Genomic DNA, 142,163 nt, shown 5'->3' on the forward strand with positions numbered 1-142,163 from the left:
TCAAAACGTGTCTTTCAGCCCGAGAAAAATGCGTTTTTCAATCTGGAGCATCCCAAAGTAAATGCTGGGCTCAGAAGAGCACACTGAGTAAGCTCTTAGCCCCACTGTGCAGAGGTTGTCAAAACGTGTTTTTCAGCCCGAGATAAACGCGTTTTTCAATCTGGAGCATCCCTATGTAACTGCTAGGCTCAGAACAACACACTGAGACAGCTCTTAGCCCCACTGTGCAGAAGTTGTCAAAACATGTTTTTCAGGCCGAGATAAACGCGTTTTTCAATCTGGAGCATCCCAATGTAACTTCTGGGCTCAGAACAGCACACTGAGTCAGCTCTTAGCCCCACTGTGAAGAAGTTGTCAAAACGTCTTTTTGAGCTCGAGATAAACGCGTTTTTCAATCTGGAGCATCCCAATGTAGCTGCTGGGCTCAGAAGAGCACACTGAGTCAGCCTTTCGCCCCACTATGCAGAAGTTGCCCAAACGTGTTTTTGAGCCCGAGATAAACATGTTTTTAATTCCGGAGCATCCCAAAGTAAATGCTGGGCTCAGAAGAGCACACTGATTCAGCTCTTAGCCCCACTGTGCAGAGGTTGTCAAAACGTGTTTTTCAGCCCGAGATAAACGCGTTTTTCAATCTGGAGCATCCCTATGTAACTGCTAGGCTCAGAAGAGCACACTGAGTCAGCTCTTCGCCCCATTGTGCAGAAGTTGTCAAAACGTCTTTTTCAGCTCGAGATAAACGCGTTTTTCAATCTGGAGCATCCCTATGTAACTGCTAGGCTCAGAACAACACACTGAGACAGCTCTTAGCCCCACTGTGCAGAAGTTGTCAAAACGTGTTTTTCAGCTCAAGATAAACGCGTTTTTCAATCTGGAGCATCCCAATGTAACTTCTGGGCTCAGAAGAGCACACTGAGTCAGCTCTTAGCCCCACTGTGAAGAAGTTGTCAAAATGTCTTTTTCAGCCCGAGATAAACGCGTTTTTCAGTCTGGAGCATCCCAATGTAACTGCTGGGCTCAGAAGAGCACACTGAGTCAGCTCTTAGCCCCACTGTGAAGAAGTTGTCAAAACGTCTTTTTCAGACCGAGTTAAACGCGTTTTTCAATCTGGAGCATCCCAATGTAGCTGCTGGGCTCAGAAGAGCACACTGAGTCAGCTCTTCGCCCCACTATGCAGAAGTTGTCCAAACGTGTTTTTGAGCCCGAGATAAACATGTTTTTCAGTCTGGAGCATCCCAATGTAACTGCTGGGCTCAGAAGAGCACACTGAGTCAGCTCTTAGCCCCACTGTGCAGAAGTTGTCAAAACGTGTTTTTCAGCACGAGATGAACGCGTTTTTCAATCTTTAGCATCCCAATGTAACTGCTGGGCTCAGAAGAGCACACTGAGTCAGCTCTTAGCCCCACTGTGAAGAAGTTGTCAAAACGTCTTTTTCAGACCGAGTTAAACGCGTTTTTCAATCTGGAGCATCCCAATGTAGCTGCTGGGCTCAGTAGAGCACACTGAGTCAGCTCTTAGCCCCACTGTGAAGAAGTTGTCAAAACGTCTTTTTCAGCCCGAAATAAACGCGTTTTTCAATCTAGAGCATCCCAATGTAACTGCTGGGCTCAGAAGAGCACACTGAGTCAGCTCTTTGCCCCACTATGCAGAAGTTGTCAAAACGTGTTTTTCAGGCCGAGATAAACGCGTTTTTCAATCTGGAGCATCCCAATGTAACTTCTGGGCTCAGAAGAGCACACTGAGTCAGCTCTTAGCCCCACTGTGAAGAAGTTGTCAAAATGTCTTTTTCAGCCCGAGATAAATGTGTTTTTCAATCTGGTGCATCCCAATGTAACTGCTGGACTCAGAAGAGCACACTGAGTCAGCTCTTAGCCCCACTGTGTAGAAGTTGTCAAAACGTGTCTTTCAGCCCGAGAAAAATGCGTTTTTCAATCTGGAGCATCCCAAAGTAAATGCTGGGCTCAGAAGAGCACACTGAGTCAGCTCTTCGCCCCACTATGCAGAAGTTGTCCAAACGTGTTTTTGAGCCCGAGATAAACATGTTTTTCAGTCTGGAGCATCCCAATGTAACTGCTGGGATCAGAAGAGCACACTGAGTCAGCTCTTAGCCCCACTGTGCAGAAGTTGTCAAAACGTGTTTTTCAGCACGAGATGAACGCGTTTTTCAATCTTTAGCATCCCAATGTAACTGCTGGGCTCAGAAGAGCACACTGAGTCAGCTCTTAGCCCCACTGTGAAGAAGTTGTCAAAACGTCTTTTTCAGCCCGAAATAAACGCGTTTTTCAATCTAGAGCATCCCAATGTAACTGCTGGGCTCAGAAGAGCAAACTGAGTCAGCTCTTTGCCCCACTATGCAGAAGTTGTCCAAACGTGTTTTTGAGCCCGAGATAAACGCGTTTTTCATTCTGGAGCATCCCAATGTAACTGCTGGACTCAGAAGAGCACACTGAGACAGCTCTTAGCCCCACTGTGCAGAAGTTGTCAAAACGTGTTTTTCAGGCCGAGATAAACGCGTTTTTCAATCTAGAGCATCCCAATGTAACTGCTGGGCTCAGAAGAGCAAACTGAGTCAGCTCTTTGCCCCACTATGCAGAGGCTGTCAAAACGTGTTTTTCAGCCCGAGATAAACGCGTTTTTCAATCTGGAGCATCCCTATGTAACTGCTAGGCTCAGAACAACACACTGAAACAGCTCTTAGCCCCGCTGTGCAGAAGTTGTCAAAACGTGTTTTTCAGGCCGAGATAAACGCGTTTTTCAATCTGGAGCATCCTAATGGAACTGCTGGACTCAGAAGAGCACACTGAGTCAGCTCTTAGCCCCACTGTGTAGAAGTTGTCAAAACGTGTCTTTCAGGCCGAGAAAAATGCGTTTTTCAATCTGGAGCATCCCAAAGTAAATGCTGGGCTCAGAAGAGCACACTGAGTCAGCTCTTAGCCCCACTGTGCAGAGGTTGTCAAAACGTGTTTTTCAGCCCGAGATAAACGCGTTTTTCAATCTGGAGCATCCCAATGTAACTTCTGGGCTCAGAAGAGCACACTGAGTCAGCTCTTAGCCCCACTGTGAAGAAGTTGTCAAAACGTCTTTTTCAGCTCGAGATAAACGCGTTTTTCAATCTGGAGCATCCCAATGTAGCTGCTCGGCTCAGAAGAGCACACTGAGTCAGCCTTTCGCCCCACTATGCAGAAGTTGCCCAAACGTGTTTTTGAGCCCGAGATAAACATGTTTTTAATTCCGGAGCATCCCAATGTAACTGCTGGGCTCAGAAGAGCACACTGAGTCAGCTCTTAGCCCCACTGTGTAGAAGTTGTCAAAACGTGTCTTTCAGCCCGAGAAAAATGCGTTTTTCAATCTGGAGCATCCCAAAGTAAATGCTGGGCTCAGAAGAGCACACTGATTCAGCTCTTAGCCCCACTGTGCAGAGGTTGTCAAAACTTGTTTTTCAGCCCGAGATAAACGCGTTTTTCAATCTGGAGCATCCCTATGTAACTGCTAGGCTCAGAAGAGCACACTGAGTCAGCTCTTCGCCCCACTGTGCAGAAGTTGTCAAAACGTCTTTTTCAGCTCGAGATAAACGCGTTTTTCAATCTGGAGCATCCCTATGTAACTGCTAGGCTCAGAACAACACACTGAGACAGCTCTTAGCCCCACTGTGCAGAAGTTGTCAAAACGTGTTTTTCAGCTCGAGATAAACGCGTTTTTCAATCTGGAGCATCCCAATGTAACTGCTGGGCTCAGAAGAGCACACTGAGTCAGCTCTTAGCCCCACTGTGAAGAAGTTGTCAAAATGTCTTTTTCAGCCCGAGATAAACGCGTTTTTCAGTCTGGAGCATCCCAATGTAACTGCTGGGCTCAGAAGAGCACACTGAGTCAGCTCTTAGCCCCACTGTGAAGAAGTTGTCAAAACGTCTTTTTCAGACCGAGTTAAACGCGTTTTTCAATCTGGAGCATCCCAATGTAGCTGCTGGGCTCAGAAGAGCACACTGAGTCAGCTCTTCGCCCCACTATGCAGAAGTTGTCCAAACGTGTTTTTGAGCCCGAGATAAACATGTTTTTCAGTCTGGAGCATCCCAATGTAACTGCTGGGCTCAGAAGAGCACACTGAGTCAGCTCTTAGCCCCACTGTGCAGAAGTTGTCAAAACGTGTTTTTCAGCACGAGATGAACGCGTTTTTCAATCTTTAGCATCCCAATGTAACTGCTGGGCTCAGAAGAGCACACTGAGTCAGCTCTTAGCCCCACTGTGAAGAAGTTGTCAAAACGTCTTTTTCAGCCCGAAATAAACGCGTTTTTCAATCTAGAGCATCCCAATGTAGCTGCTGGGCTCAGAAGAGCACACTGAGTCAGCTCTTCGCCCCACTATGCAGAAGTTGTCCAAACGTGTTTTTGAGCCCGAGATAAACATGTTTTTCAGTTTGGAGCATCCCAATGTAACTGCTGGGCTCAGAAGAGCACACTGAGTCAGCTCTTAGCCCCACTGTACAGAAGTTGTCAAAACGTGTTTTTCAGCACGAGATGAACGCGTTTTTCAATCTTTAGCATCCCAATGTAACTGCTGGGCTCAGAAGAGCACACTGAGTCAGCTCTTACCCCGACTGTGAAGAAGTTGTCAAAACGTCTTTTTCAGCCCGAAATAAACGCGTTTTTCAATCTAGAGCATCCCAATGTAACTGCTGGGCTCAGAAGAGCAAACTGAGTCAGCTCTTTGCCCCACTATGCAGAAGTTGTCCAAACGTGTTTTTGAGCCCGAGATAAACGCGTTTTTCATTCTGGAGCATCCCAATGTAACTGCTGGACTCAGAAGAGCACACTGAGTCAGCTCTTAGCCCCACTGTGTAGAAGTTGTCAAAACGTGTCTTTCAGCCCGAGAAAAATGCGTTTTTCAATCTGGAGCATCCCAATGTAACTGCTGGGCTCAGAAGAGCACACTGAGTCAGCCTTTCGCCCCACTATGCAGAAGTTGTCCAAACGTGTTTTTGAGCCCGAGATAAACATGTTTTTAATTCCGGAGCATCCCAATGTAACTGCTGGGCTCAGAAGAGCACACTGAGTCAGCTCTTAGCCCCACTGTGTAGAAGTTGTCAAAACGTGTCTTTCAGCCCGAGAAAAATGCGTTTTTCAATCTGGAGCATCCCAAAGTAAATGCTGGGCTCAGAAGAGCACACTGATTCAGCTCTTACCCCACTGTGCAGAGGTTGTCAAAACGTGTTTTTCAGCCCGAGATAAACGCGTTTTTCAATCTGGAGCATCCCTATGTAACTGCTAGGCTCAGAAGAGCACACTGAGTCAGCTCTTAGCCCCACTGTGCAGAAGTTGACAAAACGTGTTTTTCAGCATGAGATAAACGCGTTTTTCAATCTGTAGCATCCCAATGTAACTGCTGGGCTCAGAAGAGCACACTGAGTCAGCTCTTAGCCCCACTGTGAAGAAGTTCTCAAAACGTGTTTTTCAACCCGAGATAAACGCTTTTTTCAATCTGGAGCATCCCAATGTAACTGCTGGACTCAGAAGAGCACACTGAGTCAGCTCTTAGCCCCACTGTGTAGAAGTTGTCAAAACGTGTCTTTCAGCCCGAGAAAAATGCGTTTTTCAATCTGGAGCATCCCAAAGTAAATGCTGGGCTCAGAAGAGCACACTGAGTCAGCTCTTAGCCCCACTGTGCAGAGGTTGTCAAAACGTGTTTTTCAGCCCGAGATAAACGCGTTTTTCAATCTGGAGCATCCCTATGTAACTGCTAGGCTCAGAACAACACACTGAGACAGCTCTTAGCCCCACTGTGCAGAAGTTGTCAAAACATGTTTTTCAGGCCGAGATAAACGCGTTTTTCAATCTGGAGCATCCCAATGTAACTTCTGGGCTCAGAACAGCACACTGAGTCAGCTCTTAGCCCCACTGTGAAGAAGTTGTCAAAACGTCTTTTTGAGCTCGAGATAAACGCGTTTTTCAATCTGGAGCATCCCAATGTAGCTGCTGGGCTCAGAAGAGCACACTGAGTCAGCCTTTCGCCCCACTATGCAGAAGTTGCCCAAACGTGTTTTTGAGCCCGAGATAAACATGTTTTTAATTCCGGAGCATCCCAATGTAACTGCTGGGCTCAGAAGAGCACACTGAGTCAGCTCTTAGCCCCACTGTGTAGAAGTTGTCAAAACGTGTCTTTCAGCACGAGAAAAATGCGTTTTTCAATCTGGAGCATCCCAAAGTAAATGCTGGGCTCAGAAGAGCACACTGATTCAGCTCTTAGCCCCACTGTGCAGAGGTTGTCAAAACGTGTTTTTCAGCCCGAGATAAACGCGTTTTTCAATCTGGAGCATCCCTATGTAACTGCTAGGCTCAGAAGAGCACACTGAGTCAGCTCTTCGCCCCATTGTGCAGAAGTTGTCAAAACGTCTTTTTCAGCTCGAGATAAACGCGTTTTTCAATCTGGAGCATCCCTATGTAACTGCTAGGCTCAGAACAACACACTGAGACAGCTCTTAGCCCCACTGTGCAGAAGTTGTCAAAACGTGTTTTTCAGCTCAAGATAAACGCGTTTTTCAATCTGGAGCATCCCAATGTAACTTCTGGGCTCAGAAGAGCACACTGAGTCAGCTCTTAGCCCCACTGTGAAGAAGTTGTCAAAATGTCTTTTTCAGCCCGAGATAAACGCGTTTTTCAGTCTGGAGCATCCCAATGTAACTGCTGGGCTCAGAAGAGCACACTGAGTCAGCTCTTAGCCCCACTGTGAAGAAGTTGTCAAAACGTCTTTTTCAGACCGAGTTAAACGCGTTTTTCAATCTGGAGCATCCCAATGTAGCTGCTGGGCTCAGAAGAGCACACTGAGTCAGCTCTTCGCCCCACTGTGAAGAAGTTGTCAAAACGTCTTTTTCAGACCGAGTTAAACGCGTTTTTCAATCTGGAGCATCCCAATGTAGCTGCTGGGCTCAGTAGAGCACACTGAGTCAGCTCTTAGCCCCACTGTGAAGAAGTTGTCAAAACGTCTTTTTCAGCCCGAAATAAACGCGTTTTTCAATCTAGAGCATCCCAATGTAACTGCTGGGCTCAGAAGAGCACACTGAGTCAGCTCTTTGCCCCACTATGCAGAAGTTGTCAAAACGTGTTTTTCAGGCCGAGATAAACGCGTTTTTCAATCTGGAGCATCCCAATGTAACTTCTGGGCTCAGAAGAGCACACTGAGTCAGCTCTTAGCCCCACTGTGAAGAAGTTGTCAAAATGTCTTTTTCAGCCCGAGATAAATGTGTTTTTCAATCTGGTGCATCCCAATGTAACTGCTGGACTCAGAAGAGCACACTGAGTCAGCTCTTAGCCCCACTGTGTAGAAGTTGTCAAAACGTGTCTTTCAGCCCGAGAAAAATGCGTTTTTCAATCTGGAGCATCCCAAAGTAAATGCTGGGCTCAGAAGAGCACACTGAGTCAGCTCTTCGCCCCACTATGCAGAAGTTGTCCAAACGTGTTTTTGAGCCCGAGATAAACATGTTTTTCAGTCTGGAGCATCCCAATGTAACTGCTGGGATCAGAAGAGCACACTGAGTCAGCTCTTAGCCCCACTGTGCAGAAGTTGTCAAAACGTGTTTTTCAGCACGAGATGAACGCGTTTTTCAATCTTTAGCATCCCAATGTAACTGCTGGGCTCAGAAGAGCACACTGAGTCAGCTCTTAGCCCCACTGTGAAGAAGTTGTCAAAACGTCTTTTTCAGCCCGAAATAAACGCGTTTTTCAATCTAGAGCATCCCAATGTAACTGCTGGGCTCAGAAGAGCAAACTGAGTCAGCTCTTTGCCCCACTATGCAGAAGTTGTCCAAACGTGTTTTTGAGCCCGAGATAAACGCGTTTTTCATTCTGGAGCATCCCAATGTAACTGCTGGACTCAGAAGAGCACACTGAGACAGCTCTTAGCCCCACTGTGCAGAAGTTGTCAAAACGTGTTTTTCAGGCCGAGATAAACGCGTTTTTCAATCTAGAGCATCCCAATGTAACTGCTGGGCTCAGAAGAGCAAACTGAGTCAGCTCTTTGCCCCACTATGCAGAGGCTGTCAAAACGTGTTTTTCAGCCCGAGATAAACGCGTTTTTCAATCTGGAGCATCCCTATGTAACTGCTAGGCTCAGAACAACACACTGAAACAGCTCTTAGCCCCGCTGTGCAGAAGTTGTCAAAACGTGTTTTTCAGGCCGAGATAAACGCGTTTTTCAATCTGGAGCATCCTAATGGAACTGCTGGACTCAGAAGAGCACACTGAGTCAGCTCTTAGCCCCACTGTGTAGAAGTTGTCAAAACGTGTCTTTCAGGCCGAGAAAAATGCGTTTTTCAATCTGGAGCATCCCAAAGTAAATGCTGGGCTCAGAAGAGCACACTGAGTCAGCTCTTAGCCCCACTGTGAAGAAGTTGTCAAAACGTCTTTTTCAGCTCGAGATAAACGCGTTTTTCAATCTGGAGCATCCCAATGTAGCTGCTCGGCTCAGAAGAGCACACTGAGTCAGCCTTTCGCCCCACTATGCAGAAGTTGCCCAAACGTGTTTTTGAGCCCGAGATAAACATGTTTTTAATTCCGGAGCATCCCAATGTAACTGCTGGGCTCAGAAGAGCACACTGAGTCAGCTCTTAGCCCCACTGTGTAGAAGTTGTCAAAACGTGTCTTTCAGCCCGAGAAAAATGCGTTTTTCAATCTGGAGCATCCCAAAGTAAATGCTGGGCTCAGAAGAGCACACTGATTCAGCTCTTAGCCCCACTGTGCAGAGGTTGTCAAAACTTGTTTTTCAGCCCGAGATAAACGCGTTTTTCAATCTGGAGCATCCCTATGTAACTGCTAGGCTCAGAAGAGCACACTGAGTCAGCTCTTCGCCCCACTGTGCAGAAGTTGTCAAAACGTCTTTTTCAGCTCGAGATAAACGCGTTTTTCAATCTGGAGCATCCCTATGTAACTGCTAGGCTCAGAACAACACACTGAGACAGCTCTTAGCCCCACTGTGCAGAAGTTGTCAAAACGTGTTTTTCAGCTCGAGATAAACGCGTTTTTGAATCTGGAGCATCCCAATGTAACTGCTGGGCTCAGAAGAGCACACTGAGTCAGCTCTTAGCCCCACTGTGAAGAAGTTGTCAAAATGTCTTTTTCAGCCCGAGATAAACGCGTTTTTCAGTCTGGAGCATCCCAATGTAACTGCTGGGCTCAGAAGAGCACACTGAGTCAGCTCTTAGCCCCACTGTGAAGAAGTTGTCAAAACGTCTTTTTCAGACCGAGTTAAACGCGTTTTTCAATCTGGAGCATCCCAATGTAGCTGCTGGGCTCAGAAGAGCACACTGAGTCAGCTCTTCGCCCCACTATGCAGAAGTTGTCCAAACGTGTTTTTGAGCCCAAGATAAACATGTTTTTCAGTCTGGAGCATCCCAATGTAACTGCTGGGCTCAGAAGAGCACACTGAGTCAGCTCTTAGCCCCACTGTGCAGAAGTTGTCAAAACGTGTTTTTCAGCACGAGATGAACGCGTTTTTCAATCTTTAGCATCCCAATGTAACTGCTGGGCTCAGAAGAGCACACTGAGTCAGCTCTTAGCCCCACTGTGAAGAAGTTGTCAAAACGTCTTTTTCAGCCCGAAATAAACGCGTTTTTCAATCTAGAGCATCCCAATGTAACTGCTGGGCTCAGAAGAGCAAACTGAGTCAGCTCTTTGCCCCACTATGCAGAAGTTGTCCAAACGTGTTTTTGAGCCCGAGATAAACGCGTTTTTCATTCTGGAGCATCCCAATGTAGCTGCTGGGCTCAGAAGAGCACACTGAGTCAGCTCTTCGCCCCACTATGCAGAAGTTGTCCAAACGTGTTTTTGAGCCCGAGATAAACATGTTTTTCAGTCTGGAGCATCCCAATGTAACTGCTGGGCTCAGAAGAGCACACTGAGTCAGCTCTTAGCCCCACTGTGAAGAAGTTGTCAAAACGTCTTTTTCAGACCGAGTTAAACGCGTTTTTCAATCTGGAGCATCCCAATGTAGCTGCTGGGCTCAGAAGAGCACACTGAGTCAGCTCTTCGCCCCACTATGCAGAAGTTGTCCAAACGTGTTTTTGAGCCCGAGATAAACATGTTTTTCAGTTTGGAGCATCCCAATGTAACTGCTGGGCTCAGAAGAGCACACTGAGTCAGCTCTTAGCCCCACTGTACAGAAGTTGTCAAAACGTGTTTTTCAGCACGAGATGAACGCGTTTTTCAATCTTTAGCATCCCAATGTAACTGCTGGGCTCAGAAGAGCACACTGAGTCAGCTCTTACCCCGACTGTGAAGAAGTTGTCAAAACGTCTTTTTCAGCCCGAAATAAACGCGTTTTTCAATCTAGAGCATCCCAATGTAACTGCTGGGCTCAGAAGAGCAAACTGAGTCAGCTCTTTGCCCCACTATGCAGAAGTTGTCCAAACGTGTTTTTGAGCCCGAGATAAACGCGTTTTTCATTCTGGAGCATCCCAATGTAACTGCTGGACTCAGAAGAGCACACTGAGTCAGCTCTTAGCCCCACTGTGTAGAAGTTGTCAAAACGTGTCTTTCAGCCCGAGAAAAATGCGTTTTTCAATCTGGAGCATCCCAATGTAACTGCTGGGCTCAGAAGAGCACACTGAGTCAGCCTTTCGCCCCACTATGCAGAAGTTGTCCAAACGTGTTTTTGAGCCCGAGATAAACATGTTTTTAATTCCGGAGCATCCCAATGTAACTGCTGGGCTCAGAAGAGCACACTGAGTCAGCTCTTAGCCCCACTGTGTAGAAGTTGTCAAAACGTGTCTTTCAGCCCGAGAAAAATGCGTTTTTCAATCTGGAGCATCCCAAAGTAAATGCTGGGCTCAGAAGAGCACACTGATTCAGCTCTTACCCCACTGTGCAGAGGTTGTCAAAACGTGTTTTTCAGCCCGAGATAAACGCGTTTTTCAATCTGGAGCATCCCTATGTAACTGCTAGGCTCAGAAGAGCACACTGAGTCAGCTCTTAGCCCCACTGTGCAGAAGTTGACAAAACGTGTTTTTCAGCATGAGATAAACGCGTTTTTCAATCTGTAGCATCCCAATGTAACTGCTGGGCTCAGAAGAGCACACTGAGTCAGCTCTTAGCCCCACTGTGAAGAAGTTCTCAAAACGTGTTTTTCAACCCGAGATAAACGCTTTTTTCAATCTGGAGCATCCCAATGTAACTGCTGGACTCAGAAGAGCACACTGAGTCAGCTCTTAGCCCCACTGTGTAGAAGTTGTCAAAACGTGTCTTTCAGCCCGAGAAAAATGCGTTTTTCAATCTGGAGCATCCCAAAGTAAATGCTGGGCTCAGAAGAGCACACTGAGTCAGCTCTTAGCCCCACTGTGCAGAGGTTGTCAAAACGTGTTTTTCAGCCCGAGATAAACGCGTTTTTCAATCTGGAGCATCCCTATGTAACTGCTAGGCTCAGAACAACACACTGAGACAGCTCTTAGCCCCACTGTGCAGAAGTTGTCAAAACATGTTTTTCAGGCCGAGATAAACGCGTTTTTCAATCTGGAGCATCCCAATGTAACTTCTGGGCTCAGAACAGCACACTGAGTCAGCTCTTAGCCCCACTGTGAAGAAGTTGTCAAAACGTCTTTTTGAGCTCGAGATAAACGCGTTTTTCAATCTGGAGCATCCCAATGTAGCTGCTGGGCTCAGAAGAGCACACTGAGTCAGCCTTTCGCCCCACTGTGTAGAAGTTGTCAAAACGTGTCTTTCAGCCCGAGAAAAATGCGTTTTTCAATCTGGAGCATCCCAAAGTAAATGCTGGGCTCAGAAGAGCACACTGATTCAGCTCTTAGCCCCACTGTGCAGAGGTTGTCAAAACGTGTTTTTCAGCCCGAGATAAACGCGTTTTTCAATCTGGAGCATCCCTATGTAACTGCTAGGCTCAGAAGAGCACACTGAGTCAGCTCTTCGCCCCATTGTGCAGAAGTTGTCAAAAGTCTTTTTCAGCTCGAGATAAACGCGTTTTTCAATCTGGAGCATCCCTATGTAACTGCTAGGCTCAGAACAACACACTGAGACAGCTCTTAGCCCCACTGTGCAGAAGTTGTCAAAACGTGTTTTTCAGCACGAGATGAACGCGTTTTTCAATCTTTAGCATCCCAATGTAACTGCTGGGCTCAGAAGAGCACACTGAGTCAGCTCTTAGCCCCACTGTGAAGAAGTTGTCAAAACGTCTTTTTCAGACCGAGTTAAACGCGTTTTTCAATCTGGAGCATCCCAATGTAGCTGCTGGGCTCAGAAGAGCACACTGAGTCAGCTCTTCGCCCCACTATGCAGAAGTTGTCCAAACGTGTTTTTGAGCCCGAGATAAACATGTTTTTCAGTTTGGAGCATCCCAATGTAACTGCTGGGCTCAGAAGAGCACACTGAGTCAGCTCTTAGCCCCACTGTACAGAAGTTGTCAAAACGTGTTTTTCAGCACGAGATGAACGCGTTTTTCAATCTTTAGCATCCCAATGTAACTGCTGGGCTCAGAAGAGCACACTGAGTCAGCTCTTACCCCCACTGTGAAGAAGTTGTCAAAACGTCTTTTTCAGCCCGAAATAAACGCGTTTTTCAATCTAGAGCATCCCAATGTAACTGCTGGGCTCAGAAGAGCAAACTGAGTCAGCTCTTTGCCCCACTATGCAGAAGTTGTCCAAACGTGTTTTTGAGCCCGAGATAAACGCGTTTTTCATTCTGGAGCATCCCAATGTAACTGCTGGACTCAGAAGAGCACACTGAGTCAGCTCTTAGCCCCACTGTGTAGAAGTTGTCAAAACGTGTCTTTCAGCCCGAGAAAAATGCGTTTTTCAATCTGGAGCATCCCAATGTAACTGCTGGGCTCAGAAGAGCACACTGAGTCAGCCTTTCGCCCCACTATGCAGAAGTTGTCCAAACGTGTTTTTGAGCCCGAGATAAACATGTTTTTAATTCCGGAGCATCCCAATGTAACTGCTGGGCTCAGAAGAGCACACTGAGTCAGCTCTTAGCCCCACTGTGTAGAAGTTGTCAAAACGTGTCTTTCAGCCCGAGAAAAATGCGTTTTTCAATCTGGAGCATCCCAAAGTAAATGCTGGGCTCAGAAGAGCACACTGATTCAGCTCTTACCCCACTGTGCAGAGGTTGTCAAAACGTGTTTTTCAGCCCGAGATAAACGCGTTTTTCAATCTGGAGCATCCCTATGTAACTGCTAGGCTCAGAAGAGCACACTGAGTCAGCTCTTAGCCCCACTGTGCAGAAGTTGACAAAACGTGTTTTTCAGCATTAGATAAACGCGTTTTTCAATCTGTAGCATCCCAATGTAACTGCTGGGCTCAGAAGAGCACACTGAGTCAGCTCTTAGCCCCACTGTGAAGAAGTTCTCAAAACGTGTTTTTCAACCCGAGATAAACGCTTTTTTCAATCTGGAGCATCCCAATGTAACTGCTGGACTCAGAAGAGCACACTGAGTCAGCTCTTAGCCCCACTGTGTAGAAGTTGTCAAAACGTGTCTTTCAGCCCGAGAAAAATGCGTTTTTCAATCTGGAGCATCCCAAAGTAAATGCTGGGCTCAGAAGAGCACACTGATTCAGCTCTTAGCCCCACTGTGCAGAGGTTGTCAAAACGTGTTTTTCAGCCCGAGATAAACGCGTTTTTCAATCTGGAGCATCCCTATGTAACTGCTAGGCTCAGAAGAGCACACTGAGTCAGCTCTTAGCCCCACTGTGAAGAAGTTGTCAAAACGTCTTTTTCAGCTCGAGATAAACGCGTTTTTCAATCTGGAGCATCCCAATGTAGCTGCTGGGCTCAGAAGAGCACACTGAGTCAGCCTTTCGCCCCACTATGCAGAAGTTGTCCAAACGTGTTTTTGAGCCTGAGATAAACATGTTTTTAATTCCGGAGCATCCCAATGTAACTGCTGGGCTCAGAAGAGCACACTGAGTCAGCTCTTAGCCCCACTGTGTAGAAGTTGTCAAAACGTGTCTTTCAGCCCGAGAAAAATGCGTTTTTCAATCTGGAGCATCCCAAAGTAAATGCTGGGCTCAGAAGAGCACACTGATTCAGCTCTTAGCCCCACTGTGCAGAGGTTGTCAAAACGTGTTTTTCAGCCCGAGATAAACGCGTTTTTCAATCTGGAGCATCCCTATGTAACTGCTAGGCTCAGAAGAGCACACTGAGTCAGCTCTTAGCCCCACTGTGCAGAAGTTGACAAAACGTGTTTTTCAGCATGAGATAAACGCGTTTTTCAATCTGTAGCATCCCAATGTAACTGCTGGGCTCAGAAGAGCACACTGAGTCAGCTCTTAGCCCCACTGTACAGAAGTTGTCAAAACGTGTTTTTCAGCACGAGATGAACGCGTTTTTCAATCTTTAGCATCCCAATGTAACTGCTGGGCTCAGAAGAGCACACTGAGTCAGCTCTTACCCCCACTGTGAAGAAGTTGTCAAAACGTCTTTTTCAGCCCGAAATAAACGCGTTTTTCAATCTAGAGCATCCCAAAGTAACTGCTGGGCTCAGAAGAGCAAACTGAGTCAGCTCTTTGCCCCACTATGCAGAAGTTGTCCAAACGTGTTTTTGAGCCCGAGATAAACGCGTTTTTCATTCTGGAGCATCCCAATGTAACTGCTGGACTCAGAAGAGCACACTGAGTCAGCTCTTAGCCCCACTGTGTAGAAGTTGTCAAAACGTGTCTTTCAGCCCGAGAAAAATGCGTTTTTCAATCTGGAGCATCCCAAAGTAAATGCTGGGCTCAGAAGAGCACACTGATTCAGCTCTTAGCCCCACTGTGCAGAGGTTGTCAAAACGTGTTTTTCAGCCCGAGATAAACGCGTTTTTCAATCTGGAGCATCCCTATGTAACTGCTAGGCTCAGAAGAGCACACTGAGTCAGCTCTTAGCCCCACTGTGCAGAAGTTGACAAAACGTGTTTTTCAGCCCGAGAAAAATGCGTTTTTCAATCTGGAGCATTCCAAAGTAAATGCTGGGCTCAGAAGAGCATACTGATTCAGCTCTTAGCCCCACTGTGCAGAGGTTGTCAAAACGTGTTTTTCAGCCCGATATAAACGCGTTTTTCAATCTGGAGCATCCTAATGGAACTGCTGGACTCAGAAGAGAACACTGAGTCAGCTCTTAGCCCCACTGTGAAGAAGTTGTCAAAACGTCTTTTTCAGCCCGAAATAAACGCGTTTTTCAATTTAGAGCATCCCAATGTAACTGCTGGGCTCAGAAGAGCAAACTGAGTCAGCTCTTTGCCCCACTATGCAGTAGTTGTCCAAACGTGTTTTTGAGCCCGAGATAAACGCGTTTTTCATTCTGGAGCATCCCTATGTAACTGCTAGGCTCAGAACAACACACTGAGACAGCTCTTAGCCCCACTGTGCAGAAGTTGTCAAAACATGTTTTTCAGGCCGAGATAAACGCGTTTTTCAATCTGGAGCATCCCAATGTAACTTCTGGGCTAAGAAGAGCACACTGAGTCAGCTCTTAGCCCCACTGTGAAGAAGTTGTCAAAACGTCTTTTTCAGCTCGAGATAAACGCGTTTTTCAATCTGGAGCATCCCAATGTAGCTGCTGGGCTCAGAAGGGCACACTGAGTCAGCTCTTCGCCCCACTATGCAGAAGTTGTCCAAATGTGTTTTTGAGCCCGAGATAAACATGTTTTTAATTCCGGAGCATCCCAATGTAACTGCTGGGCTCAGAAGAGCACACTGAGTCAGCTCTTAGCCCCACTGTGCAGAAGTTGACAAAACGTATTTTTCAGCATGAGATAAACGCTTTTTTCAATCTGGAGCATCCCAATGTAACTGCTGGGCTCAGAAGAGCACACTGAGTCAGCTCTTAGCCCCACTGTGAAGAAGTTGTCAAAACGTCTTTTTCAGCCCGAAATAAACGCGTTTTTCAATCTAGAGCATCCCAATGTAACTGCTGGGCTCAGAAGAGCACACTGAGTCAGCTCTTTGCCCCACTATGCAGAAGTTGTCCAAACGTGTTTTTCAGCCCGAGATAAATGTGTTTTTCAATCTGGTGCATCCCAATGTAACTGCTGGTCTCAGAAGAGCACACTGAGTCAGCTCTTAGCCCCACTGTGCAGAAGTTGTCAAAACGTGTCTTTCAGCCCGAGAAAAATGCGTTTTTCAATCTGGAGCATCCCAATGTAACTTCTGGGCTCAGAAGAGCACACTGAGTCAGCTCTTAGCCCCACTGTGAAGAAGTTGACAAAACGTGTTTTTCAGCATGAGATAAACGCGTTTTTCAATCTTTATCATCCCAATGTAACTGCTGGGCTCAGAAGAGCACACTGAGTCAGCTGTTAGCCCCACTGTGAACAAGTTCTCAAAACGTGTTTTTCAACCCGAGATAAACGCTTTTTTCAATCTGGAGCATCCCAAAGTAAATGCTGGGCTCAGAAGAGCACACTGATTCAGCTCTTAGCCCCACTGTGCAGAGGTTGTCAAAACGTGTTTTTCAGCCCGAGATAAACGCGTTTTTCAATCTGGAGCATCCCTATGTAACTGCTAGGCTCAGAAGAACACACTGAGACAGCTCTTAGCCCCACAGTGCAGAAGTTGTCAAAACGTGTTTTTCAGGCCGAGATAAACGCGTTTTTCAATCTGGAGCATCCTAATGGAACTGCTGGTCTCAGAAGAGAACACTGAGTCAGCTCTTAGCCCCACTGTGCAGAAGTTGTCAAAACGTCTTTTTCAGATCGAGATAAACGCATTTTTCATTCTGGAGCATCCCTATGTAACTGCTAGGCTCAGAACAACACACTGTGACAGCTCTTAGCCCCACTGTGCAGAAGATCTCAAAACATGTTTTTCTGCCCGAGATAAATGTGTTTTTCAATCTGGTGCATCCCAATGTAACTGCTGGGCTCAGAAGAGCACACTGAGTCAGCTCTTAGCCCCACTGTGAAGAAGTTGTCAAAATGTCTTTTTCAGCCCGAGATAAACGCGTTTTTCAGTCTGGAGCATTCCAATGTAACTGCAGGGCTCAGAAGAGCACACTGAGTCAGCTCTTAGCCCCACTGTGAAGAAGTTGTCAAAACATCTTTTTCAGACTGAGATAAACCCGTTTTTCAATCTGGAGCATCCCAATGTAGCTGCTGGGCTCAGAAGAGCACACTGAGTCAGCTCTTCGCCCCACTATGCAGAAGTTGTCCAAACGTGTTTTTGAGCCCGAGATAAACATGTTTTTCAGTCTGGAGCATCGCAATGTAACTGCTGGGCTCAGAAGAGCACACTGAGTCAGCTCTTAGCCCCACTGTGCAGAAGTTGTCAAAACGTGTTTTTCAGCACGAGATAAACGCGTTTTTCAATCTTTAGCATCCCAATGTAACTGCTGGGCTCAGAAGAGCACACTGAGTCAGCTCTTAGCCCCACTGTGATGAAGTTGTCAAAACGTCTTTTTCAGGCCGAAATAAACGCGTTTTTCAATCTGGAGCATCCCAATGTAACTGCTGGGCTCAGAAGAGCACACTGAGTCAGCTCTTTGCCCCACTATGCAGAAGTTGTCCAAACGTGTTTTTGAGCCCGAGATAAACGCGTTTTTCATTTTGGAGCATCCCAAAGTAAATGCTGGGCTCAGAAGAGCACACTGAGTCAGCTCTTAGCCCCACTGTGCAGAGGTTGTCAAAACGTGTTTTTCAGCCCGAGATAAACGCGTTTTTCAATCTGGAACATCCAAATGGAACTACTGGACTCAGAAGAGCACACTGAGTCAGCTCTTAGCCCCACTGTGTAGAAGTTGTCAAAACGTGTCTTTCAGGCCGAGAAAAATGCGTTTTTCAATCTGGAGCATCCCAATGTAACTGTTGGGCTCAGAAGAGCACACTGAGTCAGCTCTTCGCCCCACTGTGCAGAAGTTGTCAAAACGTGTTTTTCAGCATGAGATAAAAGCGTTTTTCAATCTTTAGCATCCCAATGTAACTGCTGGGCTCAGAAGAGCACACTGAGTCAGCTCTTAGCCCCACTGTGAAGTAGTTGTCAAAACGTCTTTTTCAGCCCGAAATAAACGCGTTTTTCAATCTAGAGCATCCCAATGTAACTGCTGGGCTCAGAAGAGCACACTGAGTCAGCTCTTTGCCCCACTATGGAGAAGTTGTCCAAACGTGTTTTTGAGCCCGAGATAAACGCGTTTTTCATTCTGGAGCATCGCAATGTTACTGCTGGACTCAGAAGAGCACACTGAGTCAGCTCTTAGCACCACTGTGTAGAAGTTGTCAAAACGTGTCTTTCAGCCCGAGAAAAATGCGTTTTTCAGTCTGCAGCATCCCTATGTAACTTCTGGGCTCAGAAGAGCACACTGAGTCAGCTCATCGCCCCACTATGCAGAAGTTGTCCAAACGTGTTTTTGAGCCCGAGATAAACATGTTTTTCAGTCTGCAGCATCCCAATGTTACTGCTGGGCTCAGAAGAGCACACTGAGTCAACTCTTAGCCCCACTGTGCAGAAATTCTCATAACGTGTTTTTCAGCCCGAAATAAACGCGTTTTTCAATCTAGAGCATCCCAATTTAACTGCTGGGCTCAGAAGAGCACACTGAGTCAGCTCTTTGCCCCACTATGCAGAAGTTGTCCAAACGTGTTTTTGAGCCCGAGATAAACGCGTTTTTCAATCTGGAGCATCCTAATGGAACTGCTGGTCTCAGGAGAGAACACTGAGTCAGCTCTTAGTCCCACTGTGCAGAAGTTGTCAAAACGTGTTTTTCAGCATGAGATAAAGGTGTTTTTCAATCTTTAGCATCCCAATGTAACTGCTGGGCTCAGAAGAGCACAATGAGTCAGCTCTTAGCCCCACTATGCAGAAGATCTCAAAACGTCTTTTTCAGCCCGAGATAAATGTGTTTTTCAATCTGGTGCATCCGAATGTAACTGCTGGACTCAGAAGAGCACACTGAGTCAGCTCTTAGCCCCACTGTGCAGAAGTTGTCAAAATGTGTATGTCAGCCCGAGAAAAATGCGTTTTTCAATCTGGAGCATCCCAATGTAACTGCTAGGCTCAGAAGAACACACTGAGACAGCTCTTAGCCCCACTGTGCAGAAGTTGTCAAAACGGGTTTTTCAGGCCGAGATAAACGCGTTTTTCAATCTGGAGCATCCCAATGTAACTGCTGGACTCAGAAGAGCACACTGAGTCAGCTCTTAGCCCCACTGTGTAGAAGTTGTCAAAACGTGTCTTTCAGCACGAGAAAAATGCGTTTTTCAATCTGGAGCATCCCAAAGTAAATGCTGGGCTCAGAAGAGCACACTGAGTCAGCTCTCAGCCCCACTGTGCAGAGGTTGTCAAAACGTGTTTTTCAGGCCAAAATAAACGCGTTTTTCAATCTGGAGCATCCCAATGTAGCTGCTGGGCTCAGAAGAGCACACTGAGTCAGCTCTTCGCCCCACTATGCAGAAGTTGTCCAAACGTGTTTTTGAGCCCGAGATAAACATGTTTTTTAGTCCGGAGCATCCCAATGTAACAGCTGGGTTCAGAAGAGCACACTGAGTCAGCTCTTAGCCCCACTGTGAAGAAGTTCTCAAAACGTGTTTTTCAACCCGAGATAAAAGCGTTTTTCAATCTGGAGCATCCCAATGTAACTGCTGGGCTCAGAAGAGCACACTGAGTCAGCTCTTAGCCCCACTGTGAAGAAGTTGTCCAAACGTGTTTTTGAGCCCGAGATAAACGCGTTTTTCAGTCTGGAGTATCCCAATGTAACTGCTGGGCTCAGAAGAGCACACTGAGTCAACTCTTAGCCCCACTGTGAAGACGTTGTCAAAACGTCTTTTTCAGCCCGAAATAAACGCGTTTTTCAATCTAGAGCATCCTAATGTAACTGCTGGGCTCAGAAGAGCACAGTGAGTCAGCTCTTTGCCCCACTATGCAGAAGTTGTCCAAACGTGTTTTTGAGCCCGAGATAAACGCGTTTTTCAATCTGGAGCATCCTAATGGAACTGCTGGTCTCAGAAGAGAACACTGAGTCAGCTCTTAACCCCACTGTGCAGAAGTTGTCAAAACGTGTTTTTCAGCATGAGATAAACGCGTTTTTCAATCTTTAGCATCCCAATGTAACTGCTGGGCTCAGAAGAGCACACTGAGTCAGCTCTTAGCCCCACTATGCAGAAGATCTCAAAACATGTTTTTCAGCCCGAGATAAACGCGTTTTTCAATCTGGAGCATCCCAGTGTAACTGCTGCGCTCAGAAGAGCACACTGAGTCAGCTCTTCGCCCCACTGTGCAGAAGTTGTCAAAACGACTTTTTCAGCCCGAGATAAATGTGTTTTTCCATCTGGAGCATCCCAATGTAACTGCTGGACTCAGAAGAGCACACTGAGTCAGCTCTAAGCCCCACTGTGTAGAAGTTGTCAAGACGTGTCTTTCAGGCCGAGAAAAATGCGTTTTTCAATCTGGAGCATCCCAAAGTAAATGCTGGGCTCAGAAGAGCACACTGAGTCAGCTCTTAGCCCCACTGTGCAGAGGTTGTCAAAACGTGTTTTTCAGCCTGAGATAAACGCGTTTTTCAATCTGGAGCATCCCTATGTAACTGCTAGGCTCAGAAGAACACACTGAGACAGCTCTTAGCCCCACTGTGCAGAAGTTGTCAAAACGTGTTTTTCAGGCCGAGATAAACGCGTTTTTCAATCTGGAGCATCCCAATGTAACTTCTGGGCTCAGAAGAGCACACTGAATCAGCTCTTAGCCCCACTGTGCAGAAGTTGTCAAAACGTGTTTTTCAGCACGAGATAAACACGTTTTTCAATCTTTAGCATCCCAATGTAACTGCTGGACTCAGAAGAGCACACTGAGTCAGCTCTTAGCCCCACTGTGCAGAAGTTATCAAAACATGTTTTTCAGCCCGAGATAAACGCGTTTTTCAATCTGGAGCATCTCAATGTAACTGTTGGGCTCAGAAGAGCACACTGAGTCAGCTCTTCGCCCCACTGTGCAGAAATTGACAAAACGTGTTTTTCAGCATGAGATAAACGCGTTTTTCAATCTTTAGTATCCCAATGTAACTGCTGGGCTCAGAAGAGCACACTGAGTCAGCTCTTAGCCCCACTGTGAAGAAGTTCTCAAAACGTGTTTTTCAACCCGAGATAAATGCGTTTTTCAATCTGGAGCATCCCAATGTAACTTCTGGGCTCAGAAGAGCACACTGAGTCAGCTCTTAGCCCCACTGTGCAGAAGTTCTCAAAACGTGTTTTTCAGCCCGAGATCAACGCGTTTCTCAATCTGGAGCATCCCAATGTAACTTCTGGGCTCAGAAGAGCACACTGAATCAGCTCTTAGCCCCACTGTGCAGAAGTTGTCAAAATGTGTTTTTCAGCACGAGATAAACCCGTTTTTCAATCTTTAGCATCCCAATGTAACTGCTGGACTCAGAAGAGCACACTGAGTCAGCTCTTAGCCCCACTGTGCAGAAGTTCTCAAAACATGTTTTTCAGCCCGAGATAAACGCGTTTTTCAATCTGGAGCATCTCAATGTAACTGTTGGGCTCAGAAGAGCACACTGAGTCAGCTCTTCGCCCCACTGTGCAGAAATTGACAAAACGTGTTTTTCAGCATGAGATAAACGCGTTTTTCAAACTTTAGTATCCCAATGTAACTGCTGGGCTCAGAAGAGCACACTGAGTCAGCTCTTAGCCCCACTGTGAAGAAGTTCTCAAAACGTCTTTTACAGCCCGAGATAAATGTGTTTTTCAATCTGGTGCATCCCAATGTAACTGCTGGACTCAGAAGAGCACACTGAGTCAGCTCTTAGCCCCACTGTGCAGAAGTTGTCAAAACGTGTATTTCAGCCTGAGAAAAATGCGTTTTTCAAACTGGAGCATCCCAATGTAACTGCTAGGCTCAGAAGAACACACTGAGACAGCTCTTAGCCCCACTGTGCAGAAGTTGTCAAAACGGGTTTTTCAGGCCGAGATAAACGCGTTTTTCAATCTGGAGCATCGCAATGTAACTTCTGGGCTCAGAAGAGCACACTGAGTCAGCTCTTAGCCCCACTGTGAAGAAGTTGTCAAAACGTCTTTTTCAGCTCGAGATAAACGCGTTTTTCAATCTTTAGCATCCCAATGTAACTGCTGGGCTCAGAAGAGCACACTGAGTCAGCTCTTGGCCCTACTGTGCAGAAGTTCTCAAAACATGTTTTTCAGCCCGAGATAAATGCGTTTTTCAATCTGGAGCATCCCAATGTAACTGCTGGGCTCAGAAGCGCACACTGAGTCAGCTCTTTGCCCCACTATGCAGAAGTTGTCCAATCGTGTTTTTGAGCCAGAGATAAACGCGTTTTTCAATTTGGAGCATCCTAATGGAACTGCTGGTCTCAGAAGAGAACACTGAGTCAGCTCTTAGCCCCACTGTGCAGAAGTTGTCAAAACGTGGTTTTCAGCCGAGATAAATGTGTTTTTCAATCTGGTGCATCCGAATGTAACTGCTGGACTCAGAAGAGCACACTGAGTCAGCTCTTAGCCCCACTGTGCAGAAGTTGTCAAAACGTGTATGTCAGCCCGAGAAAAATGCGTTTTTCAATCTGGAGCATCCCAATGTAACTGCTAGGCTCAGAAGAACACACTGAGACAGCTCTTAGCCCCAATGTGCAGAAGTTGTCAAAACGGGTTTTTCAGGCCGAGATAAACGCGTTTTTCAATCTGGAGCATCCCAATGTAACTTCTGGGCTCAGAAGAGCACACTGAGTCAGCTCTTAGCCCCACTGTGAAGAAGTTGTCAAAACGTCTTTTTCAGCTCGAGATAAACGCGTTTTTCAATCTGGAGCATCCCAATGTAACTTCTGGGCTCAAAAGAGCACACTGAGTCAGCTCTTAGCCCCACTGTGAAGAAGTTGTCAAAACGTGTCTTTCAGCCCGAGAAAAATGCGTTTTTCAATCTGGAGCATCCCAAAGTAACTGCTGGGCTCAGAAGAGCACACTGAGTCAGCTCTTAGCCCCACTGTGCAGAGGTTGTCAAAACGTGTTTTTCAGCCCGAGATAAACGCGTTTTTCAATCTGGAGCATCCCAATGTAACTGCTGGGCTCAGAAGAGCACACTGAGTCAGTTCTAAGCCCCACTGTGACGAAGTTGTCAAAACGTCTTTTTCAGCCCGAAATAAACGCGTTTTTCAATCTAGAGCATCCCAATGTAACTGCTGGGCTCAGAAGAGCACACTGAGTCAGCTCTTAGCCCCACTGTGTAGAAGTTGTCAAAACGTGTCTTTCAGCCCGAGAAAAATGCGTTTTTCAATCTGGAGCATCCCAAAGTAACTGCTGGGCTCAGAAGAGCACACTGAGTCAGCTCTTAGCCCCACTGTGCAGAGGTTGTCAAAACGTGTTTTTCAGCTCGAGAAAAATGCGTTTTTCAATCTGGAGCATCCCAAAGTAACTGCTGGGCTCAGAAGAGCACACTGAGTCAGCTCTTAGCCGCACTGTGCAGAAGTTGTCAAAACGTGTCTTTCAGCCCGAGAAAAATGCGTTTTTCAATCTGGAGCATCCCAAAGTAACTGTTGGGCTCAGAAGAGCACAGTGAGTCAACTCTTCGCCCCACTGTGCAGAAATTGACAAAACGTGTTTTTCAGCATGAGATAAACGCGTTTTTCAATCTTTAGCATCCCAATGTAACTGCTGGGCTCAGAAGAGCACACTGAGTCAGCTCTTAGCCCCACTGTGAAGAAGTTGTCAAAACGTCTTTTTCAGCCCGAAAAAAACGCGTTTTTCAATCTGGAGCATCCCAATGTAACTGCTAGGCTCAGAAGAACACACTGAGACAGCTCTTAGCCCCACTGTGCAGAAGTTGTCAAAACGTGTTTTTCAGCATGAGATAAACGCGTTTTTCAATCTGGAGCATCCTAATGGAACTGCTGGTCTCAGAAGAGCACACTGAGTCAGCTCTTTGCCCCACTATGCAGAAGTTGTCCAATCGTGTTTTTGAGCCAGAGATAAACGTGTTTTTCAATCTGGAGCATCCTAATGGAACTGCTGGTCTCAGAAGAGAACACTGAGTCAGCTCTTAGCCCCACTGTGCAGAAGTTGTCAAAACGGGTTTTTCAGGCCGAGATAAACGCGTTTTTCAATCTAGAGCATCGCAATGTAACTTCTGGGCTCAGAAGAGCACACTGAGTCAGCTCTTAGCCCCACTGTGCAGAAGTTGTCAAAACGTGTTTTTCAGCACGAGATAAACGCGTTTTTCAATCTTTAGCATCCCAATGTAACTGCTGGGCTCAGAAGAGCACACTGAGTCAGCTCTTGGCCCTACTGTGCAGAAGTTCTCAAGAGATGTTTTTCAGCCCGAGATAAATGCGTTTTTCAATCTGGAGCATCCGAATGTAACTGCTGGGCTCAGAAGCGCACACTGAGTCAGCTCTTTGCCCCACTATGCAGAAGTTGTCCAATCGTGTTTTTGAGCCAGAGATAAACGCGTTTTTCAATCTGGAGCATCCTAATGGAACTGCTGGTCTCAGAAGAGAACACTGAGTCAGCTCTTAGCCCCACTGTGCAGAAGTTGTCAAAACGTGGTTTTCAGCCGAGATAAATGTGTTTTTCAATCTGGTGCATCCGAATGTAACTGCTGGACTCAGAAGAGCACACTGAGTCAGCTCTTAGCCCCACTGTGCAGAAGTTGTCAAAACGTGTATGTCAGCCCGAGAAAAATGCGTTTTTCAATCTGGAGCATCCCAATGTAACTGCTAGGCTCAGAAGAACACACTGAGACAGCTCTTAGCCCCACTGTGCAGAAGTTGTCAAAACGGGTTTTTCAGGCCGAGATAAACGCGTTTTTCAATCTGGAGCATCCCAATGTAACTTCTGGGCTCAGAAGAGCACACTGAGTCAGCTCTTAGCCCCACTGTGAAGAAGTTGTCAAAACGTCTTTTTCAGCCCGAGAAAAATGCGTTTTTCAATCTGGAGCATCCCAAAGTAACTGCTGGGCTCAGAAGAGCACACTGAGTCAGCTCTTAGCCCCACTGTGCAGAGGTTGTCAAAACGTGTTTTTCAGCCCGAGATAAACGCGTTTTTCAATCTGGAGCATCCCAATGTAACTGCTGGGCTCAGAAGAGCACACTGAGTCAGCTCTTAGCCCCACTGTGTAGAAGTTGTCAAAACGTGTCTTTCAGCCCGAGATAAATGCGTTTTTCAATCTGGAGCATCCTAATGGATCTGCTGGTCTCAGAAGAGCACACTGAGTCAGCTCTTAGCCCCACTATGCAGAAGATCTCAAAACATGTTTTTCAGCCCGAGATAAACGCGTTTTTCAATCTGGAGCATCCCAATGTAACTGCTGGGCTCAGAAGAGCACACTGAGTCAGCTCTTAGCCCCACTGTGAAGAAGTTCTCAAAACGTGTTTTTCAACCCGAGATAAATGCGTTTTTCAATCTGGAGCATCCCAATGTAACTGATGGGCTCAGAGGAGCACACTGAGTCAGCTCTTAGCCCCACTGTGCAGAAGTTCTCAAAACGTGTTTTTCAGCCCGAGATCAACGCGTTTCTCAATCTGGAGCATCCCAATGTAACTGCTGGGCTCAGAAGAGCACACTGAGTCAGCTCTTAGCCCCACTGTGAAGAAGTTGTCAAAACGTCTTTTTCAGCCCGAAAAAAACGCGTTTTTCAATCTGGAGCATCCCAATGTAACTGCTAGGCTCAGAAGAACACACTGAGACAGCTCTTAGCCCCACTGTGCAGAAGTTGTCAAAACGTGTTTTTCAGCATGAGATAAACGCGTTTTTCAATCTGGAGCATCCTAATGGAACTGCTGGTCTCAGAAGAGAACACTGAGTCAGCTCTTAGCCCCACTGTGCAGAAGTTGTCAAAACGTGTTTTTCAGCATGAGATAAACGCGTTTTTCAATCTTTAGCATCCCAATGTAACTGCTGGGCTCAGAAGAGCACAATGAGTCAGCTCTTAGCCCCACTATGCAGAAGATCTCAAAACATGTTTTTCAGCCCGAGATAAACGCGTTTTTCAATCTGGAGCATCCCAATGTAACTGCTGCGCTCAGAAGAGCACACTGAGTCAGCTCTTCGCCCCACTGTGCAGAAGTTGTCAATACGGGTTTTTCAGGCCGAGATAAACGCGTTTTTCAATCTGAAGCATCCCAATGTAACTTCTGGGCTCAGAAGAGCACACTGAATCAGCTCTTAGCCCCACTGTGAAGAAGTTGTCAAAACGTCTTTTTCAGCTCGAGATAAACGCGTTTTTCAATCTTTAGCATCCCAATGTAACTGCTGGGCTCAGAAGAGCACACTGAGTCAGCTCTTAGCCACACTGTGAAGAAGTTGTCAAAACGTCTTTTTCAGCCCGAGATAAACATGTTTTTCAGTCCGGAGCATCCCAATGTAACTGCTGGGCTCAGAAGAGCACACTGAGTCAGCTCTTAGCCCCACTGTGCAGAAGTTCTCAAAACGTGTTTTTCAGCCCGAGATCAACGCGTTTCTCAGTCTGGAGCATCCCAATGTAACTGCTGGGCTCAGAAGAGCACACTGAGTCAGCTCTTAGCCCCACTGTGCAGAAGTTGTCAAAACGTGTATTTCAGCCCGAGAAAAATGCGTTTTTCAATCTGGAGCATCCCAATGTAACTGCTAGGCTCAGAAGAACACACTGAGACAGCTCTTAGCCGCACTGTGCAGAAGTTGTCAAAACGGGTTTTTCAGGCCGAGATAAATGCGTTTTTCAATCTGGAGCATCGCAATGTAACTTCTGGGCTCAGAAGAGCACACTGAGTCAGCTCTTAGCCCCACTGTGAAGAAGTTGTCAAAACGTCTTTTTCAGCTCGAGATAAACGCGTTTTTCAATCTTTAGCATCCCAATGTAACTGCTGGGCTCAGAAGAGCACACTGAGTCAGCTCTTAGCCCCACTGTGAAGAAGTTGTCAAAACGTCTTTTTCAGACCGAGATAAACATGTTTTTCAGTCCGGAGCATCCCAATGTAACTGCTGGGCTCAGAAGAGCACACTGAGTCAGCTCTTAGCCCCACTGTGCAGAAGTTGTCAAAACGTGTTTTTCAGCACGAGATAAACGCGTTTTTCAATCTTTAGCATCCCAATGTAACTGCTGGGCTCAGAAGAGCACACTGAGTCAGCTCTTGGCCCTACTATGCAGAAGTTCTCAAAACATGTTTTTCAGCCCGAGATAAATGCGTTTTTCAATCTGGAGCATCCCAATGTAACTGCTGGGCTCAGAAGCGCACACTGAGTCAGCTCTTTGCCCCACTATGCAGAAGTTGTCCAATCGTGTTTTTGAGCCAGAGATAAACGCGTTTTTCAATCTGGAGCATCCTAATGGAACTGCTGGTCTCAGAAGAGAACACTGAGTCAGCTCTTAGCCCCACTGTGCAGAAGTTGTCAAAACGTGGTTTTCAGCCGAGATAAATGTGTTTTTCAATCTGGTGCATCCGAATGTAACTGCTGGACTCAGAAGAACACACTGAGACAGCTCTTAGCCCCACTGTGCAGAAGTTGTCAAAACGGGTTTTTCAGGCCGAGATCAATGCGTTTCTCAGTCTGGAGCATCCCAATGTAACTGCTGGGCTCAGAAGAGCACACTGAGTCAGCTCTTAGCCCCACTGTGCAGAAGTTCTCAAAACGTGTTTTTCAGCCCGAGATCAACGCGTTTCTCAGTCTGGAGCATCCCAATGTAACTGCTGGGCTCAGAAGAGCACACTGAGTCAGCTCTTAGCCCCACTGTGCAGAAGTTCTCAAAACGTGTTTTTCAGCCCGAGATCAACGCGTTTCTCAATCTGGAGCATCCCAATGTAACTGCTGGGCTCAGAAGAGCACACTGAGTCAGCTCTTAGCCCCACTGTGCAGAAGTTCTCAAAACGTGTTTTTCAGCCCGAGATCAACGCGTTTCTCAATCTGGAGCATCCCAATGTAACTGCTGGGCTCAGAAGAGCACACTGAGTCAGCTCTTAGCCCCACTGTGCAGAAGTTGTCAAAACGTCTTTTTCAGCCCGAAAAAAACGCGTTTTTCAATCTGGAGCATCCCAATGTAACTGCTAGGCTCAGAAGAACACACTGAGACAGCTCTTAGCCCCACTGTGCAGAAGTTGTCAAAACGTGTTTTTCAGCATGAGATAAACGCGTTTTTCAATCTGGAGCATCCTAATGGAACTGCTGGTCTCAGAAGAGCACACTGAGTCAGCTCTTTGCCCCACTATGCAGAAGTTGTCCAATCGTGTTTTTGAGCCAGAGATAAACGCGTTTTTCAATCTGGAGCATCCTAATGGAACTGCTGGTCTCAGAAGAGAACACTGAGTCAGCTCCTAGCCCCACTGTGCAGAAGTTGTCAAAACGTGTTTTTCAGCATGAGATAAACGCGTTTTTCAATCTTTAGCATCCCAATGTAACTGCTGGGCTCAGAAGAGCACAATGAGTCAGCTCTTACCCCACTATGCAGAAGATCTCAAAACATGTTTTTCAGCCCGAGATAAACGCGTTTTTCAATCTGGAGCATCCCAATGTAACTTCTGGGCTCAGAAGAGCACACTGAATCAGCTCTTAGCCCCACTGTGAAGAAGTTGTCAAAACGTCTTTTTCAGCTCGAGATAAACGCGTTTTTCAATCTTTAGCATCCCAATGTAACTGCTGGGCTCAGAAGAGCACACTGAGTCAGCTCTTAGCCACACTGTGAAGAAGTTGTCAAAACGTCTTTTTCAGCCCGAGATAAACATGTTTTTCAGTCCGGAGCATCCCAATGTAACTGCTGGGCTCAGAAGAGCACACTGAGTCAGCTCTTAGCCCCACTGTGCAGAAGTTCTCAAAACGTGTTTTTCAGCCCGAGATCAACGCGTTTCTCAGTCTGGAGCATCCCAATGTAACTGCTGGGCTCAGAAGAGCACACTGAGTCAGCTCTTAGCCCCACTGTGCAGAAGTTGTCAAAACGTGTATTTCAGCCCGAGAAAAATGCGTTTTTCAATCTGGAGCATCCCAATGTAACTGCTAGGCTCAGAAGAACACACTGAGACAGCTCTTAGCCCCACTGTGCAGAAGTTGTCAAAACGGGTTTTTCAGGCCGAGATAAATGCGTTTTTCAATCTGGAGCATCGCAATGTAACTTCTGGGCTCAGAAGAGCACACTGAGTCAGCTCTTAGCCCCACTGTGAAGAAGTTGTCAAAACGTCTTTTTCAGCTCGAGATAAACGCGTTTTTCAATCTTTAGCATCCCAATGTAACTGCTGGGCTCAGAAGAGCACACTGAGTCAGCTCTTAGCCCCACTGTGAAGAAGTTGTCAAAACGTCTTTTTCAGACCGAGATAAACATGTTTTTCAGTCCGGAGCATCCCAATGTAACTGCTGGGCTCAGAAGAGCACACTGAGTCAGCTCTTAGCCCCACTGTGCAGAAGTTGTCAAAACGTGTTTTTCAGCACGAGATAAACGCGTTTTTCAATCTTTAGCATCCCAATGTAACTGCTGGGCTCAGAAGAGCACACTGAGTCAGCTCTTGGCCCTACTATGCAGAAGTTCTCAAAACATGTTTTTCAGCCCGAGATAAATGCGTTTTTCAATCTGGAGCATCCCAATGTAACTGCTGGGCTCAGAAGCGCACACTGAGTCAGCTCTTTGCCCCACTATGCAGAAGTTGTCCAATCGTGTTTTTGAGCCAGAGATAAACGCGTTTTTCAATCTGGAGCATCCTAATGGAACTGCTGGTCTCAGAAGAGAACACTGAGTCAGCTCTTAGCCCCACTGTGCAGAAGTTGTCAAAACGTGGTTTTCAGCCGAGATAAATGTGTTTTTCAATCTGGTGCATCCGAATGTAACTGCTGGACTCAGAAGAACACACTGAGACAGCTCTTAGCCCCACTGTGCAGAAGTTGTCAAAACGGGTTTTTCAGGCCGAGATCAATGCGTTTCTCAGTCTGGAGCATCCCAATGTAACTGCTGGGCTCAGAAGAGCACACTGAGTCAGCTCTTAGCCCCACTGTGCAGAAGTTCTCAAAACGTGTTTTTCAGCCCGAGATCAACGCGTTTCTCAGTCTGGAGCATCCCAATGTAACTGCTGGGCTCAGAAGAGCACACTGAGTCAGCTCTTAGCCCCACTGTGCAGAAGTTCTCAAAACGTGTTTTTCAGCCCGAGATCAACGCGTTTCTCAATCTGGAGCATCCCAATGTAACTGCTGGGCTCAGAAGAGCACACTGAGTCAGCTCTTAGCCCCACTGTGCAGAAGTTCTCAAAACGTGTTTTTCAGCCCGAGATCAACGCGTTTCTCAATCTGGAGCATCCCAATGTAACTGCTGGGCTCAGAAGAGCACACTGAGTCAGCTCTTAGCCCCACTGTGCAGAAGTTGTCAAAACGTCTTTTTCAGCCCGAAAAAAACGCGTTTTTCAATCTGGAGCATCCCAATGTAACTGCTAGGCTCAGAAGAACACACTGAGACAGCTCTTAGCCCCACTGTGCAGAAGTTGTCAAAACGTGTTTTTCAGCATGAGATAAACGCGTTTTTCAATCTGGAGCATCCTAATGGAACTGCTGGTCTCAGAAGAGCACACTGAGTCAGCTCTTTGCCCCACTATGCAGAAGTTGTCCAATCGTGTTTTTGAGCCAGAGATAAACGCGTTTTTCAATCTGGAGCATCCTAATGGAACTGCTGGTCTCAGAAGAGAACACTGAGTCAGCTCCTAGCCCCACTGTGCAGAAGTTGTCAAAACGTGTTTTTCAGCATGAGATAAACGCGTTTTTCAATCTTTAGCATCCCAATGTAACTGCTGGGCTCAGAAGAGCACAATGAGTCAGCTCTTACCCCACTATGCAGAAGATCTCAAAACATGTTTTTCAGCCCGAGATAAACGCGTTTTTCAATCTGGAGCATCCCAATGTAACTGCTGCGCTCAGAAGAGCACACTGAGTCAGCTCTTCGCCCCACTGTGCAGAAGTTGTCAAAACGTCTTTTTCAGCCCGAGATAAATGTGTTTTTCAATCTGGTGCATCCCAATGTAACTGCTGGACTCAGAAGAGCACACTGAGTCAGCTCTTTGCCCCACTATGCAGAAGTTGTCCAATCATGTTTTTGAGTCAGAGATAAACGCGTTTTTCAATCTGGAGCATCCTAATGGAACTGCTGGTCTGAGAAGAGAACACTGAGTCAGCTCTTAGCCCCACTGTCCAGAAGTTGTCAAAACGTGTTTTTCAGCATGAGATAAACGCGTTTTTCAATCTTTAGCATCCCAATGTAACTGCTGGGCTCAGAAGAGCACAATGAGTCAGCTCTTAGCCCCACTATGCAGAAGATCTGAAAACGTCTTTTTCAGCCCGAGATAAATGTGTTTTTCAATCTGGTGCATCCCAGTGTAACTGCTGGACTCAGAAGAGCACACTGAGTCAGCTCTTAGCCCCACTGTGCAGAAGTTGTCAAAACGTGTATTTCAGCCCGAGAAAAATGCGTTTTTCAATCTGGAGCATCCCAATGTAACTGCTAGGCTCAGAAGAACACACTGAGACAGCTCTTAGCCCCACTGTGCAGAAGTTGTCAAAACGGGTTTTTCAGGCCGAGATAAACGCGTTTTTCAATCTGGAGCATCGCAATGTAACTTCTGGGCTCAGAAGAGCACACTGAGTCAGCTCTTAGCCCCACTGTGCAGAAGTTGTCAAAACGTGTTTTTCAGCATGAGATAAACGCGTTTTTCAATCTGGAGCATCCTAATGGAACTGCTGGTCTCAGAAGAGAACACTGAGTCAGCTCTTAGCCCCACTGTGCAGAAGTTGTCAAAACGTGTTTTTCAGCATGAGATAAACGCGTTTTTCAATCTTTAGCATCCCAATGTAACTGCTGGGCTCAGAAGAGCACAATGAGTCAGCTCTTAGCCCCACTATGCAGAAGATCTCAAAACATGTTTTTCAGCCCGAGATAAACGCGTTTTTCAATCTGGAGCATCCCAATGTAACTGCTGCGCTCAGAAGAGCACACTGAGTCAGCTCTTCGCCCCACTGTGCAGAAGTTGTCAATACGGGTTTTTCAGGCCGAGATAAACGCGTTTTTCAATCTGAAGCATCCCAATGTAACTTCTGGGCTCAGAAGAGCACACTGAATCAGCTCTTAGCCCCACTGTGAAGAAGTTGTCAAAACGTCTTTTTCAGCTCGAGATAAACGCGTTTTTCAATCTTTAGCATCCCAATGTAACTGCTGGGCTCAGAAGAGCACACTGAGTCAGCTCTTAGCCACACTGTGAAGAAGTTGTCAAAACGTCTTTTTCAGCCCGAGATAAACATGTTTTTCAGTCCGGAGCATCCCAATGTAACTGCTGGGCTCAGAAGAGCACACTGAGTCAGCTCTTAGCCCCACTGTGCAGAAGTTGTCAAAACGTGTATTTCAGCCCGAGAAAAATGCGTTTTTCAATCTGGAGCATCCCAATGTAACTGCTAGGCTCAGAAGAACACACTGAGACAGCTCTTAGCCCCACTGTGCAGAAGTTGTCAAAACGTCTTTTTCAGCCCGAGATCAACGCGTTTCTCAGTCTGGAGCATCCCAATGTAACTGCTGGGCTCAGAAGAGCACACTGAGTCAGCTCTTAGCCCCACTGTGCAGAAGTTGTCAAAACGTGTATTTCAGCCCGAGAAAAATGCGTTTTTCAATCTGGAGCATCCCAATGTAACTGCTAGGCTCAGAAGAACACACTGAGACAGCTCTTAGCCCCACTGTGCAGAAGTTGTCAAAACGGGTTTTTCAGGCCGAGATAAATGCGTTTTTCAATCTGGAGCATCGCAATGTAACTTCTGGGCTCAGAAGAGCACACTGAGTCAGCTCTTAGCCCCACTGTGAAGAAGTTGTCAAAACGTCTTTTTCAGCTCGAGATAAACGCGTTTTTCAATCTTTAGCATCCCAATGTAACTGCTGGGCTCAGAAGAGCACACTGAGTCAGCTCTTAGCCCCACTGTGAAGAAGTTGTCAAAACGTCTTTTTCAGACCGAGATAAACATGTTTTTCAGTCCGGAGCATCCCAATGTAACTGCTGGGCTCAGAAGAGCACACTGAGTCAGCTCTTAGCCCCACTGTGCAGAAGTTGTCAAAACGTGTTTTTCAGCACGAGATAAACGCGTTTTTCAATCTTTAGCATCCCAATGTAACTGCTGGGCTCAGAAGAGCACACTGAGTCAGCTCTTAGCCACACTGTGAAGAAGTTGTCAAAACGTCTTTTTCAGCCCGAGATAAACATGTTTTTCAGTCCGGAGCATCCCAATGTAACTGCTGGGCTCAGAAGAGCACACTGAGTCAGCTCTTAGCCCCACTGTGCAGAAGTTCTCAAAACGTGTTTTTCAGCCCGAGATCAACGCGTTTCTCAGTCTGGAGCATCCCAATGTAACTGCTGGGCTCAGAAGAGCACACTGAGTCAGCTCTTAGCCCCACTGTGCAGAAGTTGTCAAAACGTGTATTTCAGCCCGAGAAAAATGCGTTTTTCAATCTGGAGCATCCCAATGTAACTGCTAGGCTCAGAAGAACACACTGAGACAGCTCTTAGCCCCACTGTGCAGAAGTTGTCAAAACGGGTTTTTCAGGCCGAGATAAATGCGTTTTTCAATCTGGAGCATCGCAATGTAACTTCTGGGCTCAGAAGAGCACACTGAGTCAGCTCTTAGCCCCACTTTGAAGAAGTTGTCAAAACGTCTTTTTCAGCTCGAGATAAACGCGTTTTTCAATCTTTAGCATCCCAATGTAACTGCTGGGCTCAGAAGAGCACACTGAGTCAGCTCTTAGCCCCACTGTGAAGAAGTTGTCAAAACGTCTTTTTCAGACCGAGATAAACATGTTTTTCAGTCCGGAGCATCCCAATGTAACTGCTGGGCTCAGAAGAGCACACTGAGTCAGCTCTTAGCCCCACTGTGCAGAAGTTGTCAAAACGTGTTTTTCAGCACGAGATAAACGCGTTTTTCAATCTTTAGCATCCCAATGTAACTGCTGGGCTCATAAGAGCACACTGAGTCAGCTCTTGGCCCTACTATGCAGAAGTTCTCAAAACATGTTTTTCAGCCCGAGATAAATGCGTTTTTCAATCTGGAGCATCCCAATGTAACTGCTGGGCTCAGAAGCGCACACTGAGTCAGCTCTTTGCCCCACTATGCAGAAGTTGTCCAATCGTGTTTTTGAGCCAGAGATAAACGCGTTTTTCAATCTGGAGCATCCTAATGGAACTGCTGGTCTCAGAAGAGAACACTGAGTCAGCTCTTAGTCCCACTGTGCAGAAGTTGTCAAAACGTGGTTTTCAGCCGAGATAAACGCGTTTTTCAATCTTTAGCATCCCAATGTAACTGCTGGGCTCATAAGAGCACACTGAGTCAGCTCTTGGCCCTACTATGCAGAAGTTCTCAAAACATGTTTTTCAGCCCGAGATAAATGCGTTTTTCAATCTGGAGCATCCCAATGTAACTGCTGGGCTCAGAAGCGCACACTGAGTCAGCTCTTTGCCCCACTATGCAGAAGTTGTCCAATCGTGTTTTTGAGCCAGAGATAAACGCGTTTTTCAATCTGGAGCATCCTAATGGAACTGCTGGTCTCAGAAGAGAACACTGAGTCAGCTCTTAGCCCCACTGTGCAGAAGTTGTCAAAACGTGGTTTTCAGCCGAGATAAATGTGTTTTTCAATCTGGTGCATCCGAATGTAACTGCTGGACTCAGAAGAACACACTGAGACAGCTCTTAGCCCCACTGTGCAGAAGTTGTCAAAACGGGTTTTTCAGCCCGAGATCAACGCGTTTCTCAGTCTGGAGCATCCCAATGTAACTGCTGGGCTCAGAAGAGCACACTGAGTCAGCTCTTAGCCCCACTGTGCAGAAGTTCTCAAAACGTGTTTTTCAGCCCGAGATCAACGCGTTTCTCAATCTGGAGCATCCCAATGTAACTGCTGGGCTCAGAAGAGCACACTGAGTCAGCTCTTAGCCCCACTGTGCAGAAGTTCTCAAAACGTGTTTTTCAGCCCGAGATCAACGCGTTTCTCAATCTGGAGCATCCCAATGTAACTGCTGGGCTCAGAAGAGCACACTGAGTCAGCTCTTAGCCCCACTGTGCAGAAGTTGTCAAAACGTCTTTTTCAGCCCGAAAAAAACGCGTTTTTCAATCTGGAGCATCCCAATGTAACTGCTAGGCTCAGAAGAACACACTGAGACAGCTCTTAGCCCCACTGTGCAGAAGTTGTCAAAACGTGTTTTTCAGCATGAGATAAACGCGTTTTTCAATCTGGAGCATCCTAATGGAACTGCTGGTCTCAGAAGAGCACACTGAGTCAGCTCTTTGCCCCACTATGCAGAAGTTGTCCAATCGTGTTTTTGAGCCAGAGATAAACGCGTTTTTCAATCTGGAGCATCCTAATGGAACTGCTGGTCTCAGAAGAGAACACTGAGTCAGCTCTTAGCCCCACTGTGCAGAAGTTGTCAAAACGTGTTTTTCAGCATGAGATAAACGCGTTTTTCAATCTTTAGCATCCCAATGTAACTGCTGGGCTCAGAAGAGCACAATGAGTCAGCTCTTAGCCCCACTATGCAGAAGATCTCAAAACATGTTTTTCAGCCCGAGATAAACGCGTTTTTCAATCTGGAGCATCCCAATGTAACTGCTGCGCTCAGAAGAGCACACTGAGTCAGCTCTTCGCCCCACTGTGCAGAAGTTGTCAAAACGTCTTTTTCAGCCCGAGATAAATGTGTTTTTCAATCTGGTGCATCCCAATGTAACTGCTGGACTCAGAAGAGCACACTGAGTCAGCTCTTTGCCCCACTATGCAGAAGTTGTCCAATCATGTTTTTGAGTCAGAGATAAACGCGTTTTTCAATCTGGAGCATCCTAATGGAACTGCTGGTCTGAGAAGAGAACACTGAGTCAGCTCTTAGCCCCACTGTCCAGAAGTTGTCAAAACGTGTTTTTCAGCATGAGATAAACGCGTTTTTCAATCTTTAGCATCCCAATGTAACTGCTGGGCTCAGAAGAGCACAATGAGTCAGCTCTTAGCCCCACTATGCAGAAGATCTGAAAACGTCTTTTTCAGCCCGAGATAAATGTGTTTTTCAATCTGGTGCATCCCAGTGTAACTGCTGGACTCAGAAGAGCACACTGAGTCAGCTCTTAGCCCCACTGTGCAGAAGTTGTCAAAACGTGTATTTCAGCCCGAGAAAAATGCGTTTTTCAATCTGGAGCATCCCAATGTAACTGCTAGGCTCAGAAGAACACACTGAGACAGCTCTTAGCCCCACTGTGCAGAAGTTGTCAAAACGGGTTTTTCAGGCCGAGATAAACGCGTTTTTCAATCTGGAGCATCGCAATGTAACTTCTGGGCTCAGAAGAGCACACTGAGTCAGCTCTTAGCCCCACTGTGAAGAAGTTGTCAAAACGTCTTTTTCAGACCGAGATAAACGCGTTTTTCAATCTTTAGCATCCCAATGTAACTGCTGGGCTCAGAAGAGCACACTGAGTCAGCTCTTAGCCCCACTGTGAAGAAGTTGTCAAAACGTCTTTTTCAGACCGAGATAAACATGTTTTTCAGTCCGGAGCATCCCAATGTAACTGCTGGGCTCAGAAGAGCACACTGAGTCAGCTCTTAGCCCCACTGTGCAGAAGTTGTCAAAACATGTTTTTCAGCCCGAGATAAATGCGTTTTTCAATCTGGAGCATCCCAATGTAACTGCTGGGCTCAGAAGCGCACACTGAGTCAGCTCTTTGCCCCACTATGCAGAAGTTGTCCAATCGTGTTTTTGAGCCAGAGATAAACGCGTTTTTCAATCTGGAGCATCCTAATGGAACTGCTGGTCTCAGAAGAGAACACTGAGTCAGCTCTTAGCCCCACTGTGCAGAAGTTGTCAAAACGTGGTTTTCAGCCGAGATAAATGTGTTTTTCAATCTGGTGCATCCGAATGTAACTTCTGGACTCAGAAGAACACACTGAGACAGCTCTTAGCCCCACTGTGCAGAAGTTGTCAAAACGGGTTTTTCAGGCCGAGATAAACGCGTTTTTCAATCTGGAGCCTCCCAATGTAACTTCTGGGCTCAGAAGAGCACACTGAGTCAGCTCTTAGCCCCACTGTGAAGAAGTTGTCAAAACGTCTTTTTCAGCTCGAGATAAACGCGTTTTTCAATCTGGAGCATCCCAATGTAACTGCTGGGCTCAGAAGAGCACACTGAGTCAGCTCTTAGCCCCACTGTGAAGAAGTTGTCAAAACGTGTCTTTCAGCCCGAGAAAAATGCGTTTTTCAATCTGGAGCATCCCAAAGTAACTGCTGGGCTCAGAAGAGCACACTGAGTCAGCTCTTAGCCCCACTGTGCAGAGGTTGTCAAAACGTGTTTTTCAGCCCGAGATAAATGCGTTTTTCAATCTGGAGCATCCTAATGGATCTGCTGGTCTCAGAAGAGAACACTGAGTCAGCTCTTAGCCGCACTGTGCAGAAGTTGTCAAAACGTGTCTTTCAGCCCGAGAAAAATGCGTTTTTCAATCTGGAGCATCCCAAAGTAACTGCTGGGCTCAGAAGAGCACACTGAGTCAGCTCTTAGCCCCACTATGCAGAAGATCTCAAAACATGTTTTTCAGCCCGAGATAAACGCGTTTTTCAATCTGGAGCATCCCAATGTAACTGCTGGGCTCAGAAGAGTACACTGAGTCAGCTCTTAGCCCCACTGTGAAGAAGTTCTCAAAACGTGTTTTTCAACCCGAGATAAATGCGTTTTTCAATCTGGAGCATCCCAATGTAACTGATGGGCTCAGAAGAGCACACTGAGTCAGCTCTTAGCCCCACTGTGCAGAAGTTCTCAAAACGTGTTTTTCAGCCCGAGATCAACGCGTTTCTCAATCTGGAGCATCCCAATGTAACTGCTGGGCTCAGAAGAGCACACTGAGTCAGCTCTTAGCCCCACTGTGAAGAAGTTGTCAAAACGTCTTTTTCAGCCCGAAAAAAACGCGTTTTTCAATCTGGAGCATCCCAATGTAACTGCTAGGCTCAGAAGAACACACTGAGACAGCTCTTAGCCCCACTGTGCAGAAGTTGTCAAAACGTGTTTTTCAGCATGAGATAAACGCGTTTTTCAATCTGGAGCATCCTAATGGAACTGCTGGTCTCAGAAGAGAACACTGAGTCAGCTCTTAGCCCCACTGTGCAGAAGTTGTCAAAACGTGTTTTTCAGCATGAGATAAACGCGTTTTTCAATCTTTAGCATCCCAATGTAACTGCTGGGCTCAGAAGAGCACAATGAGTCAGCTCTTAGCCCCACTATGCAGAAGATCTCAAAACATGTTTTTCAGCCCGAGATAAACGCGTTTTTCAATCTGGAGCATCCCAATGTAACTTCTGGGCTCAGAAGAGCACACTGAGTCAGCTCTTAGCCCCACTGTGCAGAAGTTGTCAAAATGTGTTTTTCAGCACGAGATAAACGCGTTTTTCAATCTTTAGCATCCCAATGTAACTGCTGGGCTCAGAAGAGCACACTGAGTCAGCTCTTAGCCCCACTGTGCAGAAATTCTCAAAACATGTTTTTCAGCCCGAGATAAACGCGTTTTTCAATCTGGAGCATCCCAATGTAACTGTTGGGCTCAGAAGAGCACACTGAGTCAGCTCTTCGCCCCACTGTGCAGAAGTTGTCAAAACGTGTTTTTCAGCATGAGATAAACGCGTTTTTCAGTCTGGAGCATCCCAATGTAACTGCTGGGCTCAGAAGAGCACACTGAGTCAGCTCTTAGCCCCACTGTGCAGAAGATCTCAAAACGTGTTTTTCAGCCCGAGATCAACGTGTTTTTCAATCTGGAGCATCCCAATGTAACTGCTGGGCTCAGAAGTGCACACTGAGTCAGCTCTTAGCCCCACTGTGCAAAAGTTCTCAAAACGTGTTTTTCAGCCCGAGATAAACGCGTTTTTCAATCTGGAGCATCCCAATGTAACTGCTGGGCTCAGAAGAGCACACTGAGTCAGCTCTTAGCCCCACTGTGCAGAAGTTGTCAAAACGTGTCTTTCAGCCCGAGAAAAATGCGATTTTCAATCTGGAGCATCCAAAAGTAACTGCTGGGCTCAGAAGAGCACACTGAGTCAGCTCTTAGCCCAACTGTGCAGAAGTTGTCAAAACGTGTCTTTCAGCCCGAGAAAAATGCGTTTTTCAATCTGGAGCATCCCAAAGTAACTGCTGGGCTCAGAAGAGCACACTGAGTCAGCTCTTAGCCCCACTGTGCAGAAGTTGTCAAAACGTGTCTTTCAGCCCTAGAAAAATTTGTTTTTCAAACTGGAGCATCCCAAAGTAACTGCTGGGCTCAGAAGAGCACACTGAGTCAGCTTTTAGCCCCACTTTGCAGAAGATCTCAAAACATGTTTTTCAGCCTGAGATAAACGCGTTTTTCAATCTGGAGCATCCAAATGTAACTGTTGGGCTCAGAAGAGCACACTGAGTCAGCTCTTCGCCCCACTGTGCAGAAATTGACAAAACGTGTTTTTCAGCATGAGATAAACGCGTTTTTCAATCTTTAGCATCCCAATGTAACTGCTGGGCTCAGAAGAGCACACTGAGTCAGCTCTTAGCTCCACTGTGAAGAAGTTCTCAAAACGTGTTTTTCAACCCGAGATAAATGCGTTTTTCAATTTGGAGCATCCCAATGTAACTGCTGGGCTCAGAAGAGCACACTGAGTCAGCTCTTAGCCCCACTGTGAAGAAGTTGTCAAAACGTCTTTTTCAGCCCGAAAAAAACGCGTTTTTCAATCTAGAGCATCCCAATGTAACTGCTGGGCTCAGAAGAGCACACTGAGTCAGCTCTTAGCCCCACTGTGAAGAAGTTCTCAAAACGTGTTTTTCAACCCGAGATAAATGCGTTTTTCAATCTGGAGCATCCCAATGTAACTGATGGGCTCAGAAGAGCACACTGAGTCAGCTCTTAGCCCCACTGTGCAGAAGTTCTCAAAACGTGTTTTTCAGCCCGAGATCAACGCGTTTGTCAATCTGGAGCATCCCAATGTAACTGCTGGGCTCAGAAGAGCACACTGAGTCAGCTCTTAGCCCCACTGTGAAGAAGTTGTCAAAACGTCTTTTTCAGCCCGAAAAAAACGCGTTTTTCAATCTGGAGCATCCCAATGTAACTGCTGCGCTCAGAAGAGCACACTGAGTCAGCTCTTCGCCCCACTGTGCAGAAGTTGTCAATACGGGTTTTTCAGGCCGAGATAAACGCGTTTTTCAATCTGAAGCATCCCAATGTAACTTCTGGGCTCAGAAGAGCACACTGAATCAGCTCTTAGCCCCACTGTGAAGAAGTTGTCAAAACGTCTTTTTCAGCTCGAGATAAACGCGTTTTTCAATCTTTAGCATCCCAATGTAACTGCTGGGCTCAGAAGAGCACACTGAGTCAGCTCTTAGCCACACTGTGAAGAAGTTGTCAAAACGTCTTTTTCAGCCCGAGATAAACATGTTTTTCAGTCCGGAGCATCCCAATGTAACTGCTGGGCTCAGAAGAGCACACTGAGTCAGCTCTTAGCCCCACTGTGCAGAAGTTCTCAAAACGTGTTTTTCAGCCCGAGATCAACGCGTTTCTCAGTCTGGAGCATCCCAATGTAACTGCTGGGCTCAGAAGAGCACACTGAGTCAGCTCTTAGCCCCACTGTGCAGAAGTTGTCAAAACGTGTATTTCAGCCCGAGAAAAATGCGTTTTTCAATCTGGAGCATCCCAATGTAACTGCTAGGCTCAGAAGAACACACTGAGACAGCTCTTAGCCCCACTGTGCAGAAGTTGTCAAAACGGGTTTTTCAGGCCGAGATAAATGCGTTTTTCAATCTGGAGCATCGCAATGTAACTTCTGGGCTCAGAAGAGCACACTGAGTCAGCTCTTAGCCCCACTGTGAAGAAGTTGTCAAAACGTCTTTTTCAGCTCGAGATAAACGCGTTTTTCAATCTTTAGCATCCCAATGTAACTGCTGGGCTCAGAAGAGCACACTGAGTCAGCTCTTAGCCCCACTGTGAAGAAGTTGTCAAAACGTCTTTTTCAGACCGAGATAAACATGTTTTTCAGTCCGGAGCATCCCAATGTAACTGCTGGGCTCAGAAGAGCACACTGAGTCAGCTCTTAGCCCCACTGTGCAGAAGTTGTCAAAACGTGTTTTTCAGCACGAGATAAACGCGTTTTTCAATCTTTAGCATCCCAATGTAACTGCTGGGCTCAGAAGAGCACACTGAGTCAGCTCTTGGCCCTACTATGCAGAAGTTCTCAAAACATGTTTTTCAGCCCGAGATAAATGCGTTTTTCAATCTGGAGCATCCCAATGTAACTGCTGGGCTCAGAAGCGCACACTGAGTCAGCTCTTTGCCCCACTATGCAGAAGTTGTCCAATCGTGTTTTTGAGCCAGAGATAAACGCGTTTTTCAATCTGGAGCATCCTAATGGAACTGCTGGTCTCAGAAGAGAACACTGAGTCAGCTCTTAGCCCCACTGTGCAGAAGTTGTCAAAACGTGGTTTTCAGCCGAGATAAATGTGTTTTTCAATCTGGTGCATCCGAATGTAACTGCTGGACTCAGAAGAACACACTGAGACAGCTCTTAGCCCCACTGTGCAGAAGTTGTCAAAACGGGTTTTTCAGGCCGAGATCAATGCGTTTCTCAGTCTGGAGCATCCCAATGTAACTGCTGGGCTCAGAAGAGCACACTGAGTCAGCTCTTAGCCCCACTGTGCAGAAGTTCTCAAAACGTGTTTTTCAGCCCGAGATCAACGCGTTTCTCAGTCTGGAGCATCCCAATGTAACTGCTGGGCTCAGAAGAGCACACTGAGTCAGCTCTTAGCCCCACTGTGCAGAAGTTCTCAAAACGTGTTTTTCAGCCCGAGATCAACGCGTTTCTCAATCTGGAGCATCCCAATGTAACTGCTGGGCTCAGAAGAGCACACTGAGTCAGCTCTTAGCCCCACTGTGCAGAAGTTCTCAAAACGTGTTTTTCAGCCCGAGATCAACGCGTTTCTCAATCTGGAGCATCCCAATGTAACTGCTGGGCTCAGAAGAGCACACTGAGTCAGCTCTTAGCCCCACTGTGCAGAAGTTGTCAAAACGTCTTTTTCAGCCCGAAAAAAACGCGTTTTTCAATCTGGAGCATCCCAATGTAACTGCTAGGCTCAGAAGAACACACTGAGACAGCTCTTAGCCCCACTGTGCAGAAGTTGTCAAAACGTGTTTTTCAGCATGAGATAAACGCGTTTTTCAATCTGGAGCATCCTAATGGAACTGCTGGTCTCAGAAGAGCACACTGAGTCAGCTCTTTGCCCCACTATGCAGAAGTTGTCCAATCGTGTTTTTGAGCCAGAGATAAACGCGTTTTTCAATCTGGAGCATCCTAATGGAACTGCTGGTCTCAGAAGAGAACACTGAGTCAGCTCTTAGCCCCACTGTGCAGAAGTTGTCAAAACGTGTTTTTCAGCATGAGATAAACGCGTTTTTCAATCTGGAGCATCCCAATGTAACTGCTGCGCTCAGAAGAGCACACTGAGTCAGCTCTTCGCCCCACTGTGCAGAAGTTGTCAAAACGTCTTTTTCAGCCCGAGATAAATGTGTTTTTCAATCTGGTGCATCCCAATGTAACTGCTGGACTCAGAAGAGCACACTGAGTCAGCTCTTTGCCCCACTATGCAGAAGTTGTCCAATCATGTTTTTGAGTCAGAGATAAACGCGTTTTTCAATCTGGAGCATCCTAATGGAACTGCTGGTCTCAGAAGAGAACACTGAGTCAGCTCTTAGCCCCACTGTCCAGAAGTTGTCAAAACGTGTTTTTCAGCATGAGATAAACGCGTTTTTCAATCTTTAGCATCCCAATGTAACTGCTGGGCTCAGAAGAGCACAATGAGTCAGCTCTTAGCCCCACTATGCAGAAGATCTGAAAACGTCTTTTTCAGCCCGAGATAAATGTGTTTTTCAATCTGGTGCATCCCAGTGTAACTGCTGGACTCAGAAGAGCACACTGAGTCAGCTCTTAGCCCCACTGTGCAGAAGTTGTCAAAACGTGTATTTCAGCCCGAGAAAAATGCGTTTTTCAATCTGGAGCATCCCAATGTAACTGCTAGGCTCAGAAGAACACACTGAGACAGCTCTTAGCCCCACTGTGCAGAAGTTGTCAAAACGGGTTTTTCAGGCCGAGATAAACGCGTTTTTCAATCTGGAGCATCGCAATGTAACTTCTGGGCTCAGAAGAGCACACTGAGTCAGCTCTTAGCCCCACTGTGAAGAAGTTGTCAAAACGTCTTTTTCAGCTCGAGATAAACGCGTTTTTCAATCTTTAGCATCCCAATGTAACTGCTGGGCTCAGAAGAGCACACTGAGTCAGCTCTTAGCCCCACTGTGAAGAAGTTGTCAAAACGTCTTTTTCAGACCGAGATAAACATGTTTTTCAGTCCGGAGCATCCCAATGTAACTGCTGGGCTCAGAAGAGCACACTGAGTCAGCTCTTAGCCCCACTGTGCAGAAGTTGTCAAAACATGTTTTTCAGCCCGAGATAAATGCGTTTTTCAATCTGGAGCATCCCAATGTAACTGCTGGGCTCAGAAGCGCACACTGAGTCAGCTCTTTGCCCCACTATGCAGAAGTTGTCCAATCGTGTTTTTGAGCCAGAGATAAACGCGTTTTTCAATCTGGAGCATCCTAATGGAACTGCTGGTCTCAGAAGAGAACACTGAGTCAGCTCTTAGCCCCACTGTGCAGAAGTTGTCAAAACGTGGTTTTCAGCCGAGATAAATGTGTTTTTCAATCTGGTGCATCCGAATGTAACTTCTGGACTCAGAAGAACACACTGAGACAGCTCTTAGCCCCACTGTGCAGAAGTTGTCAAAACGGGTTTTTCAGGCCGAGATAAACGCGTTTTTCAATCTGGAGCCTCCCAATGTAACTTCTGGGCTCAGAAGAGCACACTGAGTCAGCTCTTAGCCCCACTGTGAAGAAGTTGTCAAAACGTCTTTTTCAGCTCGAGATAAACGCGTTTTTCAATCTGGAGCATCCCAATGTAACTGCTGGGCTCAGAAGAGCACACTGAGTCAGCTCTTAGCCCCACTGTGAAGAAGTTGTCAAAACGTGTCTTTCAGCCCGAGAAAAATGCGTTTTTTAATCTGGAGCATCCCAAAGTAACTGCTGGGCTCAGAAGAGCACACTGAGTCAGCTCTTAGCCCCACTGTGCAGAGGTTGTCAAAACGTGTTTTTCAGCCCGAGATAAATGCGTTTTTCAATCTGGAGCATCCTAATGGATCTGCTGGTCTCAGAAGAGAACACTGAGTCAGCTCTTAGCCGCACTGTGCAGAAGTTGTCAAAACGTGTCTTTCAGCCCGAGAAAAATGCGTTTTTCAATCTGGAGCATCCCAAAGTAACTGCTGGGCTCAGAAGAGCACACTGAGTCAGCTCTTAGCCCCACTATGCAGAAGATCTCAAAACATGTTTTTCAGCCCGAGATAAACGCGTTTTTCAATCTGGAGCATCCCAATGTAACTGCTGGGCTCAGAAGAGTACACTGAGTCAGCTCTTAGCCCCACTGTGAAGAAGTTCTCAAAACGTGTTTTTCAACCCGAGATAAATGCGTTTTTCAATCTGGAGCATCCCAATGTAACTGATGGGCTCAGAAGAGCACACTGAGTCAGCTCTTAGCCCCACTGTGCAGAAGTTCTCAAAACGTGTTTTTCAGCCCGAGATCAACGCGTTTCTCAATCTGGAGCATCCCAATGTAACTGCTGGGCTCAGAAGAGCACACTGAGTCAGCTCTTAGCCCCACTGTGAAGAAGTTGTCAAAACGTCTTTTTCAGCCCGAAAAAAACGCGTTTTTCAATCTGGAGCATCCCAATGTAACTGCTAGGCTCAGAAGAACACACTGAGACAGCTCTTAGCCCCACTGTGCAGAAGTTGTCAAAACGTGTTTTTCAGCATGAGATAAACGCGTTTTTCAATCTGGAGCATCCTAATGGAACTGCTGGTCTCAGAAGAGAACACTGAGTCAGCTCTTAGCCCCACTGTGCAGAAGTTGTCAAAACGTGTTTTTCAGCATGAGATAAACGCGTTTTTCAATCTTTAGCATCCCAATGTAACTGCTGGGCTCAGAAGAGCACAATGAGTCAGCTCTTAGCCCCACTATGCAGAAGATCTCAAAACATGTTTTTCAGCCCGAGATAAACGCGTTTTTCAATCTGGAGCATCCCAATGTAACTACTGCGCTCAGAAGAGCACACTGAGTCAGCTCTTCGCCCCACTGTGCAGAAGTTGTCAATACGGGTTTTTCAGGCCGAGATAAACGCGTTTCTCAATCTGGAGCATCCCAATGTAACTTCTGGGCTCAGAAGAGCACACTGAGTCAGCTCTTAGCCCCACTGTGCAGAAGTTGTCAAAATGTGTTTTTCAGCACGAGATAAACGCGTTTTTCAATCTTTAGCATCCCAATGTAACTGCTGGGCTCAGAAGAGCACACTGAGTCAGCTCTTAGCCCCACTGTGCAGAAATTCTCAAAACATGTTTTTCAGCCCGAGATAAACGCGTTTTTCAATCTGGAGCATCCCAATGTAACTGTTGGGCTCAGAAGAGCACACTGAGTCAGCTCTTCGCCCCACTGTGCAGAAGTTGTCAAAACGTGTTTTTCAGCATGAGATAAACGCGTTTTTCAGTCTGGAGCATCCCAATGTAACTGCTGGGCTCAGAAGAGCACACTGAGTCAGCTCTTAGCCCCACTGTGCAGAAGATCTCAAAACGTGTTTTTCAGCCCGAGATCAACGTGTTTTTCAATCTGGAGCATCCCAATGTAACTGCTGGGCTCAGAAGTGCACACTGAGTCAGCTCTTAGCCCCACTGTGCAAAAGTTCTCAAAACGTGTTTTTCAGCCCGAGATAAACGCGTTTTTCAATCTGGAGCATCCCAATGTAACTGCTGGGCTCAGAAGAGCACACTGAGTCAGCTCTTAGCCCCACTGTGCAGAAGTTGTCAAAACGTGTCTTTCAGCCCGAGAAAAATGCGATTTTCAATCTGGAGCATCCAAAAGTAACTGCTGGGCTCAGAAGAGCACACTGAGTCAGCTCTTAGCCCAACTGTGCAGAAGTTGTCAAAACGTGTCTTTCAGCCCGAGAAAAATGCGTTTTTCAATCTGGAGCATCCCAAAGTAACTGCTGGGCTCAGAAGAGCACACTGAGTCAGCTCTTAGCCCCACTGTGCAGAAGTTGTCAAAACGTGTCTTTCAGCCCTAGAAAAATTTGTTTTTCAAACTGGAGCATCCCAAAGTAACTGCTGGGCTCAGAAGAGCACACTGAGTCAGCTTTTAGCCCCACTTTGCAGAAGATCTCAAAACATGTTTTTCAGCCCGAGATAAACGCGTTTTTCAATCTGGAGCATCCAAATGTAACTGTTGGGCTCAGAAGAGCACACTGAGTCAGCTCTTCGCCCCACTGTGCAGAAATTGACAAAACGTGTTTTTCAGCATGAGATAAACGCGTTTTTCAATCTTTAGCATCCCAATGTAACTGCTGGGCTCAGAAGAGCACACTGAGTCAGCTCTTAGCTCCACTGTGAAGAAGTTCTCAAAACGTGTTTTTCAACCCGAGATAAATGCGTTTTTCAATTTGGAGCATCCCAATGTAACTGCTGGGCTCAGAAGAGCACACTGAGTCAGCTCTTAGCCCCACTGTGAAGAAGTTGTCAAAACGTCTTTTTCAGCCCGAAAAAAACGCGTTTTTCAATCTAGAGCATCCCAATGTAACTGCTGGGCTCAGAAGAGCACACTGAGTCAGCTCTTAGCCCCACTGTGCAGAAGTTCTCAAAACGTGTTTTTCAGCCCGAGATCAACGCGTTTCTCAGTCTGGAGCATCCCAATGTAACTGCTGGGCTCAGAAGAGCACACTGAGTCAGCTCTTAGCCCCACTGTGCAGAAGTTCTCAAAACGTGTTTTTCAGCCCGAGATCAACGCGTTTCTCAATCTGGAGCATCCCAATGTAACTGCTGGGCTCAGAAGTGCACACTGAGTCAGCTCTTAGCCCCACTGTGCAGAAGTTCTCAAAACGTGTTTTTCAGCCCGAGATCAACGCGTTTCTCAATCTGGAGCATCCCAATGTAACTGCTGGGCTCAGAAGAGCACACTGAGTCAGCTCTTAGCCCCACTGTGAAGAAGTTGTCAAAACGTCTTTTTCAGCCCGAAAAAAACGCGTTTTTCAATCTGGAGCATCCCAATGTAACTGCTAGGCTCAGAAGAACACACTGAGACAGCTCTTAGCCCCAATGTGCAGAAGTTGTCAAAACGTGTTTTTCAGCATGAGATAAACGCGTTTTTCAATCTGGAGCATCCTAATGGAACTGCTGGTCTCAGAAGAGCACACTGAGTCAGCTCTTTGCCCCACTATGCAGAAGTTGTCCAATCGTGTTTTTGAGCCAGAGATAAACGCGTTTTTCAATCTGGAGCATCCTAATGGAACTGCTGGTCTCAGAAGAGAACACTGAGTCAGCTCTTAGCCCCACTGTGCAGAAGTTGTCAAAACGTGTTTTTCAGCATGAGATAAACGCGTTTTTCAATCTTTAGCATCCCAATGTAACTGCTGGGCTCAGAAGAGCACAATGAGTCAGCTCTTAGCCCCACTATGCAGAAGATCTCAAAACATGTTTTTCAGCCCGAGATAAACGCGTTTTTCAATCTGGAGCATCCCAATGTAACTGCTGCGCTCAGAAGAGCACACTGAGTCAGCTCTTCGCCCCACTGTGCAGAAGTTGTCAAAACGTCTTTTTCAGCCCGAGATAAATGTGTTTTTCAATCTGGTGCATCCCAATGTAACTGCTGGACTCAGAAGAGCACACTGAGTCAGCTCTTTGCCCCACTATGCAGAAGTTGTCCAATCATGTTTTTGAGTCAGAGATAAACGTGTTTTTCAATCTGGAGCATCCTAATGGAACTGCTGGTCTCAGAAGAGAACACTGAGTCAGCTCTTAGCCCCACTGTCCAGAAGTTGTCAAAACGTGTTTTTCAGCATGAGATAAACGCGTTTTTCAATCTTTAGCATCCCAATGTAACTGCTGGGCTCAGAAGAGCACAATGAGTCAGCTCTTAGCCCCACTATGCAGAAGATCTGAAAACGTCTTTTTCAGCCCGAGATAAATGTGTTTTTCAATCTGGTGCATCCCAATGTAACTGCTGGACTCAGAAGAGCACACTGAGTCAGCTCTTAGCCCCACTGTGCAGAAGTTGTCAAAACGTGTATTTCAGCCCGAGAAAAATGCGTTTTTCAATCTGGAGCATCCCAATGTAACTGCTAGGCTCAGAAGAACACACTGAGACAGCTCTTAGCCCCACTGTGCAGAAGTTGTCAAAACGGGTTTTTCAGGCCGAGATAAACGCGTTTTTCAATCTGGAGCATCGCAATGTAACTTCTGGGCTCAGAAGAGCACACTGAGTCAGCTCTTAGCCCCACTGTGAAGAAGTTGTCAAAACGTCTTTTTCAGCTCGAGATAAACGCGTTTTTCAATCTTTAGCATCCCAATGTAACTGCTGGGCTCAGAAGAGCACACTGAGTCAGCTCTTAGCCCCACTGTGAAGAAGTTGTCAAAACGTCTTTTTCAGACCGAGATAAACATGTTTTTCAGTCCGGAGCATCCCAATGTAACTGCTGGGCTCAGAAGAGCACACTGAGTCAGCTCTTAGCCCCACTGTGCAGAAGTTGTCAAAACGTGTTTTTCAGCACGAGATAAACGCGTTTTTCAATCTTTAGCATCCCAATGTAACTGCTGGGCTCAGAAGAGCACACTGAGTCAGCTCTTGGCCCTACTATGCAGAAGTTCTCAAAACATGTTTTTCAGCCCGAGATAAATGCGTTTTTCAATCTGGAGCATCCCAATGTAACTGCTGGGCTCAGAAGCGCACACTGAGTCAGCTCTTTGCCCCACTATGCAGAAGTTGTCCAATCGTGTTTTTGAGCCAGAGATAAACGCGTTTTTCAATCTGGAGCATCCTAATGGAACTGCTGGTCTCAGAAGAGAACACTGAGTCAGCTCTTAGCCCCACTGTGCAGAAGTTGTCAAAACGTGGTTTTCAGCCGAGATAAATGTGTTTTTCAATCTGGTGCATCCGAATGTAACTGCTGGACTCAGAAGAACACACTGAGACAGCTCTTAGCCCCACTGTGCAGAAGTTGTCAAAACGGGTTTTTCAGGCCGAGATAAACGCGTTTTTCAATCTTTAGCATCCCAATGTAACTTCTGGGCTCAGAAGAGCACACTGAGTCAGCTCTTAGCCCCACTGTGAAGAAGTTGTCAAAACGTCTTTTTCAGCTCGAGATAAACGCGTTTTTCAATCTGGAGCATCCCAATGTAACTTCTGGGCTCAGAAGAGCACACTGAGTCAGCTCTTAGCCCCACTGTGAAGAAGTTGTCAAAACGTGTCTTTCAGCCCGAGAAAAATGCGTTTTTCAATCTGGAGCATCCCAAAGTAACTGCTGGGCTCAGAAGAGCACACTGAGTCAGCTCTTAGCCCCACTGTGCAGAGGTTGTCAAAACGTGTTTTTCAGCCCGAGATAAACGCGTTTTTCAATCTGGAGCATCCCAATGTAACTGCTGGGCTCAGAAGAGCACACTGAGTCAGCTCTTAGCCCCACTGTGAAGTAGTTGTCAAAACGTCTTTTTCAGCCCGAAATAAACGCGTTTTTCAATCTAGAGCATCCCAATGTAACTGCTGGGCTCAGAAGAGCACACTGAGTCAGCTCTTAGCCCCACTGTGTAGAAGTTGTCAAAACGTGTCTTTCAGCCATAGAAAAATGCGTTTTTCAATCTGGAGCATCCCAAAGTAACTGCTGGGCTCAGAAGAGCACACTGAGTCAGCTCTTAGCCCCACTGTGCAGAGGTTGTCAAAACGTGTCTTTCAGCCCGAGAAAAATGCGTTTTTCAATCTGGAGCATCCCAAAGTAACTGCTGGGCTCAGAAGAGCACACTGAGTCAGCTCTTAGCCCCACTGTGCAGAGGTTGTCAAAACGTGTTTTTCAGCCCGAGATAAATGCGTTTTTCAATCTGGAGCATCCTAATGGATCTGCTGGTCTCAGAAGAGAACACTGAGTCAGCTCTTAGCCGCACTGTGCAGAAGTTGTCAAAACGTGTCTTTCAGCCCGAGAAAAATGCGTTTTTCAATCTGGAGCATCCCAAAGTAACTGCTGGGCTCAGAAGAGCACACTGAGTCAGCTCTTAGCCCCACTATGCAGAAGATCTCAAAACATGTTTTTCAGCCCGAGATAAACGCGTTTTTCAATCTGGAGCATCCCAATGTAACTGCTGGGCTCAGAAGAGCACACTGAGTCAGCTCTTAGCCCCACTGTGAAGAAGTTCTCAAAACGTGTTTTTAACCCGAGATAAATGCGTTTTTCAATCTGGAGCATCCCAATGTAACTGATGGGCTCAGAAGAGCACACTGATTCAGCTCTTAGCCCCACTGTTCAGAAGTTCTCAAAACGTGTTTTTCAGCCCGAGATCAACGCGTTTCTCAATCTGGAGCATCCCAATGTAACTGCTGGGCTCAGAAGAGCACACTGAGTCAGCTCTTAGCCCCACTGTGAAGAAGTTGTCAAAACGTCTTTTTCAGCCCGAAAAAAACGCGTTTTTCAATCTGGAGCATCCCAATGTAACTGCTAGGCTCAGAAGAACACACTGAGACAGCTCTTAGCCCCACTGTGCAGAAGTTGTCAAAACGTGTTTTTCAGCATGAGATAAACGCGTTTTTCAATCTGGAGCATCCTAATGGAACTGCTGGTCTCAGAAGAGAACACTGAGTCAGCTCTTAGCCCCACTGTGCAGAAGTTGTCAAAACGTGTTTTTCAGCATGAGATAAACGCGTTTTTCAATCTTTAGCATCCCAATGTAACTGCTGGGCTCAGAAGAGCACAATGAGTCAGCTCCTAGCCCCACTATGCAGAAGATCTCAAAACATGTTTTTCAGCCCGAGATAAACGCGTTTTTCAATCTGGAGCATCCCAATGTAACTACTGCGCTCAGAAGAGCACACTGAGTCAGCTCTTCGCCCCACTGTGCAGAAGTTGTCAATACGGGTTTTTCAGGCCAAGATAAACGCGTTTCTCAATCTGGAGCATCCCAATGTAACTTCTGGGCTCAGAAGAGCACACTGAGTCAGCTCTTAGCCCCACTGTGAAGAAGTTGTCAAAACGTCTTTTTCAGCTCGAGATAAACGCGTTTTTCAATCTTTAGCATCCCAATGTAACTGCTGGGCTCAGAAGAGCACACTGAGTCAGCTCTTAGCCACACTGTGAAGAAGTTGTCAAAACGTCATTTTCAGCCCGAGATAAACATGTTTTTCAGTCCGGAGCATCCCAATGTAACTGCTGGGCTCAGAAGAGCACACTGAGTCAGCTCTTAGCCCCACTGTGCAGAAGTTCTCAAAACGTGTTTTTCAGCCCGAGATCAACGCGTTTCTCAGTCTGGAACATCCCAATGTAACTGCTGGGCTCAGAAGAGCACACTGAGTCAGCTCTTAGCCCCACTGTGCAGAAGTTCTCAAAACGTGTTTTTCAGCCCGAGATCAACGCGTTTCTCAATCTGGAGCATCCCAATGTAACTGCTGGGCTCAGAAGAGCACACTGAGTCAGCTCTTAGCCCCACTGTGAAGAAGTTGTCAAAATGTCTTTTTCAGCCCGAAAAAAACGCGTTTTTCAATCTAGAGCATCCCAATGTAACTGCTGGGCTCAGAAGAGCACACTGAGTCAGCTCTTTGCCCCACTATGCAGAAGTTGTCCAATCGTGTATTTCAGCCCGAGAAAAATGCGTTTTTCAATCTGGAGCATCCCAATGTAACTGCTAGGCTCAGAAGAACACACTGAGACAGCTCTTAGCCCCACTGTGCAGAAGTTGTCAAAACGGGTTTTTCAGGCCGAGATAAACGCATTTTTCAATCTGGAGCATCCCAATGTAACTTCTGGGCTCAGAAGAGCACACTGAGTCAGCTCTTAGGCCCACTGTGAAGAAGTTGTCAAAACGTCTTTTTCAGCTCGAGATAAACGCGTTTTTCAATCTTTAGCATCCCAATGTAACTGCTGGGCTCAGAAGAGCACACTGAGTCAGCTCTTAGCCCCACTGTGAAGAAGTTGTCAAAACGTCTTTTTCAGCCCGAGATAAACATGTTGTTCAGTCCGGAGCATCCCAATGTAACTGCTGGGCTCAGAAGAGCACACTGAGTCAGCTCTTAGCCCCACTGTGCAGAAGTTGTCAAAATGTGTTTTTCAGCACGAGATAAACGCGTTTTTCAATCTTTAGCATCCCAATGTAACTGCTGGGCTCAGAAGAGCACACTGAGTCAGCTCTTAGCCCCACTTTGCAGAAATTCTCAAAACATGTTTTTCAGCCCGAGATAAACGCGTTTTTCAATCTGGAGCATCCCAATGTAACTGTTGGGCTCAGAAGAGCACACTGAGTCAGCTCTTCGCCCCACTGTGCAGAAGTTGTCAAAACGTGTTTTTCAGCATGAGATAAACGCGTTTTTCAGTCTGGAGCATCCCAATGTAACTGCTGGGCTCAGAAGAGCACACTGAGTCAGCTCTTAGCCCCACTGTGCAGAAGATCTCAAAACGTGTTTTTCAGCCCGAGATCAACGTGTTTTTCAATCTGGAGCATCCCAATGTAACTGCTGGGCTCAGAAGAGCACACTGAGTCAGCTCTTAGCCCCACTGTGCAGAAGTTGTCAAAACGTGTTTTTCAACACGAGATAAACGCGTTTTTTAATCTAGAGCATCCCAATGTAACTGCTGGGCTCAGAAGTGCACACTGAGTCAGCTCTTAGCCCCACTGTGCAGAAGTTCTCAAAACGTGTTTTTCAGCCCGAGATAAACGCGTTTTTCAATCTGGAGCATCCCAATGTAACTGCTGGGCTCAGAAGAGCACACTGAGTCAGCTCTTAGCCCCACTGTGCAGAGGTTGTCAAAACGTGTTTTTCAGCCCGAGATAAACGCGTTTTTCAATCTGGAGCATCCTAATGGATCTGCTGGTCTCAGAAGAGAACACTGAGTCAGCTCTTAGCCCCACTGTGCTGAAGTTGTCAAAACGTGTCTTTCAGCCCGAGAAAAATGCGATTTTCAATCTGGAGCATCCAAAAGTAACTGCTGGGCTCAGAAGAGCACACTGAGTCAGCTCTTAGCCCCACTGTGCAGAAGTTGTCAAAACGTGTCTTTCAGCCCGAGAAAAATGCGTTTTTCAATCTGGAGCATCCCAAAGTAACTGCTGGGCTCAGAAGAGCACACTGAGTCAGCTCTTAGCCCCACTGTGCAGAAGTTGTCAAAACGTGTCTTTCAGCCCTAGAAAAATGCGTTTTTCAAACTGGAGCATCCCAAAGTAACTGCTGGGCTCAGAAGAGCACACTGAGTCAGCTTTTAGCCCCACTTTGCAGAAGATCTCAAAACATGTTTTTCAGCCCGAGATAAACGCGTTTTTCAATCTGGAGCATCCAAATGTAACTGTTGGGCTCAGAAGAGCACACTGAGTCAGCTCTTCGCCCCACTGTGCAGAAATTGACAAAACGTGTTTTTCAGCATGAGATAAACGCGTTTTTCAATCTTTAGCATCCCAATGTAACTGCTGGGCTCAGAAGAGCACACTGAGTCAGCTCTTAGCCCCACTGTGAAGAAGTTCTCAAAACGTGTTTTTCAACCCGAGATAAATGCGTTTTTCAATTTGGAGCATCCCAATGTAACTGCTGGGCTCAGAAGAGCACACTGAGTCAGCTCTTAGCCCCACTGTGAAGAAGTTGTCAAAACGTCTTCTTCAGCCCGAAAAAAACGCGTTTTTCAATCTAGAGCATCCCAATGTAACTGCTGGGCTCAGAAGAGCACACTGAGTCAGCTCTTTGCCCCACTATGCAGAAGTTGTCCAATCGTGTTTTTGAGCCAGAGATAAACGCGTTTTTCAATCTGGAGCATCCCAATGTAACTTCTGGGCTCAGAAGAGCACACTGAGTCAGCTCTTAGCCCCACTGTGAAGAAGTTGTCAAAACGTCTTTTTCAGCTCGAGATAAACGCGTTTTTCAATCTTTAGCATCCCAATGTAACTGCTGGGCTCAGAAGAGCACACTGAGTCAGCTCTTAGCCCAACTGTGAAGAAGTTGTCAAAACGTCTTTTTCAGCCCGAGATAAACATGTTTATCAGTCCGGAGCATCCCAATGTAACTGCTGGGCTCAGAAGAGCACACTGAGTCAGCTCTTAGCCCCACTGTGCAGAAGTTCTCAAAACGTGTTTTTCAGCCCGAGATCAACGCGTTTCTCAGTCTGGAGCATCCCAATGTAACCGCTGGGCTCAGAAGAGCACACTGAGTCAGCTCTTAGCCCCACTGTGCAGAAGTTCTCAAAACGTGTTTTTCAGCCCGAGATCAACGCGTTTCTCAATCTTGAGCATCCCAATGTAACAGCTGGGCTCAGAAGAGCACACTGAGTCAGCTCTTAGCCCCACTGTGAAGAAGTTGTCAAAACGTCTTTTTCAGCCCGAAAAAAACGCGTTTTTCAATCTAGAGCATCCCAATGTAACTGCTGGGCTCAGAAGAGCACACTGAGTCAGCTCTTTGCCCCACTATGCAGAAGTTGTCCAATCGTGTTTTTGAGCCAGAGATAAACGCGTTTTTCAATCTGGAGCATCCTAATGGAACTGCTGGTCTCAGAAGAGAACACTGAGTCAGCTCTTAGCCCCACTGTGCAGAAGATGTCAAAACGTGTTTTTCAGCATGAGATAAACGCGTTTTTCAATCTTTAGCATCCAAATGTAACTGCTGGGCTAAGAAGAGCACAATGAGTCAGCTCTTAGCCCCACTATGCAGAAGATCTCAAAACGTCTTTTTTAGCCGGAGATAAATGTGTTTTTCAATCTGGTGCATCCCAATGTAACTGCTGGACTCAGAAGAGCACACTGAGTCAGCTCTTAGCCCCACTGTGCAGAAGTTCTCAAAACGTGTTTTTCAACCCGAGATAAATGCGTTTTTCAATCTGGAGCATCCCAATGTAACTGATGGGCTCAGAAGAGCACACTGAGTCAGCTCTTAGCCCCACTGTGCAGAAGTTGTCAAAACGTGTTTTTCAACCCGAGATAAATGCGTTTTTCAATCTGGAGCATCCCAATGTAACTGATGGGCTCAGAAGAGCACACTGAGTCAGCTCTTAGCCCCACTGTGCAGAAGTTCTCAAAACGTGTTTTTCAGCCCGAGATCAACGCGTTTGTCAATCTGGAGCATCCCAATGTAACTGCTGGGCTCAGAAGAGCACACTGAGTCAGCTCTTAGCCCCACTGTGAAGAAGTTGTCAAAACGTCTTTTTCAGCCCGAAAAAAACGCGTTTTTCAATCTGGAGCATCCCAATGTAACTGCTATGCTCAGAAGAACACACTGAGACAGCTCTTAGCCCCACTGTGCAGAAGTTGTCAAAACGTGTTTTTCAGCATGAGATAAACGCGTTTTTCAATCTGGAGCATCCTAATGGAACTGCTGGTCTCAGAAGAGAACACTGAGTCAGCTCTTAGCCCCACTGTGCAGAAGTTGTCAAAACGTGTTTTTCAGCATGAGATAAACGCGTTTTTCAATCTTTAGCATCCCAATGTAACTGCTGGGCTCAGAAGAGCACAATGAGTCAGCTCTTAGCCCCACTATGCAGAAGATCTCAAAACATGTTTTTCAGCCCGAGATAAACGCGTTTTTCAATCTGGAGCATCCCAATGTAACTGCTGCGCTCAGAAGAGCACACTGAGTCAGCTCTTCGCCCCACTGTGCAGAAGTTGTCAATACGGGTTTTTCAGGCCGAGATAAACGCGTTTTTCAATCTGAAGCATCCCAATGTAACTTCTGGGCTCAGAAGAGCACACTGAGTCAGCTCTTAGCCCCACTGTGAAGAAGTTGTCAAAACGTCTTTTTCAGCTCGAGATAAACGCGTTTTTCAATCTTTAGCATCCCAATGTAACTGCTGGGCTCAGAAGAGCACACTGAGTCAGCTCTTAGCCACACTGTGAAGAAATTGTCAAAACGTCTTTTTCAGCCCGAGATAAACATGTTTTTCAGTCCGGAGCATCCCAATGTAACTGCTGGGCTCAGAAGAGCACACTGAGTCAGCTCTTAGCCCCACTGTGCAGAAGTTCTCAAAACGTGTTTTTCAGCCCGAGATCAACGCGTTTCTCAGTCTGGAGCATCCCAATGTAACTGCTGGGCTCAGAAGAGCACACTGAGTCAGCTCTTAGCCCCACTGTGAAGAAGTTGTCAAAACGTCTTTTTCAGCCCGAAAAAAACGCGTTTTTCAATCTGGAGCATCCCAATGTAACTGCTAGGCTCAGAAGAACACACTGAGACAGCTCTTAGCCCCAATGTGCAGAAGTTGTCAAAACGTGTTTTTCAGCATGAGATAAACGCGTTTTTCAATCTGGAGCATCCTAATGGAACTGCTGGTCTCAGAAGAGCACACTGAGTCAGCTCTTTGCCCCACTATGCAGAAGTTGTCCAATCGTGTTTTTGAGCCAGAGATAAACGCGTTTTTCAATCTGGAGCATCCTAATGGAACTGCTGGTCTCAGAAGAGAACACTGAGTCAGCTCTTAGCCCCACTGTGCAGAAGTTGTCAAAACGTGTTTTTCAGCATGAGATAAACGCGTTTTTCAATCTTTAGCATCCCAATGTAACTGCTGGGCTCAGAAGAGCACAATGAGTCAGCTCTTAGCCCCACTATGCAGAAGATCTCAAAACATGTTTTTCAGCCCGAGATAAACGCGTTTTTCAATCTGGAGCATCCCAATGTAACTGCTGCGCTCAGAAGAGCACACTGAGTCAGCTCTTCGCCCCACTGTGCAGAAGTTGTCAAAACGTCTTTTTCAGCCCGAGATAAATGTGTTTTTCAATCTGGTGCATCCCAATGTAACTGCTGGACTCAGAAGAGCACACTGAGTCAGCTCTTTGCCCCACTATGCAGAAGTTGTCCAATCATGTTTTTGAGTCAGAGATAAACGCGTTTTTCAATCTGGAGCATCCTAATGGAACTGCTGGTCTCAGAAGAGAACACTGAGTCAGCTCTTAGCCCCACTGTCCAGAAGTTGTCAAAACGTGTTTTTCAGCATGAGATAAACGCGTTTTTCAATCTTTAGCATCCCAATGTAACTGCTGGGCTCAGAAGAGCACAATGAGTCAGCTCTTAGCCCCACTATGCAGAAGATCTGAAAACGTCTTTTTCAGCCTGAGATAAATGTGTTTTTCAATCTGGTGCATCCCAATGTAACTGCTGGACTCAGAAGAGCACACTGAGTCAGCTCTTAGCCCCACTGTGCAGAAGTTGTCAAAACGTGTATTTCAGCCCGAGAAAAATGCGTTTTTCAATCTGGAGCATCCCAATGTAACTGCTAGGCTCAGAAGAACACACTGAGACAGCTCTTAGCCCCACTGTGCAGAAGTTGTCAAAACGGGTTTTTCAGGCCGAGATAAACGCGTTTTTCAATCTGGAGCATCGCAATGTAACTTCTGGGCTCAGAAGAGCACACTGAGTCAGCTCTTAGCCCCACTGTGAAGAAGTTGTCAAAACGTCTTTTTCAGCTCGAGATAAACGCGTTTTTCAATCTTTAGCATCCCAATGTAACTGCTGGGCTCAGAAGAGCACACTGAGTCAGCTCTTAGCCCCACTGTGAAGAAGTTGTCAAAACGTCTTTTTCAGACCGAGATAAACATGTTTTTCAGTCCGGAGCATCCCAATGTAACTGCTGGGCTCAGAAGAGCACACTGAGTCAGCTCTTAGCCCCACTGTGCAGAAGTTGTCAAAACGTGTTTTTCAGCACGAGATAAACGCGTTTTTCAATCTTTAGCATCCCAATGTAACTGCTGGGCTCAGAAGAGCACACTGAGTCAGCTCTTGGCCCTACTATGCAGAAGTTCTCAAAACATGTTTTTCAGCCCGAGATAAATGCGTTTTTCAATCTGGAGCATCCCAATGTAACTGCTGGGCTCAGAAGCGCACACTGAGTCAGCTCTTTGCCCCACTATGCAGAAGTTGCCCAATCGTGTTTTTGAGCCAGAGATAAACGCGTTTTTCAATCTGGAGCATCCTAATGGAACTGCTGGTCTCAGAAGAGAACACTGAGTCAGCTCTTAGCCCCACTGTGCAGAAGTTGTCAAAACGTGGTTTTCAGCCGAGATAAATGTGTTTTTCAATCTGGTGCATCCGAATGTAACTGCTGGACTCAGAAGAACACACTGAGACAGCTCTTAGCCCCACTGTGCAGAAGTTGTCAAAACGGGTTTTTCAGGCCGAGATAAACGCGTTTTTCAATCTGGAGCCTCCCAATGTAACTTCTGGGCTCAGAAGAGCACACTGAGTCAGCTCTTAGCCCCACTGTGAAGAAGTTGTCAAAACGTCTTTTTCAGCTCGAGATAAACGCGTTTTTCAATCTGGAGCATCCCAATGTAACTTCTGGGCTCAGAAGAGCACACTGAGTCAGCTCTTAGCCCCACTGTGAAGAAGTTGTCAAAACGTGTCTTTCAGCCCGAGAAAAATGCGTTTTTCAATCTGGAGCATCCCAAAGTAACTGCTGGGCTCAGAAGAGCACACTGAGTCAGCTCTTAGCCCCACTGTGCAGAGGTTGTCAAAACGTGTTTTTCAGCCCGAGATAAACGCGTTTTTCAATCTGGAGCATCCCAATGTAACTGCTGGGCTCAGAAGAGCACACTGAGTCAGCTCTTAGCCCCACTGTGAAGTAGTTGTCAAAACGTCTTTTTCAGCCCGAAATAAACGCGTTTTTCAATCTAGAGCATCCCAATGTAACTGCTGGGCTCAGAAGAGCACACTGAGTCAGCTCTTAGCCCCACTGTGTAGAAGTTGTCAAAACGTGTCTTTCAGCCCGAGAAAAATGCGTTTTTCAATCTGGAGCATCCCAAAGTAACTGCTGGGCTCAGAAGAGCACACTGAGTCAGCTCTTAGCCCCACTGTGCAGAGGTTGTCAAAACGTGTTTTTCAGCCCGAGATAAATGCGTTTTTCAATCTGGAGCATCCTAATGGATCTGCTGGTCTCAGAAGAGAACACTGAGTCAGCTCTTAGCCGCACTGTGCAGAAGTTGTCAAAACGTGTCTTTCAGCCCGAGAAAAATGCGTTTTTCAATCTGGAGCATCCCAAAGTAACTGCTGGGCTCAGAAGAGCACACTGAGTCAGCTCTTAGCCCCACTATGCAGAAGATCTCAAAACATGTTTTTCAGCCCAAGATAAACGCGTTTTTCAATCTGGAGCATCCCAATGTAACTGCTGGGCTCAGAAGAGCACACTGAGTCAGCTCTTAGCCCCACTGTGAAGAAGTTCTCAAAACGTGTTTTTCAACCCGAGATAAATGCGTTTTTCAATCTGGAGCATCCCAATGTAACCGATGGGCTCAGAAGAGCAAACTGATTCAGCTCTTAGCCCCACTGTGCAGAAGTTCTCAAAACGTGTTTTTCAGCCCGAGATCAACGCGTTTCTCAATCTGGAGCATCCCAATGTAACTGCTGGGCTCAGAAGAGCACACTGAGTCAGCTCTTAGCCCCACTGTGAAGAAGTTGTCAAAACGTCTTTTTCAGCCCGAAAAAAACGCGTTTTTCAATCTGGAGCATCCCAATGTAACTGCTAGGCTCAGAAGAACACACTGAGACAGCTCTTAGCCCCACTGTGCAGAAGTTGTCAAAACGTGTTTTTCAGCATGAGATAAACGCGTTTTTCAATCTGGAGCATCCTAATGGAACTGCTGGTCTCAGAAGAGAACACTGAGTCAGCTCTTAGCCCCACTGTGCAGAAGTTGTCAAAACGTGTTTTTCAGCATGAGATAAACGCGTTTTTCAATCTTTAGCATCCCAATGTAACTGCTGGGCTCAGAAGAGCACAATGAGTCAGCTCCTAGCCCCACTATGCAGAAGATCTCAAAACATGTTTTTCAGCCCGAGATAAACGCGTTTTTCAATCTGGAGCATCCCAATGTAACTACTGCGCTCAGAAGAGCACACTGAGTCAGCTCTTCGCCCCACTGTGCAGAAGTTGTCAATACGGGTTTTTCAGGCCGAGATAAACGCGTTTCTCAATCTGGAGCATCCCAATGTAACTTCTGGGCTCAGAAGAGCACACTGAGTCAGCTCTTAGCCCCACTGTGAAGAAGTTGTCAAAACGTCTTTTTCAGCTCGAGATAAACGCGTTTTTCAATCTTTAGCATCCCAATGTAACTGCTGGGCTCAGAAGAGCACACTGAGTCAGCTCTTAGCCCCACTGTGCAGAAGTTCTCAAAACGTGTTTTTCAGCCCGAGATCAACGCGTTTCTCAGTCTGGAACATCCCAATGTAACTGCTGGGCTCAGAAGAGCACACTGAGTCAGCTCTTAGCCCCACTGTGCAGAAGTTCTCAAAACGTGTTTTTCAGCCCGAGATCAACGCGTTTCTCAATCTGGAGCATCCCAATGTAACTGCTGGGCTCAGAAGAGCACACTGAGTCAGCTCTTAGCCCCACTGTGAAGAAGTTGTCAAAATGTCTTTTTCAGCCCGAAAAAAACGCGTTTTTCAATCTAGAGCATCCCAATGTAACTGCTGGGCTCAGAAGAGCACACTGAGTCAGCTCTTTGCCCCACTATGCAGAAGTTGTCCAATCGTGTATTTCAGCCCGAGAAAAATGCGTTTTTCAATCTGGAGCATCCCAATGTAACTGCTAGGCTCAGAAGAACACACTGAGACAGCTCTTAGCCCCACTGTGCAGAAGTTGTCAAAACGGGTTTTTCAGGCCGAGATAAAAGCGTTTTTCAATCTGGAGCATCCCAATGTAACTTCTGGGCTCAGAAGAGCACACTGAGTCAGCTCTTAGGCCCACTGTGAAGAATTTGTCAAAACGTCTTTTTCAGCTCGAGATAAACGCGTTTTTCAATCTTTAGCATCCCAATGTAACTGCTGGGCTCAGAAGAGCACACTGAGTCAGCTCTTAGCCCCACTGTGAAGAAGTTGTCAAAACGTCTTTTTCAGCCCGAGATAAACATGTTGTTCAGTCCGGAGCATCCCAATGTAACTGCTGGGCTCAGAAGAGCACACTGAGTCAGCTCTTAGCCCCACTGTGCAGAAGTTGTCAAAATGTGTTTTTCAGCACGAGATAAACGCGTTTTTCAATCTTTAGCATCACAATGTAACTGCTGGGATCAGAAGAGCACACTGAGTCAGCTCTTAGCCCCACTGTGCAGAAATTCTCAAAACATGTTTTTCAGCCCGAGATAAACGCGTTTTTCAATCTGGAGCATCCCAATGTAACTGTTGGGCTCAGAAGAGCACACTGAGTCAGCTCTTCGCCCCACTGTGCAGAAGTTGTCAAAACGTGTTTTTCAGCATGAGATAAACGCGTTTTTCAGTCTGGAGCATCCCAATGTAACTGCTGGGCTCAGAAGAGCACACTGAGTCAGCTCTTAGCCCCACTGTGCAGAAGATCTCAAAACGTGTTTTTCAGCCCGAGATCAACGTGTTTTTCAATCTGGAGCATCCCAATGTAACTGCTGGGCTCAGAAGAGCACACTGAGTCAGCTCTTAGCCCCACTGTGCAGAAGTTGTCAAAACGTGTTTTTCAACACGAGATAAACGCGTTTTTTAATCTAGAGCATCCCAATGTAACTGCTGGGCTCAGAAGTGCACACTGAGTCAGCTCTTAGCCCCACTGTGCAGAAGTTCTCAAAACGTGTTTTTCAGCCCGAGATAAACGCGTTTTTCAATCTGGAGCATCCCAATGTAACTGCTGGGCTCAGAAGAGCACACTGAGTCAGCTCTTAGCCCCACTGTGCAGAGGTTGTCAAAACGTGTTTTTCAGCCCGAGATAAACGCGTTTTTCAATCTGGAGCATCCTAATGGATCTGCTGGTCTCAGAAGAGAACACTGAGTCAGCTCTTAGCCCCACTGTGCAGAAGTTGTCAAAACGTGTCTTTCAGCCCGAGAAAAATGCGATTTTCAATCTGGAGCATCCAAAAGTAACTGCTGGGCTCAGAAGAGCACACTGAGTCAGCTCTTAGCCCCACTGTGCAGAAGTTGTCAAAACGTGTCTTTCAGCCCGAGAAAAATGCGTTTTTCAATCTGGAGCATCCCAAAGTAACTGCTGGGCTCAGAAGAGCACACTGAGTCAGCTCTTAGCCCCACTGTGCAGAAGTTGTCAAAACGTGTCTTTCAGCCCTAGAAAAATGCGTTTTTCAAACTGGAGCATCCCAAAGTAACTGCTGGGCTCAGAAGAGCACACTGAGTCAGCTTTTAGCCCCACTTTGCAGAAGATCTCAAAACATGTTTTTCAGCCCGAGATAAACGCGTTTTTCAATCTGGAGCATCCAAATGTAACTGTTGGGCTCAGAAGAGCACACTGAGTCAGCTCTTCGCCCCACTGTGCAGAAATTGACAAAACGTGTTTTTCAGCATGAGATAAACGCGTTTTTCAATCTTTAGCATCCCAATGTAACTGCTGGGCTCAGAAGAGCACACTGAGTCAGCTCTTAGCCCCACTGTGAAGAAGTTCTCAAAACGTGTTTTTCAACCCGAGATAAATGCGTTTTTCAATTTGGAGCATCCCAATGTAACTGCTGGGCTCAGAAGAGCACACTGAGTCAGCTCTTAGCCCCACTGTGAAGAAGTTGTCAAAACGTCTTTTTCAGCCCGAAAAAAACGCGTTTTTCAATCTAGAGCATCCCAATGTAACTGCTGGGCTCAGAAGAGCACACTGAGTCAGCTCTTTGCCCCACTATGCAGAAGTTGTCCAATCGTGTTTTTGAGCCAGAGATAAACGCGTTTTTCAATCTGGTGCATCCCAATGTAACTGCTGGACTCAGAAGAGCACACTGAGTCAGCTCTTAGCCCCACTGTGCAGAAGTTGTCAAAACGTGTATTTCAGCCCGAGAAAAATGCGTTTTTCAATCTGGAGCATCCCAATGTAACTGCTAGGCTCAGAAGAACACACTGAGACAGCTCTTAGCCCCACTGTGCAGAAGTTGTCAAAACGGGTTTTTCAGGCCGAGATAAACGCGTTTTTCAACTGGAGCATCCCAGTGTAACTTCTGGGCTCAGAAGAGCACACTGAGTCAGCTCTTAGCCCCACTGTGCAGAAGTTGTCAAAACGGGTTTTTCAGGCCGAGATAAACGCGTTTTTCAACTGGAGCATCCCAGTGTAACTTCTGGGCTCAGAAGAGCAAACTGAGTCAGCTCTTAGCCCCACTGTGCAGAAGTTGTCAAAACGTGTTTTTCAGCACGAGATAAACGCGTTTTTCAATCTTTAGCATCCCAATGTAACTGCTGGGCTCAGAAGAGCAAACTGAGTCAGCTCTTAGCCCCACTGTGCAGAAGTTCTCAAAACATGTTTTTCAGCCCGAGATAAACGCGTTTTTCAATCTGGAGCATCCCAATGTAACTGTTGGGCTCAGAAGAGCACACTGAGTCAGCTCTTCGCCCCACTGTGCAGAAGTTGTCAAAACGTGTTTTTCAGCATGAGATAAACGCGTTTTTCAATCTTTAGCATCCCAATGTAACTGCTGGGCTCAGAAGAGCACACTGAGTCAGCTCTTAGCCCCACTGTGCAGAAGTTCTCAAAACGTGTTTTTCAGCCCGAGATCAACGCGTTTCTCAGTCTGGAGCATCCCAATGTAACTGCTGGGCTCAGAAGAGCACACTGAGTCAGCTCTTAGCCCCACTGTGAAGAAGTTGTCAAAACGTCTTTTTCTGCCCGAAAAAAACGCGTTTTTCAATCTAGAGCATCCCAATGTAACTGCTGGGCTCAGAAGAGCACACTGAGTCAGCTCTTTGCCCCACTATGCAGAAGTTGTCCAATCGTGTTTTTGAGCCAGAGATAAACGCGTTTTTCAATCTGGAGCATCCTAATGTAACTGCTGGGCTCAGAAGAGCACACTGAGTCAGCTCTTAGCCCCACTGTGAAGAAGTTGTCAAAACGTCTTTTTCAGCCCGAGATAAACATGTTTTTCAGTCCGGAGCATCCCAATGTAACTGCTGGGCTCAGAAGAGCACACTGAGTCAGCTCTTAGCCCCACTGTGCAGAAGTTGTCAAAATGTGTTTTTCAGCACGAGATAAACGCGTTTTTCAATCTTTAGCATCCCAATGTAACTGCTGGGCTCAGAAGAGCACACTGAGTCAGCTCTTAGCCCCACTGTGCAGAAGTTCTCAAAACATGTTTTTCAGCCCGAGATAAACGCGTTTTTCAATCTGGAGCATCCCAATGTAACTGTTGGGCTCAGAAGAGCAAACTGAGTCAGCTCTTCGCCCCACTGTGCAGAAGTTGTCAAAACGTGTTTTTCAGCATGAGATAAACGCGTTTTTCAATCTTTAGCATCCCAATGTAACTGCTGGGCTCAGAAGAGCACACTGAGTCAGCTCTTAGCCCTACTGTGCAAAAGTTGTCAAAACGTGTTTTTCAGCCCCAAATAAACGCGTTTTTCAATCTGGAGCATCCCAATGTAACTGCTGGGCTCAGAAGAGCACACTGAGTCAGCTCTTTACCCCACTATGCAGAAGTTGTCCAAACGTGTTTTTGAGCCGGAGAAAAACGCGTTTTTCAGTCTGGAGCATCCCAATGTTACTGCTGGGCTCAGAAGAGCACACTGAGTCAGCTCTTAGCCCCACTGTGCAGAAGATCTCAAAACGTGTTTTTCAGCCCGAGATCAACGTGTTTTTCAATCTGGAGCATCCCAATGTAACTGCTGGGCTCAGAAGAGCACACTGAGTCAGCTCTTAGCCCCACTGTGCAGAAGTTGTCAAAACGTGTTTTTCAACACGAGATAAACGCGTTTTTTAGTCCAGAGCATCCCAATGTAACTGCTGGGCTCAGAAGTGCACACTGAGTCAGCTCTTAGCCCCACTGTGCAGAAGTTCTCAAAACGTGTTTTTCAGCCCGAGATAAACGCGTTTTTCAATCTGGAGCATCCCAATGTAACTGCTGGGCTCAGAAGAGCACACTGAGTCAGCTCTTAGCCCCACTGTGAAGAAGTTCTCAAAACGTCTTTTTCAGCCCGAAATAAACGCGTTTTTCAATCTAGAGCATCCCAAAGTAACTGCTGGGCTCAGAAGAGCACACTGAGTCAGCTCTTAGCCCCACTGTGCAGAAGTTGTCAAAACGTGTCTTTCAGCCCGAGAAAAATGCGTTTTTCAATCTGGAGCATCCCAAAGTAACTGCTGGGCTCAGAAGAGCACACTGAGTCAGCTCTTAGCCCCACTGTGCAGAAGTTCTCAAAACGTGTTATTCAGCCCGAGATCAACGCGTTTCTCAATCTGGAGCATCCCAAAGTAACTGCTGGGCTCAGAAGAGCACACTGAGTCAGCTCTTAGCCCCACTGTGAAGAAGTTGTCAAAACGTCTTTTTCAGCCCGAAAAAAACGCGTTTTTCAATCTAGAGCATCCCAATGTAACTGCTGGGCTCAGAAGAGCACAATGAGTCAGCTCTTAGCCCCACTATGCAGAAGTTGTCCAATCGTGTTTTTGAGCCAGAGATAAAAGCGTTTTTCAATCTGGAGCATCCTAATGGAACTGCTGGTCTCAGAAGAGAACACTGAGTCAGCTCTTAGCCCCACTATGCAGAAGATCTCAAAACATGTTTTTCAGCCGGAGATAAACGCGTTTTTCAATCTGGAGCATCCCAATGTAACTGCTGCGCTCAGAAGAGCACACTGAGTCAGCTCTTCGCCGCACCTTGCAGAAGTTGTCAAAACGTCTTTTTCAGCCCGAGATAAATGTGTTTTTCAATCTGGTGCATCCCAATGTAACTGCTGGACTCAGAAGAGCACACTGAGTCAGCTCTTAGCCCCACTGTGCAGAAGTTGTCAAAACGTGTATTTCAGCCCGAGAAAAATGCGTTTTTCAATCTGGAGCATCCCAATGTAACTGCTAGGCTCAGAAGAACACACTGAGACAGCTCTTAGCCCCACTGTGCAGAAGTTGTCAATACGGGTTTTTCAGGCCGAGATAAACGCGTTTTTCAATCTGGAGCATCCCAATGTAACTTCTGGGCTCAGAAGAGCACACTGAGTCAGCTCTTAGCCCCACTGTGAAGAAGTTGTCAAAACGTGTTTTTCAGCCCGAGATAAACGCGTTTTTCAATCTGGAGCATCCCTATGTAACTGTTGGGCTCAGAAGAGCACACTGAGTCAGCTCTTCGCCCCACTGTGCAGAAATTGACAAAACGTGTTTTTCAGCATGAGATAAACGCGTTTTTCAATCTTTAGCATCCCAATGTAACTGCTGGGCTCAGAAGAGCACACTGAGTCAGCTCTTAGCCCCACTGTGAAGAAGTTCTCAAAACGTGTTTTTCAACCCGAGATAAATGCGTTTTTCAATTTGGAGCATCCCAATGTAACTGATAGGCTCAGAAGAGCACACTGAGTCAGCTCTTAGCCCCACTGTGCAGAAGTTCTCAAAACGTGTTATTCAGCCCGAGATCAACGCGTTTCTCAATCTGGAGCATCCCAATGTAACTGCTGCGCTCAGAAGAGCACACTGAGTCAGCTCTTAGCCCCACTGTGAAGAAGTTGTCAAAACGTCTTCTTCAGCCCGAAAAAAACGCGTTTTTCAATCTAGAGCATCCCAATGTAACTGCTGGGCTCAGAAGAGCACACTGAGTCAGCTCTTTGCCCCACTATGCAGAAGTTGTCCAATCGTGTTTTTGAGCCAGAGATAAACGCGTTTTTCAATCTGGAGCATCCCAATGTAACTTCTGGGCTCAGAAGAGCACACTGAGTCAGCTCTTAGCCCCACTGTGAAGAAGTTGTCAAAACGTCTTTTTCAGCTCGAGATAAACGCGTTTTTCAATCTTTAGCATCCCAATGTAACTGCTGGGCTCAGAAGAGCACACTGAGTCAGCTCTTAGCCCAACTGTGAAGAAGTTGTCAAAACGTCTTTTTCAGCCCGAGATAAACATGTTTATCAGTCTGGAGCATCCCAATGTAACTGCTGGGCTCAGAAGAGCACACTGAGTCAGCTCTTAGCCCCACTGTGCAGAAGTTCTCAAAACGTGTTTTTCAGCCCGAGATCAACGCGTTTCTCAGTCTGGAGCATCCCAATGTAACCGCTGGGCTCAGAAGAGCACACTGAGTCAGCTCTTAGCCCCACTGTGCAGAAGTTCTCAAAACGTGTTTTTCAGCCCGAGATCAACGCGTTTCTCAATCTTGAGCATCCCAATGTAACAGCTGGGCTCAGAAGAGCACACTGAGTCAGCTCTTAGCCCCACTGTGAAGAAGTTGTCAAAACGTCTTTTTCAGCCCGAAAAAAACGCGTTTTTCAATCTAGAGCATCCCAATGTAACTGCTGGGCTCAGAAGAGCACACTGAGTCAGCTCTTTGCCCCACTATGCAGAAGTTGTCCAATCGTGTTTTTGAGCCAGAGATAAACGCGTTTTTCAATCTGGAGCATCCTAATATAACTGCTGGTCTCAGAAGAGAACACTGAGTCAGCTCTTAGCCCCACTGTGCAGAAGATGTCAAAACGTGTTTTTCAGCATGAGATAAACGCGTTTTTCAATCTTTAGCATCCAAATGTAACTGCTGGGCTAAGAAGAGCACAATGAGTCAGCTCTTAGCCCCACTATGCAGAAGATCTCAAAACGTCTTTTTTAGCCCGAGATAAATGTGTTTTTCAATCTGGTGCATCCCAATGTAACTGCTGGACTCAGAAGAGCACACTGAGTCAGCTCTTAGCCCCACTGTGCAGAAGTTGTCAAAACGTGTATTTCAGCCCGAGAAAAATGCGTTTTTCAATCTGGAGCATCCCAATGTAACTGCTAGGCTCAGAAGAACACACTGAGACAGCTCTTAGCCCCACTGTGCAGAAGTTGTCAAAACGGGTTTTTCAGGCCGAGATAAACGCGTTTTTCAACTGGAGCATCCCAGTGTAACTTCTGGGCTCAGAAGAGCACACTGAGTCAGCTCTTAGCCCCACTGTGCAGAAGTTGTCAAAACGGGTTTTTCAGGCCGAGATAAACGCGTTTTTCAACTGGAGCATCCCAGTGTAACTTCTGGGCTCAGAAGAGCAAACTGAGTCAGCTCTTAGCCCCACTGTGCAGAAGTTGTCAAAACGTGTTTTTCAGCACGAGATAAACGCGTTTTTCAATCTTTAGCATCCCAATGTAACTGCTGGGCTCAGAAGAGCAAACTGAGTCAGCTCTTAGCCCCACTGTGCAGAAGTTCTCAAAACATGTTTTTCAGCCCGAGATAAACGCGTTTTTCAAACTGGAGCATCCCAATGTAACTGTTGGGCTCAGAAGAGCACACTGAGTCAGCTCTTCGCCCCACTGTGCAGAAGTTGTCAAAACGTGTTTTTCAGCATGAGATAAACGCGTTTTTCAATCTTTAGCATCCCAATGTAACTGCTGGGCTCAGAAGAGCACACTGAGTCAGCTCTTAGCCCCACTGTGCAGAAGTTCTCAAAACGTGTTTTTCAGCCCGAGATCAACGCGTTTCTCAGTCTGGAGCATCCCAATGTAACTGCTGGGCTCAGAAGAGCACACTGAGTCAGCTCTTAGCCCCACTGTGCAGAAGTTCTCAAAACGTGTTTTTCAGCCCGAGATCAACGCGTTTCTCAATCTGGAGCATCCCAATGTAACTGCTGGGCTCAGAAGAGCACACTGAGTCAGCTCTTAGCCCTACTGTGCAAAAGTTGTCAAAACGTGTTTTTCAGCCCCAAATAAACGCGTTTTTCAATCTGGAGCATCCCAATGTAACTGCTGGGCTCAGAAGAGCACACTGAGTCAGCTCTTTACCCCACTATGCAGAAGTTGTCCAAACGTGTTTTTGAGCCGGAGAAAAACGCGTTTTTCAGTCTGGAGCATCCCAATGTTACTGCTGGGCTCAGAAGAGCACACTGAGTCAGCTCTTAGCCCCACTGTGCAGAAGATCTCAAAACGTGTTTTTCAGCCCGAGATCAACGTGTTTTTCAATCTGGAGCATCCCAATGTAACTTCTGGGCTCAGAAGAGCACACTGAGTCAGCTCTTAGCCCCACTGTGCAGAAGTTGTCAAAACGTGTTTTTCAACACGAGATAAACGCGTTTTTTAGTCTAGAGCATCCCAATGTAACTGCTGGGCTCAGAAGTGCACACTGAGTCAGCTCTTAGCCCCACTGTGCAGAAGTTCTCAAAACGTGTTTTTCAGCCCGAGATAAACGCGTTTTTCAATCTGGAGCATCCCAATGTAACTGCTGGGCTCAGAAGAGCACACTGAGTCAGCTCTTAGCCCCACTGTGAAGAAGTTCTCAAAACGTCTTTTTCAGCCCGAAATAAACGCGTTTTTCAATCTAGAGCATCCCAAAGTAACTGCTGGGCTCAGAAGAGCACACTGAGTCAGCTCTTAGCCCCACTGTGCAGAAGTTGTCAAAACGTGTCTTTCAGCCCGAGAAAAATGCGTTTTTCAATCTGGAGCATCCCAAAGTAACTGCTGGGCTCAGAAGAGCACACTGAGTCAGCTCTTAGCCCCACTGTGCAGAAGTTCTCAAAACGTGTTATTCAGCCCGAGATCAACGCGTTTCTCAATCTGGAGCATCCCAAAGTAACTGCTGGGCTCAGAAGAGCACACTGAGTCAGCTCTTAGCCCCACTGTGAAGAAGTTGTCAAAACGTCTTTTTCAGCCCGAAAAAAACGCGTTTTTCAATCTAGAGCATCCCAATGTAACTGCTGGGCTCAGAAGAGCACAATGAGTCAGCTCTTAGCCCCACTATGCAGAAGTTGTCCAATCGTGTTTTTGAGCCAGAGATAAAAGCGTTTTTCAATCTGGAGCATCCTAATGGAACTGCTGGTCTCAGAAGAGAACACTGAGTCAGCTCTTAGCCCCACTGTGCAGAAGTTGTCAAAACGTGTTTTTCAGCATGCGATAAACGCGTTTTTCAATCTTTAGCATCCCAATGTAACTGCTGGGCTCAGAAGAGCACAATGAGTCAGCTCTTAGCCCCACTATGCAGAAGATCTCAAAACATGTTTTTCAGCCGGAGATAAACGCGTTTTTCAATCTGGAGCATCCCAATGTAACTGCTGCGCTCAGAAGAGCACACTGAGTCAGCTCTTCGCCCCACTGTGCAGAAATTGACAAAACGTGTTTTTCAGCATGAGATAAACGCGTTTTTCAATCTTTAGCATCCCAATGTAACTGCTGGGCTCAGAAGAGCACACTGAGTCAGCTCTTAGCCCCACTGTGAAGAAGTTCTCAAAACGTGTTTTTCAACCCGAGATAAATGCGTTTTTCAATTTGGAGCATCCCAATGTAACTGATGGGCTCAGAAGAGCACACTGAGTCAGCTCTTAGCCCCACTGTGCAGAAGTTCTCAAAACGTGTTATTCAGCCCGAGATCAACGCGTTTCTCAATCTGGAGCATCCCAATGTAACTGCTGCGCTCAGAAGAGCACACTGAGTCAGCTCTTCGCCGCACCTTGCAGAAGTTGTCAAAACGTCTTTTTCAGCCCGAGATAAATGTGTTTTTCAATCTGGTGCATCCCAATGTAACTGCTGGACTCAGAAGAGCACACTGAGTCAGCTCTTAGCCCCACTGTGCAGAAGTTGTCAAAACGTGTATTTCAGCCCGAGAAAAATGCGTTTTTCAACTGGAGCATCCCAGTGTAACTTCTGGGCTCAGAAGAGCACACTGAGTCAGCTCTTAGCCCCACTGTGAAGAAGTTGTCAAAACGTCTTTTTCAGCTCGAGATAAACGCGTTTTTCAGTCCGGAGCATCCCAATGTAACTGCTGGGCTCAGAAGAGCACACTGAGTCAGCTCTTAGCCCCACTGTGCAGAAGTTGTCAAAACGTGTTTTTCAGCACGAGATAAACGCGTTTTTCAATCTTTAGCATCCCAATGTAACTGCTGGGCTCAGAAGAGCAAACTGAGTCAGCTCTTAGCCCCACTGTGCAGAAGTTCTCAAAACATGTTTTTCAGCCCGAGATAAACGCGTTTTTCAATCTGGAGCATCCCAATGTAACTGTTGGGCTCAGAAGAGCACACTGAGTCAGCTCTTCGCCCCTCTGTGCAGAAGTTGTCAAAACGTGTTTTTCAGCATGAGATAAACGCGTTTTTCAATCTTTAGCATCCCAATGTAACTGCTGGGCTCAGAAGAGCACACTGAGTCAGCTCTTAGCCCCACTGTGCAGAAGTTCTCAAAACGTGTTTTTCAGCCCGAGATCAACGCGTTTCTCAGTCTGGAGCATCCCAATGTAACTGCTGGGCTCAGAAGAGCACACTGTGTCAGCTCTTAGCCCCACTGTGCAGAAGTTCTCAAAACGTGTTTTTCAGCCCGAGATCAACGCGTTTCTCAATCTGGAGCATCCCAATGTAACTGCTGGGCTCAGAAGAGCACACTGAGTCAGCTCTTAGCCCCACTGTGAAGAAGTTGTCAAAACGTCTTTTTCAGCCCGAAAAAAACGCGTTTTTCAATCTAGAGCATCCCAATGTAACTGCTGGGCTCAGAAGAGCACACTGAGTCAGCTCTTTGCCCCACTATGCAGAAGTTGTCCAATCGTGTTTTTGAGAAAGAGATAAACGCGTTTTTCAATCTGGAGCATCCTAATGGAACTGCTGGTCTCAGAAGAGAACACTGAGTCAGCTCTTAGCCCCACTGTTCAGAAGTTGTCAAAACGTGTTTTTCAGCATGAGATAAACGCGTTTTTCAATCTTTAGCATCCCAATGTAACTGCTGGGCTCAGAAGAGCACAATGAGTCAGCTCTTAGCCCCACTATGCAGAAGATCTCAAAACGTCTTTTTCAGCCCGAGATAAATGTGTTTTTCAATCTGGTGCATCCCAATGTAACTGCTGGACTCAGAAGAGCACACTGAGTCAGCTCTTAGCCCCACTGTGCAGAAGTTGTCAAAACGTGTATTTCAGCCCGAGAAAAATGCGTTTTTCAATCTGGAGCATCCCAATGTAACTGCTAGGCTCAGAAGAACACACTGAGACAGCTCTTAGCCCCACTGTGCAGAAGTTGTCAAAACGGGTTTTTCAGGCCGAGATAAACGCATTTTTCAATCTGGAGCATCCCAATGTAACTTCTGGGCTCAGAAGAGCACACTGAGTCAGCTCTTAGGCCCACTGTGAAGAAGTTGTCAAAACGTCTTTTTCAGCTCGAGATAAACGCGTTTTTCAATCTTTAGCATCCCAATGTAACTGCTGGGCTCAGAAGAGCACACTGAGTCAGCTCTTAGCCCCACTGTGAAGAAGTTGTCAAAACGTCTTTTTCAGCCCGAGATAAACATGTTTTTCAGTCCGGAGCATCCCAATGTAACTGCTGGGCTCAGAAGAGCACAATGAGTCAGCTCTTAGCCCCACTGTGCAGAAGTTGTCAAAACGGGTTTTTCAGCACGAGATAAACGCGTTTTTCAATCTTTAGCATCCCAATGTAACTGCTGGGCTCAGAAGAGTAAACTGAGTCAGCTCTTAGCCCCACTGTGCAGAAGTTCTCAAAACATGTTTTTCAGCCCCAAATAAACGCGTTTTTCAATCTGGAGCATCCCAATGTATCTGCTGGGCTCAGAAGAGCACACTGAGTCAGCTCTTTACCCCACTATGCAGAAGTTGTCCAAACGTGTTTTTGAGCCGGAGATGAACGCGTTTTTCAGTCTGGAGCATCCCAATGTAACTGCTGGGCTCAGAAGAGCACACTGAGTCAGCTCTTAGCCCCACTGTGCAGAAGATCTCAAAACGTGTTTTTCAGCCCGAGATCAACGTGTTTTTCAATCTGGAGCATCCCAATGTAACTGCTGGGCTCAGAAGAGCACACTGAGTCAGCTCTTAGCCCCACTGTGCAGAAGTTGTCAAAACGTGTTTTTCAACACGAGAGAAACGCGTTTTTTAGTCTAGAGCATCCCAATGTAACTGCTGGGCTCAGAAGTGCACACTGAGTCAGCTCTTAGCCCCACTGTGCAGAAGTTCTCAAAACGTGTTTTTCAGCCCGAGATAAACGCGTTTTTCAATCTGGAGCATCCCAATGTAACTGCTGGGCTCAGAAGAGCACACTGAGTCAGCTCTTAGCCCCACTGTGAAGAAGTTCTCAAAACGTCTTTTTCAGCCCGAAATAAACGCGTTTTTCAATCTAGAGCATCCCAAAGTAACTGCTGGGCTCAGAAGAGCACACTGAGTCAGCTCTTAGCCCCACTGTGCAGAAGTTGTCAAAACGTGTCTTTCAGCCCGAGAAAAATGCGTTTTTCAATCTGGAGCATCCCAAAGTAACTGCTGGGCTCAGAAGAGCACACTGAGTCAGCTCTTAGCCCCACTGTGCAGAAGTTGTCAAAACGTGTCTTTCAGCCCTAGAAAAATGCGTTTTTCAATCTGGAGCATCCCAAAGTAACTGCTGGGCTCAGAAGAGCACACTGAGTCAGCTCTTAGCCCCACTGTGCAGAAGATCTCAAAACGTGTTTTTCAGCATGAGATAAACGCGTTTTTCAATCTTTAGCATCCCAATGTAACTGCTGGGCTCAGAAGAGCACACTGAGTCAGCTCTTAGCCCCACTGTGAAGAAGTTCTCAAAACGTGTTTTTCAACCCGAGATAAATGCGTTTTTCAATTTGGAGCATCCCAATGTAACTGATGGGCTCAGAAGAGCACACTGAGTCAGCTCTTAGCCCCACTGTGCAGAAGTTCTCAAAACGTGTTATTCAGCCCGAGATCAACGCGTTTCTCAATCTGGAGCATCCCAATGTAACTGCTGGGCTCAGAAGAGCACACTGAGTCAGCTCTTTGCCCCACTATGCAGAAGTTGTCCAATCGTGTTTTTGAGCCAGAGATAAAAGCGTTTTTCAATCTGGAGCATCCTAATGGAACTGCTGGTCTCAGAAGAGCACAATGAGTCAGCTCTTAGCCCCACTATGCAGAAGATCTCAAAACATGTTTTTCAGCCGGAGATAAACGCGTTTTTCAATCTGGAGCATCCCAATGTAACTGCTGCGCTCAGAAGAGCACACTGAGTCAGCTCTTCGCCGCACCTTGCAGAAGTTGTCAAAACGTCTTTTTCAGCCCGAGATAAATGTGTTTTTCAATCTGGTGCATCCCAATGTAACTGCTGGACTCAGAAGAGCACACTGAGTCAGCTCTTAGCCCCACTGTGCAGAAGTTGTCAAAACGTGTATTTCAGCCCGAGAAAAATGCGTTTTTCAATCTGGAGCATCCCAATGTAACTGCTAGGCTCAGAAGAACACACTGAGACAGCTCTTAGCCCCACTGTGCAGAAGTTGTCAATACGGGTTTTTCAGGCCGAGATAAACGCGTTTTTCAATCTGGAGCATCCCAATGTAACTTCTGGGCTCAGAAGAGCACACTGAGTCAGCTCTTAGCCCCACTGTGAAGAAGTTGTCAAAACGTGTTTTTCAGCCCGAGATAAACGCGTTTTTCAATCTGGAGCATCCCTATGTAACTGTTGGGCTCAGAAGAGCACACTGAGTCAGCTCTTCGCCCCACTGTGCAGAAATTGACAAAACGTGTTTTTCAGCATGAGATAAACGCGTTTTTCAATCTTTAGCATCCCAATGTAATTGCTGGGCTCAGAAGAGCACACTGAGTCAGCTCTTAGCCCCACTGTGAAGAAGTTCTCAAAACGTGTTTTGCAACCCGAGATAAATGCGTTTTTCAATTTGGAGCATCCCAATGTAACTGATGGGCTCAGAAGAGCACACTGAGTCAGCTCTTAGCTCCACTGTGCAGAAGTTCTCAAAACGTGTTATTCAGCCCGAGATCAACGCGTTTCTCAATCTGGAGCATCCCAATGTAACTGCTGCGCTCAGAAGAGCACACTGAGTCAGCTCTTCGCCGCACCTTGCAGAAGTTGTCAAAACGTCTTTTTCAGCCCGAGATAAATGTGTTTTTCAATCTGGTGCATCCCAATGTAACTGCTGGACTCAGAAGAGCACACTGAGTCAGCTCTTAGCCCCACTGTGCAGAAGTTGTCAAAACGTGTATTTCAGCCCGAGAAAAATGCGTTTTTCAACTGGAGCATCCCAGTGTAACTTCTGGGCTCAGAAGAGCACACTGAGTCAGCTCTTAGCCCCACTGTGAAGAAGTTGTCAAAACGTCTTTTTCAGCTCGAGATAAACGCGTTTTTCAGTCCGGAGCATCCCAATGTAACTGCTGGGCTCAGAAGAGCACACTGAGTCAGCTCTTAGCCCCACTGTGCAGAAGTTGTCAAAACGTGTTTTTCAGCACGAGATAAACGCGTTTTTCAATCTTTAGCATCCCAATGTAACTGCTGGGCTCAGAAGAGCAAACTGAGTCAGCTCTTAGCCCCACTGTGCAGAAGTTCTCAAAACATGTTTTTCAGCCCGAGATAAACGCGTTTTTCAATCTGGAGCATCCCAATGTAACTGTTGGGCTCAGAAGAGCACACTGAGTCAGCTCTTCGCCCCTCTGTGCAGAAGTTGTCAAAACGTGTTTTTCAGCATGAGATAAACGCGTTTTTCAATCTTTAGCATCCCAATGTAACTGCTGGGCTCAGAAGAGCACACTGAGTCAGCTCTTAGCCCCACTGTGCAGAAGTTCTCAAAACGTGTTTTTCAGCCCGAGATCAACGCGTTTCTCAGTCTGGAGCATCCCAATGTAACTGCTGGGCTCAGAAGAGCACACTGTGTCAGCTCTTAGCCCCACTGTGCAGAAGTTCTCAAAACGTGTTTTTCAGCCCGAGATCAACGCGTTTCTCAATCTGGAGCATCCCAATGTAACTGCTGGGCTCAGAAGAGCACACTTGGTCAGCTCTTAGCCCCACTGTGAAGAAGTTGTCAAAACGTCTTTTTCAGCCCGAAAAAAACGCGTTTTTCAATCTAGAGCATCCCAATGTAACTGCTGGGCTCAGAAGAGCACACTGAGTCAGCTCTTTGCCCCACTATGCAGAAGTTGTCCAATCGTGTTTTTGAGAAAGAGATAAACGCGTTTTTCAATCTGGAGCATCCTAATGGAACTGCTGGTCTCAGAAGAGAACACTGAGTCAGCTCTTAGCCCCACTGTTCAGAAGTTGTCAAAACGTGTTTTTCAGCATGAGATAAACGCGTTTTTCAATCTTTAGCATCCCAATGTAACTGCTGGGCTCAGAAGAGCACAATGAGTCAGCTCTTAGCCCCACTATGCAGAAGATCTCAAAACGTCTTTTTCAGCCCGAGATAAATGTGTTTTTCAATCTGGTGCATCCCAATGTAACTGCTGGACTCAGAAGAGCACACTGAGTCAGCTCTTAGCCCCACTGTGCAGAAGTTGTCAAAACGTGTATTTCAGCCCGAGAAAAATGCGTTTTTCAATCTGGAGCATCCCAATGTAACTTCTGGGCTCAGAAGAGCACACTGAGTCAGCTCTTAGCCCCACTGTGAAGAAGTTGTCAAAACGTCTTTTTCAGCTCGAGATAAACGCGTTTTTCAATCTGGAGCATCCCAATGTAGCTGCTCGGCTCAGAAGAGCACACTGAGTCAGCCTTTCGCCCCACTATGCAGAAGTTGCCCAAACGTGTTTTTGAGCCCGAGATAAACATGTTTTTAATTCCGGAGCATCCCAATGTAACTGCTGGGCTCAGAAGAGCACACTGAGTCAGCTCTTAGCCCCACTGTGTAGAAGTTGTCAAAACGTGTCTTTCAGCCCGAGAAAAATGCGTTTTTCAATCTGGAGCATCCCAAAGTAAATGCTGGGCTCAGAAGAGCACACTGATTCAGCTCTTAGCCCCACTGTGCAGAGGTTGTCAAAACTTGTTTTTCAGCCCGAGATAAACGCGTTTTTCAATCTGGAGCATCCCTATGTAACTGCTAGGCTCAGAAGAGCACACTGAGTCAGCTCTTCGCCCCACTGTGCAGAAGTTGTCAAAACGTCTTTTTCAGCTCGAGATAAACGCGTTTTTCAATCTGGAGCATCCCTATGTAACTGCTAGGCTCAGAACAACACACTGAGACAGCTCTTAGCCCCACTGTGCAGAAGTTGTCAAAACGTGTTTTTCAGCTCGAGATAAACGCGTTTTTCAATCTGGAGCATCCCAATGTAACTGCTGGGCTCAGAAGAGCACACTGAGTCAGCTCTTAGCCCCACTGTGAAGAAGTTGTCAAAATGTCTTTTTCAGCCCGAGATAAACGCGTTTTTCAGTCTGGAGCATCCCAATGTAACTGCTGGGCTCAGAAGAGCACACTGAGTCAGCTCTTAGCCCCACTGTGAAGAAGTTGTCAAAACGTCTTTTTCAGACCGAGTTAAACGCGTTTTTCAATCTGGAGCATCCCAATGTAGCTGCTGGGCTCAGAAGAGCACACTGAGTCAGCTCTTCGCCCCACTATGCAGAAGTTGTCCAAACGTGTTTTTGAGCCCGAGATAAACATGTTTTTCAGTCTGGAGCATCCCAATGTAACTGCTGGGCTCAGAAGAGCACACTGAGTCAGCTCTTAGCCCCACTGTGCAGAAGTTGTCAAAACGTGTTTTTCAGCACGAGATGAACGCGTTTTTCAATCTTTAGCATCCCAATGTAACTGCTGGGCTCAGAAGAGCACACTGAGTCAGCTCTTAGCCCCACTGTGAAGAAGTTGTCAAAACGTCTTTTTCAGCCCGAAATAAACGCGTTTTTCAATCTAGAGCATCCCAATGTAGCTGCTGGGCTCAGAAGAGCACACTGAGTCAGCTCTTCGCCCCACTATGCAGAAGTTGTCCAAACGTGTTTTTGAGCCCGAGATAAACATGTTTTTCAGTTTGGAGCATCCCAATGTAACTGCTGGGCTCAGAAGAGCACACTGAGTCAGCTCTTAGCCCCACTGTACAGAAGTTGTCAAAATGTGTTTTTCAGCACGAGATGAACGCGTTTTTCAATCTTTAGCATCCCAATGTAACTGCTGGGCTCAGAAGAGCACACTGAGTCAGCTCTTACCCCGACTGTGAAGAAGTTGTCAAAACGTCTTTTTCAGCCCGAAATAAACGCGTTTTTCAATCTAGAGCATCCCAATGTAACTGCTGGGCTCAGAAGAGCAAACTGAGTCAGCTCTTTGCCCCACTATGCAGAAGTTGTCCAAACGTGTTTTTGAGCCCGAGATAAACGCGTTTTTCATTCTGGAGCATCCCAATGTAACTGCTGGACTCAGAAGAGCACACTGAGTCAGCTCTTAGCCCCACTGTGTAGAAGTTGTCAAAACGTGTCTTTCAGCCCGAGAAAAATGCGTTTTTCAATCTGGAGCATCCCAATGTAACTGCTGGGCTCAGAAGAGCACACTGAGTCAGCCTTTCGCCCCACTATGCAGAAGTTGTCCAAACGTGTTTTTGAGCCCGAGATAAACATGTTTTTAATTCCGGAGCATCCCAATGTAACTGCTGGGCTCAGAAGAGCACACTGAGTCAGCTCTTAGCCCCACTGTGTAGAAGTTGTCAAAACGTGTCTTTCAGCCCGAGAAAAATGCGTTTTTCAATCTGGAGCATCCCAAAGTAAATGCTGGGCTCAGAAGAGCACACTGATTCAGCTCTTACCCCACTGTGCAGAGGTTGTCAAAACGTGTTTTTCAGCCCGAGATAAACGCGTTTTTCAATCTGGAGCATCCCTATGTAACTGCTAGGCTCAGAAGAGCACACTGAGTCAGCTCTTAGCCCCACTGTGCAGAAGTTGACAAAACGTGTTTTTCAGCATGAGATAAACGCGTTTTTCAATCTGTAGCATCCCAATGTAACTGCTGGGCTCAGAAGAGCACACTGAGTCAGCTCTTAGCCCCACTGTGAAGAAGTTCTCAAAACGTGTTTTTCAACCCGAGATAAACGCTTTTTTCAATCTGGAGCATCCCAATGTAACTGCTGGACTCAGAAGAGCACACTGAGTCAGCTCTTAGCCCCACTGTGTAGAAGTTGTCAAAACGTGTCTTTCAGCCCGAGAAAAATGCGTTTTTCAATCTGGAGCATCCCAAAGTAAATGCTGGGCTCAGAAGAGCACACTGAGTCAGCTCTTAGCCCCACTGTGCAGAGGTTGTCAAAACGTGTTTTTCAGCCCGAGATAAACGCGTTTTTCAATCTGGAGCATCCCTATGTAACTGCTAGGCTCAGAACAACACACTGAGACAGCTCTTAGCCCCACTGTGCAGAAGTTGTCAAAACATGTTTTTCAGGCCGAGATAAACGCGTTTTTCAATCTGGAGCATCCCAATGTAACTTCTGGGCTCAGAACAGCACACTGAGTCAGCTCTTAGCCCCACTGTGAAGAAGTTGTCAAAACGTCTTTTTGAGCTCGAGATAAACGCGTTTTTCAATCTGGAGCATCCCAATGTAGCTGCTGGGCTCAGAAGAGCACACTGAGTCAGCCTTTCGCCCCACTATGCAGAAGTTGCCCAAACGTGTTTTTGAGCCCGAGATAAACATGTTTTTAATTCCGGAGCATCCCAATGTAACTGCTGGGCTCAGAAGAGCACACTGAGTCAGCTCTTAGCCCCACTGTGTAGAAGTTGTCAAAACGTGTCTTTCAGCACGAGAAAAATGCGTTTTTCAATCTGGAGCATCCCAAAGTAAATGCTGGGCTCAGAAGAGCACACTGATTCAGCTCTTAGCCCCACTGTGCAGAGGTTGTCAAAACGTGTTTTTCAGCCCGAGATAAACGCGTTTTTCAATCTGGAGCATCCCTATGTAACTGCTAGGCTCAGAAGAGCACACTGAGTCAGCTCTTCGCCCCATTGTGCAGAAGTTGTCAAAACGTCTTTTTCAGCTCGAGATAAACGCGTTTTTCAATCTGGAGCATCCCTATGTAACTGCTAGGCTCAGAACAACACACTGAGACAGCTCTTAGCCCCACTGTGCAGAAGTTGTCAAAACGTGTTTTTCAGCTCAAGATAAACGCGTTTTTCAATCTGGAGCATCCCAATGTAACTTCTGGGCTCAGAAGAGCACACTGAGTCAGCTCTTAGCCCCACTGTGAAGAAGTTGTCAAAATGTCTTTTTCAGCCCGAGATAAACGCGTTTTTCAGTCTGGAGCATCCCAATGTAACTGCTGGGCTCAGAAGAGCACACTGAGTCAGCTCTTAGCCCCACTGTGAAGAAGTTGTCAAAACGTCTTTTTCAGACCGAGTTAAACGCGTTTTTCAATCTGGAGCATCCCAATGTAGCTGCTGGGCTCAGAAGAGCACACTGAGTCAGCTCTTCGCCCCACTATGCAGAAGTTGTCCAAACGTGTTTTTGAGCCCGAGATAAACATGTTTTTCAGTCTGGAGCATCCCAATGTAACTGCTGGGCTCAGAAGAGCACACTGAGTCAGCTCTTAGCCCCACTGTGCAGAAGTTGTCAAAACGTGTTTTTCAGCACGAGATGAACGCGTTTTTCAATCTTTAGCATCCCAATGTAACTGCTGGGCTCAGAAGAGCACACTGAGTCAGCTCTTAGCCCCACTGTGAAGAAGTTGTCTTAACGTCTTTTTCAGACCGAGTTAAACGCGTTTTTCAATCTGGAGCATCCCAATGTAGCTGCTGGGCTCAGTAGAGCACACTGAGTCAGCTCTTAGCCCCACTGTGAAGAAGTTGTCAAAACGTCTTTTTCAGCCCGAAATAAACGCGTTTTTCAATCTAGAGCATCCCAATGTAACTGCTGGGCTCAGAAGAGCACACTGAGTCAGCTCTTAGCCCCACTGTGAAGAAGTTGTCAAAATGTCTTTTTCAGCCCGAGATAAATGTGTTTTTCAATCTGGTGCATCCCAATGTAACTGCTGGACTCAGAAGAGCACACTGAGTCAGCTCTTAGCCCCACTGTGTAGAAGTTGTCAAAACGTGTCTTTCAGCCCGAGAAAAATGCGTTTTTCAATCTGGAGCATCCCAAAGTAAATGCTGGGCTCAGAAGAGCACACTGAGTCAGCTCTTCGCCCCACTATGCAGAAGTTGTCCAAACGTGTTTTTGAGCCCGAGATAAACATGTTTTTCAGTCTGGAGCATCCCAATGTAACTGCTGGGATCAGAAGAGCACACTGAGTCAGCTCTTAGCCCCACTGTGCAGAAGTTGTCAAAACGTGTTTTTCAGCACGAGATGAACGCGTTTTTCAATCTTAAGCATCCCAATGTAACTGCTGGGCTCAGAAGAGCACACTGAGTCAGCTCTTAGCCCCACTGTGAAGAAGTTGTCAAAACGTCTTTTTCAGCCCGAAATAAACGCGTTTTTCAATCTAGAGCATCCCAATGTAACTGCTGGGCTCAGAAGAGCAAACTGAGTCAGCTCTTTGCCCCACTATGCAGAGGCTGTCAAAACGTGTTTTTCAGCCCGAGATAAACGCGTTTTTCAATCTGGAGCATCCCTATGTAACTGCTAGGCTCAGAACAACACACTGAAACAGCTCTTAGCCCCGCTGTGCAGAAGTTGTCAAAACGTGTTTTTCAGGCCGAGATAAACGCGTTTTTCAATCTGGAGCATCCTAATGGAACTGCTGGACTCAGAAGAGCACACTGAGTCAGCTCTTAGCCCCACTGTGTAGAAGTTGTCAAAACGTGTCTTTCAGGCCGAGAAAAATGCGTTTTTCAATCTGGAGCATCCCAAAGTAAATGCTGGGCTCAGAAGAGCACACTGAGTCAGCTCTTAGCCCCACTGTGCAGAGGTTGTCAAAACGTGTTTTTCAGCCCGAGATAAACGCGTTTTTCAATCTGGAGCATCCCAATGTAACTTCTGGGCTCAGAAGAGCACACTGAGTCAGCTCTTAGCCCCACTGTGAAGAAGTTGTCAAAACGTCTTTTTCAGCTCGAGATAAACGCGTTTTTCAATCTGGAGCATCCCAATGTAGCTGCTCGGCTCAGAAGAGCACACTGAGTCAGCCTTTCGCCCCACTATGCAGAAGTTGCCCAAACGTGTTTTTGAGCCCGAGATAAACATGTTTTTAATTCCGGAGCATCCCAATGTAACTGCTGGGCTCAGAAGAGCACACTGAGTCAGCTCTTAGCCCCACTGTGTAGAAGTTGTCAAAACGTGTCTTTCAGCCCGAGAAAAATGCGTTTTTCAATCTGGAGCATCCCAAAGTAAATGCTGGGCTCAGAAGAGCACACTGATTCAGCTCTTAGCCCCACTGTGCAGAGGTTGTCAAAACTTGTTTTTCAGCCCGAGATAAACGCGTTTTTCAATCTGGAGCATCCCTATGTAACTGCTAGGCTCAGAAGAGCACACTGAGTCAGCTCTTCGCCCCACTGTGCAGAAGTTGTCAAAACGTCTTTTTCAGCTCGAGATAAACGCGTTTTTCAATCTGGAGCATCCCTATGTAACTGCTAGGCTCAGAACAACACACTGAGACAGCTCTTAGCCCCACTGTGCAGAAGTTGTCAAAACGTGTTTTTCAGCTCGAGATAAACGCGTTTTTGAATCTGGAGCATCCCAATGTAACTGCTGGGCTCAGAAGAGCACACTGAGTCAGCTCTTAGCCCCACTGTGAAGAAGTTGTCAAAATGTCTTTTTCAGCCCGAGATAAACGCGTTTTTCAGTCTGGAGCATCCCAATGTAACTGCTGGGCTCAGAAGAGCACACTGAGTCAGCTCTTAGCCCCACTGTGAAGAAGTTGTCAAAACGTCTTTTTCAGACCGAGTTAAACGCGTTTTTCAATCTGGAGCATCCCAATGTAGCTGCTGGGCTCAGAAGAGCACACTGAGTCAGCTCTTCGCCCCACTATGCAGAAGTTGTCCAAACGTGTTTTTGAGCCCGAGATAAACATGTTTTTCAGTCTGGAGCATCCCAATGTAACTGCTGGGCTCAGAAGAGCACACTGAGTCAGCTCTTAGCCCCACTGTGCAGAAGTTGTCAAAACGTGTTTTTCAGCACGAGATGAACGCGTTTTTCAATCTTTAGCATCCCAATGTAACTGCTGGGCTCAGAAGAGCACACTGAGTCAGCTCTTAGCCCCACTGTGAAGAAGTTGTCAAAACGTCTTTTTCAGCCCGAAATAAACGCGTTTTTCAATCTAGAGCATCCCAATGTAACTGCTGGGCTCAGAAGAGCAAACTGAGTCAGCTCTTTGCCCCACTATGCAGAAGTTGTCCAAACGTGTTTTTGAGCCCGAGATAAACGCGTTTTTCATTCTGGAGCATCCCAATGTAGCTGCTGGGCTCAGAAGAGCACACTGAGTCAGCTCTTCGCCCCACTATGCAGAAGTTGTCCAAACGTGTTTTTGAGCCCGAGATAAACATGTTTTTCAGTCTGGAGCATCCCAATGTAACTGCTGGGCTCAGAAGAGCACACTGAGTCAGCTCTTAGCCCCACTGTGAAGAAGTTGTCAAAACGTCTTTTTCAGACCGAGTTAAACGCGTTTTTCAATCTGGAGCATCCCAATGTAGCTGCTGGGCTCAGAAGAGCACACTGAGTCAGCTCTTCGCCCCACTATGCAGAAGTTGTCCAAACGTGTTTTTGAGCCCGAGATAAACATGTTTTTCAGTTTGGAGCATCCCAATGTAACTGCTGGGCTCAGAAGAGCACACTGAGTCAGCTCTTAGCCCCACTGTACAGAAGTTGTCAAAACGTGTTTTTCAGCACGAGATGAACGCGTTTTTCAATCTTTAGCATCCCAATGTAACTGCTGGGCTCAGAAGAGCACACTGAGTCAGCTCTTACCCCGACTGTGAAGAAGTTGTCAAAACGTCTTTTTCAGCCCGAAATAAACGCGTTTTTCAATCTAGAGCATCCCAATGTAACTGCTGGGCTCAGAAGAGCAAACTGAGTCAGCTCTTTGCCCCACTATGCAGAAGTTGTCCAAACGTGTTTTTGAGCCCGAGATAAACGCGTTTTTCATTCTGGAGCATCCCAATGTAACTGCTGGACTCAGAAGAGCACACTGAGTCAGCTCTTAGCCCCACTGTGTAGAAGTTGTCAAAACGTGTCTTTCAGCCCGAGAAAAATGCGTTTTTCAATCTGGAGCATCCCAATGTAACTGCTGGGCTCAGAAGAGCACACTGAGTCAGCCTTTCGCCCCACTATGCAGAAGTTGTCCAAACGTGTTTTTGAGCCCGAGATAAACATGTTTTTAATTCCGGAGCATCCCAATGTAACTGCTGGGCTCAGAAGAGCACACTGAGTCAGCTCTTAGCCCCACTGTGTAGAAGTTGTCAAAACGTGTCTTTCAGCCCGAGAAAAATGCGTTTTTCAATCTGGAGCATCCCAAAGTAAATGCTGGGCTCAGAAGAGCACACTGATTCAGCTCTTACCCCACTGTGCAGAGGTTGTCAAAACGTGTTTTTCAGCCCGAGATAAACGCGTTTTTCAATCTGGAGCATCCCTATGTAACTGCTAGGCTCAGAAGAGCACACTGAGTCAGCTCTTAGCCCCACTGTGCAGAAGTTGACAAAACGTGTTTTTCAGCATGAGATAAACGCGTTTTTCAATCTGTAGCATCCCAATGTAACTGCTGGGCTCAGAAGAGCACACTGAGTCAGCTCTTAGCCCCACTGTGAAGAAGTTCTCAAAACGTGTCTTTCAGCCCGAGAAAAATGCGTTTTTCAATCTGGAGCATCCCAAAGTAAATGCTGGGCTCAGAAGAGCACACTGAGTCAGCTCTTAGCCCCACTGTGCAGAGGTTGTCAAAACGTGTTTTTCAGCCCGAGATAAACGCGTTTTTCAATCTGGAGCATCCCTATGTAACTGCTAGGCTCAGAACAACACACTGAGACAGCTCTTAGCCCCACTGTGCAGAAGTTGTCAAAACATTTTTTCAGGCCGAGATAAACGCGTTTTTCAATCTGGAGCATCCCAATGTAACTTCTGGGCTCAGAACAGCACACTGAGTCAGCTCTTAGCCCCACTGTGAAGAAGTTGTCAAAACGTCTTTTTGAGCTCGAGATAAACGCGTTTTTCAATCTGGAGCATCCCAATGTAGCTGCTGGGCTCAGAAGAGCACACTGAGTCAGCCTTTCGCCCCACTGTGTAGAAGTTGTCAAAACGTGTCTTTCAGCCCGAGAAAAATGCGTTTTTCAATCTGGAGCATCCCAAAGTAAATGCTGGGCTCAGAAGAGCACACTGATTCAGCTCTTAGCCCCACTGTGCAGAGGTTGTCAAAACGTGTTTTTCAGCCCGAGATAAACGCGTTTTTCAATCTGGAGCATCCCTATGTAACTGCTAGGCTCAGAAGAGCACACTGAGTCAGCTCTTCGCCCCATTGTGCAGAAGTTGTCAAAACGTCTTTTTCAGCTCGAGATAAACGCGTTTTTCAATCTGGAGCATCCCTATGTAACTGCTAGGCTCAGAACAACACACTGAGACAGCTCTTAGCCCCACTGTGCAGAAGTTGTCAAAACGTGTTTTTCAGCTCAAGATAAACGCGTTTTTCAATCTGGAGCATCCCAATGTAACTTCTGGGCTCAGAAGAGCACACTGAGTCAGCTCTTAGCCCCACTGTGAAGAACTTGTCAAAATGTCTTTTTCAGCCCGAGTTAAACGCGTTTTTCAATCTGGAGCATCCCAATGTAGCTGCTGGGCTCAGAAGAGCACACTGAGTCAGCTCTTCGCCCCACTATGCAGAAGTTGTCCAAACGTGTTTTTGAGCCCGAGATAAACATGTTTTTCAGTCTGGAGCATCCCAATGTAACTGCTGGGCTCAGAAGAGCACACTGAGTCAGCTCTTAGCCCCACTGTGCAGAAGTTGTCAAAACGTGTTTTTCAGCACGAGATGAACGCGTTTTTCAATCTTTAGCATCCCAATGTAACTGCTGGGCTCAGAAGAGCACACTGAGTCAGCTCTTAGCCCCACTGTGAAGAAGTTGTCAAAACGTCTTTTTCAGACCGAGTTAAACGCGTTTTTCAATCTGGAGCATCCCAATGTAGCTGCTGGGCTCAGAAGAGCACACTGAGTCAGCTCTTCGCCCCACTATGCAGAAGTTGTCCAAACGTGTTTTTGAGCCCGAGATAAACATGTTTTTCAGTTTGGAGCATCCCAATGTAACTGCTGGGCTCAGAAGAGCACACTGAGTCAGCTCTTAGCCCCACTGTACAGAAGTTGTCAAAACGTGTTTTTCAGCACGAGATGAACGCGTTTTTCAATCTTTAGCATCCCAATGTAACTGCTGGGCTCAGAAGAGCACACTGAGTCAGCTCTTACCCCCACTGTGAAGAAGTTGTCAAAACGTCTTTTTCAGCCCGAAATAAACGCGTTTTTCAATCTAGAGCATCCCAATGTAACTGCTGGGCTCAGAAGAGCAAACTGAGTCAGCTCTTTGCCCCACTATGCAGAAGTTGTCCAAACGTGTTTTTGAGCCCGAGATAAACGCGTTTTTCATTCTGGAGCATCCCAATGTAACTGCTGGACTCAGAAGAGCACACTGAGTCAGCTCTTAGCCCCACTGTGTAGAAGTTGTCAAAACGTGTCTTTCAGCCCGAGAAAAATGCGTTTTTCAATCTGGAGCATCCCAATGTAACTGCTGGGCTCAGAAGAGCACACTGAGTCAGCCTTTCGCCCCACTATGCAGAAGTTGTCCAAACGTGTTTTTGAGCCCGAGATAAACATGTTTTTAATTCCGGAGCATCCCAATGTAACTGCTGGGCTCAGAAGAGCACACTGAGTCAGCTCTTAGCCCCACTGTGTAGAAGTTGTCAAAACGTGTCTTTCAGCCCGAGAAAAATGCGTTTTTCAATCTGGAGCATCCCAAAGTAAATGCTGGGCTCAGAAGAGCACACTGATTCAGCTCTTACCCCACTGTGCAGAGGTTGTCAAAACGTGTTTTTCAGCCCGAGATAAACGCGTTTTTCAATCTGGAGCATCCCTATGTAACTGCTAGGCTCAGAAGAGCACACTGAGTCAGCTCTTAGCCCCACTGTGCAGAAGTTGACAAAACGTGTTTTTCAGCATTAGATAAACGCGTTTTTCAATCTGTAGCATCCCAATGTAACTGCTGGGCTCAGAAGAGCACACTGAGTCAGCTCTTAGCCCCACTGTGAAGAAGTTCTCAAAACGTGTTTTTCAACCCGAGATAAACGCTTTTTTCAATCTGGAGCATCCCAATGTAACTGCTGGACTCAGAAGAGCACACTGAGTCAGCTCTTAGCCCCACTGTGTAGAAGTTGTCAAAACGTGTCTTTCAGCCCGAGAAAAATGCGTTTTTCAATCTGGAGCATCCCAAAGTAAATGCTGGGCTCAGAAGAGCACACTGAGTCAGCTCTTAGCCCCACTGTGCAGAGGTTGTCAAAACGTGTTTTTCAGCCCGAGATAAACGCGTTTTTCAATCTGGAGCATCCCTATGTAACTGCTAGGCTCAGAACAACACACTGAGACAGCTCTTAGCCCCACTGTGCAGAAGTTGTCAAAACATGTTTTTCAGGCCGAGATAAACGCGTTTTTCAATCTGGAGCATCCCAATGTAACTTCTGGGCTCAGAAGAGGACACTGAGTCAGCTCTTAGCCCCACTGTGAAGAAGTTGTCAAAACGTCTTTTTCAGCTCGAGATAAACGCGTTTTTCAATCTGGAGCATCCCAATGTAGCTGCTGGGCTCAGAAGAGCACACTGAGTCAGCCTTTCGCCCCACTATGCAGAAGTTGTCCAAACGTGTTTTTGAGCCTGAGATAAACATGTTTTTAATTCCGGAGCATCCCAATGTAACTGCTGGGCTCAGAAGAGCACACTGAGTCAGCTCTTAGCCCCACTGTGTAGAAGTTGTCAAAACGTGTCTTTCAGCCCGAGAAAAATGCGTTTTTCAATCTGGAGCATCCCAAAGTAAATGCTGGGCTCAGAAGAGCACACTGATTCAGCTCTTAGCCCCACTGTGCAGAGGTTGTCAAAACGTGTTTTTCAGCCCGAGATAAACGCGTTTTTCAATCTGGAGCATCCCTATGTAACTGCTAGGCTCAGAAGAGCACACTGAGTCAGCTCTTAGCCCCACTGTGCAGAAGTTGACAAAACGTGTTTTTCAGCATGAGATAAACGCGTTTTTCAATCTGTAGCATCCCAATGTAACTGCTGGGCTCAGAAGAGCACACTGAGTCAGCTCTTAGCCCCACTGTACAGAAGTTGTCAAAACGTGTTTTTCAGCACGAGATGAACGCGTTTTTCAATCTTTAGCATCCCAATGTAACTGCTGGGCTCAGAAGAGCACACTGAGTCAGCTCTTACCCCCACTGTGAAGAAGTTGTCAAAACGTCTTTTTCAGCCCGAAATAAACGCGTTTTTCAATCTAGAGCATCCCAAAGTAACTGCTGGGCTCAGAAGAGCAAACTGAGTCAGCTCTTTGCCCCACTATGCAGAAGTTGTCCAAACGTGTTTTTGAGCCCGAGATAAACGCGTTTTTCATTCTGGAGCATCCCAATGTAACTGCTGGACTCAGAAGAGCACACTGAGTCAGCTCTTAGCCCCACTGTGTAGAAGTTGTCAAAACGTGTCTTTCAGCCCGAGAAAAATGCGTTTTTCAATCTGGAGCATCCCAAAGTAAATGCTGGGCTCAGAAGAGCACACTGATTCAGCTCTTAGCCCCACTGTGCAGAGGTTGTCAAAACGTGTTTTTCAGCCCGAGATAAACGCGTTTTTCAATCTGGAGCATCCCTATGTAACTGCTAGGCTCAGAAGAGCACACTGAGTCAGCTCTTAGCCCCACTGTGCAGAAGTTGACAAAACGTGTTTTTCAGCCCGAGAAAAATGCGTTTTTCAATCTGGAGCATTCCAAAGTAAATGCTGGGCTCAGAAGAGCATACTGATTCAGCTCTTAGCCCCACTGTGCAGAGGTTGTCAAAACGTGTTTTTCAGCCCGATATAAACGCGTTTTTCAATCTGGAGCATCCTAATGGAACTGCTGGACTCAGAAGAGAACACTGAGTCAGCTCTTAGCCCCACTGTGCAGGAGTTGTCAAAACGTGTTTTTCAGCATGAGATAAACGCGTTTTTCAATCTTTAGCATCCCAATGTAACTGCTGGGCTCAGAAGAGCACACTGAGTCAGCTCTTAGCCCCACTGTGAAGAAGTTGTCAAAACGTCTTTTTCAGACCGAGATAAACGCGTTTTTCAATCTGGAGCATCCCAATGTAGCTGCTGGGCTCAGAAGAGCACACTGAGTCAGCTCTTTGCCCCACTATGCAGAAGTTGTCCAAACGTGTTTTTGAGCCCGAGATAAACATGTTTTTCAGTCTGGAGCATCCCAATGTAACTGCTGGGCTCAGAAGAGCACACTGAGTCAGCTCTTAGCCCCACTGTGCAGAAGTTGTCAAAACGTCTTTTTCAGCCCGAAATAAACGCGTTTTTCAATTTAGAGCATCCCAATGTAACTGCTGGGCTCAGAAGAGCAAACTGAGTCAGCTCTTTGCCCCACTATGCAGTAGTTGTCCAAACGTGTTTTTGAGCCCGAGATAAACGCGTTTTTCATTCTGGAGCATCCCTATGTAACTGCTAGGCTCAGAACAACACACTGAGACAGCTCTTAGCCCCACTGTGCAGAAGTTGTCAAAACATGTTTTTCAGGCCGAGATAAACGCGTTTTTCAATCTGGAGCATCCCAATGTAACTTCTGGGCTCAGAAGAGCACACTGAGTCAGCTCTTAGCCCCACTGTGAAGAAGTTGTCAAAACGTCTTTTTCAGCTCGAGATAAACGCGTTTTTCAATCTGGAGCATCCCAATGTAGCTGCTGGGCTCAGAAGGGCACACTGAGTCAGCTCTTCGCCCCACTATGCAGAAGTTGTCCAAATGTGTTTTTGAGCCCGAGATAAACATGTTTTTAATTCCGGAGCATCCCAATGTAACTGCTGGGCTCAGAAGAGCACACTGAGTCAGCTCTTAGCCCCACTGTGCAGAAGTTGACAAAACGTATTTTTCAGCATGAGATAAACGCTTTTTTCAATCTGGAGCATCCCAATGTAACTGCTGGGCTCAGAAGAGCACACTGAGTCAGCTCTTAGCCCCACTGTGAAGAAGTTGTCAAAACGTCTTTTTCAGCCCGAAATAAACGCGTTTTTCAATCTAGAGCATCCCAATGTAACTGCTGGGCTCAGAAGAGCACACTGAGTCAGCTCTTTGCCCCACTATGCAGAAGTTGTCCAAACGTGTTTTTCAGCCCGAGATAAATGTGTTTTTCAATCTGGTGCATCCCAATGTAACTGCTGGACTCAGAAGAGCACACTGAGTCAGCTCTTAGCCCCACTGTGCAGAAGTTGTCAAAACGTGTCTTTCAGCCCGAGAAAAATGCGTTTTTCAATCTGGAGCATCCCAATGTAACTTCTGGGCTCAGAAGAGCACACTGAGTCAGCTCTTAGCCCCACTGTGAAGAAGTTGACAAAACGTGTTTTTCAGCATGAGATAAACGCGTTTTTCAATCTTTATCATCCCAATGTAACTGCTGGGCTCAGAAGAGCACACTGAGTCAGCTGTTAGCCCCACTGTGAACAAGTTCTCAAAACGTGTTTTTCAACCCGAGATAAACGCTTTTTTCAATCTGGAGCATCCCTTTGTAACTGCTGGGCTCAGAAGAGCACACTGAGTCAGCTCTTAGCCCCACTGTGAAGAAGTTGTCAAAACGTCTTTTTCAGCCCGAAATAAACGCGTTTTTCAATCTAGAGCATCCCAATGTAACTGCTGGGCTCAGAAGAGCACACTGAGTCAGCTGTTAGCCCCACTGTGAAGAAGTTGTCAAAATGTCTTTTTCAGCCCGAGATAAATGTCTTTTTCAATCTGGTGCATCCCAATGTAACTGCTGGACTCAGAAGAGCACACTGAGTCAGCTCTTAGCCCCACTGTGTAGAAGTTGTCAAAACGTGTCTTTCAGCCCGAGAAAAATGCGTTTTTCAATCTGGAGCATCCCAAAGTAAATGCTGGGCTCAGAAGAGCACACTGATTCAGCTCTTAGCCCCACTGTGCAGAGGTTGTCAAAACGTGTTTTTCAGCCCGAGATAAACGCGTTTTTCAATCTGGAGCATCCCTATGTAACTGCTAGGCTCAGAAGAACACACTGAGACAGCTCTTAGCCCCACAGTGCAGAAGTTGTCAAAACGTGTTTTTCAGGCCGAGATAAACGCGTTTTTCAATCTGGAGCATCCTAATGGAACTGCTGGTCTCAGAAGAGAACACTGAGTCAGCTCTTAGCCCCACTGTGCAGAAGTTGTCAAAACGTCTTTTTCAGATCGAGATAAACGCATTTTTCATTCTGGAGCATCCCTATGTAACTGCTAGGCTCAGAACAACACACTGTGACAGCTCTTAGCCCCACTGTGCAGAAGATCTCAAAACATGTTTTTCTGCCCGAGATAAATGTGTTTTTCAATCTGGTGCATCCCAATGTAACTGCTGGGCTCAGAAGAGCACACTGAGTCAGCTCTTAGCCCCACTGTGAAGAAGTTGTCAAAATGTCTTTTTCAGCCCGAGATAAACGCGTTTTTCAGTCTGGAGCATTCCAATGTAACTGCAGGGCTCAGAAGAGCACACTGAGTCAGCTCTTAGCCCCACTGTGAAGAAGTTGTCAAAACATCTTTTTCAGACTGAGATAAACCCGTTTTTCAATCTGGAGCATCCCAATGTAGCTGCTGGGCTCAGAAGAGCACACTGAGTCAGCTCTTCGCCCCACTATGCAGAAGTTGTCCAAACGTGTTTTTGAGCCCGAGATAAACATGTTTTTCAGTCTGGAGCATCGCAATGTAACTGCTGGGCTCAGAAGAGCACACTGAGTCAGCTCTTAGCCCCACTGTGCAGAAGTTGTCAAAACGTGTTTTTCAGCACGAGATAAACGCGTTTTTCAATCTTTAGCATCCCAATGTAACTGCTGGGCTCAGAAGAGCACACTGAGTCAGCTCTTAGCCCCACTGTGAAGAAGTTGTCAAAACGTCTTTTTCAGGCCGAAATAAATGCGTTTTTCAATCTGGAGCATCCCAATGTAACTGCTGGGCTCAGAAGAGCACACTGAGTCAGCTCTTTGCCCCACTATGCAGAAGTTGTCCAAACGTGTTTTTGAGCCCGAGATAAACGCGTTTTTCATTTTGGAGCATCCCAAAGTAAATGCTGGGCTCAGAAGAGCACACTGAGTCAGCTCTTAGCCCCACTGTGCAGAGGTTGTCAAAACGTGTTTTTCAGCCCGAGATAAACGCGTTTTTCAATCTGGAACATCCAAATGGAACTACTGGACTCAGAAGAGCACACTGAGTCAGCTCTTAGCCCCACTGTGTAGAAGTTGTCAAAACGTGTCTTTCAGGCCGAGAAAAATGCGTTTTTCAATCTGGAGCATCCCAATGTAACTGTTGGGCTCAGAAGAGCACACTGAGTCAGCTCTTCGCCCCACTGTGCAGAAGTTGTCAAAACGTGTTTTTCAGCATGAGATAAAAGCGTTTTTCAATCTTTAGCATCCCAATGTAACTGCTGGGCTCAGAAGAGCACACTGAGTCAGCTCTTAGCCCCACTGTGAAGTAGTTGTCAAAACGTCTTTTTCAGCCCGAAATAAACGCGTTTTTCAATCTAGAGCATCCCAATGTAACTGCTGGGCTCAGAAGAGCACACTGAGTCAGCTCTTTGCCCCACTATGGAGAAGTTGTCCAAACGTGTTTTTGAGCCCGAGATAAACGCGTTTTTCATTCTGGAGCATCGCAATGTTACTGCTGGACTCAGAAGAGCACACTGAGTCAGCTCTTAGCACCACTGTGTAGAAGTTGTCAAAACGTGTCTTTCAGCCCGAGAAAAATGCGTTTTTCAGTCTGCAGCATCCCTATGTAACTTCTGGGCTCAGAAGAGCACACTGAGTCAGCTCATCGCCCCACTATGCAGAAGTTGTCCAAACGTGTTTTTGAGCCCGAGATAAACATGTTTTTCAGTCTGCAGCATCCCAATGTTACTGCTGGGCTCAGAAGAGCACACTGAGTCAACTCTTAGCCCCACTGTGCAGAAATTCTCATAACGTGTTTTTCAGCCCGAAATAAACGCGTTTTTCTATCTAGAGCATCCCAATTTAACTGCTGGGCTCAGAAGAGCACACTGAGTCAGCTCTTTGCCCCACTATGCAGAAGTTGTCCAAACGTGTTTTTGAGCCCGAGATAAACGCGTTTTTCAATCTGGAGCATCCTAATGGAACTGCTGGTCTCAGGAGAGAACACTGAGTCAGCTCTTAGTCCCACTGTGCAGAAGTTGTCAAAACGTGTTTTTCAGCATGAGATAAAGGTGTTTTTCAATCTTTAGCATCCCAATGTAACTGCTGGGCTCAGAAGAGCACAATGAGTCAGCTCTTAGCCCCACTATGCAGAAGATCTCAAAACGTCTTTTTCAGCCCGAGATAAATGTGTTTTTCAATCTGGTGCATCCGAATGTAACTGCTGGACTCAGAAGAGCACACTGAGTCAGCTCTTAGCCCCACTGTGCAGAAGTTGTCAAAACGTGTATGTCAGCCCGAGAAAAATGCGTTTTTCAATCTGGAGCATCCCAATGTAACTGCTAGGCTCAGAAGAACACACTGAGACAGCTCTTAGCCCCACTGTGCAGAAGTTGTCAAAACGGGTTTTTCAGGCCGAGATAAACGCGTTTTTCAATCTGGAGCATCCCAATGTAACTGCTGGACTCAGAAGAGCACACTGAGTCAGCTCTAAGCCCCACTGTGTAGAAGTTGTCAAGACGTGTCTTTCAGGCCGAGAAAAATGCGTTTTTCAATCTGGAGCATCCCAAAGTAAATGCTGGGCTCAGAAGAGCACACTGAGTCAGCTCTTAGCCCCACTGTGCAGAGGTTGTCAAAACGTGTTTTTCAGCCTGAGATAAACGCGTTTTTCAATCTGGAGCATCCCTATGTAACTGCTAGGCTCAGAAGAACACACTGAGACAGCTCTTAGCCCCACTGTGCAGAAGTTGTCAAAACGTGTTTTTCAGGCCGAGATAAACGCGTTTTTCAATCTGGAGCATCCCAATGTAACTTCTGGGCTCAGAAGAGCACACTGAATCAGCTCTTAGCCCCACTGTGCAGAAGTTGTCAAAACGTGTTTTTCAGCACGAGATAAACACGTTTTTCAATCTTTAGCATCCCAATGTAACTGCTGGACTCAGAAGAGCACACTGAGTCAGCTCTTAGCCCCACTGTGCAGAAGTTATCAAAACATGTTTTTCAGCCCGAGATAAACGCGTTTTTCAATCTGGAGCATCTCAATGTAACTGTTGGGCTCAGAAGAGCACACTGAGTCAGCTCTTCGCCCCACTGTGCAGAAATTGACAAAACGTGTTTTTCAGCATGAGATAAACGCGTTTTTCAATCTTTAGTATCCCAATGTAACTGCTGGGCTCAGAAGAGCACACTGAGTCAGCTCTTAGCCCCACTGTGAAGAAGTTCTCAAAACGTGTTTTTCAACCCGAGATAAATGCGTTTTTCAATCTGGAGCATCCCAATGTAACTTCTGGGCTCAGAAGAGCACACTGAGTCAGCTCTTAGCCCCACTGTGCAGAAGTTCTCAAAACGTGTTTTTCAGCCCGAGATCAACGCGTTTCTCAATCTGGAGCATCCCAATGTAACTTCTGGGCTCAGAAGAGCACACTGAATCAGCTCTTAGCCCCACTGTGCAGAAGTTGTCAAAATGTGTTTTTCAGCACGAGATAAACCCGTTTTTCAATCTTTAGCATCCCAATGTAACTGCTGGACTCAGAAGAGCACACTGAGTCAGCTCTTAGCCCCACTGTGCAGAAGTTCTCAAAACATGTTTTTCAGCCCGAGATAAACGCGTTTTTCAATCTGGAGCATCTCAATGTAACTGTTGGGCTCAGAAGAGCACACTGAGTCAGCTCTTCGCCCCACTGTGCAGAAATTGACAAAACGTGTTTTTCAGCATGAGATAAACGCGTTTTTCAAACTTTAGTATCCCAATGTAACTGCTGGGCTCAGAAGAGCACACTGAGTCAGCTCTTAGCCCCACTGTGAAGAAGTTCTCAAAACGTCTTTTACAGCCCGAGATAAATGTGTTTTTCAATCTGGTGCATCCCAATGTAACTGCTGGACTCAGAAGAGCACACTGAGTCAGCTCTTAGCCCCACTGTGCAGAAGTTGTCAAAACGTGTATTTCAGCCTGAGAAAAATGCGTTTTTCAATCTGGAGCATCCCAATGTAACTGCTAGGCTCAGAAGAACACACTGAGACAGCTCTTAGCCCCACTGTGCAGAAGTTGTCAAAACGGGTTTTTCAGGCCGAGATAAACGCGTTTTTCAATCTGGAGCATCGCAATGTAACTTCTGGGCTCAGAAGAGCACACTGAGTCAGCTCTTAGCCCCACTGTGAAGAAGTTGTCAAAACGTCTTTTTCAGCTCGAGATAAACGCGTTTTTCAATCTTTAGCATCCCAATGTAACTGCTGGGCTCAGAAGAGCACACTGAGTCAGCTCTTGGCCCTACTGTGCAGAAGTTCTCAAAACATGTTTTTCAGCCCGAGATAAATGCGTTTTTCAATCTGGAGCATCCCAATGTAACTGCTGGGCTCAGAAGCGCACACTGAGTCAGCTCTTTGCCCCACTATGCAGAAGTTGTCCAATCGTGTTTTTGAGCCAGAGATAAACGCGTTTTTCAATTTGGAGCATCCTAATGGAACTGCTGGTCTCAGAAGAGAACACTGAGTCAGCTCTTAGCCCCACTGTGCAGAAGTTGTCAAAACGTGGTTTTCAGCCGAGATAAATGTGTTTTTCAATCTGGTGCATCCGAATGTAACTGCTGGACTCAGAAGAGCACACTGAGTCAGCTCTTAGCCCCACTGTGCAGAAGTTGTCAAAACGTGTATGTCAGCCTGAGAAAAATGCGTTTTTCCATCTGGAGCATCCCAATGTAACTGCTAGGCTCAGAAGAACACACTGAGACAGCTCTTAGCCCCAATGTGCAGAAGTTGTCAAAACGGGTTTTTCAGGCCGAGATAAACGCGTTTTTCAATCTGGAGCATCCCAATGTAACTTCTGGGCTCAGAAGAGCACACTGAGTCAGCTCTTAGCCCCACTGTGAAGAAGTTGTCAAAACGTCTTTTTCAGCTCGAGATAAACGCGTTTTTCAATCTGGAGCATCCCAATGTAACTTCTGGGCTCAAAAGAGCACACTGAGTCAGCTCTTAGCCCCACTGTGAAGAAGTTGTCAAAACGTGTCTTTCAGCCCGAGAAAAATGCGTTTTTCAATCTGGAGCATCCCAAAGTAACTGCTGGGCTCAGAAGAGCACACTGAGTCAGCTCTTAGCCCCACTGTGCAGAGGTTGTCAAAACGTGTTTTTCAGCCCGAGATAAACGCGTTTTTCAATCTGGAGCATCCCAATGTAACTGCTGGGCTCAGAAGAGCACACTGAGTCAGCTCTAAGCCCCACTGTGACGAAGTTGTCAAAACGTCTTTTTCAGCCCGAAATAAACGCGTTTTTCAATCTAGAGCATCCCAATGTAACTGCTGGGCTCAGAAGAGCACACTGAGTCAGCTCTTAGCCCCACTGTGTAGAAGTTGTCAAAACGTGTCTTTCAGCCCGAGAAAAATGCGTTTTTCAATCTGGAGCATCCCAAAGTAACTGCTGGGCTCAGAAGAGCACACTGAGTCAGCTCTTAGCCCCACTGTGCAGAGGTTGTCAAAACGTGTTTTTCAGCTCGAGAAAAATGCGTTTTTCAATCTGGAGCATCCCAAAGTAACTGCTGGGCTCAGAAGAGCACACTGAGTCAGCTCTTAGCCGCACTGTGCAGAAGTTGTCAAAACGTGTCTTTCAGCCCGAGAAAAATGCGTTTTTCAATCTGGAGCATCCCAAAGTAACTGTTGGGCTCAGAAGAGCACAGTGAGTCAACTCTTCGCCCCACTGTGCAGAAATTGACAAAACGTGTTTTTCAGCATGAGATAAACGCGTTTTTCAATCTTTAGCATCCCAATGTAACTGCTGGGCTCAGAAGAGCACACTGAGTCAGCTCTTAGCCCCACTGTGAAGAAGTTGTCAAAACGTCTTTTTCAGCCCGAAAAAAACGCGTTTTTCAATCTGGAGCATCCCAATGTAACTGCTAGGCTCAGAAGAACACACTGAGACAGCTCTTAGCCCCACTGTGCAGAAGTTGTCAAAACGTGTTTTTCAGCATGAGATAAACGCGTTTTTCAATCTGGAGCATCCTAATGGAACTGCTGGTCTCAGAAGAGCACACTGAGTCAGCTCTTTGCCCCACTATGCAGAAGTTGTCCAATCGTGTTTTTGAGCCAGAGATAAACGTGTTTTTCAATCTGGAGCATCCTAATGGAACTGCTGGTCTCAGAAGAGAACACTGAGTCAGCTCTTAGCCCCACTGTGCAGAAGTTGTCAAAACGGGTTTTTCAGGCCGAGATAAACGCGTTTTTCAATCTAGAGCATCGCAATGTAACTTCTGGGCTCAGAAGAGCACACTGAGTCAGCTCTTAGCCCCACTGTGCAGAAGTTGTCAAAACGTGTTTTTCAGCACGAGATAAACGCGTTTTTCAATCTTTAGCATCCCAATGTAACTGCTGGGCTCAGAAGAGCACACTGAGTCAGCTCTTGGCCCTACTGTGCAGAAGTTCTCAAGAGATGTTTTTCAGCCCGAGATAAATGCGTTTTTCAATCTGGAGCATCCGAATGTAACTGCTGGGCTCAGAAGCGCACACTGAGTCAGCTCTTTGCCCCACTATGCAGAAGTTGTCCAATCGTGTTTTTGAGCCAGAGATAAACGCGTTTTTCAATCTGGAGCATCCTAATGGAACTGCTGGTCTCAGAAGAGAACACTGAGTCAGCTCTTAGCCCCACTGTGCAGAAGTTGTCAAAACGTGGTTTTCAGCCGAGATAAATGTGTTTTTCAATCTGGTGCATCCGAATGTAACTGCTGGACTCAGAAGAGCACACTGAGTCAGCTCTTAGCCCCACTGTGCAGAAGTTGTCAAAACGTGTATGTCAGCCCGAGAAAAATGCGTTTTTCAATCTGGAGCATCCCAATGTAACTGCTAGGCTCAGAAGAACACACTGAGACAGCTCTTAGCCCCACTGTGCAGAAGTTGTCAAAACGGGTTTTTCAGGCCGAGATAAACGCGTTTTTCAATCTGGAGCATCCCAATGTAACTTCTGGGCTCAGAAGAGCACACTGAGTCAGCTCTTAGCCCCACTGTGAAGAAGTTGTCAAAACGTCTTTTTCAGCCCGAGAAAAATGCGTTTTTCAATCTGGAGCATCCCAAAGTAACTGCTGGGCTCAGAAGAGCACACTGAGTCAGCTCTTAGCCCCACTGTGCAGAGGTTGTCAAAACGTGTTTTTCAGCCCGAGATAAACGCGTTTTTCAATCTGGAGCATCCCAATGTAACTGCTGGGCTCAGAAGAGCACACTGAGTCAGCTCTTAGCCCCACTGTGTAGAAGTTGTCAAAACGTGTCTTTCAGCCCGAGAAAAATGCGTTTTTCAATCTGGAGCATCCCAAAGTAACTGCTGGGCTCAGAAGAGCACACTGAGTCAGCTCTTAGCCCCACTGTGCAGAGGTTGTCAAAACGTGTTTTTCAGCCCGAGATAAATGCGTTTTTCAATCTGGAGCATCCTAATGGATCTGCTGGTCTCAGAAGAGAACACTGAGTCAGCTCTTAGCCGCACTGTGCAGAAGTTGTCAAAACGTGTCTTTCAGCCCGAGATAAACGCGTTTTTCAATCTGGAGCATCCCAATGTAACTGCTGGGCTCAGAAGAGCACACTGAGTCAGCTCTTAGCCCCACTGTGAAGAAGTTCTCAAAACGTGTTTTTCAACCCGAGATAAATGCGTTTTTCAATCTGGAGCATCCCAATGTAACTGATGGGCTCAGAAGAGCACACTGAGTCAGCTCTTAGCCCCACTGTGCAGAAGTTCTCAAAACGTGTTTTTCAGCCCGAGATCAACGCGTTTCTCAATCTGGAGCATCCCAATGTAACTGCTGGGCTCAGAAGAGCACACTGAGTCAGCTCTTAGCCCCACTGTGAAGAAGTTGTCAAAACGTCTTTTTCAGCCCGAAAAAAACGCGTTTTTCAATCTGGAGCATCCCAATGTAACTGCTAGGCTCAGAAGAACACACTGAGACAGCTCTTAGCCCCACTGTGCAGAAGTTGTCAAAACGTGTTTTTCAGCATGAGATAAACGCGTTTTTCAATCTGGAGCATCCTAATGGAACTGCTGGTCTCAGAAGAGAAAACTGAGTCAGCTCTTAGCCCCACTGTGCAGAAGTTGTCAAAACGTGTTTTTCAGCATGAGATAAACGCGTTTTTCAATCTTTAGCATCCCAATGTAACTGCTGGGCTCAGAAGAGCACAATGAGTCAGCTCTTAGCCCCACTATGCAGAAGATCTCAAAACATGTTTTTCAGCCCGAGATAAACGCGTTTTTCAATCTGGAGCATCCCAATGTAACTGCTGCGCTCAGAAGAGCACACTGAGTCAGCTCTTCGCCCCACTGTGCAGAAGTTGTCAATACGGGTTTTTCAGGCCGAGATAAACGCGTTTTTCAATCTGAAGCATCCCAATGTAACTTCTGGGCTCAGAAGAGCACACTGAATCAGCTCTTAACCCCACTGTGAAGAAGTTGTCAAAACGTCTTTTTCAGCTCGAGATAAACGCGTTTTTCAATCTTTAGCATCCCAATGTAACTGCTGGGCTCAGAAGAGCACACTGAGTCAGCTCTTAGCCACACTGTGAAGAAGTTGTCAAAACGTGTTTTTCAGCCCGAGATAAACATGTTTTTCAGTCCGGAGCATCCCAATGTAACTGCTGGGCTCAGAAGAGCACACTGAGTCAGCTCTTAGCCCCACTGTGCAGAAGTTCTCAAAACGTGTTTTTCAGCCCGAGATCAACGCGTTTCTCAGTCTGGAGCATCCCAATGTAACTGCTGGGCTCAGAAGAGCACACTGAGTCAGCTCTTAGCCCCACTGTGCAGAAGTTGTCAAAACGTGTATTTCAGCCCGAGAAAAATGCGTTTTTCAATCTGGAGCATCCCAATGTAACTGCTAGGCTCAGAAGAACACACTGAGACAGCTCTTAGCCCCACTGTGCAGAAGTTGTCAAAACGGGTTTTTCAGGCCGAGATAAATGCGTTTTTCAATCTGGAGCATCGCAATGTAACTTCTGGGCTCAGAAGAGCACACTGAGTCAGCTCTTAGCCCCACTGTGAAGAAGTTGTCAAAACGTCTTTTTCAGCTCGAGATAAACGCGTTTTTCAATCTTTAGCATCCCAATGTAACTGCTGGGCTCAGAAGAGCACACTGAGTCAGCTCTTAGCCCCACTGTGAAGAAGTTGTCAAAACGTCTTTTTCAGACCGAGATAAACATGTTTTTCAGTCCGGAGCATCCCAATGTAACTGCTGGGCTCAGAAGAGCACACTGAGTCAGCTCTTAGCCCCACTGTGCAGAAGTTGTCAAAACGTGTTTTTCAGCACGAGATAAACGCGTTTTTCAATCTTTAGCATCCCAATGTAACTGCTGGGCTCAGAAGAGCACACTGAGTCAGCTCTTGGCCCTACTATGCAGAAGTTCTCAAAACATGTTTTTCAGCCCGAGATAAATGCGTTTTTCAATCTGGAGCATCCCAATGTAACTGCTGGGCTCAGAAGCGCACACTGAGTCAGCTCTTTGCCCCACTATGCAGAAGTTGTCCAATCGTGTTTTTGAGCCAGAGATAAACGCGTTTTTCAATCTGGAGCATCCTAATGGAACTGCTGGTCTCAGAAGAGAACACTGAGTCAGCTCTTAGCCCCACTGTGCAGAAGTTGTCAAAACGTGGTTTTCAGCCGAGATAAATGTGTTTTTCAATCTGGTGCATCCGAATGTAACTGCTGGACTCAGAAGAACACACTGAGACAGCTCTTAGCCCCACTGTGCAGAAGTTGTCAAAACGGGTTTTTCAGGCCGAGATCAATGCGTTTCTCAGTCTGGAGCATCCCAATGTAACTGCTGGGCTCAGAAGAGCACACTGAGTCAGCTCTTAGCCCCACTGTGCAGAAGTTCTCAAAACGTGTTTTTCAGCCCGAGATCAACGCGTTTCTCAGTCTGGAGCATCCCAATGTAACTGCTGGGCTCAGAAGAGCACACTGAGTCAGCTCTTAGCCCCACTGTGCAGAAGTTCTCAAAACGTGTTTTTCAGCCCGAGATCAACGCGTTTCTCAATCTGGAGCATCCCAATGTAACTGCTGGGCTCAGAAGAGCACACTGAGTCAGCTCTTAGCCCCACTGTGCAGAAGTTCTCAAAACGTGTTTTTCAGCCCGAGATCAACGCGTTTCTCAATCTGGAGCATCCCAATGTAACTGCTGGGCTCAGAAGAGCACACTGAGTCAGCTCTTAGCCCCACTGTGCAGAAGTTGTCAAAACGTCTTTTTCAGCCCGAAAAAAACGCGTTTTTCAATCTGGAGCATCCCAATGTAACTGCTAGGCTCAGAAGAACACACTGAGACAGCTCTTAGCCCCACTGTGCAGAAGTTGTCAAAACGTGTTTTTCAGCATGAGATAAACGCGTTTTTCAATCTGGAGCATCCTAATGGAACTGCTGGTCTCAGAAGAGCACACTGAGTCAGCTCTTTGCCCCACTATGCAGAAGTTGTCCAATCGTGTTTTTGAGCCAGAGATAAACGCGTTTTTCAATCTGGAGCATCCTAATGGAACTGCTGGTCTCAGAAGAGAACACTGAGTCAGCTCCTAGCCCCACTGTGCAGAAGTTGTCAAAACGTGTTTTTCAGCATGAGATAAACGCGTTTTTCAATCTTTAGCATCCCAATGTAACTGCTGGGCTCAGAAGAGCACAATGAGTCAGCTCTTAGCCCCACTATGCAGAAGATCTCAAAACATGTTTTTCAGCCCGAGATAAACGCGTTTTTCAATCTGGAGCATCCCAATGTAACTGCTGCGCTCAGAAGAGCACACTGAGTCAGCTCTTCGCCCCACTGTGCAGAAGTTGTCAAAACGTCTTTTTCAGCCCGAGATAAATGTGTTTTTCAATCTGGTGCATCCCAATGTAACTGCTGGACTCAGAAGAGCACACTGAGTCAGCTCTTTGCCCCACTATGCAGAAGTTGTCCAATCATGTTTTTGAGTCAGAGATAAACGCGTTTTTCAATCTGGAGCATCCTAATGGAACTGCTGGTCTGAGAAGAGAACACTGAGTCAGCTCTTAGCCCCACTGTCCAGAAGTTGTCAAAACGTGTTTTTCAGCATGAGATAAACGCGTTTTTCAATCTTTAGCATCCCAATGTAACTGCTGGGCTCAGAAGAGCACAATGAGTCAGCTCTTAGCCCCACTATGCAGAAGATCTGAAAACGTCTTTTTCAGCCCGAGATAAATGTGTTTTTCAATCTGGTGCATCCCAGTGTAACTGCTGGACTCAGAAGAGCACACTGAGTCAGCTCTTAGCCCCACTGTGCAGAAGTTGTCAAAACGTGTTTTTCAGCATGAGATAAACGCGTTTTTCAATCTGGAGCATCCTAATGGAACTGCTGGTCTCAGAAGAGAACACTGAGTCAGCTCTTAGCCCCACTGTGCAGAAGTTGTCAAAACGTGTTTTTCAGCATGAGATAAACGCGTTTTTCAATCTTTAGCATCCCAATGTAACTGCTGGGCTCAGAAGAGCACAAGGAGTCAGCTCTTAGCCCCACTATGCAGAAGATCTCAAAACATGTTTTTCAGCCCGAGATAAACGCGTTTTTCAATCTGGAGCATCCCAATGTAACTGCTGCGCTCAGAAGAGCACACTGAGTCAGCTCTTCGCCCCACTGTGCAGAAGTTGTCAATACGGGTTTTTCAGGCCGAGATAAACGCGTTTTTCAATCTGAAGCATCCCAATGTAACTTCTGGGCTCAGAAGAGCACACTGAATCAGCTCTTAGCCCCACTGTGAAGAAGTTGTCAAAACGTCTTTTTCAGCTCGAGATAAACGCGTTTTTCAATCTTTAGCATCCCAATGTAACTGCTGGGCTCAGAAGAGCACACTGAGTCAGCTCTTAGCCACACTGTGAAGAAGTTGTCAAAACGTCTTTTTCAGCCCGAGATAAACATGTTTTTCAGTCCGGAGCATCCCAATGTAACTGCTGGGCTCAGAAGAGCACACTGAGTCAGCTCTTAGCCCCACTGTGCAGAAGTTCTCAAAACGTGTTTTTCAGCCCGAGATCAACGCGTTTCTCAGTCTGGAGCATCCCAATGTAACTGCTGGGCTCAGAAGAGCACACTGAGTCAGCTCTTAGCCCCACTGTGCAGAAGTTGTCAAAACGTGTATTTCAGCCCGAGAAAAATGCGTTTTTCAATCTGGAGCATCCCAATGTAACTGCTAGGCTCAGAAGAACACACTGAGACAGCTCTTAGCCCCACTGTGCAGAAGTTGTCAAAACGGGTTTTTCAGGCCGAGATAAATGCGTTTTTCAATCTGGAGCATCGCAATGTAACTTCTGGGCTCAGAAGAGCACACTGAGTCAGCTCTTAGCCCCACTGTGAAGAAGTTGTCAAAACGTCTTTTTCAGCTCGAGATAAACGCGTTTTTCAATCTTTAGCATCCCAATGTAACTGCTGGGCTCAGAAGAGCACACTGAGTCAGCTCTTAGCCCCACTGTGAAGAAGTTGTCAAAACGTCTTTTTCAGACCGAGATAAACATGTTTTTCAGTCCGGAGCATCCCAATGTAACTGCTGGGCTCAGAAGAGCACACTGAGTCAGCTCTTAGCCCCACTGTGCAGAAGTTGTCAAAACGTGTTTTTCAGCACGAGATAAACGCGTTTTTCAATCTTTAGCATCCCAATGTAACTGCTGGGCTCATAAGAGCACACTGAGTCAGCTCTTGGCCCTACTATGCAGAAGTTCTCAAAACATGTTTTTCAGCCCGAGTTAAATGCGTTTTTCAATCTGGAGCATCCCAATGTAACTGCTGGGCTCAGAAGCGCACACTGAGTCAGCTCTTTGCCCCACTATGCAGAAGTTGTCCAATCGTGTTTTTGAGCCAGAGATAAACGCGTTTTTCAATCTGGAGCATCCTAATGGAACTGCTGGTCTCAGAAGAGCACACTGAGTCAGCTCTTAGCCCCACTGTGCAGAAGTTGTCAAAACGGGTTTTTCAGGCCGAGATCAATGCGTTTCTCAGTCTGGAGCATCCCAATGTAACTGCTGGGCTCAGAAGAGCACACTGAGTCAGCTCTTAGCCCCACTGTGCAGAAGTTCTCAAAACGTGTTTTTCAGCCCGAGATCAACGCGTTTCTCAGTCTGGAGCATCCCAATGTAACTGCTGGGCTCAGAAGAGCACACTGAGTCAGCTCTTAGCCCCACTGTGCAGAAGTTCTCAAAACGTGTTTTTCAGCCCGAGATCAACGCGTTTCTCAATCTGGAGCATCCCAATGTAACTGCTGGGCTCAGAAGAGCACACTGAGTCAGCTCTTAGCCCCACTGTGCAGAAGTTCTCAAAACGTCTTTTTCAGCCCGAAAAAAACGCGTTTTTCAATCTGGAGCATCCCAATGTAACTGCTAGGCTCAGAAGAACACACTGAGACAGCTCTTAGCCCCACTGTGCAGAAGTTGTCAAAACGTGTTTTTCAGCATGAGATAAACGCGTTTTTCAATCTGGAGCATCCTAATGGAACTGCTGGTCTCAGAAGAGCACACTGAGTCAGCTCTTTGCCCCACTATGCAGAAGTTGTCCAATCGTGTTTTTGAGCCAGAGATAAACGCGTTTTTCAATCTGGAGCATCCTAATGGAACTGCTGGTCTCAGAAGAGAACACTGAGTCAGCTCTTAGCCCCACTGTGCAGAAGTTGTCAAAACGTGTTTTTCAGCATGAGATAAACGCGTTTTTCAATCTTTAGCATCCCAATGTAACTGCTGGGCTCAGAAGAGCACAATGAGTCAGCTCTTAGCCCCACTATGCAGAAGATCTCAAAACATGTTTTTCAGCCCGAGATAAACGCGTTTTTCAATCTGGAGCATCCCAATGTAACTGCTGCGCTCAGAAGAGCACACTGAGTCAGCTCTTCGCCCCACTGTGCAGAAGTTGTCAAAACGTCTTTTTCAGCCCGAGATAAATGTGTTTTTCAATCTGGTGCATCCCAATGTAACTGCTGGACTCAGAAGAGCACACTGAGTCAGCTCTTTGCCCCACTATGCAGAAGTTGTCCAATCATGTTTTTGAGTCAGAGATAAACGCGTTTTTCAATCTGGAGCATCCTAATGGAACTGCTGGTCTGAGAAGAGAACACTGAGTCAGCTCTTAGCCCCACTGTCCAGAAGTTGTCAAAACGTGTTTTTCAGCATGAGATAAACGCGTTTTTCAATCTTTAGCATCCCAATGTAACTGCTGGGCTCAGAAGAGCACAATGAGTCAGCTCTTAGCCCCACTATGCAGAAGATCTGAAAACGTCTTTTTCAGCCCGAGATAAATGTGTTTTTCAATCTGGTGCATCCCAGTGTAACTGCTGGACTCAGAAGAGCACACTGAGTCAGCTCTTAGCCCCACTGTGCAGAAGTTGTCAAAACGTGTATTTCAGCCCGAGAAAAATGCGTTTTTCAATCTGGAGCATCCCAATGTAACTGCTAGGCTCAGAAGAACACACTGAGACAGCTCTTAGCCCCACTGTGCAGAAGTTGTCAAAACGGGTTTTTCAGGCCGAGATAAACGCGTTTTTCAATCTGGAGCATCGCTATGTAACTTCTGGGCTCAGAAGAGCACACTGAGTCAGCTCTTAGCCCCACTGTGAAGAAGTTGTCAAAACGTCTTTTTCAGACCGAGATAAACGCGTTTTTCAATCTTTAGCATCCCAATGTAACTGCTGGGCTCAGAAGAGCACACTGAGTCAGCTCTTAGCCCCACTGTGCAGAAGTTGTCAAAACATGTTTTTCAGCCCGAGATAAATGCGTTTTTCAATCTGGAGCATCCCAATGTAACTGCTGGGCTCAGAAGCGCACACTGAGTCAGCTCTTTGCCCCACTATGCAGAAGTTGTCCAATCGTGTTTTTGAGCCAGAGATAAACGCGTTTTTCAATCTGGAGCATCCTAATGGAACTGCTGGTCTCAGAAGAGAACACTGAGTCAGCTCTTAGCCCCACTGTGCAGAAGTTGTCAAAACGTGGTTTTCAGCCGAGATAAATGTGTTTTTCAATCTGGTGCATCCGAATGTAACTTCTGGACTCAGAAGAACACACTGAGACAGCTCTTAGCCCCACTGTGCAGAAGTTGTCAAAACGGGTTTTTCAGGCCGAGATAAACGCGTTTTTCAATCTGGAGCCTCCCAATGTAACTGCTGGGCTCAGAAGAGCACACTGAGTCAGCTCTTAGCCCCACTGTGCAGAGGTTGTCAAAACGTGTTTTTCAGCCCGAGATAAATGCGTTTTTCAATCTGGAGCATCCTAATGGATCTGCTGGTCTCAGAAGAGAACACTGAGTCAGCTCTTAGCCGCACTGTGCAGAAGTTGTCAAAACGTGTCTTTCAGCCCGAGAAAAATGCGTTTTTCAATCTGGAGCATCCCAAAGTAACTGCTGGGCTCAGAAGAGCACACTGAGTCAGCTCTTAGCCCCACTATGCAGAAGATCTCAAAACATGTTTTTCAGCCCGAGATAAACGCGTTTTTCAATCTGGAGCATCCCAATGTAACTGCTGGGCTCAGAAGAGTACACTGAGTCAGCTCTTAGCCCCACTGTGAAGAAGTTCTCAAAACGTGTTTTTCAACCCGAGATAAATGCGTTTTTCAATCTGGAGCATCCCAATGTAACTGATGGGCTCAGAAGAGCACACTGAGTCAGCTCTTAGCCCCACTGTGCAGAAGTTCTCAAAACGTGTTTTTCAGCCCGAGATCAACGCGTTTCTCAATCTGGAGCATCCCAATGTAACTGCTGGGCTCAGAAGAGCACACTGATTCAGCTCTTAGCCCCACTGTGAAGAAGTTGTCAAAACGTCTTTTTCAGCCCGAAAAAAACGCGTTTTTCAATCTGGAGCATCCCAATGTAACTGCTAGGCTCAGAAGAACACACTGAGACAGCTCTTAGCCCCACTGTGCAGAAGTTGTCAAAACGTGTTTTTCAGCATGAGATAAACGCGTTTTTCAATCTGGAGCATCCTAATGGAACTGCTGGTCTCAGAAGAGAACACTGAGTCAGCTCTTAGCCCCACTGTGCAGAAGTTGTCAAAACGTGTTTTTCAGCATGAGATAAACGCGTTTTTCAATCTTTAGCATCCCAATGAAACTGCTGGGCTCAGAAGAGCACAATGAGTCAGCTCTTAGCCCCACTATGCAGAAGATCTCAAAACATGTTTTTCAGCCCGAGATAAACGCGTTTTTCAATCTGGAGCATCCCAATGTAACTACTGCGCTCAGAAGAGCACACTGAGTCAGCTCTTCGCCCCACTGTGCAGAAGTTGTCAATACGGGTTTTTCAGGCCGAGATAAACGCGTTTCTCAATCTGGAGCATCCCAATGTAACTTCTGGGCTCAGAAGAGCACACTGAGTCAGCTCTTAGCCCCACTGTGCAGAAGTTGTCAAAATGTGTTTTTCAGCACGAGATAAACGCGTTTTTCAATCTTTAGCATCCCAATGTAACTGCTGGGCTCAGAAGAGCACACTGAGTCAGCTCTTAGCCCCACTGTGCAGAAATTCTCAAAACATGTTTTTCAGCCCGAGATAAACGCGTTTTTCAATCTGGAGCATCCCAATGTAACTGTTGGGCTCAGAAGAGCACACTGAGTCAGCTCTTCGCCCCACTGTGCAGAAGTTGTCAAAACGTGTTTTTCAGCATGAGATAAACGCGTTTTTCAGTCTGGAGCATCCCAATGTAACTGCTGGGCTCAGAAGAGCACACTGAGTCAGCTCTTAGCCCCACTGTGCAGAAGATCTCAAAACGTGTTTTTCAGCCCGAGATCAACGTGTTTTTCAATCTGGAGCATCCCAATGTAACTGCTGGGCTCAGAAGTGCACACTGAGTCAGCTCTTAGCCCCACTGTGCAAAAGTTCTCAAAACGTGTTTTTCAGCCCGAGATAAACGCGTTTTTCAATCTGGAGCATCCCAATGTAACTGCTGGGCTCAGAAGAGCACACTGAGTCAGCTCTTAGCCCCACTGTGCAGAAGTTGTCAAAACGTGTCCTTCAGCCCGAGAAAAATGCGATTTTCAATCTGGAGCATCCAAAAGTAACTGCTGGGCTCAGAAGAGCACACTGAGTCAGCTCTTAGCCCAACTGTGCAGAAGTTGTCAAAACGTGTCTTTCAGCCCGAGAAAAATGCGTTTTTCAATCTGGAGCATCCCAAAGTAACTGCTGGGCTCAGAAGAGCACACTGAGTCAGCTCTTAGCCCCACTGTGCAGAAGTTGTCAAAACGTGTCTTTCAGCCCTAGAAAAATTTGTTTTTCAAACTGGAGCATCCCAAAGTAACTGCTGGGCTCAGAAGAGCACACTGAGTCAGCTTTTAGCCCCACTTTGCAGAAGATCTCAAAACATGTTTTTCAGCCTGAGATAAACGCGTTTTTCAATCTGGAGCATCCAAATGTAACTGTTGGGCTCAGAAGAGCACACTGAGTCAGCTCTTCGCCCCACTGTGCAGAAATTGACAAAACGTGTTTTTCAGCATGAGATAAACGCGTTTTTCAATCTTTAGCATCCCAATGTAACTGCTGGGCTCAGAAGAGCACACTGAGTCAGCTCTTAGCTCCACTGTGAAGAAGTTCTCAAAACGTGTTTTTCAACCCAAGATAAATGCGTTTTTCAATTTGGAGCATCCCAATGTAACTGCTGGGCTCAGAAGAGCACACTGAGTCAGCTCTTAGCCCCACTGTGAAGAAGTTGTCAAAACGTCTTTTTCAGCCCGAAAAAAACGCGTTTTTCAATCTAGAGCATCCCAATGTAACTGCTGGGCTCAGAAGAGCACACTGAGTCAGCTCTTAGCCCCACTGTGAAGAAGTTCTCAAAACGTGTTTTTCAACCCGAGATAAATGCGTTTTTCAATCTGGAGCATCCCAATGTAACTGATGGGCTCAGAAGAGCACACTGAGTCAGCTCTTAGCCCCACTGTGCAGAAGTTCTCAAAACGTGTTTTTCAGCCCGAGATCAACGCGTTTGTCAATCTGGAGCATCCCAATGTAACTGCTGGGCTCAGAAGAGCACACTGAGTCAGCTCTTAGCCCCACTGTGAAGAAGTTGTCAAAACGTCTTTTTCAGCCCGAAAAAAACGCGTTTTTCAATCTGGAGCATCCCAATGTAACTGCTGCGCTCAGAAGAGCACACTGAGTCAGCTCTTCGCCCCACTGTGCAGAAGTTGTCAATACGGGTTTTTCAGACCGAGATAAACGCGTTTTTCAATCTGAAGCATCCCAATGTAACTTCTGTGCTCAGAAGAGCACACTGAATCAGCTCTTAGCCCCACTGTGAAGAAGTTGTCAAAACGTCTTTTTCAGCTCGAGATAAACGCGTTTTTCAATCTTTAGCATCCCAATGTAACTGCTGGGCTCAGAAGAGCACACTGAGTCAGCTCTTAGCCACACTGTGAAGAAGTTGTCAAAACGTCTTTTTCAGCCCGAGATAAACATGTTTTTCAGTCCGGAGCATCCCAATGTAACTGCTGGGCTCAGAAGAGCACACTGAGTCAGCTCTTAGCCCCACTGTGCAGAAGTTGTCAAAACGTGTTTTTCAGCACGAGATAAACGCGTTTTTCAATCTTTAGCATCCCAATGTAACTGCTGGGCTCATAAGAGCACACTGAGTCAGCTCTTGGCCCTACTATGCAGAAGTTCTCAAAACATGTTTTTCAGCCCGAGATAAATGCGTTTTTCAATCTGGAGCATCCCAATGTAACTGCTGGGCTCAGAAGCGCACACTGAGTCAGCTCTTTGCCCCACTATGCAGAAGTTGTCCAATCGTGTTTTTGAGCCAGAGATAAACGCGTTTTTCAATCTGGAGCATCCTAATGGAACTGCTGGTCTCAGAAGAGCACACTGAGTCAGCTCTTAGCCCCACTGTGCAGAAGTTGTCAAAACGGGTTTTTCAGGCCGAGATCAATGCGTTTCTCAGTCTGGAGCATCCCAATGTAACTGCTGGGCTCAGAAGAGCACACTGAGTCAGCTCTTAGCCCCACTGTGCAGAAGTTCTCAAAACGTGTTTTTCAGCCCGAGATCAACGCGTTTCTCAGTCTGGAGCATCCCAATGTAACTGCTGGGCTCAGAAGAGCACACTGAGTCAGCTCTTAGCCCCACTGTGCAGAAGTTCTCAAAACGTGTTTTTCAGCCCGAGATCAACGCGTTTCTCAATCTGGAGCATCCCAATGTAACTGCTGGGCTCAGAAGAGCACACTGAGTCAGCTCTTAGCCCCACTGTGCAGAAGTTCTCAAAACGTCTTTTTCAGCCCGAAAAAAACGCGTTTTTCAATCTGGAGCATCCCAATGTAACTGCTAGGCTCAGAAGAACACACTGAGACAGCTCTTAGCCCCACTGTGCAGAAGTTGTCAAAACGTGTTTTTCAGCATGAGATAAACGCGTTTTTCAATCTGGAGCATCCTAATGGAACTGCTGGTCTCAGAAGAGCACACTGAGTCAGCTCTTTGCCCCACTATGCAGAAGTTGTCCAATCGTGTTTTTGAGCCAGAGATAAACGCGTTTTTCAATCTGGAGCATCCTAATGGAACTGCTGGTCTCAGAAGAGAACACTGAGTCAGCTCTTAGCCCCACTGTGCAGAAGTTGTCAAAACGTGTTTTTCAGCATGAGATAAACGCGTTTTTCAATCTTTAGCATCCCAATGTAACTGCTGGGCTCAGAAGAGCACAATGAGTCAGCTCTTAGCCCCACTATGCAGAAGATCTCAAAACATGTTTTTCAGCCCGAGATAAACGCGTTTTTCAATCTGGAGCATCCCAATGTAACTGCTGCGCTCAGAAGAGAACACTGAGTCAGCTCTTCGCCCCACTGTGCAGAAGTTGTCAAAACGTCTTTTTCAGCCCGAGATAAATGTGTTTTTCAATCTGGTGCATCCCAATGTAACTGCTGGACTCAGAAGAGCACACTGAGTCAGCTCTTTGCCCCACTATGCAGAAGTTGTCCAATCATGTTTTTGAGTCAGAGATAAACGCGTTTTTCAATCTGGAGCATCCTAATGGAACTGCTGGTCTGAGAAGAGAACACTGAGTCAGCTCTTAGCCCCACTGTCCAGAAGTTGTCAAAACGTGTTTTTCAGCATGAGATAAACGCGTTTTTCAATCTTTAGCATCCCAATGTAACTGCTGGGCTCAGAAGAGCACAATGAGTCAGCTCTTAGCCCCACTATGCAGAAGATCTGAAAACGTCTTTTTCAGCCCGAGATAAATGTGTTTTTCAATCTGGTGCATCCCAGTGTAACTGCTGGACTCAGAAGAGCACACTGAGTCAGCTCTTAGCCCCACTGTGCAGAAGTTGTCAAAACGTGTATTTCAGCCCGAGAAAAATGCGTTTTTCAATCTGGAGCATCCCAATGTAACTGCTAGGCTCAGAAGAACACACTGAGACAGCTCTTAGCCCCACTGTGCAGAAGTTGTCAAAACGGGTTTTTCAGGCCGAGATAAACGCGTTTTTCAATCTGGAGCATCGCAATGTAACTTCTGGGCTCAGAAGAGCACACTGAGTCAGCTCTTAGCCCCACTGTGAAGAAGTTGTCAAAACGTCTTTTTCAGACCGAGATAAACGCGTTTTTCAATCTTTAGCATCCCAATGTAACTGCTGGGCTCAGAAGAGCACACTGAGTCAGCTCTTAGCCCCACTGTGAAGAAGTTGTCAAAACGTCTTTTTCAGACCGAGATAAACATGTTTTTCAGTCCGGAGCATCCCAATGTAACTGCTGGGCTCAGAAGAGCACACTGAGTCAGCTCTTAGCCCCACTGTGCAGAAGTTGTCAAAACATGTTTTTCAGCCCGAGATAAATGCGTTTTTCAATCTGGAGCATCCCAATGTAACTGCTGGGCTCAGAAGCGCACACTGAGTCAGCTCTTTGCCCCACTATGCAGAAGTTGTCCAATCGTGTTTTTGAGCCAGAGATAAACGCGTTTTTCAATCTGGAGCATCCTAATGGAACTGCTGGTCTCAGAAGAGAACACTGAGTCAGCTCTTAGCCCCACTGTGCAGAAGTTGTCAAAACGTGGTTTTCAGCCGAGATAAATGTGTTTTTCAATCTGGTGCATCCGAATGTAACTTCTGGACTCAGAAGAACACACTGAGACAGCTCTTAGCCCCACTGTGCAGAAGTTGTCAAAACGGGTTTTTCAGGCCGAGATAAACGCGTTTTTCAATCTGGAGCCTCCCAATGTAACTGCTGGGCTCAGAAGAGCACACTGAGTCAGCTCTTAGCCCCACTGTGAAGAAGTTGTCAAAACGTGTCTTTCAGCCCGAGAAAAATGCGTTTTTCAATCTGGAGCATCCCAAAGTAACTGCTGGGCTCAGAAGAGCACACTGAGTCAGCTCTTAGCCCCACTGTGCAGAGGTTGTCAAAACGTGTTTTTCAGCCCGAGATAAATGCGTTTTTCAATCTGGAGCATCCTAATGGATCTGCTGGTCTCAGAAGAGAACACTGAGTCAGCTCTTAGCCGCACTGTGCAGAAGTTGTCAAAACGTGTCTTTCAGCCCGAGAAAAATGCGTTTTTCAATCTGGAGCATCCCAAAGTAACTGCTGGGCTCAGAAGAGCACACTGAGTCAGCTCTTAGCCCCACTATGCAGAAGATCTCAAAACATGTTTTTCAGCCCGAGATAAACGCGTTTTTCAATCTGGAGCATCCCAATGTAACTGCTGGGCTCAGAAGAGTACACTGAGTCAGCTCTTAGCCCCACTGTGAAGAAGTTCTCAAAACGTGTTTTTCAACCCGAGATAAATGCGTTTTTCAATCTGGAGCATCCCAATGTAACTGATGGGCTCAGAAGAGCACACTGAGTCAGCTCTTAGCCCCACTGTGCAGAAGTTCTCAAAACGTGTTTTTCAGCCCGAGATCAACGCGTTTCTCAATCTGGAGCATCCCAATGTAACTGCTGGGCTCAGAAGAGCACACTGATTCAGCTCTTAGCCCCACTGTGAAGAAGTTGTCAAAACGTCTTTTTCAGCCCGAAAAAAACGCGTTTTTCAATCTGGAGCATCCCAATGTAACTGCTAGGCTCAGAAGAACACACTGAGACAGCTCTTAGCCCCACTGTGCAGAAGTTGTCAAAACGTGTTTTTCAGCATGAGATAAACGCGTTTTTCAATCTGGAGCATCCTAATGGAACTGCTGGTCTCAGAAGAGAACACTGAGTCAGCTCTTAGCCCCACTGTGCAGAAGTTGTCAAAACGTGTTTTTCAGCATGAGATAAACGCGTTTTTCAATCTTTAGCATCCCAATGTAACTGCTGGGCTCAGAAGAGCACAATGAGTCAGCTCTTAGCCCCACTATGCAGAAGATCTCAAAACATGTTTTTCAGCCCGAGATAAACGCGTTTTTCAATCTGGAGCATCCCAATGTAACTACTGCGCTCAGAAGAGCACACTGAGTCAGCTCTTCGCCCCACTGTGCAGAAGTTGTCAATACGGGTTTTTCAGGCCGAGATAAACGCGTTTCTCAATCTGGAGCATCCCAATGTAACTTCTGGGCTCAGAAGAGCACACTGAGTCAGCTCTTAGCCCCACTGTGCAGAAGTTGTCAAAATGTGTTTTTCAGCACGAGATAAACGCGTTTTTCAATCTTTAGCATCCCAATGTAACTGCTGGGCTCAGAAGAGCACACTGAGTCAGCTCTTAGCCCCACTGTGCAGAAATTCTCAAAACATGTTTTTCAGCCCGAGATAAACGCGTTTTTCAATCTGGAGCATCCCAATGTAACTGTTGGGCTCAGAAGAGCACACTGAGTCAGCTCTTCGCCCCACTGTGCAGAAGTTGTCAAAACGTGTTTTTCAGCATGAGATAAACGCGTTTTTCAGTCTGGAGCATCCCAATGTAACTGCTGGGCTCAGAAGAGCACACTGAGTCAGCTCTTAGCCCCACTGTGCAGAAGATCTCAAAACGTGTTTTTCAGCCCGAGATCAACGTGTTTTTCAATCTGGAGCATCCCAATGTAACTGCTGGGCTCAGAAGTGCACACTGAGTCAGCTCTTAGCCCCACTGTGCAAAAGTTCTCAAAACGTGTTTTTCAGCCCGAGATAAACGCGTTTTTCAATCTGGAGCATCCCAATGTAACTGCTGGGCTCAGAAGAGCACACTGAGTCAGCTCTTAGCCCCACTGTGCAGAAGTTGTCAAAACGTGTCCTTCAGCCCGAGAAAAATGCGATTTTCAATCTGGAGCATCCAAAAGTAACTGCTGGGCTCAGAAGAGCACACTGAGTCAGCTCTTAGCCCAACTGTGCAGAAGTTGTCAAAACGTGTCTTTCAGCCCGAGAAAAATGCGTTTTTCAATCTGGAGCATCCCAAAGTAACTGCTGGGCTCAGAAGAGCACACTGAGTCAGCTCTTAGCCCCACTGTGCAGAAGTTGTCAAAACGTGTCTTTCAGCCCTAGAAAAATTTGTTTTTCAAACTGGAGCATCCCAAAGTAACTGCTGGGCTCAGAAGAGCACACTGAGTCAGCTTTTAGCCCCACTTTGCAGAAGATCTCAAAACATGTTTTTCAGCCTGAGATAAACGCGTTTTTCAATCTGGAGCATCCAAATGTAACTGTTGGGCTCAGAAGAGCACACTGAGTCAGCTCTTCGCCCCACTGTGCAGAAATTGACAAAACGTGTTTTTCAGCATGAGATAAACGCGTTTTTCAATCTTTAGCATCCCAATGTAACTGCTGGGCTCAGAAGAGCACACTGAGTCAGCTCTTAGCTCCACTGTGAAGAAGTTCTCAAAACGTGTTTTTCAACCCAAGATAAATGCGTTTTTCAATTTGGAGCATCCCAATGTAACTGCTGGGCTCAGAAGAGCACACTGAGTCAGCTCTTAGCCCCACTGTGAAGAAGTTGTCAAAACGTCTTTTTCAGCCCGAAAAAAACGCGTTTTTCAATCTAGAGCATCCCAATGTAACTGCTGGGCTCAGAAGAGCACACTGAGTCAGCTCTTAGCCCCACTGTGAAGAAGTTCTCAAAACGTGTTTTTCAACCCGAGATAAATGCGTTTTTCAATCTGGAGCATCCCAATGTAACTGATGGGCTCAGAAGAGCACACTGAGTCAGCTCTTAGCCCCACTGTGCAGAAGTTCTCAAAACGTGTTTTTCAGCCCGAGATCAACGCGTTTGTCAATCTGGAGCATCCCAATGTAACTGCTGGGCTCAGAAGAGCACACTGAGTCAGCTCTTAGCCCCACTGTGAAGAAGTTGTCAAAACGTCTTTTTCAGCCCGAAAAAAACGCGTTTTTCAATCTGGAGCATCCCAATGTAACTGCTGCGCTCAGAAGAGCACACTGAGTCAGCTCTTCGCCCCACTGTGCAGAAGTTGTCAATACGGGTTTTTCAGACCGAGATAAACGCGTTTTTCAATCTGAAGCATCCCAATGTAACTTCTGTGCTCAGAAGAGCACACTGAATCAGCTCTTAGCCCCACTGTGAAGAAGTTGTCAAAACGTCTTTTTCAGCTCGAGATAAACGCGTTTTTCAATCTTTAGCATCCCAATGTAACTGCTGGGCTCAGAAGAGCACACTGAGTCAGCTCTTAGCCACACTGTGAAGAAGTTGTCAAAACGTCTTTTTCAGCCCGAGATAAACATGTTTTTCAGTCCGGAGCATCCCAATGTAACTGCTGGGCTCAGAAGAGCACACTGAGTCAGCTCTTAGCCCCACTGTGCAGAAGTTGTCAAAACGTGTTTTTCAGCACGAGATAAACGCGTTTTTCAATCTTTAGCATCCCAATGTAACTGCTGGGCTCATAAGAGCACACTGAGTCAGCTCTTGGCCCTACTATGCAGAAGTTCTCAAAACATGTTTTTCAGCCCGAGATAAATGCGTTTTTCAATCTGGAGCATCCCAATGTAACTGCTGGGCTCAGAAGCGCACACTGAGTCAGCTCTTTGCCCCACTATGCAGAAGTTGTCCAATCGTGTTTTTGAGCCAGAGATAAACGCGTTTTTCAATCTGGAGCATCCTAATGGAACTGCTGGTCTCAGAAGAGCACACTGAGTCAGCTCTTAGCCCCACTGTGCAGAAGTTGTCAAAACGGGTTTTTCAGGCCGAGATCAATGCGTTTCTCAGTCTGGAGCATCCCAATGTAACTGCTGGGCTCAGAAGAGCACACTGAGTCAGCTCTTAGCCCCACTGTGCAGAAGTTCTCAAAACGTGTTTTTCAGCCCGAGATCAACGCGTTTCTCAGTCTGGAGCATCCCAATGTAACTGCTGGGCTCAGAAGAGCACACTGAGTCAGCTCTTAGCCCCACTGTGCAGAAGTTCTCAAAACGTGTTTTTCAGCCCGAGATCAACGCGTTTCTCAATCTGGAGCATCCCAATGTAACTGCTGGGCTCAGAAGAGCACACTGAGTCAGCTCTTAGCCCCACTGTGCAGAAGTTCTCAAAACGTCTTTTTCAGCCCGAAAAAAACGCGTTTTTCAATCTGGAGCATCCCAATGTAACTGCTAGGCTCAGAAGAACACACTGAGACAGCTCTTAGCCCCACTGTGCAGAAGTTGTCAAAACGTGTTTTTCAGCATGAGATAAACGCGTTTTTCAATCTGGAGCATCCTAATGGAACTGCTGGTCTCAGAAGAGCACACTGAGTCAGCTCTTTGCCCCACTATGCAGAAGTTGTCCAATCGTGTTTTTGAGCCAGAGATAAACGCGTTTTTCAATCTGGAGCATCCTAATGGAACTGCTGGTCTCAGAAGAGAACACTGAGTCAGCTCTTAGCCCCACTGTGCAGAAGTTGTCAAAACGTGTTTTTCAGCATGAGATAAACGCGTTTTTCAATCTTTAGCATCCCAATGTAACTGCTGGGCTCAGAAGAGCACAATGAGTCAGCTCTTAGCCCCACTATGCAGAAGATCTCAAAACATGTTTTTCAGCCCGAGATAAACGCGTTTTTCAATCTGGAGCATCCCAATGTAACTGCTGCGCTCAGAAGAGCACACTGAGTCAGCTCTTCGCCCCACTGTGCAGAAGTTGTCAAAACGTCTTTTTCAGCCCGAGATAAATGTGTTTTTCAATCTGGTGCATCCCAATGTAACTGCTGGACTCAGAAGAGCACACTGAGTCAGCTCTTTGCCCCACTATGCAGAAGTTGTCCAATCATGTTTTTGAGTCAGAGATAAACGCGTTTTTCAATCTGGAGCATCCTAATGGAACTGCTGGTCTGAGAAGAGAACACTGAGTCAGCTCTTAGCCCCACTGTCCAGAAGTTGTCAAAACGTGTTTTTCAGCATGAGATAAACGCGTTTTTCAATCTTTAGCATCCCAATGTAACTGCTGGGCTCAGAAGAGCACAATGAGTCAGCTCTTAGCCCCACTATGCAGAAGATCTGAAAACGTCTTTTTCAGCCCGAGATAAATGTGTTTTTCAATCTGGTGCATCCCAGTGTAACTGCTGGACTCAGAAGAGCACACTGAGTCAGCTCTTAGCCCCACTGTGCAGAAGTTGTCAAAACGTGTATTTCAGCCCGAGAAAAATGCGTTTTTCAATCTGGAGCATCCCAATGTAACTGCTAGGCTCAGAAGAACACACTGAGACAGCTCTTAGCCCCACTGTGCAGAAGTTGTCAAAACGGGTTTTTCAGGCCGAGATAAACGCGTTTTTCAATCTGGAGCATCGCAATGTAACTTCTGGGCTCAGAAGAGCACACTGAGTCAGCTCTTAGCCCCACTGTGAAGAAGTTGTCAAAACGTCTTTTTCAGACCGAGATAAACGCGTTTTTCAATCTTTAGCATCCCAATGTAACTGCTGGGCTCAGAAGAGCACACTGAGTCAGCTCTTAGCCCCACTGTGAAGAAGTTGTCAAAACGTCTTTTTCAGACCGAGATAAACATGTTTTTCAGTCCGGAGCATCCCAATGTAACTGCTGGGCTCAGAAGAGCACACTGAGTCAGCTCTTAGCCCCACTGTGCAGAAGTTGTCAAAACATGTTTTTCAGCCCGAGATAAATGCGTTTTTCAATCTGGAGCATCCCAATGTAACTGCTGGGCTCAGAAGCGCACACTGAGTCAGCTCTTTGCCCCACTATGCAGAAGTTGTCCAATCGTGTTTTTGAGCCAGAGATAAACGCGTTTTTCAATCTGGAGCATCCTAATGGAACTGCTGGTCTCAGAAGAGAACACTGAGTCAGCTCTTAGCCCCACTGTGCAGAAGTTGTCAAAACGTGGTTTTCAGCCGAGATAAATGTGTTTTTCAATCTGGTGCATCCGAATGTAACTTCTGGACTCAGAAGAACACACTGAGACAGCTCTTAGCCCCACTGTGCAGAAGTTGTCAAAACGGGTTTTTCAGGCCGAGATAAACGCGTTTTTCAATCTGGAGCCTCCCAATGTAACTTCTGGGCTCAGAAGAGCACACTGAGTCAGCTCTTAGCCCCACTGTGAAGAAGTTGTCAAAACGTCTTTTTCAGCTCGAGATAAACGCGTTTTTCAATCTGGAGCATCCCAATGTAACTGCTGGGCTCAGAAGAGCACACTGAGTCAGCTCTTAGCCCCACTGTGAAGAAGTTGTCAAAACGTGTCTTTCAGCCCGAGAAAAATGCGTTTTTCAATCTGGAGCATCCCAAAGTAACTGCTGGGCTCAGAAGAGCACACTGAGTCAGCTCTTAGCCCCACTGTGCAGAGGTTGTCAAAACGTGTTTTTCAGCCCGAGATAAATGCGTTTTTCAATCTGGAGCATCCTAATGGATCTGCTGGTCTCAGAAGAGAACACTGAGTCAGCTCTTAGCCGCACTGTGCAGAAGTTGTCAAAACGTGTCTTTCAGCCCGAGAAAAATGCGTTTTTCAATCTGGAGCATCCCAAAGTAACTGCTGGGCTCAGAAGAGCACACTGAGTCAGCTCTTAGCCCCACTATGCAGAAGATCTCAAAACATGTTTTTCAGCCCGAGATAAACGCGTTTTTCAATCTGGAGCATCCCAATGTAACTGCTGGGCTCAGAAGAGTACACTGAGTCAGCTCTTAGCCCCACTGTGAAGAAGTTCTCAAAACGTGTTTTTCAACCCGAGATAAATGCGTTTTTCAATCTGGAGCATCCCAATGTAACTGATGGGCTCAGAAGAGCACACTGAGTCAGCTCTTAGCCCCACTGTGCAGAAGTTCTCAAAACGTGTTTTTCAGCCCGAGATCAACGCGTTTCTCAATCTGGAGCATCCCAATGTAACTGCTGGGCTCAGAAGAGCACACTGATTCAGCTCTTAGCCCCACTGTGAAGAAGTTGTCAAAACGTCTTTTTCAGCCCGAAAAAAACGCGTTTTTCAATCTGGAGCATCCCAATGTAACTGCTAGGCTCAGAAGAACACACTGAGACAGCTCTTAGCCCCACTGTGCAGAAGTTGTCAAAACGTGTTTTTCAGCATGAGATAAACGCGTTTTTCAATCTGGAGCATCCTAATGGAACTGCTGGTCTCAGAAGAGAACACTGAGTCAGCTCTTAGCCCCACTGTGCAGAAGTTGTCAAAACGTGTTTTTCAGCATGAGATAAACGCGTTTTTCAATCTTTAGCATCCCAATGTAACTGCTGGGCTCAGAAGAGCACAATGAGTCAGCTCTTAGCCCCACTATGCAGAAGATCTCAAAACATGTTTTTCAGCCCGAGATAAACGCGTTTTTCAATCTGGAGCATCCCAATGTAACTACTGCGCTCAGAAGAGCACACTGAGTCAGCTCTTCGCCCCACTGTGCAGAAGTTGTCAATACGGGTGTTTCAGGCCGAGATAAACGCGTTTCTCAATCTGGAGCATCCCAATGTAACTTCTGGGCTCAGAAGAGCACACTGAGTCAGCTCTTAGCCCCACTGTGCAGAAGTTGTCAAAATGTGTTTTTCAGCACGAGATAAACGCGTTTTTCAATCTTTAGCATCCCAATGTAACTGCTGGGCTCAGAAGAGCACACTGAGTCAGCTCTTAGCCCCACTGTGCAGAAATTCTCAAAACATGTTTTTCAGCCCGAGATAAACGCGTTTTTCAATCTGGAGCATCCCAATGTAACTGTTGGGCTCAGAAGAGCACACTGAGTCAGCTCTTCGCCCCACTGTGCAGAAGTTGTCAAAACGTGTTTTTCAGCATGAGATAAACGCGTTTTTCAGTCTGGAGCATCCCAATGTAACTGCTGGGCTCAGAAGAGCACACTGAGTCAGCTCTTAGCCCCACTGTGCAGAAGATCTCAAAACGTGTTTTTCAGCCCGAGATCAACGTGTTTTTCAATCTGGAGCATCCCAATGTAACTGCTGGGCTCAGAAGTGCACACTGAGTCAGCTCTTAGCCCCACTGTGCAAAAGTTCTCAAAACGTGTTTTTCAGCCCGAGATAAACGCGTTTTTCAATCTGGAGCATCCCAATGTAACTGCTGGGCTCAGAAGAGCACACTGAGTCAGCTCTTAGCCCCACTGTGCAGAAGTTGTCAAAACGTGTCCTTCAGCCCGAGAAAAATGCGATTTTCAATCTGGAGCATCCAAAAGTAACTGCTGGGCTCAGAAGAGCACACTGAGTCAGCTCTTAGCCCAACTGTGCAGAAGTTGTCAAAACGTGTCTTTCAGCCCGAGAAAAATGCGTTTTTCAATCTGGAGCATCCCAAAGTAACTGCTGGGCTCAGAAGAGCACACTGAGTCAGCTCTTAGCCCCACTGTGCAGAAGTTGTCAAAACGTGTCTTTCAGCCCTAGAAAAATTTGTTTTTCAAACTGGAGCATCCCAAAGTAACTGCTGGGCTCAGAAGAGCACACTGAGTCAGCTTTTAGCCCCACTTTGCAGAAGATCTCAAAACATGTTTTTCAGCCTGAGATAAACGCGTTTTTCAATCTGGAGCATCCAAATGTAACTGTTGGGCTCAGAAGAGCACACTGAGTCAGCTCTTCGCCCCACTGTGCAGAAATTGACAAAACGTGTTTTTCAGCATGAGATAAACGCGTTTTTCAATCTTTAGCATCCCAATGTAACTGCTGGGCTCAGAAGAGCACACTGAGTCAGCTCTTAGCCCCACTGTGAAGAAGTTGTCAAAACGTCTGTTTCAGCCCGAAAAAAACGCGTTTTTCAATCTGGAGCATCCCAATGTAACTGCTGCGCTCAGAAGAGCACACTGAGTCAGCTCTTCGCCCCACTGTGCAGAAGTTGTCAATACGGGTTTTTCAGGCCGAGATAAACGCGTTTTTCAATCTGAAGCATCCCAATGTAACTTCTGGGCTCAGAAGAGCACACTGAATCAGCTCTTAGCCCCACTGTGAAGAAGTTGTCAAAACGTCTTTTTCAGCTCGAGATAAACGCGTTTTTCAATCTTTAGCATCCCAATGTAACTGCTGGGCTCAGAAGAGCACACTGAGTCAGCTCTTAGCCCCACTGTGCAAAAGTTCTCAAAACGTGTTTTTCAGCCCGAGATAAACGCGTTTTTCAATCTGGAGCATCCCAATGTAACTGCTGGGCTCAGAAGAGCACACTGAGTCAGCTCTTAGCCCCACTGTGCAGAAGTTGTCAAAACGTGTCCTTCAGCCCGAGAAAAATGCGATTTTCAATCTGGAGCATCCAAAAGTAACTGCTGGGCTCAGAAGAGCACACTGAGTCAGCTCTTAGCCCAACTGTGCAGAAGTTGTCAAAACGTGTCTTTCAGCCCGAGAAAAATGCGTTTTTCAATCTGGAGCATCCCAAAGTAACTGCTGGGCTCAGAAGAGCACACTGAGTCAGCTCTTAGCCCCACTGTGCAGAAGTTGTCAAAACGTGTCTTTCAGCCCTAGAAAAATTTGTTTTTCAAACTGGAGCATCCCAAAGTAACTGCTGGGCTCAGAAGAGCACACTGAGTCAGCTTTTAGCCCCACTTTGCAGAAGATCTCAAAACATGTTTTTCAGCCTGAGATAAACGCGTTTTTCAATCTGGAGCATCCAAATGTAACTGTTGGGCTCAGAAGAGCACACTGAGTCAGCTCTTCGCCCCACTGTGCAGAAATTGACAAAACGTGTTTTTCAGCATGAGATAAACGCGTTTTTCAATCTTTAGCATCCCAATGTAACTGCTGGGCTCAGAAGAGCACACTGAGTCAGCTCTTAGCTCCACTGTGAAGAAGTTCTCAAAACGTGTTTTTCAACCCAAGATAAATGCGTTTTTCAATTTGGAGCATCCCAATGTAACTGCTGGGCTCAGAAGAGCACACTGAGTCAGCTCTTAGCCCCACTGTGAAGAAGTTGTCAAAACGTCTTTTTCAGCCCGAAAAAAACGCGTTTTTCAATCTAGAGCATCCCAATGTAACTGCTGGGCTCAGAAGAGCACACTGAGTCAGCTCTTAGCCCCACTGTGAAGAAGTTCTCAAAACGTGTTTTTCAACCCGAGATAAATGCGTTTTTCAATCTGGAGCATCCCAATGTAACTGATGGGCTCAGAAGAGCACACTGAGTCAGCTCTTAGCCCCACTGTGCAGAAGTTCTCAAAACGTGTTTTTCAGCCCGAGATCAACGCGTTTGTCAATCTGGAGCATCCCAATGTAACTGCTGGGCTCAGAAGAGCACACTGAGTCAGCTCTTAGCCCCACTGTGAAGAAGTTGTCAAAACGTCTTTTTCAGCCCGAAAAAAACGCGTTTTTCAATCTGGAGCATCCCAATGTAACTGCTGCGCTCAGAAGAGCACACTGAGTCAGCTCTTCGCCCCACTGTGCAGAAGTTGTCAATACGGGTTTTTCAGACCGAGATAAACGCGTTTTTCAATCTGAAGCATCCCAATGTAACTTCTGTGCTCAGAAGAGCACACTGAATCAGCTCTTAGCCCCACTGTGAAGAAGTTGTCAAAACGTCTTTTTCAGCTCGAGATAAACGCGTTTTTCAATCTTTAGCATCCCAATGTAACTGCTGGGCTCAGAAGAGCACACTGAGTCAGCTCTTAGCCACACTGTGAAGAAGTTGTCAAAACGTCTTTTTCAGCCCGAGATAAACATGTTTTTCAGTCCGGAGCATCCCAATGTAACTGCTGGGCTCAGAAGAGCACACTGAGTCAGCTCTTAGCCCCACTGTGCAGAAGTTGTCAAAACGTGTTTTTCAGCACGAGATAAACGCGTTTTTCAATCTTTAGCATCCCAATGTAACTGCTGGGCTCATAAGAGCACACTGAGTCAGCTCTTGGCCCTACTATGCAGAAGTTCTCAAAACATGTTTTTCAGCCCGAGATAAATGCGTTTTTCAATCTGGAGCATCCCAATGTAACTGCTGGGCTCAGAAGCGCACACTGAGTCAGCTCTTTGCCCCACTATGCAGAAGTTGTCCAATCGTGTTTTTGAGCCAGAGATAAACGCGTTTTTCAATCTGGAGCATCCTAATGGAACTGCTGGTCTCAGAAGAGCACACTGAGTCAGCTCTTAGCCCCACTGTGCAGAAGTTGTCAAAACGGGTTTTTCAGGCCGAGATCAATGCGTTTCTCAGTCTGGAGCATCCCAATGTAACTGCTGGGCTCAGAAGAGCACACTGAGTCAGCTCTTAGCCCCACTGTGCAGAAGTTCTCAAAACGTGTTTTTCAGCCCGAGATCAACGCGTTTCTCAGTCTGGAGCATCCCAATGTAACTGCTGGGCTCAGAAGAGCACACTGAGTCAGCTCTTAGCCCCACTGTGCAGAAGTTCTCAAAACGTGTTTTTCAGCCCGAGATCAACGCGTTTCTCAATCTGGAGCATCCCAATGTAACTGCTGGGCTCAGAAGAGCACACTGAGTCAGCTCTTAGCCCCACTGTGCAGAAGTTCTCAAAACGTCTTTTTCAGCCCGAAAAAAACGCGTTTTTCAATCTGGAGCATCCCAATGTAACTGCTAGGCTCAGAAGAACACACTGAGACAGCTCTTAGCCCCACTGTGCAGAAGTTGTCAAAACGTGTTTTTCAGCATGAGATAAACGCGTTTTTCAATCTGGAGCATCCTAATGGAACTGCTGGTCTCAGAAGAGCACACTGAGTCAGCTCTTTGCCCCACTATGCAGAAGTTGTCCAATCGTGTTTTTGAGCCAGAGATAAACGCGTTTTTCAATCTGGAGCATCCTAATGGAACTGCTGGTCTCAGAAGAGAACACTGAGTCAGCTCTTAGCCCCACTGTGCAGAAGTTGTCAAAACGTGTTTTTCAGCATGAGATAAACGCGTTTTTCAATCTTTAGCATCCCAATGTAACTGCTGGGCTCAGAAGAGCACAATGAGTCAGCTCTTAGCCCCACTATGCAGAAGATCTCAAAACATGTTTTTCAGCCCGAGATAAACGCGTTTTTCAATCTGGAGCATCCCAATGTAACTGCTGCGCTCAGAAGAGCACACTGAGTCAGCTCTTCGCCCCACTGTGCAGAAGTTGTCAAAACGTCTTTTTCAGCCCGAGATAAATGTGTTTTTCAATCTGGTGCATCCCAATGTAACTGCTGGACTCAGAAGAGCACACTGAGTCAGCTCTTTGCCCCACTATGCAGAAGTTGTCCAATCATGTTTTTGAGTCAGAGATAAACGCGTTTTTCAATCTGGAGCATCCTAATGGAACTGCTGGTCTGAGAAGAGAACACTGAGTCAGCTCTTAGCCCCACTGTCCAGAAGTTGTCAAAACGTGTTTTTCAGCATGAGATAAACGCGTTTTTCAATCTTTAGCATCCCAATGTAACTGCTGGGCTCAGAAGAGCACAATGAGTCAGCTCTTAGCCCCACTATGCAGAAGATCTGAAAACGTCTTTTTCAGCCCGAGATAAATGTGTTTTTCAATCTGGTGCATCCCAGTGTAACTGCTGGACTCAGAAGAGCACACTGAGTCAGCTCTTAGCCCCACTGTGCAGAAGTTGTCAAAACGTGTATTTCAGCCCGAGAAAAATGCGTTTTTCAATCTGGAGCATCCCAATGTAACTGCTAGGCTCAGAAGAACACACTGAGACAGCTCTTAGCCCCACTGTGCAGAAGTTGTCAAAACGGGTTTTTCAGGCCGAGATAAACGCGTTTTTCAATCTGGAGCATCGCAATGTAACTTCTGGGCTCAGAAGAGCACACTGAGTCAGCTCTTAGCCCCACTGTGAAGAAGTTGTCAAAACGTCTTTTTCAGACCGAGATAAACGCGTTTTTCAATCTTTAGCATCCCAATGTAACTGCTGGGCTCAGAAGAGCACACTGAGTCAGCTCTTAGCCCCACTGTGAAGAAGTTGTCAAAACGTCTTTTTCAGACCGAGATAAACATGTTTTTCAGTCCGGAGCATCCCAATGTAACTGCTGGGCTCAGAAGAGCACACTGAGTCAGCTCTTAGCCCCACTGTGCAGAAGTTGTCAAAACATGTTTTTCAGCCCGAGATAAATGCGTTTTTCAATCTGGAGCATCCCAATGTAACTGCTGGGCTCAGAAGCGCACACTGAGTCAGCTCTTTGCCCCACTATGCAGAAGTTGTCCAATCGTGTTTTTGAGCCAGAGATAAACGCGTTTTTCAATCTGGAGCATCCTAATGGAACTGCTGGTCTCAGAAGAGAACACTGAGTCAGCTCTTAGCCCCACTGTGCAGAAGTTGTCAAAACGTGGTTTTCAGCCGAGATAAATGTGTTTTTCAATCTGGTGCATCCGAATGTAACTTCTGGACTCAGAAGAACACACTGAGACAGCTCTTAGCCCCACTGTGCAGAAGTTGTCAAAACGGGTTTTTCAGGCCGAGATAAACGCGTTTTTCAATCTGGAGCCTCCCAATGTAACTTCTGGGCTCAGAAGAGCACACTGAGTCAGCTCTTAGCCCCACTGTGAAGAAGTTGTCAAAACGTCTTTTTCAGCTCGAGATAAACGCGTTTTTCAATCTGGAGCATCCCAATGTAACTGCTGGGCTCAGAAGAGCACACTGAGTCAGCTCTTAGCCCCACTGTGAAGAAGTTGTCAAAACGTGTCTTTCAGCCCGAGAAAAATGCGTTTTTCAATCTGGAGCATCCCAAAGTAACTGCTGGGCTCAGAAGAGCACACTGAGTCAGCTCTTAGCCCCACTGTGCAGAGGTTGTCAAAACGTGTTTTTCAGCCCGAGATAAATGCGTTTTTCAATCTGGAGCATCCTAATGGATCTGCTGGTCTCAGAAGAGAACACTGAGTCAGCTCTTAGCCGCACTGTGCAGAAGTTGTCAAAACGTGTCTTTCAGCCCGAGAAAAATGCGTTTTTCAATCTGGAGCATCCCAAAGTAACTGCTGGGCTCAGAAGAGCACACTGAGTCAGCTCTTAGCCCCACTATGCAGAAGATCTCAAAACATGTTTTTCAGCCCGAGATAAACGCGTTTTTCAATCTGGAGCATCCCAATGTAACTGCTGGGCTCAGAAGAGTACACTGAGTCAGCTCTTAGCCCCACTGTGAAGAAGTTCTCAAAACGTGTTTTTCAACCCGAGATAAATGCGTTTTTCAATCTGGAGCATCCCAATGTAACTGATGGGCTCAGAAGAGCACACTGAGTCAGCTCTTAGCCCCACTGTGCAGAAGTTCTCAAAACGTGTTTTTCAGCCCGAGATCAACGCGTTTCTCAATCTGGAGCATCCCAATGTAACTGCTGGGCTCAGAAGAGCACACTGATTCAGCTCTTAGCCCCACAGTGAAGAAGTTGTCAAAACGTCTTTTTCAGCCCGAAAAAAACGCGTTTTTCAATCTGGAGCATCCCAATGTAACTGCTAGGCTCAGAAGAACACACTGAGACAGCTCTTAGCCCCACTGTGCAGAAGTTGTCAAAACGTGTTTTTCAGCATGAGATAAACGCGTTTTTCAATCTGGAGCATCCTAATGGAACTGCTGGTCTCAGAAGAGAACACTGAGTCAGCTCTTAGCCCCACTGTGCAGAAGTTGTCAAAACGTGTTTTTCAGCATGAGATAAACGCGTTTTTCAATCTTTAGCATCCCAATGTAACTGCTGGGCTCAGAAGAGCACAATGAGTCAGCTCTTAGCCCCACTATGCAGAAGATCTCAAAACATGTTTTTCAGCCCGAGATAAACGCGTTTTTCAATCTGGAGCATCCCAATGTAACTACTGCGCTCAGAAGAGCACACTGAGTCAGCTCTTCGCCCCACTGTGCAGAAGTTGTCAATACGGGTGTTTCAGGCCGAGATAAACGCGTTTCTCAATCTGGAGCATCCCAATGTAACTTCTGGGCTCAGAAGAGCACACTGAGTCAGCTCTTAGCCCCACTGTGCAGAAGTTGTCAAAATGTGTTTTTCAGCACGAGATAAACGCGTTTTTCAATCTTTAGCATCCCAATGTAACTGCTGGGCTCAGAAGAGCACACTGAGTCAGCTCTTAGCCCCACTGTGCAGAAATTCTCAAAACATGTTTTTCAGCCCGAGATAAACGCGTTTTTCAATCTGGAGCATCCCAATGTAACTGTTGGGCTCAGAAGAGCACACTGAGTCAGCTCTTCGCCCCACTGTGCAGAAGTTGTCAAAACGTGTTTTTCAGCATGAGATAAACGCGTTTTTCAGTCTGGAGCATCCCAATGTAACTGCTGGGCTCAGAAGAGCACACTGAGTCAGCTCTTAGCCCCACTGTGCAGAAGATCTCAAAACGTGTTTTTCAGCCCGAGATCAACGTGTTTTTCAATCTGGAGCATCCCAATGTAACTGCTGGGCTCAGAAGTGCACACTGAGTCAGCTCTTAGCCCCACTGTGCAAAAGTTCTCAAAACGTGTTTTTCAGCCCGAGATAAACGCGTTTTTCAATCTGGAGCATCCCAATGTAACTGCTGGGCTCAGAAGAGCACACTGAGTCAGCTCTTAGCCCCACTGTGCAGAAGTTGTCAAAACGTGTCCTTCAGCCCGAGAAAAATGCGATTTTCAATCTGGAGCATCCAAAAGTAACTGCTGGGCTCAGAAGAGCACACTGAGTCAGCTCTTAGCCCAACTGTGCAGAAGTTGTCAAAACGTGTCTTTCAGCCCGAGAAAAATGCGTTTTTCAATCTGGAGCATCCCAAAGTAACTGCTGGGCTCAGAAGAGCACACTGAGTCAGCTCTTAGCCCCACTGTGCAGAAGTTGTCAAAACGTGTCTTTCAGCCCTAGAAAAATTTGTTTTTCAAACTGGAGCATCCCAAAGTAACTGCTGGGCTCAGAAGAGCACACTGAGTCAGCTTTTAGCCCCACTTTGCAGAAGATCTCAAAACATGTTTTTCAGCCTGAGATAAACGCGTTTTTCAATCTGGAGCATCCAAATGTAACTGTTGGGCTCAGAAGAGCACACTGAGTCAGCTCTTCGCCCCACTGTGCAGAAATTGACAAAACGTGTTTTTCAGCATGAGATAAACGCGTTTTTCAATCTTTAGCATCCCAATGTAACTGCTGGGCTCAGAAGAGCACACTGAGTCAGCTCTTAGCCCCACTGTGAAGAAGTTGTCAAAACGTCTGTTTCAGCCCGAAAAAAACGCGTTTTTCAATCTGGAGCATCCCAATGTAACTGCTGCGCTCAGAAGAGCACACTGAGTCAGCTCTTCGCCCCACTGTGCAGAAGTTGTCAATACGGGTTTTTCAGGCCGAGATAAACGCGTTTTTCAATCTGAAGCATCCCAATGTAACTTCTGGGCTCAGAAGAGCACACTGAATCAGCTCTTAGCCCCACTGTGAAGAAGTTGTCAAAACGTCTTTTTCAGCTCGAGATAAACGCGTTTTTCAATCTTTAGCATCCCAATGTAACTGCTGGGCTCAGAAGAGCACACTGAGTCAGCTCTTAGCCACACTGTGAAGAAGTTGTCAAAACGTCTTTTTCAGCCCGAGATAAACATGTTTTTCAGTCCGGAGCATCCCAATGTAACTGCTGGGCTCAGAAGAGCACACTGAGTCAGCTCTTAGCCCCACTGTGCAGAAGTTCTCAAAACGTGTTTTTCAGCCCGAGATCAACGCGTTTCTCAGTCTGGAGCATCCCAATGTAACTGCTGGGCTCAGAAGAGCACACTGAGTCAGCTCTTAGCCCCACTGTGCAGAAGTTGTCAAAACGTGTATTTCAGCCCGAGAAAAATGCGTTTTTCAATCTGGAGCATCCCAATGTAACTGCTAGGCTCAGAAGAACACACTGAGACAGCTCTTAGCCCCACTGTGCAGAAGTTGTCAAAACGGGTTTTTCAGGCCGAGATAAATGCGTTTTTCAATCTGGAGCATCGCAATGTAACTTCTGGGCTCAGAAGAGCACACTGAGTCAGCTCTTAGCCCCACTGTGAAGAAGTTGTCAAAACGTCTTTTTCAGCTCGAGATAAACGCGTTTTTCAATCTTTAGCATCCCAATGTAACTGCTGGGCTCAGAAGAGCACACTGAGTCAGCTCTTAGCCCCACTGTGAAGAAGTTGTCAAAACGTCTTTTTCAGACCGAGATAAACATGTTTTTCAGTCCGGAGCATCCCAATGTAACTGCTGGGCTCAGAAGAGCACACTGAGTCAGCTCTTAGCCCCACTGTGCAGAAGTTGTCAAAACGTGTTTTTCAGCACGAGATAAACGCGTTTTTCAATCTTTAGCATCCCAATGTAACTGCTGGGCTCAGAAGAGCACACTGAGTCAGCTCTTGGCCCTACTATGCAGAAGTTCTCAAAACATGTTTTTCAGCCCGAGATAAATGCGTTTTTCAATCTGGAGCATCCCAATGTAACTGCTGGGCTCAGAAGCGCACACTGAGTCAGCTCTTTGCCCCACTATGCAGAAGTTGTCCAATCGTGTTTTTGAGCCAGAGATAAACGCGTTTTTCAATCTGGAGCATCCTAATGGAACTGCTGGTCTCAGAAGAGAACACTGAGTCAGCTCTTAGCCCCACTGTGCAGAAGTTGTCAAAACGTGGTTTTCAGCCGAGATAAATGTGTTTTTCAATCTGGTGCATCCGAATGTAACTGCTGGACTCAGAAGAACACACTGAGACAGCTCTTAGCCCCACTGTGCAGAAGTTGTCAAAACGGGTTTTTCAGGCCGAGATCAATGCGTTTCTCAGTCTGGAGCATCCCAATGTAACTGCTGGGCTCAGAAGAGCACACTGAGTCAGCTCTTAGCCCCACTGTGCAGAAGTTCTCAAAACGTGTTTTTCAGCCCGAGATCAACGCGTTTCTCAGTCTGGAGCATCCCAATGTAACTGCTGGGCTCAGAAGAGCACACTGAGTCAGCTCTTAGCCCCACTGTGCAGAAGTTCTCAAAACGTGTTTTTCAGCCCGAGATCAACGCGTTTCTCAATCTGGAGCATCCCAATGTAACTGCTGGGCTCAGAAGAGCACACTGAGTCAGCTCTTAGCCCCACTGTGCAGAAGTTCTCAAAACGTGTTTTTCAGCCCGAGATCAACGCGTTTCTCAATCTGGAGCATCCCAATGTAACTGCTGGGCTCAGAAGAGCACACTGAGTCAGCTCTTAGCCCCACTGTGCAGAAGTTGTCAAAACGTCTTTTTCAGCCCGAAAAAAACGCGTTTTTCAATCTGGAGCATCCCAATGTAACTGCTAGGCTCAGAAGAACACACTGAGACAGCTCTTAGCCCCACTGTGCAGAAGTTGTCAAAACGTGTTTTTCAGCATGAGATAAACGCGTTTTTCAATCTGGAGCATCCTAATGGAACTGCTGGTCTCAGAAGAGCACACTGAGTCAGCTCTTTGCCCCACTATGCAGAAGTTGTCCAATCGTGTTTTTGAGCCAGAGATAAACGCGTTTTTCAATCTGGAGCATCCTAATGGAACTGCTGGTCTCAGAAGAGAACACTGAGTCAGCTCTTAGCCCCACTGTGCAGAAGTTGTCAAAACGTGTTTTTCAGCATGAGATAAACGCGTTTTTCAATCTTTAGCATCCCAATGTAACTGCTGGGCTCAGAAGAGCACAATGAGTCAGCTCTTAGCCCCACTATGCAGAAGATCTCAAAACATGTTTTTCAGCCCGAGATAAACGCGTTTTTCAATCTGGAGCATCCCAATGTAACTGCTGCGCTCAGAAGAGCACACTGAGTCAGCTCTTCGCCCCACTGTGCAGAAGTTGTCAAAACGTCTTTTTCAGCCCGAGATAAATGTGTTTTTCAATCTGGTGCATCCCAATGTAACTGCTGGACTCAGAAGAGCACACTGAGTCAGCTCTTTGCCCCACTATGCAGAAGTTGTCCAATCATGTTTTTGAGTCAGAGATAAACGCGTTTTTCAATCTGGAGCATCCTAATGGAACTGCTGGTCTCAGAAGAGAACACTGAGTCAGCTCTTAGCCCCACTGTCCAGAAGTTGTCAAAACGTGTTTTTCAGCATGAGATAAACGCGTTTTTCAATCTTTAGCATCCCAATGTAACTGCTGGGCTCAGAAGAGCACAATGAGTCAGCTCTTAGCCCCACTATGCAGAAGATCTGAAAACGTCTTTTTCAGCCCGAGATAAATGTGTTTTTCAATCTGGTGCATCCCAGTGTAACTGCTGGACTCAGAAGAGCACACTGAGTCAGCTCTTAGCCCCACTGTGCAGAAGTTGTCAAAACGTGTATTTCAGCCCGAGAAAAATGCGTTTTTCAATCTGGAGCATCCCAATGTAACTGCTAGGCTCAGAAGAACACACTGAGACAGCTCTTAGCCCCACTGTGCAGAAGTTGTCAAAACGGGTTTTTCAGGCCGAGATAAACGCGTTTTTCAATCTGGAGCATCGCAATGTAACTTCTGGGCTCAGAAGAGCACACTGAGTCAGCTCTTAGCCCCACTGTGAAGAAGTTGTCAAAACGTCTTTTTCAGCTCGAGATAAACGCGTTTTTCAATCTTTAGCATCCCAATGTAACTGCTGGGCTCAGAAGAGCACACTGAGTCAGCTCTTAGCCCCACTGTGAAGAAGTTGTCAAAACGTCTTTTTCAGACCGAGATAAACATGTTTTTCAGTCCGGAGCATCCCAATGTAACTGCTGGGCTCAGAAGAGCACACTGAGTCAGCTCTTAGCCCCACTGTGCAGAAGTTGTCAAAACATGTTTTTCAGCCCGAGATAAATGCGTTTTTCAATCTGGAGCATCCCAATGTAACTGCTGGGCTCAGAAGCGCACACTGAGTCAGCTCTTTGCCCCACTATGCAGAAGTTGTCCAATCGTGTTTTTGAGCCAGAGATAAACGCGTTTTTCAATCTGGAGCATCCTAATGGAACTGCTGGTCTCAGAAGAGAACACTGAGTCAGCTCTTAGCCCCACTGTGCAGAAGTTGTCAAAACGTGGTTTTCAGCCGAGATAAATGTGTTTTTCAATCTGGTGCATCCGAATGTAACTTCTGGACTCAGAAGAACACACTGAGACAGCTCTTAGCCCCACTGTGCAGAAGTTGTCAAAACGGGTTTTTCAGGCCGAGATAAACGCGTTTTTCAATCTGGAGCCTCCCAATGTAACTTCTGGGCTCAGAAGAGCACACTGAGTCAGCTCTTAGCCCCACTGTGAAGAAGTTGTCAAAACGTCTTTTTCAGCTCGAGATAAACGCGTTTTTCAATCTGGAGCATCCCAATGTAACTGCTGGGCTCAGAAGAGCACACTGAGTCAGCTCTTAGCCCCACTGTGAAGAAGTTGTCAAAACGTGTCTTTCAGCCCGAGAAAAATGCGTTTTTCAATCTGGAGCATCCCAAAGTAACTGCTGGGCTCAGAAGAGCACACTGAGTCAGCTCTTAGCCCCACTGTGCAGAGGTTGTCAAAACGTGTTTTTCAGCCCGAGATAAATGCGTTTTTCAATCTGGAGCATCCTAATGGATCTGCTGGTCTCAGAAGAGAACACTGAGTCAGCTCTTAGCCGCACTGTGCAGAAGTTGTCAAAACGTGTCTTTCAGCCCGAGAAAAATGCGTTTTTCAATCTGGAGCATCCCAAAGTAACTGCTGGGCTCAGAAGAGCACACTGAGTCAGCTCTTAGCCCCACTATGCAGAAGATCTCAAAACATGTTTTTCAGCCCGAGATAAACGCGTTTTTCAATCTGGAGCATCCCAATGTAACTGCTGGGCTCAGAAGAGTACACTGAGTCAGCTCTTAGCCCCACTGTGAAGAAGTTCTCAAAACGTGTTTTTCAACCCGAGATAAATGCGTTTTTCAATCTGGAGCATCCCAATGTAACTGATGGGCTCAGAAGAGCACACTGAGTCAGCTCTTAGCCCCACTGTGCAGAAGTTCTCAAAACGTGTTTTTCAGCCCGAGATCAACGCGTTTCTCAATCTGGAGCATCCCAATGTAACTGCTGGGCTCAGAAGAGCACACTGAGTCAGCTCTTAGCCCCACTGTGAAGAAGTTGTCAAAACGTCTTTTACAGCCCGAAAAAAACGCGTTTTTCAATCTGGAGCATCCCAATGTAACTGCTAGGCTCAGAAGAACACACTGAGACAGCTCTTAGCCCCACTGTGCAGAAGTTGTCAAAACGTGTTTTTCAGCATGAGATAAACGCGTTTTTCAATCTGGAGCATCCTAATGGAACTGCTGGTCTCAGAAGAGAACACTGAGTCAGCTCTTAGCCCCACTGTGCAGAAGTTGTCAAAACGTGTTTTTCAGCATGAGATAAACGCGTTTTTCAATCTTTAGCATCCCAATGTAACTGCTGGGCTCAGAAGAGCACAATGAGTCAGCTCTTAGCCCCACTATGCAGAAGATCTCAAAACATGTTTTTCAGCCCGAGATAAACGCGTTTTTCAATCTGGAGCATCCCAATGTAACTACTGCGCTCAGAAGAGCACACTGAGTCAGCTCTTCGCCCCACTGTGCAGAAGTTGTCAATACGGGTTTTTCAGGCCGAGATAAACGCGTTTCTCAATCTGGAGCATCCCAATGTAACTTCTGGGCTCAGAAGAGCACACTGAGTCAGCTCTTAGCCCCACTGTGCAGAAGTTGTCAAAATGTGTTTTTCAGCACGAGATAAACGCGTTTTTCAATCTTTAGCATCCCAATGTAACTGCTGGGCTCAGAAGAGCACACTGAGTCAGCTCTTAGCCCCACTGTGCAGAAATTCTCAAAACATGTTTTTCAGCCCGAGATAAACGCGTTTTTCAATCTGGAGCATCCCAATGTAACTGTTGGGCTCAGAAGAGCACACTGAGTCAGCTCTTCGCCCCACTGTGCAGAAGTTGTCAAAACGTGTTTTTCAGCATGAGATAAACGCGTTTTTCAGTCTGGAGCATCCCAATGTAACTGCTGGGCTCAGAAGAGCACACTGAGTCAGCTCTTAGCCCCACTGTGCAGAAGATCTCAAAACGTGTTTTTCAGCCCGAGATCAACGTGTTTTTCAATCTGGAGCATCCCAATGTAACTGCTGGGCTCAGAAGTGCACACTGAGTCAGCTCTTAGCCCCACTGTGCAAAAGTTCTCAAAACGTGTTTTTCAGCCCGAGATAAACGCGTTTTTCAATCTGGAGCATCCCAATGTAACTGCTGGGCTCAGAAGAGCACACTGAGTCAGCTCTTAGCCCCACTGTGCAGAAGTTGTCAAAACGTGTCTTTCAGCCCGAGAAAAATGCGATTTTCAATCTGGAGCATCCAAAAGTAACTGATGGGCTCAGAAGAGCACACTGAGTCAGCTCTTAGCCCAACTGTGCAGAAGTTGTCAAAACGTGTCTTTCAGCCCGAGAAAAATGCGTTTTTCAATCTGGAGCATCCCAAAGTAACTGCTGGGCTCAGAAGAGCACACTGAGTCAGCTCTTAGCCCCACTGTGCAGAAGTTGTCAAAACGTGTCTTTCAGCCCTAGAAAAATTTGTTTTTCAAACTGGAGCATCCCAAAGTAACTGCTGGGCTCAGAAGAGCACACTGAGTCAGCTTTTAGCCCCACTTTGCAGAAGATCTCAAAACATGTTTTTCAGCCCGAGATAAACGCGTTTTTCAATCTGGAGCATCCAAATGTAACTGTTGGGCTCAGAAGAGCACACTGAGTCAGCTCTTCGCCCCACTGTGCAGAAATTGACAAAACGTGTTTTTCAGCATGAGATAAACGCGTTTTTCAATCTTTAGCATCCCAATGTAACTGCTGGGCTCAGAAGAGCACACTGAGTCAGCTCTTAGCTCCACTGTGAAGAAGTTCTCAAAACGTGTTTTTCAACCCGAGATAAATGCGTTTTTCAATTTGGAGCATCCCAATGTAACTGCTGGGCTCAGAAGAGCACACTGAGTCAGCTCTTAGCCCCACTGTGAAGAAGTTGTCAAAACGTCTTTTTCAGCCCGAAAAAAACGCGTTTTTCAATCTAGAGCATCCCAATGTAACTGCTGGGCTCAGAAGAGCACACTGAGTCAGCTCTTAGCCCCACTGTGCAGAAGTTCTCAAAACGTGTTTTTCAGCCCGAGATCAACGCGTTTCTCAGTCTGGAGCATCCCAATGTAACTGCTGGGCTCAGAAGAGCACACTGAGTCAGCTCTTAGCCCCACTGTGCAGAAGTTCTCAAAACGTGTTTTTCAGCCCGAGATCAACGCGTTTCTCAATCTGGAGCATCCCAATGTAACTGCTGGGCTCAGAAGAGCACACTGAGTCAGCTCTTAGCCCCACTGTGAAGAAGTTGTCAAAACGTCTTTTTCAGCCCGAAAAAAACGCGTTTTTCAATCTGGAGCATCCCAATGTAACTGCTAGGCTCAGAAGAACACACTGAGACAGCTCTTAGCCCCAATGTGCAGAAGTTGTCAAAACGTGTTTTTCAGCATGAGATAAACGCGTTTTTCAATCTGGAGCATCCTAATGGAACTGCTGGTCTCAGAAGAGCACACTGAGTCAGCTCTTTGCCCCACTATGCAGAAGTTGTCCAATCGTGTTTTTGAGCCAGAGATAAACGCGTTTTTCAATCTGGAGCATCCTAATGGAACTGCTGGTCTCAGAAGAGAACACTGAGTCAGCTCTTAGCCCCACTGTGCAGAAGTTGTCAAAACGTGTTTTTCAGCATGAGATAAACGCGTTTTTCAATCTTTAGCATCCCAATGTAACTGCTGGGCTCAGAAGAGCACAATGAGTCAGCTCTTAGCCCCACTATGCAGAAGATCTCAAAACATGTTTTTCAGCCCGAGATAAACGCGTTTTTCAATCTGGAGCATCCCAATGTAACTGCTGCGCTCAGAAGAGCACACTGAGTCAGCTCTTCGCCCCACTGTGCAGAAGTTGTCAAAACGTCTTTTTCAGCCCGAGATAAATGTGTTTTTCAATCTGGTGCATCCCAATGTAACTGCTGGACTCAGAAGAGCACACTGAGTCAGCTCTTTGCCCCACTATGCAGAAGTTGTCCAATCATGTTTTTGAGTCAGAGATAAACGCGTTTTTCAATCTGGAGCATCCTAATGGAACTGCTGGTCTCAGAAGAGAACACTGAGTCAGCTCTTAGCCCCACTGTCCAGAAGTTGTCAAAACGTGTTTTTCAGCATGAGATAAACGCGTTTTTCAATCTTTAGCATCCCAATGTAACTGCTGGGCTCAGAAGAGCACAATGAGTCAGCTCTTAGCCCCACTATGCAGAAGATCTGAAAACGTCTTTTTCAGCCCGAGATAAATGTGTTTTTCAATCTGGTGCATCCCAATGTAACTGCTGGACTCAGAAGAGCACACTGAGTCAGCTCTTAGCCCCACTGTGCAGAAGTTGTCAAAACGTGTATTTCAGCCCGAGAAAAATGCGTTTTTCAATCTGGAGCATCCCAATGTAACTGCTAGGCTCAGAAGAACACACTGAGACAGCTCTTAGCCCCACTGTGCAGAAGTTGTCAAAACGGGTTTTTCAGGCCGAGATAAACGCGTTTTTCAATCTGAAGCATCGCAATGTAACTTCTGGGCTCAGAAGAGCACACTGAGTCAGCTCTTAGCCCCACTGTGAAGAAGTTGTCAAAACGTCTTTTTCAGCTCGAGATAAACGCGTTTTTCAATCTTTAGCATCCCAATGTAACTGCTGGGCTCAGAAGAGCACACTGAGTCAGCTCTTAGCCCCACTGTGAAGAAGTTGTCAAAACGTCTTTTTCAGACCGAGATAAACATGTTTTTCAGTCCGGAGCATCCCAATGTAACTGCTGGGCTCAGAAGAGCACACTGAGTCAGCTCTTAGCCCCACTGTGCAGAAGTTGTCAAAACGTGTTTTTCAGCACGAGATAAACGCGTTTTTCAATCTTTAGCATCCCAATGTAACTGCTGGGCTCAGAAGAGCACACTGAGTCAGCTCTTGGCCCTACTATGCAGAAGTTCTCAAAACATGTTTTTCAGCCCGAGATAAATGCGTTTTTCAATCTGGAGCATCCCAATGTAACTGCTGGGCTCAGAAGCGCACACTGAGTCAGCTCTTTGCCCCACTATGCAGAAGTTGTCCAATCGTGTTTTTGAGCCAGAGATAAACGCGTTTTTCAATCTGGAGCATCCTAATGGAACTGCTGGTCTCAGAAGAGAACACTGAGTCAGCTCTTAGCCCCACTGTGCAGAAGTTGTCAAAACGTGGTTTTCAGCCGAGATAAATGTGTTTTTCAATCTGGTGCATCCGAATGTAACTGCTGGACTCAGAAGAACACACTGAGACAGCTCTGAGCCCCACTGTGCAGAAGTTGTCAAAACGGGTTTTTCAGGCCGAGATAAACGCGTTTTTCAATCTGGAGCCTCCCAATGTAACTTCTGGGCTCAGAAGAGCACACTGAGTCAGCTCTTAGCCCCACTGTGAAGAAGTTGTCAAAACGTCTTTTTCAGCTCGAGATAAACGCGTTTTTCAATCTGGAGCATCCCAATGTAACTTCTGGGCTCAGAAGAGCACACTGAGTCAGCTCTTAGCCCCACTGTGAAGAAGTTGTCAAAACGTGTCTTTCAGCCCGAGAAAAATGCGTTTTTCAATCTGGAGCATCCCAAAGTAACTGCTGGGCTCAGAAGAGCACACTGAGTCAGCTCTTAGCCCCACTGTGCAGAGGTTGTCAAAACGTGTTTTTCAGCCCGAGATAAACGCGTTTTTCAATCTGGAGCATCCCAATGTAACTGCTGGGCTCAGAAGAGCACACTGAGTCAGCTCTTAGCCCCACTGTGAAGTAGTTGTCAAAACGTCTTTTTCAGCCCGAAATAAACGCGTTTTTCAATCTAGAGCATCCCAATGTAACTGCTGGGCTCAGAAGAGCACACTGAGTCAGCTCTTAGCCCCACTGTGTAGAAGTTGTCAAAACGTGTCTTTCAGCCCGAGAAAAATGCGTTTTTCAATCTGGAGCATCCCAAAGTAACTGCTGGGCTCAGAAGAGCACACTGAGTCAGCTCTTAGCCCCACTGTGCAGAGGTTGTCAAAACGTGTCTTTCAGCCCGAGAAAAATGCGTTTTTCAATCTGGAGCATCCCAAAGTAACTGCTGGGCTCAGAAGAGCACACTGAGTCAGCTCTTAGCCCCACTGTGCAGAGGTTGTCAAAACGTGTTTTTCAGCCCGAGATAAATGCGTTTTTCAATCTGGAGCATCCTAATGGATCTGCTGGTCTCAGAAGAGAACACTGAGTCAGCTCTTAGCCGCACTGTGCAGAAGTTGTCAAAACGTATCTTTCAGCCCGAGAAAAATGCGTTTTTCAATCTGGAGCATCCCAAAGTAACTGCTGGGCTCAGAAGAGCACACTGAGTCAGCTCTTAGCCCCACTATGCAGAAGATCTCAAAACATGTTTTTCAGCCCGAGATAAACGCGTTTTTCAATCTGGAGCATCCCAATGTAACTGCTGGGCTCAGAAGAGCACACTGAGTCAGCTCTTAGCCCCACTGTGAAGAAGTTCTCAAAACGTGTTTTTAACCCGAGATAAATGCGTTTTTCAATCTGGAGCATCCCAATGTAACTGATGGGCTCAGAAGAGCACACTGATTCAGCTCTTAGCCCCACTGTTCAGAAGTTCTCAAAACGTGTTTTTCAGCCCGAGATCAACGCGTTTCTCAATCTGGAGCATCCCAATGTAACTGCTGGGCTCAGAAGAGCACACTGAGTCAGCTCTTAGCCCCACTGTGAAGAAGTTGTCAAAACGTCTTTTTCAGCCCGAAAAAAACGCGTTTTTCAATCTGGAGCATCCCAATGTAACTGCTAGGCTCAGAAGAACACACTGAGACAGCTCTTAGCCCCACTGTGCAGAAGTTGTCAAAACGTGTTTTTCAGCATGAGATAAACGCGTTTTTCAATCTGGAGCATCCTAATGGAACTGCTGGTCTCAGAAGAGAACACTGAGTCAGCTCTTAGCCCCACTGTGCAGAAGTTGTCAAAACGTGTTTTTCAGCATGAGATAAACGCGTTTTTCAATCTTTAGCATCCCAATGTAACTGCTGGGCTCAGAAGAGCACAATGAGTCAGCTCCTAGCCCCACTATGCAGAAGATCTCAAAACATGTTTTTCAGCCCGAGATAAACGCGTTTTTCAATCTGGAGCATCCCAATGTAACTACTGCGCTCAGAAGAGCACACTGAGTCAGCTCTTCGCCCCACTGTGCAGAAGTTGTCAATACGGGTTTTTCAGGCCAAGATAAACGCGTTTCTCAATCTGGAGCATCCCAATGTAACTTCTGGGCTCAGAAGAGCACACTGAGTCAGCTCTTAGCCCCACTGTGAAGAAGTTGTCAAAACGTCTTTTTCAGCTCGAGATAAACGCGTTTTTCAATCTTTAGCATCCCAATGTAACTGCTGGGCTCAGAAGAGCACACTGAGTCAGCTCTTAGCCACACTGTGAAGAAGTTGTCAAAACGTCATTTTCAGCCCGAGATAAACATGTTTTTCAGTCCGGAGCATCCCAATGTAACTGCTGGGCTCAGAAGAGCACACTGAGTCAGCTCTTAGCCCCACTGTGCAGAAGTTCTCAAAACGTGTTTTTCAGCCCGAGATCAACGCGTTTCTCAGTCTGGAACATCCCAATGTAACTGCTGGGCTCAGAAGAGCACACTGAGTCAGCTCTTAGCCCCACTGTGCAGAAGTTCTCAAAACGTGTTTTTCAGCCCGAGATCAACGCGTTTCTCAATCTGGAGCATCCCAATGTAACTGCTGGGCTCAGAAGAGCACACTGAGTCAGCTCTTAGCCCCACTGTGAAGAAGTTGTCAAAATGTCTTTTTCAGCCCGAAAAAAACGCGTTTTTCAATCTAGAGCATCCCAATGTAACTGCTGGGCTCAGAAGAGCACACTGAGTCAGCTCTTTGCCCCACTATGCAGAAGTTGTCCAATCGTGTATTTCAGCCCGAGAAAAATGCGTTTTTCAATCTGGAGCATCCCAATGTAACTGCTAGGCTCAGAAGAACACACTGAGACAGCTCTTAGCCCCACTGTGCAGAAGTTGTCAAAACGGGTTTTTCAGGCCGAGATAAACGCATTTTTCAATCTGGAGCATCCCAATGTAACTTCTGGGCTCAGAAGAGCACACTGAGTCAGCTCTTAGGCCCACTGTGAAGAAGTTGTCAAAACGTCTTTTTCAGCTCGAGATAAACGCGTTTTTCAATCTTTAGCATCCCAATGTAACTGCTGGGCTCAGAAGAGCACACTGAGTCAGCTCTTAGCCCCACTGTGAAGAAGTTGTCAAAACGTCTTTTTCAGCCCGAGATAAACATGTTGTTCAGTCCGGAGCATCCCAATGTAACTGCTGGGCTCAGAAGAGCACACTGAGTCAGCTCTTAGCCCCACTGTGCAGAAGTTGTCAAAATGTGTTTTTCAGCACGAGATAAACGCGTTTTTCAATCTTTAGCATCCCAATGTAACTGCTGGGCTCAGAAGAGCACACTGAGTCAGCTCTTAGCCCCACTGTGCAGAAGATCTCAAAACGTGTTTTTCAGCCCGAGATCAACGTGTTTTTCAATCTGGAGCATCCCAACGTAACTGCTGGGCTCAGAAGAGCACACTGAGTCAGCTCTTAGCCCCACTGTGCAGAAGTTGTCAAAACGTGTTTTTCAACACGAGATAAACGCGTTTTTTAATCTAGAGCATCCCAATGTAACTGCTGGGCTCAGAAGTGCACACTGAGTCAGCTCTTAGCCCCACTGTGCAGAAGTTCTCAAAACGTGTTTTTCAGCCCGAGATAAACGCGTTTTTCAATCTGGAGCATCCCAATGTAACTGCTGGGCTCAGAAGAGCACACTGAGTCAGCTCTTAGCCCCACTGTGCAGAGGTTGTCAAAACGTGTTTTTCAGCCCGAGATAAACGCGTTTTTCAATCTGGAGCATCCTAATGGATCTGCTGGTCTCAGAAGAGAACACTGAGTCAGCTCTTAGCCCCACTGTGCAGAAGTTGTCAAAACGTGTCTTTCAGCCCGAGAAAAATGCGATTTTCAATCTGGAGCATCCAAAAGTAACTGCTGGGCTCAGAAGAGCACACTGAGTCAGCTCTTAGCCCCACTGTGCAGAAGTTGTCAAAACGTGTCTTTCAGCCCGAGAAAAATGCGTTTTTCAATCTGGAGCATCCCAAAGTAACTGCTGGGCTCAGAAGAGCACACTGAGTCAGCTCTTAGCCCCACTGTGCAGAAGTTGTCAAAACGTGTCTTTCAGCCCTAGAAAAATGCGTTTTTCAAACTGGAGCATCCCAAAGTAACTGCTGGGCTCAGAAGAGCACACTGAGTCAGCTTTTAGCCCCACTTTGCAGAAGATCTCAAAACATGTTTTTCAGCCCGAGATAAACGCGTTTTTCAATCTGGAGCATCCAAATGTAACTGTTGGGCTCAGAAGAGCACACTGAGTCAGCTCTTCGCCCCACTGTGCAGAAATTGACAAAACGTGTTTTTCAGCATGAGATAAACGCGTTTTTCAATCTTTAGCATCCCAATGTAACTGCTGGGCTCAGAAGAGCACACTGAGTCAGCTCTTAGCCCCACTGTGAAGAAGTTCTCAAAACGTGTTTTTCAACCCGAGATAAATGCGTTTTTCAATTTGGAGCATCCCAATGTAACTGCTGGGCTCAGAAGAGCACACTGAGTCAGCTCTTAGCCCCACTGTGAAGAAGTTGTCAAAACGTCTTCTTCAGCCCGAAAAAAACGCGTTTTTCAATCTAGAGCATCCCAATGTAACTGCTGGGCTCAGAAGAGCACACTGAGTCAGCTCTTTGCCCCACTATGCAGAAGTTGTCCAATCGTGTTTTTGAGCCAGAGATAAACGCGTTTTTCAATCTGGAGCATCCCAATGTAACTTCTGGGCTCAGAAGAGCACACTGAGTCAGCTCTTAGCCCCACTGTGAAGAAGTTGTCAAAACGTCTTTTTCAGCTCGAGATAAACGCGTTTTTCAATCTTTAGCATCCCAATGTAACTGCTGGGCTCAGAAGAGCACACTGAGTCAGCTCTTAGCCCAACTGTGAAGAAGTTGTCAAAACGTCTTTTTCAGCCCGAGATAAACATGTTTATCAGTCCGGAGCATCCCAATGTAACTGCTGGGCTCAGAAGAGCACACTGAGTCACCTCTTAGCCCCACTGTGCAGAAGTTCTCAAAACGTGTTTTTCAGCCCGAGATCAACGCGTTTCTCAGTCTGGAGCATCCCAATGTAACCGCTGGGCTCAGAAGAGCACACTGAGTCAGCTCTTAGCCCCACTGTGCAGAAGTTCTCAAAACGTGTTTTTCAGCCCGAGATCAACGCGTTTCTCAATCTTGAGCATCCCAATGTAACAGCTGGGCTCAGAAGAGCACACTGAGTCAGCTCTTAGCCCCACTGTGAAGAAGTTGTCAAAACGTCTTTTTCAGCCCGAAAAAAACGCGTTTTTCAATCTAGAGCATCCCAATGTAACTGCTGGGCTCAGAAGAGCACACTGAGTCAGCTCTTTGCCCCACTATGCAGAAGTTGTCCAATCGTGTT

Source organism: Atractosteus spatula, chromosome 20 (genome assembly GCF_055471065.1).
Source record: "Atractosteus spatula isolate fAtrSpa1 chromosome 20, fAtrSpa1.hap1, whole genome shotgun sequence".
In the NCBI taxonomy this organism is placed as follows: Eukaryota; Metazoa; Chordata; class Actinopteri; order Semionotiformes; family Lepisosteidae; genus Atractosteus; species Atractosteus spatula.